The sequence below is a fragment of the Pagrus pagrus genome, assembly GCF_965226575.1.
Source record: "Pagrus pagrus genome assembly, chromosome: 1".
In the NCBI taxonomy this organism is placed as follows: Eukaryota; Metazoa; Chordata; class Actinopteri; order Spariformes; family Sparidae; genus Pagrus; species Pagrus pagrus.
In genome coordinates this window covers 26,173,794-26,295,689 of record NC_140185.1, presented here as the reverse complement: position 1 = coordinate 26,295,689, position 121,896 = coordinate 26,173,794, and the positions used below count along the sequence as shown (strand labels likewise).

At 40.9% G+C, this 121,896-nt stretch overlaps 2 protein-coding genes across 3 annotated transcripts in view; both read left to right on the top strand.

Annotated features, from left to right (window-relative positions):
* The first annotated feature begins 10,418 nt into the window (after positions 1 to 10,418).
* spon1a (spondin 1a) lies at positions 10,419 to 81,900 on the top strand. 2 transcript variants are annotated; one of them, XM_084349499.1, is made up of 16 exons: positions 10,419 to 10,885; positions 11,821 to 11,927; positions 16,305 to 16,438; positions 26,142 to 26,215; positions 26,703 to 26,825; positions 31,819 to 31,967; positions 60,979 to 61,043; positions 68,901 to 69,102; positions 72,321 to 72,461; positions 73,488 to 73,563; positions 73,683 to 73,865; positions 78,537 to 78,707; positions 78,801 to 78,968; positions 79,302 to 79,466; positions 80,637 to 80,903; positions 80,996 to 81,900. In XM_084349499.1, the coding sequence occupies exons 1-16, from the start codon at positions 10,654 to 10,656 to the stop codon at positions 81,157 to 81,159; spliced, it is 2,421 nt and encodes an 806-aa protein (XP_084205625.1). In that variant the 5' UTR covers positions 10,419 to 10,653; the 3' UTR covers positions 81,160 to 81,900. The 2 variants fall into 2 exon arrangements, with proteins under 2 accessions (XP_084205625.1, XP_084205624.1); XM_084349498.1 differs by having other exon boundaries at positions 68,883 to 69,102.
* Positions 81,901 to 105,347: 23,447 nt separating this feature from the next.
* syt9a (synaptotagmin IXa) overlaps positions 105,348 to 121,896 on the top strand; it is a 24,405-nt gene continuing 7,856 nt past the window's right edge. The window contains exons 1-3 of the mRNA XM_084353598.1: positions 105,348 to 106,056; positions 114,657 to 115,152; positions 116,219 to 116,774. Of these exons, the coding sequence (XP_084209724.1) occupies positions 105,909 to 106,056; positions 114,657 to 115,152; positions 116,219 to 116,774 (1,200 nt within the window). The 5' untranslated portion in view covers positions 105,348 to 105,908. The remainder of the gene's footprint in view (positions 106,057 to 114,656; positions 115,153 to 116,218; positions 116,775 to 121,896) is intronic.

Below are 121,896 nucleotides of genomic sequence, written 5' to 3'. Positions count from 1 at the left end.
ACATGTGGGTGTGTGCACTATCCACAGCAGTATGATAATATACAAAGAGATTTACAATTCCAGTGGTATAAATACTTCTCAGGTGAACAAATCAATACAGTTGTTATTTCCATCTACACAATCACAACATGCTTTGACTAAGTAATGAGAGAACACTTCATGAGGCTGTTTCTGCAGTAATGAAAGAGGATGCGTATACAACATGCCACACATACAGTAGTTTCTGTGTTTTATAAGCTCTCTTGCTTCAGCTGAGCTGCTCAAACTGTATTCAGTTGTTGAAAAAAGAAGCCATCCCCAGTGACTGATAAGAGACGAACTCTGTCTCAGAGACAGATATTTTTGGATTCCATTTAAGATGTGTGGAGGAGGCAGGTTTGTAATTGCAGTAATTATCAAAGCATTATCGAGATATGACAATATCTACATCATATTCACAACCACATTATAATTTGAACTCATTTTGTTGGCATTTTTTTGTATAACACTAGAAGAAAGCACCATGTGACAAGTTTTTCATGAAGAAATGATATGGAGTTGAATCATTTGACAGACGAACCATTAAATTAAACAAACCATTTTATTTCTGGAACTTGTTGGGCATGATGAATGTGCTGGTAGTAAAGTGCACTGGAGGCGCCTCCTTTTATGCTCAATGTTATTCAGGGCAAATACTCCTATGACTTCTGGGTAACTGAAGTATCTCCATAGACTTCTGATGTATGTCTCAGAGCTCAGAACCTATGTGGGGAGAAAAATCGCACAGAATGCCAATCTCTACCTAATGTTGCTTTAAGGCAAGTCAAGTCCCCCACCCCAACCCAAGATACTGCTATCTTACCTGCAGTATCAGGTCTGTATAAGATGAAAACACAACGTATTAATACCTGTAAGACACTGATATTATTGGCCAATTTATTAAAAAAACTACTGATTTTCAGTTAAATAAATGTAATCAAACGAAAGACAAATACCTCAACTAAAGCTTCATTATTTCAAAATGTATTCTCGATTTAAAACACATGTAATGTCAACACTGACAACATTGAACGTGTTATAACTGAAAATGAACACAGACAAGTTCTTCGAGTCATCATGTCTCAAGTCATGATTCTTTAAGTCTAAGTCGAGTCTAAAGTCATTTTTTCTGTTCGGTCACGTAGCATGTCCACCTCTCTGCAGCTGACTACTACAGATGTTCCATCTGATGCTCCTTTAACTCCAGAAATCAAACAATCTGCAACTTTTTAGGATGATATTGTCTCAAAAACAGTTTTTAAGTTTTAAAAACTGTTTGCATTTGCAACTTTTAAGTTGCAAATGCAACAAAAACATTTATTTATTTATTTATTTATTTTACAAAAGCTGCTGCAAATTTAGTCTTTTGTCGACTAACCCGACAAAAGTATGCATTCCCAACATACTTTAATGCAGACATCCACATATTAATGTGGATATTTCTTCTATTGAATTTGAGCTGTGAAATGTCCGTGAGGAGTTTTAGATTCTCGGCTGAAGCACCTTGTCGTTAGCACTAGATGTACCACTTTCTCAACAGTGTGTTTGAAGGCCGTATAAAGAACGCCTGGACGAATAATACAATCCAATACAACAGCACTGCAGTAAACACTGCTTTTTATAGCTTATAAATGTCAGACAGGATTCCGTTCTAGATTAATATTTGTCCAGTTCAGTTGTGTTGTTGGGCTGCATTATTCTGTTTCTTTAATGTTTTCCATCCTGTCAGCATACGTAAGTGTGCTTTCAAAAAGTTGAATCATTATCTAATTATAAGCTTCACAAATATAATATTCATGCAGGGTCATTGTGTTGGATTGTACAACATGTGCATTGTATTATGTCCACTCCTTCTGTGGAGCGTAATCTATTACCTTAGATTGCAAGTGGAGAAGAATTGCTTTTGAGTCACTGATCTTCTGTAATGGGGAAGTCGTGTATGGGGTGAAAGGCTTGTTACCCTCAGTTATTCTGTAACTGCATGCATAATTTTCAGTAGGGTTAGGGTTAAATCATATCAATTTTGTGGACGGACAAAAAACAACACTGGAGACATCTCAAGATCCATCGCCTTGTATAAAGGCTACTATTAACCTCGGGTCATGTAATTTTCCAGAAGCATCATAAAGGATGTGTGATTACTATGTCGGCAATGATGCCGCACATTCAGGAGATAAAACATGTATTTCTGCTTGATTGAGTGTAGTTACACTTGGTGTTGAACAACACTGAATATACACTAGACATTAATGTCACTAGATAGAGGTACCGCGCACAGATTGATATGTAGTTTACATTACCAAGTCATATGTGTTCTTTCTTTTATAAGCTCATTCTTCCAGGCCTTTTTGTGGACTTTTAAATTAGTTGTTTTTGTGATATGGTTTTGAGTGGGAATACAGTGGGATGTGTTTAGATGAGAGATACAGGACCTGAAGTGCTTCCGGGCATGACATTCGAGAGGAGAAAACACAAGAGCATCTTCAGCTAACGCATCCTAGCTAAAGGTCAGCGGCAAGTAAAGGGCTGCGATCGAGAAAAGGTCAAAGCCTCTTTGAAAATTCTGGTAACAATATAGTAAGCATCTTAAACAAGTGGAACATTTCAGGTCCCTGAGCTCATGATAGTAAAAACAGTACCTTTAGTTAAAGAGAAAACTTTCGATGTGATCCACTGACAGAGTTAATGTGCAACAGGATCAAGATTTTGAGTGATGTCCTGATGAGAGCCAGTTACCGAGACCAGCGTTGGAGAATGTCACAGCACTTATGGCCCGGGCAGCATAGATGTTAATGTGACATTTAAACCAGACCACACAGTTGGGTGTCTTGGCCTTCAACCTTATACAGACACTGTGTCCCATAGTCCTCCAACCGATATAAACTAAATGTCCTCTGTCACAAGCATGACCTCACATGGTTTGTATTTGCATGTCATCAAAGATTTATATCCAGTTTTACATCTAGTATTAACAATATGTTAAGGAAGGGTGCCTTTGAGCTATCTCAACTAAATTCACAGTTAGTATTAAAAGTGACAGATGCAATAATTCAGTGTATAAAAATAAAAACATTTTGCAAAGCAGTTTTGCCAGGGTTTTTGTTTCAAGGATATTCAAATAGCTACATCTACTATAAAATATTACATTTTTTGATGAAAGGAGACATATTGTACACATTCCCAGGTGTATAACTTTATTTTGGGTTACTACTAGAATAACTTTGCATGCTTAAGTGCTTAAAAACACATCAGTCTTCGTATTCTGTCCATTACTCCAGCACTGTATTCCCACTCTGTCTGAAATGCTTTGTTTTTGTTCCTGTCTCCTTTAGTAGACCCCACTCCTGAATACCAAGTCTCCTCTGATTGGTCAGCTCATGCATGCCTGACCCAGCACCGCTAACAACAACGGAGCAGCTGTGCTAAATCAATCTTTATGTGCCAAACTAGCCGCTAGAAAATAATTATCCAAGTGTGATATGGTGACGTAGTGTGATGTCATGAGGTCACGGAATTAAAGGCGGGACTACTGCTTCTGTTGGTGCAGACTTTGACTTTTTTTAAAAATGTCAGTCTTTTACATGCACAAGATCCTATATAAAACACTGAAGGAAAGGAAAAGATAATAATTTATAAAAGGTCTCCTTTAAATTAAAGTGATCCCTTCTAATGTTGTTTTATTTGACCTGGTGATGTGCAGTGACAGGGCTTATAATAGTGGCTTACGTCAGGTCTGAGTGCCATGTCTGGTTTCTCTAACATGCCCCTAATGTTATTGTGAGAGTATTTCCTCGCCTGTCTTGTAAATTGAAGCCTAGTCTTCAAACTAAGAACTTATGGATGGATGCTTGTCATAACCCGAAGTCAATAGACTGTTTTTTATTTGTAATGTACATATTTTATGTACTATTGTGCAAACACATTCATGCAGATCTCTCACTGAGCCTTCAGCAGCTAAACTGTAAACTGTGTTATGCCTCCCGTAGACTAGTGGCAAACTTCGGCTGAGACAGTCTTTTTCTGAGACAGAAACATAATGGTTCCTGACAGGGTGTGTGATTTCCTGAAAGCCATTTAGATATGGCCCAGGTCTCCTTAGAGCTAAAGACAGGATTCAATAAGTAATGTCTCGGCAGGCCCCAGCACCTGGCGATCCCCGTCACCCTCTGGCTGACTGTAATTATTTGTGATAGCCCCCGTACGATTGCTGGCCTCCCAGCAGCACATGTTTCACTCAGGCTTTTAGACGGGCATCAAAATGCATTACCTCCAAAGCAGTAGATGTGGGCCTGGATGCGTGAAGTCAGGGTGGAAATAAAGACATTAACTCTGTCTGCAGACCAAGATTGCTGAGCTGTGCTGTGTGACATCAGAGCATGTTATGCATATACATCAAGGATCATTAATGCACTTAAGTTCATTGTCATACATACATTTCTGCTGATTGCAGGTCTGAAATGCCGTGAATAAACTATACATTGTTTTGAGTAATACTTAAGGACTTTGTGACTGCAGAAGAGAGAGGAATAAGTTTCCTTCCTTCTTTCCATCTGTATCCTCTAACCACTTCTCTTTCTCCTTCAAATTAAGTGGAAACAACTTGGTAGATCTTCTCAGGTTCATATAGTGCTATTGCATGGTAAATATGGCCTTAATGACTCGTCGGCGGGGGGCTCGGCTGTTTAATGAGCAGGCTCTCCTGCTCCACCACGATCAAATGAGAGCCTAATTTGATTTTCCCTCTTGACCTCTATTCCTTCTAGAAAACAACAAAGCACCGGGGATTTTTTTCAAAGGCTTGTGCAGTCGAGTGGAGAAATTCAGGGGTGTGTGGAGAGAGTGGATAATGATTAGATTTTGCTCACAAGGATATGAAGTATATTATATGCTTCTGCTCTCGCACACATGCAGTATATAATGTACACTTATTGATGCAGTTACACATGTATTCACAAACAGGTTTCATGGGCAAAATTTAACATCAACCTAAAATGCTCACGGTATAGTTCAACATTTTGGGAAACACACTTATGCACGTTGGCAGCTAAGTCGTTCGTGCATGAAATATAATTAATCTGCAGTTGTTTGAGTTGTATAATCAAAAACGACAGTTTAAGGGGTATTTCCTAATTTCATTGTCCTACTTGTGCTAATGCAAATTGCATGCTGACTCATGTGAGCTTGTTCATCAGTAGCCGATGCTGTCTAAACGGATTAACGATTTGCCTTTGTCATTGTTGAGACTTGCGGCTGTTGCTAACGTTGGCTAGCAGCGTTGGGTAACATTACTTACACTGGCTAGCCAACGTTAAAGCTGCTAATGCTAGCTAACGATAACATTCCTAACGCTAACCAACCTTAACGTTGCTTAAGCTAGCTAGCTAACATTAAGGCAGTAAAGTTTGATGGCTAACTGTCAGTTTTACAGTTTTTTGGCATGAATTAAACAAATGAGATGGTGCTGGACAGTTGATTTTGTTACCTGTGCACAGAGGAAGGCTAGCTTTTTGCCCTTGACTTATTGGTAAAGTAAGCTAATCAGCTGCTTGCTGTAGTCTTATAATTGTTGGACAGACATCAGAGCGATATCAATCTTTAAACCAACTCTCGACAAGAAAGAAAATAAGCCTATTTTGCAGAATGTTGAGCTTGAAGCATAGTGTGTGTTAAAAATTAAATTAGATCATTAAAAACTCTTATTTCAAACGACAGCCGAAAGAAGGCACCAGCTTTTAAAAAGAGGTTGCTGGTGAGGATTAAAATCAGCATTGGTGTCTGTTTTTGCAGGACCCCTGTTGGAAAGCGTCCCCATGATTTGATCCCTTAGATGTGGCAATGGATGAGACCACTTCAGAAGCGAGCATCAGACCGTGGCATCGCTACAGAGGAAAACACACAGTGGGTGTCTAGACCAACAGCAACAGCCCCATGTGCTGATACCAACACATCCACAGACCACATGTGTTCAGTCAAACTGGTGTCAGCAATGAGAAAGACTGTTTTTTAAAGGCACAAGACATGAATCCCTCCTCATGTAAAGTGGAAAGTCTCCACAAGTAGCAAGTAACATCTTTTACCAGTCTTTACAGAATTCTCTCTTTTCAGCACGTCAAACAGCTCCAGACTTTTTACATATTGTAGTTACTTTCCTCTCACCCAATGGAATGTAAATCAGTTCTGATATAGAAATGTTAAGGTAACTTTTGTTACAGCAAAGAAAAGGTCAGCTCAAAGTGGAGGCTATTTCCAGCATTTCTGTTTCACACATCCCTCGTTGCACACATGCATACCTGGGTATTGATGCAGTAGATTCGGTCTCCTACTGTTGCCTGAGAGTAGCTCCTCTGGAGCTGTTGGGGGCTAAGTGTCCAACTCAAGGGCAGCTCAAGAGTAGTTGTTGAGGGCATGACAGCTCATAACTCATTCAAGCTCACCACTCATTTTATTGACTGGTTTGGGAATTCAAAACAGGTTCCTCTGCTCGGAAGCAACTTTTCCAGCATTATGAAGCAATAAAACATGGAGACACTCTCGTCTCTGCAGAGAGTAAGGAAAAACTGGAGGGTAATACGAAAACAAGCAACTGAAGGCTGCCCAATTTATTTTTATAGGCTATAAGAATTGATGAGAATGGAAAAAATTGCAACAACCATCAAAACCCACCTGAGACATGGTGCTTGCTGCATTTGTAAAGTAGCGATACGTCACATATGACCATGTATTATATTAAAGGAGACATACTGCATTATGCTCATTTTCAGGTTCATCATTTTATTTTGGTTACTACTAGAATAGGTTTACGTGTCTTCTCATAATGTCCAGTACTGTATGTCCCCCTCTGTGTGAAACACGCTGTTTTAGCTCCTGTCTCTTTAAGGCCTCTCCTCCCGAATACCCTAGTCTCCTCTGATTGGTCAGCTCAAACACGCCTGAGCCAGCACCGCTACCAACAACAGAGCAGCTGTGCTTAATCAATTTTCATGTGTCAACCTAGCCGCTGGGCATAAAATTATACGAATGTGTGACATGTCGATGTAGTGTGATGTCACAAAGTCACAGAGTTAAAGGCCGGACTACCCTAGAGGCGTTTCAGCAGCGTTTTCTTTGGAAGAGAGGAGCTTCTGTTGGTGTCAACTTTGACCTTTTTAACTTTCAAGATCTTTCACATGCACAAGAACATAATAAAACACTGAAGGAAAGGAACGAAAACGCATAATAGGTTTCCTCTAAGCTGTACTGTGGAGAGTGACCATCCCTCGTACAAGAGAAAACGCTCTCTGAGTGGGGCTACACAAGCCAGCGTTTTTCAGCAGCTTCTTTACTTCGATTGGTAAAAAAGTAAAGCGAGGCTCTTGTGGCGATTGTTCAATGTGCAGTATATTTAGTAAAAAGGCAAGGAAAAAAGTGAAAGTGGTGAAGAGATTTTGCTCAGCAGGACTGTGAGACAAAATGCTTTCATGGCACCTGCTGGTGCTGCCTTCTGCGATTCAGACTCTTTTCCTTTCCTTCCCCATCATCCATCCATCAACCCAGCGGTAGATGCACAGAGCATAGCCACTCTCCATTTGTCAGTGCCCATCAGAAGTTGTTACATTCTCATTACATGCCTGCTGACCCCTTTGAAGCCCGGGAATAAACTCTGGGGGTGTTGCATAAGAATGTCACAAAGGATAAAATGTTGCCTATCGCCTGAGCAAGATTGAGAGGCAAAGAAACAAGAGGGATTACGTCAATACTTTTCAGTTCATCGCCTAACACCCAATGTTGTGTAGTCGTTGTGCAACGTGTCATGTTTTTTATTTCAGCGATTGGAGAACTCCTGTTGAACGGACCATTGTCCAAACCAATATGCTTTTGAAGAAAAAAGGAGCTAAAGAGGCAGAAAAGAGGGTGGGGAAGATAACAAGAGAGGGAGGCAATGAGCGATCAGGAGAAAACATGTTATTTCTGAGCCTGTTAATGAGACACAGAAGATAAAAAATAAAGCAAAGCGAAGCAGAGATTAAAAAGTTATTAGTAAGTAATGAGTTATTATAGTCTCCTGTAAGGTAGTTTTGCTGCCGAGGTTTGATACAAACACTGTTGTTGTCTAATATGTTGTCGAGAGAGCTAATTTCAACCATCAAGGCTTAAACGTGCAGGCAGTGGTTGAGCTTGGGTGAAGTGCAGCTTTTGAAACCATCTGTCATTATCAAATTACATCACACTTGGATATAAAAGACACTTTCCTTTACCGAGAGCACTTGGTCATGATCGTGAGAAGCAGCTGAATTCATATGACATTGGGTTTAAAAGCAACGAGAGAAAAAGCGAGGTGGGAGAAACAGAAAAGCAGAGAAGAAATACAAAGCAGACAACTTGAGCTCGCATTTTATCAGAGTATTAGGAATCATCACTCAGAATCATCACTCATTTTAATTTATTGGCTTCACAAAGAGTGAAGGTGAAGGACATTAGATAGATGCGGTGTCCATCCAATGGCCAGACTTCAGCATTCAAATAAATTGCCCTTTTTTTGCATTTCACTAATAAATCAAATAAAACAACACTTCATGTACTTGTGTTTATACCCCGCATCAAGCGCCATTCACCACTGCTCCCTTGTAGCCTTACCCTGTCAGTGATTTTACACAAGAAGTAGACAGCATTAGGGCATACAGTATGGTCTATAGGTTTTATTTGTAAGAAAATGTGAACTAAATGTTGAGATACAAAATGTATATAATGTAGTATACATTTATGTACTGTTATCTGACTTGGTGGTAAAAACTGCCTGATGCTTGATGGAGCATTGCAATATGCAATCAGTGCAATCAATCATTCATAAATTCCCAGTGAAGTTTACTGTTTCAGTGCTCTGATGTAATTTTAGACAAAAAACTGTAAAACGTCTTGTCGGCATCGTCATCTGCACCAAAAATCATCGGTATTGGTTGGGTTCTAATGCTAATTTGCACAAACCACACCGTGCAGCTGAGGGTGATGGGAATGTCAGACATTTTGCAAGTATTTTTTCATAGAACAAAGTATTGGACAAATTTAAATGTTGACCTGAGGGAGGTGCTAGCTGAGAAATCAGAAGATCACCAAAGTCATAACATTTTACCCTCAAATGGACATGAATGTGTGTACCAAATTTCCTGACAATCCATCCAACATTTCTCCAAAAACACAATGTGACCATCATGATCTCACCAGAGGATTAGTCAGGGGGACCCCCAAATTAAGTAGGATACATTTGTTTGGGCACTATGGACGTCAGTACCAAATTTCATGGCAACGCAACCAATAGTTATCAAGATATTCCGCTTAAAAATGCAATGTCAAAGGTTAACCTGCTGGTGGTGCTGGAGAAACAGTCAGGGGATCGCCAGATTCAGCAGGCTCTGTCCTCTGGGGACCATGAACGCTGGTACAACATGTCATGAATCCATTCAGTAGTTGTTCTGCTAACATGCCTAAAACTGCTGTTTCACACACAAAAGTGCGATCATCTACAAAACTATGCGCGTGTGCAGTAAATCTGCAAGGCTATACCTCACTGCCTGCATGAAAACTTAATCGTGATCTGCAAGTGTGGCTGCAGAGTGTGAGAACAATGTGGACCAACGTGTCTCCTGGATAGTTTTCGCCGTTACCGACGCTGATCAATATTCAGTGAGAGGCCCCTGGTGCCCCGAGAATGATGTGAAATCTCGCTCCTGCTCGTGTTGGTAATGACAGCACAGCAGCTCCTCCTGGTCCCTACATGGCAGGGTCTTGATACACCTCATTATTCTGCCTCATCTGACATGTTGAATCAGGTGGAAGCTCACATGCCACGCTGCGATTTCATCAGTTGACTTTTGGTACACCAGGAAAATAGAGAGCGAGGGAGTCGAGGAGCAGCCAATTAATTCAACTCTTATTGTTTAATTAGTCACCTTGACAACCATTAGGCACGCTTTTTTTGAATCCCTTTGTGTGTCGCTGTGTGTGTTCCTGTCTTCCTTTAGGGCTCTTGAGTGATGACAACACACGCACGCACGCACGCACGCACACACACGCAGCGCGCCGACACAGAGAGTTCAGTCCAAGTATGTCAAACGTGTTGCCTCCTCCCAGCAGTCGATTGTGGAAATGTTTGTCTTTGTTCGCAGTCTGTTGGTTCAGATTATTCCTCACCTAGTCTGTGCGTAAACACTGTGGCCTTGGAGACGGCCACACATCGCTCACCCCTCACTCGGCCGTTCCCTCGGACCCCCTGCCTGCCACCCGGCCGCTCAGCTCGCGCAGCGGCACGCAGTGTGCAGATCTCCTACAGAGAGAGCGCACAGCACATCCCAGTCAGTCCTCCTCCTCCTCCTCCTCTTCTCTCTCTCTCTCTCTCTCTCTCTCTCTCTCTCTCCCTCCCTCCCTCTCTGTGTCATTCGCACCAGGATGGATCTACCCTCCGAGCAGAGCAGAAGTCTAGTTCAGCACTTGGCAAGTTGGACTCTCATTTAGAAGTGAAGCGGGAGCTGAACGTTTCTCATCCCCCCTCCCCTCCCCGTCCCCTTGACAAGATCCCCATCTTCTTCTTCTTCTTCTTCTTTTTCTTCTTCTTCTTCTTTTTTCCCCCTCCGCGCATCAACTTGTCTGTCGGAATCCTCCACGATGACAGCAGCCGGGCGACATGCTCGCGTCCTGCTCCTGCTTTGCTTCGTCTCCACCGCGGCGTGCAATATGTTTGCGTTCACCGAGGAGCCCTCTGAGAGAGCCGGGAAGTCAGACGGGTATTGTAGTCGGATACTACGGGCTCAGAGCAATCGAAAGGAGGTCAACAACGAGTTTCGCCTCCGCGTTGAAGGAGACCCGGAGAGCTATCAGCCAGGGAGCACATACAGAGGTTGGTGTTGATCCGCGGGATTTACGCACACTGCGCCTGTTGGCACCGTGCGCGCTTTGTCAAATAAACACTCATGTACGGTCAGTAGGCTACGCAAACTTAAAGTAAGTTTCTGCAGAGTGTACCTTTCACGGCACGCTTGTGTATACGCACCGAAAGTAAACGATACCCTCCATTCCAGCAGGGAAATGTGCCAGAGGTGACCGGACAGTTTGACTTTTTAACGCCTCAGAACTCCTTTTCTGATCAAAAAGGTTTAGAGCTTAATCCCTTTGCGATCTCTGTCGGGCGGTTTGCGATTCTCTTTCATAGTTAAAACAGATTTTTCAAAAGCCAGCAGTCCCCCGATCACCCCATTGCTTTTGTCTAAAGTGGAAGTTATTGGGTGCTGTTAATGGGCATGCACCATCTGCTCTGTGGATCTCAAAGGCTCATGCTGTTCTGGTCTTCACATCTTGGTTCATTCTTTTCTGATTGAATCATAAATATTTCCACAGCGTTCAAACCGAATAACTGCATTAACCCAAAAAGTCACAATTTTTGCAATTATTTTGCCATCACCTGAAGGCCTGAAGTCTAAATATCTTCTCCCAAGATGCAGATAAAGTCAAAGGTACAGGAAGTTAAATTTCCCCTTAAGTAAATGAATTATTCCTTTTTGCTCTGCTGGATTACAATCTTCAACTCTTCCAGGCTGAGCCTTTTATAATTACTGTTATCTGAGCTCGAGAGCAGGTGCAACGTCTGATTGTACATAAAAAAGAAATAATTACTATTATATTAGAATATATTACCCTTTATCCACCAGACTCCGGCACATCTTGATGTAACAGTACTCAGGCAGGCATCTAATTAAGCCCGCTTTAATTCTTGTGTTTGGGAGCTCAGCTGTTTTCTCCATCAGTTGATGTCACTCCTGTTTGCTTTCCATCCAGTGCTTCTGACTGCATCCAGCCCCTCCTACTTCAGAGGGTTCACCCTTATTGCCCAGAGGGAGGGAGCAGAAGGAGACAGGGACGAGGACTACATTGGAAATTTCCAGGTGAGGCAGCAGCTATTGAAAAGACTGCTCGTGCAGTCTCTATTTTTACAGTGCAGTTACCTGGGAATTAATCAGCCTGTTCTCCATATAATGACCATCTGTCAAATCTGTGATTCGTAGGACTGCAACTTACAATGATTAGGTCTTCAAATTGCTTATTTTGTCCAACCAACAGTCCAAAAACCCAAAGACTCCTCACTTTCTATCATAAATGACAAAGAAAAGCAGCAAATCCTCACATTTAAGAAGCAAATATTGGAGATCTTTGCTTGAAAATGTGATACAATACATTTAAATGTCACGCTCGGCACTAATAAAAGACAGCGAACCAGCACACTTACTCCCCACACCTGGGTTAACCGTTATATCAATACCATACATGACGTGTGTGCAGAGAGAGAGAAAAAATAGATCACCCTGTAGCTGGATGGGGGGATGGGCGGGGGTCTTGACAGATTCTTTTTGCACAGCCTTCCCATCTTCACATGTCAAAGTGTGATTATTCTCACCTCACCTCCTCTAATAGGCTCGATATAGCATATGAAAAGAGCATACTTCCAGCTCAGCTCTATGCAGCTCCGCTTTGCCAGGCTGTGAAAGTACTCGTGTGTGGAATACGGACAGTTGCGTGTGTGCGCGAGCACGCGACGAGACAGCTCAAACATGTAGGAAGTGTGCGCTCGGTGTAGTTGAGAGGCTAATAAGCGTTTTGCAAAGGCAGGTCCAGCTGGAGTTTTTAGTAGGAAGCAGGAAGACGATGGAGTGCGAGAGGGAGAGGGAGAAGGACAGGAAGCCGGTGGTGTTGTTACGCAGCCGCGACAATGGACAAATATGTGAGGCCTTTGTGATTATGATGCAGCGTGAGGAGTCAAGTTGCGGATAGAAGAAGAAGAAGACCTGTTGATTGGCTGTGTGAGGATTATAATTATGTAATATACTGATGAACTTTTGACATGAAGCACAATAAAATGCCTCCAGTCGCGTTTACAAGACATTTACAGTGTATAACTACATTGTGAGTTGAACTACAAGACGTAAATGTAATATTACATTCATAACCTTTAAATTCCTTCCCCCTCACTGGTCCTTTTCTGCTCTCATGCCTTTTAGCTCGCTGTGTCCTGCCAATGTTTTGTTCATCGAAAGTCACGGCTGCAGTTTCTTGAGAGATTCACAGAGCTCACACTGCACAAGATGACAAAGGATTTGGAAAGAAATTAGCAACCGAGGAACTGGTTTTCAGCTTTATTAAGTGCTCAAATATGAGAGACATGCCAGAGTGTTTACAACAGCAAAGCCAGTGTACCCCGACACAGTGTACTCCTCATAAGAAAAGGCAAGGTAGGATAGGTAACCAGGCAGAATTCAAATTCATGAAATCAAGTGTTTTGTTAGAGAAGACCTTGTTAGAAAGCACTTGTTAAATGGATTTCACAGCATGTGCGAAGCTCTCCTTTTCAGACTTTTGTGAACCTGTCGGTTTCAGTCTCTTCCCACATAAGAAACCCATTATTTTATTGAACCTGTAGTACGATGCATGGGGAGGTTTGCACAGCAGCCCTCGGGCTGTTCTGATCACAGTTAACTGCCACGCTGTGGCACCCGCAGTGAACCTGAGCCTTGAATACAGGACGACAAAAAACCCCAGAAACATTTAATTTTTGTCCTGTGTGCACCTCACGACTCATTACGCTAGGGTTAATACTGGCGAGGTTTATTCTGTTTTATTTGTCCTTGCGATTGATTTCGTGCTGTTGTTATTTAGTGCCAGCCTTGAGCCATGTGGCAGAGCGTGGCGTGGTGTGACAGGGCGCTAAACGCCAGGAGTACAGAGGGGGAAGCGCTCCGTCATTTAGTCACGTTCAGTCACTTTGCTCCACACACGGGCGAGGCTTGATTGCGGAGCGCACAGAGAATGATAGATGTGATGAATGGATGTGTGACCGCCGGCTTTAGATGTTGGCATCAAATGTAAAAAGAATGGACGCGCCGTTTCTAGAGACCTGCCTTTGATTAGAACGGATTTGAAGAAGTTGAAGGTCTCGTTCACAGCTGCAGATGGTCACCTGTCTTGTTTTAAGCACCATGTGACAGTGAAGTAAAAATAAACTGCTGTCCAAAGAGATATCCCTCCATCATCACCCTACTCTGTTAGTCTTTCATGTTTTACGTCTTTTATGTCAGAAAAAGCACACACACATACACGCGAGCGCTCACACAGACACACACAGTATTCCTCCATTGTGAAAGAGCTCTGGGTGGGCCGGCCTCCAGGCACGGAGTGAAAAGAAAGAGAAAAGAAGCTGCAACGGAAGACGTCAGGCTTTATTTAACATACAGCTCATTTGAAATCTGCTGGTGTGCCCCATCACAGCCGTCTCAGGACAGCTCCCGACTTGATGAAAAGCACTTTTATTGAGCTCTCTGGGAAGGTCAGCTGCCACCGTGCGTGTATGTGTGTGTGTTTGCGGGCAAGAGTGCGAACCAGCGGGGCAACCCTGGCGTTGTCTGATGAGACATTGCTTCTCAGCGGGGTGCGATGATCGAGCAAGAGAGGGCAAATTGTCGGGCGGAAGTGTGAGGGGCGAAATCGGTGCCACTTGGAGATCGACATTTGACGTAAGCGTGAACATAACAGACACCGTGGGTGCATCATCATCACAACATAATTCCACAAGGAAGATCTAATATGAGCGCAGCAAAGATGTGTGTTGCAGTTGTAGTTTTTGGGAGAAGATTTGAAAACTTTGATTTAGACACACACAGACACACACACACACACACACACACACACACACACACAAAAGGGTCATGAAGTCATTTTGCAGCAAATTAGTCGCCTCTTTCAGCAGATGTTGTTTAATGCATTCACATGAGACCTCGCTGGTTTTAACATGTGTCGAAGTCCAGTCAGGCCAGCCCAGGATGCCTCTTAGAAACCATGGGAACACGGAGGAAGGGGGGTTGGTGTAATCCGTCAGACCGAGATAGGCTGCACACACACACACACACACAGACGCACACACACACACACACACACACAGCTCCCAGGCTCCCCTTCTCACTCTGACTCTCCTCCTCTCACGAACTCACACACACACATACGCACACACACAGAGGCATGCGTACCCACACTCAATCCACTTTCAGAGGCAACTCATTCATAACATGGCATGACAAAGGAAATTCTCTGCTGACAGCTTTATGGAGTGAGAAAGTTCCCCGTCTTTACTGCCCTGATGTCACTTCCTATCAAACAGATCCTCGGTCTCTAGGTGGTGAATATTAGCTCGCTGGCTGCGCTCCTTCATGCCACCCGACCCTACTAATTTCCTGTCCAGTTAAAATCAATGAGATGCTCCGAGTAGAAAGGGCAGCAGGTTTTTGGACTCACTTCAGTCTGACCCCAAGAGTCTGGGGACTTTTTTCTGTAAACTGCCTACGGTGATGGTGTCAAGATTGGGGTGATAACTTTTGACTGATTTGAGTGTGGATTGAATTCAATCCAATTTACTTTATTTCACCAGGACTAACCACTTAGTTTTAGTGCTGTTTATGCTACCTTTCAGCTCCTGGTAGCCGCCAACTTGAGTCCACTAGGCTGACAAAGTGGAAAAATAAGAGTGCAATGTTTCCCCCTTCCCCCTTTTAATTGCTTTTGCTGTTTGGTGTAAAATGCCTTCATCATCTTTTTATTCCTTCACACACTGACAATGATAGTTATTCACAAGGACTGGGATGAGAAAATCTCAGCCACAGCTATCCAACCATCAACTGTTCAATTTCACTCCCAACCTTTTTGGCCCGTGAACCCTTGAAAAGAAGCAGTGGTTCCTTTTTACGGGTTACATGTTTCTGTGAGTGATTTTCCCTCTGAACTTCTGAGACTATTTCATTTTAATGAGAGCAGAAAAGTATCCAGTATCTCACAAGGAAAATCATTAAAGATTAAAGAACAACAAAATGAGTCTGAACATCCTGCATGTTGTGTATATGTGACAGAAACCTGTACAGTTCAGAGTTTAGGTAAGTTTTAATTAGCAGAAAAACATACATGGTTGAAGACTAATGATTCATATCTGTCTTAACTACAATTTATATTAGGTTGTTTTATTTGTTTTATTATTCCGTAAAGTAAATCTCCTCATGTGTCCTGGAAATGTGAAATTATTGATGTCAGTTTCAGCTGCTAATTATGTTTATAGGTGCTTGAGCTGAAAACAGAAGAGGAAATGAATGTGAAATACTTCACCACCTAATGAATCAGATCTCATGTGGATATTTTAATTGCCTCTTGTCTGAGGACGTTTTTATTCATCACTAACCTCTTTATGTGTGTGTGTGTGTGTGTGTGTGTGTGTGTGAATGCTTTTATAGATAATTGATGAGGAGGAAACACAGTTTATGACCAACTGCCCTCCCGCAGTGACAGAGAGCACACCTCGCAGACGCACCAGCATCTCGGTGTTTTGGACTGCGCCCCCTAGTGGCTCTGGCTGCGTCCTCCTCAAGTATGTATACAGCAACTGAAGTCCTCGGCTCAAATTGATACACTTCACACTATCAGTGGAGGATTAACTCAGATGAAGAGGTCCGTGTGCTTGATGAACTGTTTATTATGTTATAAGTGGGCTGGCTTGCTCCCTTCTATCTAATTCTTATATGGCATTTTTTCACCTTGCATCACTACATGCAGAGCAATGGAGGAAACCAGAGACAAGCTTAGCCTGTCAGTCTTATATATCTTTTGCCTAAAAAACAGAGTAGATTTGATTTGGGATTATCTCCTGGTGGCCATTCTCAAAGCATTTTACTGTATATGTTTTGAGATGGATAAATGTATTTTTTCTACCTTCAAGGTAGCAGCAACAGCATGTCTTGTATTTTTGCCGATTGGATCCTTTTCTTAGCGCATTTGATAGCAGATTGATAGCATTTAGGTCAATGAGGGTAGACTAAATAACCTCCCTAAAACAGTTTCAACAAAAACTTTACATTTTAACAACCATGAAGGTGGAAACTGTTGTATATGACTGCATTAATTTTAGCTACATGTACCTAATAATCAGTAGAACAGTATCTAGGTGCTAACTGCAAACTCATTACATCATAACGATATATCTCGAAGTAAACATGTATGTAACGCTGTGATCCTACCCTCTCACTGAAGTTTTATATACACCATTCACCCTATTAAAAGACACTGTACCATCAAAATGTGATGTTATTTCAAGCCAAAAAAGTTACGTAATGTTGCTTTAAATCTGATATACTGGCTTTAAAGGTGCTTTATGTAAGAGTTCACACTCCACACCACAATCATATTGGCTGCAGCATATCTCCAGAAGGTTGGGGTGTCCAACACCATCGTAAGAAAGTGTAAGAAAATGCACTTTTGCTTCCATAGATCTATAGATATAATCTTTAAATAAAAAACGCTAGCATTGAAAGCTGTGGATTCACCAGTCTAGATGAACCATTGTGTGTTCATCATCAAACCTTTTCTTGTTTTGCTTCTATTTCTATCACCTCTCTTTTGCTGCTGATGTTGTCTTACCGGGAGTGGGTGGTGGTGGTGGTGGTGATAACAGTCGCTTGTCAAGAGCTTCAGCCATTGTTGCGCGTATCATTCCATTCATTGACTACTAGTTGTTAGATGGTCTAAGCGTGGGCCGGTCCTTCAACATGACTGACAAGAGGTTAGAATACATCCTCGAGACAGAGCTACTTCTTTATCCTCTCATGTTGGAATGAGAGCAGACTGGACGCTTCAGTGACTCGCTGTAGTCTCCTGAGGTAAAAAGTAGTACTACGAGACAGGCCTGACTGATGCTAGCTGATAAGTATGCTAACTTTATGCGTTGGATGTCTCTCAATACATGAACGCCTTTTACATAATGTCAAAACTGTGATTGTTGTAGACTCAAATTTTTATATAAAGCTGCTTTAATCATTTGGTTTTCAACTTTTTTAATCTTAATCTTAATTTTAATCTTTAAAATGTTTTCCAAGATTGGTTATATGGCTTATACTTCATTCTGTCTTAAAGCATTACATCTAAGTTTTAATCATTTAATGTTTTATGAGTGTATAATGAGATTGCGAGTTATGCTGCCAGCACACAGTATATCAAGTCCACATGTAGAGTAACTTTCATTACCTCCCTTCCCCTCAAGCTAGGCAGAGTTGAATACAGAAGGTCTTATCAAATCGCCATTCCCAGTTGGCTTCATAAACTATTCATTGCCTTTATTAGTTCTACGCTTGATTGACACCAATCAATTCTGTTGTTGTGTGTCCTCTGGGCTTTCTTGCATACAGAAGTGCAGTCATGTTCAGCTGAAGACAGATCATGGCAGAAATCCATTTATTAATCCAGTACTGTGGGGAAATGCAGGACGTGGAAAGATACTGAGGGACCGTGACTCACAAGGCCGTCTGATCGATGCATTATTTAACTGTTTACGTCCACAGACGGTTTCTCTGCTGCCTGGTCCACATTTCTGCCTCACAAAGGGGTGATAAAAAGGTTGCATTTCTTAGTAAACATGTTATTATGTGAGAGTGTGATGAGTTTCCCTTTGAGTTATCCTGGAGTATCTTCATAACCTGCCTGAACTTTCCTACTTTCCTTTCTGCTCCTCTCTCCCTCCTCCTCGCTTTTTATCCGTCTCTCTCTTTGTTTTCCACTCCGCTGTGTTGTTGTCATCGTCTTCTCAAGCAGGTCATGTCGTACGGCGCTTCTGCTCTCCTCATGGAGACCAGTGGGATGATGGTATTCAGTTAAGCGCACGGATAGAGGCAAAAGTTGAAAGTGTGACAGAGCACACAGCCTTAGAAAGAGATACTTGAAAGTGTAGAGATGTGGATGTAATACCAGGGTGCAGACAATAGGAGAGTGAGAGGTGTGAGAAGCCTATGGTTCAAAAGAGATGCCTCTGAAAGACATGATTACAGGCTAGGAGTGGGTTTCTTGCCACTGTTCTTTCTTCTACCTTGCAGTCATAGAGATCAGAGGGTTTTTGTGCCTCTGCGCTGTAACACAACTAAAAGTCTAACTTCTTGAGGAGGTACAACTCCTGTAACTAACTGACAAGTGAAATTTGTTTATTCAAAGGAGACGTATTATGCTCAGTTTCAGGTTCATAATTTTATTTTTGGTTTGTCTGTCTCTTTAAGTCCCCCCCCGAAACCCAGTCTCCTCTGATTGGTCAGCTCATACACACCTGACCCAACAACAGAGCAGCCGTGCAAAATGAATTCTTATGTGCCAAACTAGCAACTAGGCATAAATTATGCAAATGTGTGACTCTGATGTAGTGTGATGTCACAAAGTCACAGAATTAAAGGCGGGACTGCTAACGAGGCGTTTCAGGAGCAGTGTTTTCTGTGGGAGAGAGGAGACTCCGTTGGTGCAGACTTTGACCTTTTTTAACTTTGAAGATCTTTTACATGCACAAAAACATATAAAACACACTGAAGTCAAGGAAAAAAATGAAAATGCATAATAGGTCTCCTTTAAAGGATCTTTAGGTGATGCCATGGCAACCACCCGGTATTTCTGGGGTTCACACTTGACATACAACACATATCCCATACATGGTGAACAATAGTTGCATAATATATTTAAAATGACATTAATATACAAAAAGCAGGAAATATGTTCATGTACAGTTCAAAGCCACATGCAGTACATTTAGGTAGAATATAAATGATGTATTAAAAGAATGAGAGACACTCTTGTATACAATAACTCTGTTATCATATAGCCCTTACCAGCACAGACTCAAGGGTACACAAACACACAGTGCAGTCTACAAATACGCACAGAAAGAAACATCATGATAATGTGAAATGATATTATAGATCAGGACAGAGAGGACAATTTCATTACCACCACAGGCAGGGTAAATGTTTGTTTTTAATTTCATTTTGTGTCCCCAGAGAGCTCCGTCACTGCCCGTCGTCGGTGTGCCTGCCTGTAAAAAGGAAAAAAAAAAATCATGTTATTTAAAAAAACGACATCTGGCCATGAAATTAGAAGTGTGCATGTGTGTGTGGCATGTGTGTCCCTATGACTCAAGTGTTGTCCCAGGAACCCTGCTCCTCCCGAGTGGTTTGCTGCAGTATAATTGACGGGCAGTTGCTGTCTTATAGATGGAAAGACTGAGCTCGGTGGTTGGGCTCCGTCTAAGGTCGGTCTGTGATGATAGGGTCAGGCAGAGATGCTCATTGAAACTCCTGAACTCAGAGCATCGTCTTTGAAAGCCTACCATCCAATCCAGTTATTTTCGGCTTACTCATATGCTAGAATCAGATCGCGCCAAGGTTTCCTTCACGATGTCTCTGTTCCTTGTATCCCACTCATGGTGTGTGAAAATGTATTCTACAAAATCTTGTTTCTGCTGACTTTTAGCAGTTGAATTTTGCACCTTTCTGCAGTGATACAGATAGGTATAACAGCCAACTTTGACATCACTGTTGGTTATGGATACAGATACAACATTGCACGCTCCTGACATCACCCAGTTGTGATACTAGATGTGTTCAGAGATAGGGAAGAATTGAATCGAATCTTCTTTTTGAATCTGATTGCTTTCGAATCCCTTTTTTCGATCTGAATAAGTTTAGCTTATTTTTACTTCAGTATCGTCTATCATTTAAACTCTACAGCTTTTAGTGGGAGCAGAATTAATGTTCACAGCCTGTTGCTACAACCTGTAAATGTGATGAGCAGCTCAAGTATGAACTGCTGATTAAATACTGTTTGGATCATTAATAGCAAGTGTCTCCAGCTGGGTTTTACACTGTATTTTTGACAGGCTTTTCGCTTCACGTTACAGAACTAATGGAGATTAACACACAGATATGTATAGAGTTCTCACTTAGCGGGTCTTGTCAAACTACAAAAACAAACCGTCAGCTCACGGTTGTACTGTAGTGTTACAGAGTGATGCCAGTTCTTTTGCCAGTTCAGCAACCGGCTTACATTTCACTTTTTGTAAGTTAGTTAATGACAAAACCAATGACGCTCTGGGAACACGGGGAGCCAAACAGAATCTGAGACCAGAGACCCAGAAGATGCAGGACTGACATGGGCAAACGGAGTGGAAACAGACAAACTGACCAAGAGTGAGGGGAAAACACAAGCTTAAATAAACAGGAGTGATTAACAAATTAAACACAGGTGTAAGGAAAAGAGACAAAGACAGGAAGTGGAAAGTCACAATAATACACATAAGGATATAACATCAAAATATAACAGGAAATAACTAACCCAAAAACCCAAACCACGACAGACGTTGGTCGTTTTACCAGGTGAAAGTGACATCAGTACTGACTAACAGCAAAAACCTGCGATTCAAATATGCTCTTTGCAAATAAAAGAGAGCGTGGAAAGATAAATCTGCTTGACTAAAAATGTTAGATGAGTGACTGCTAAATGTAAAACTTGTCATTGTCAATCACCTTCTCTGTTCCCCTGATTTTTATCCACTGTTCTTTACACAATTTCAGATTTAATTGTCAAAATTCTCTCACAACAACTTTTAGCAAAGAAGGGTTTTTATCTTTATTTCCTCCCAACTTTGTTCTGAACCAAATGTTCAGCTTTATGTCTCACTGTGGAACGTAATGATTGTCACAGCTGAAAACTTGTCGTGGGCTACGTCGTGGTTGTTCCACAGAGCCACATCAAAATACAATCCATATATTGCAGTCGCCATTGAAGTTGCCACTATCTTTTATCTTTCCATTTGTAGGTAGGAAGCAATTTATTTGTCATCTCCCTGTGGCGTGCGATATGGTGGGGTTGTGCGATGTGTTCTGATGGGCTGTCTGAGTGAGACAGTGTATCTGTGATCAGATGAATGTCACAACCACGTGCAGCTGTCAGAACGCGTTTATCTCCTTCAGCACAATGATAGGACAGATCAAGGAGGACTTCGACAGGACACTTTAGTCAAGCAGAGCCAGGGAAGTGAAATGTAAATACATTTGCTTTGGTTTATGTGTCGTCTCTTAGTTGTTTCTTTTCTGTAAGTTCCGTTTGTAGCAGCTGCAGCAGACGGAACAAAATGAACTGATTTAATCTCTGAATGTAGCAGGAGCTACAGGGACAAAATGAGAATTTATATTCTTCTTTTAGACATCTATTGGGAGTGCAAATAGAAACGTAGTTAGAAAAGGCAAAATCCCACTCTCTTTTATTCTCGCCCTTTATTCTCTTTCTCCCTGTCTTTCTCTCTTTTTTGTTGAGCTCTCGCATACATACTCCTTCTCACACCCCCACACACAGTCAAATCAGTGGACTTTTGGGGTGATTGGGATCGGTGGTGGTGTGGATCCGGCCAAGTGAGATAGAATTTAAATTGGATGTTAAATAAGCATTACTCTGCTTGATTGTCTGGCCAGCCCAGGGAAGTGGGCAAGCAGTGAGGCGGAGTGTGCGCCTCTCTCTCAGGGAGATATGTGAAATTGGGGTGAGATTGAATTAAAGCGTGAACAATTAGAGATGTGCTGGTGGTGTCGCTTACCTTGAATCATTTCATCCACGTTATGGAAGGCCGTTATGGCCATAAATCATACTGGCTCTCTCACGCATCGTCACAATCTCACATGGGCACCAATATACTCACTATACAGTAATATGCATGTGAATCAGTAAAGATATTTTAATGAGAGTGAATTATGGTGTGTTTAAGAGAGACTGAGAGACCAGACACAGTACACACTACTCACTGTAAGGGAGAATACTAGTGTGTGAATTCAGAAAATGTGCGTGAGATGGAATGAGTGAACTGATGGTGTTCTGTATGTGAAAGTGAGTATAATTATGTGTATGTGAGTATGATGTCAAGTCAGAGAGAGGGATTTTCTTCTAGAAGGGATGGCATTGCCTGTGGTGAGTGGTATATATCAAGAGTCTTCAACTTAAAAAGGTATCTTGACTTAACTTAAAGCCTCTTCAAATCAAATTCTTTTATTTTTTTCCCATTTTCAATCAAACTCTCTTACACACAGCTTTTCTTAATAACATACTGGCCGCTTGACGTCAGAGTGATCACGGCTGGTATTTAGGCATATAAATCGCAAGGTTCATCAGGATATGGTATTATATCGATTCTTTGGACAATGATACGATATTTGCCAATATCACAAAGTCTGCCACGATTCGATTCGATTTGATACAGAGGCCTGTGATCGATATGAGGTCAACTCATAAAGAGCAACTAAAATAAGATTTGACAATTTTGTAACCGAACTCTTCAGTGAAAATTATTTTATCAGTCGTTCCAGACATGTAAATGAAAAACAATCTATTCTTTTTAATAAAAAGCACTATTTAGAAGGGAGTTGCGCATGTACGGAAACGATGAAACAGACATGACATTTAAATAGCTTCTTTAAACTTTACACACACTGCACTATAACGTCACTGCTAACTTCATGCTTAGTGTCACAAACACTCTCTCTCTTTCTCTCTCAATGGCAAACTCGCTAATGTTATGCACCTGCTCACTGAGTTATTCCCAAAAGAAACTTGCTACTTGTATAACGCATTTTGTTTTAAAAAAACATCTTAAAATACAGTAGAAAAACATTCCACGGTGCTGAGGTTCAGCAGGATTCAACTTAGGTCCAGTGGGTTGCCAGTATTGTAATGCACTGGCTAAAACCCTGCACATACAGAAAGTATAGCTATAGTAAGTAAAGCTGTGAGTAGTAGTGAATGTGATGAGTTTGATGATGAGAACAAGAGAGTGTTATTAGTAAGTAATTTGCATGAGACCTATTATGATTTATGGCCTTAATGGCCTCTCATATGTCGAAGCAGAACTGCCTCTCCATGCTTTGTTTAGGTCCATCATGTTCTTCCACCCAGTGTTCTGGATATGACCCGCCTTTACCATCACTGATAAAAATGACGATGACCTGTCGTTTATTCTCTTGCTCTCTGATCTTTTGTTGTTTTTCTTTCTGACTGTCTCTCACATACACACTGCTTACATTAAAAAGGTAAATGAAGCTTAGAAATACGAAGACAACATAGTATGTAATGTTATCTCTCAGATGTGGACTGCAAATAGCTATCTCAAAACCAGTTGATCGTCATTCTTAATCTTGTTACAGATATTAACATAAAATAAATAAATTAAAATGAATATTTTTGCACTGTATTTAATTTTTTATTTATTATTGGCGTATCTTGACATCTTATACATTTCAGTGGTTTCTCAAAAAATCCTCTCGCTCTGACTGCCTTAGGGTCTTAATGCAGGTCTCTTTTCCAGGATCAGCCGTTGCAGCCGTTCCCACAGTGCAACATCACGTACTAATAGACACATTTTCACATCTAGTAGACTACCTTCGTGACTGCCTCCCATATGAGAATGACAGCTTTGCCTTCGCAAGATATTTATTAGATGTTTATTGGCATCCAACTTCATGTCAATCATTCTCTTCTATTTAGTAGGCCTGCAGCGTTGCTCTGATGACATGTTTGGCAGCTTGTTAATTAATTAAAGAATTTATTTTTATGTAACCAGGAAGTCCCTTGAGATTTAAATCTGTTTTTTGAAGGGAGACCTGCCCAAGATAGCACACCATTACACAATAGAGTAAGCCAAAACAGGAGCAGTATTTTCCCAGAAATAGGACTATTGAAACTGATAGATATGTTTTGTTTGCTAATGTATAACAACAGGATATGAAGTTGTACTTGGTGAAATTCTTCTTTCTACTCTTTATTAACATTTTTGTGGATAAAACTTGCCCACAAACGGAGTAGCACAGGTAGGTTGAACAGGTTGAATTCATCAGGCTGAACTGATCCACTGTCTACACATTTGTGCAGTTAAGGAGTTTGTTTAAGTCTGACATGGAACAAAGAAACCGGGAGAGGTTTGCTCACATAGAAAAAGGTAGAGAGCTTCTGGATAACAACAAAAAAAGTGTTCTTCTGTGTCATTCATTCACTGATATGGACTGTACAAAAACAAATCCACAAAACAAATAACTCATCATTTATAATGTGTTTTAAAAGTCAATTTGGAGAGATGTCTGGCATCTGGTACACAACTGGTTCATATCAGTATAATATTTCCCTGTAGAGTTGGTGATTAAGTTACGTGAGGTACATGATGTGTGTGAGTATCTCATTTCTATCATCTTCTAGATTCCCCACGTCACTGTACATCTTTTCTGGCTTTGAGGAACCAGTTCTGGGAATACAACTCAGCTTAGTGTGATACCCCAGAATAAATAGTGTCCAAAGAGTCCAGCTGGACGGGGCCCACCTGGACCAGACCTTAGCCCGGCACCTCCATCCAGCACCTCATTGTTGGGTTTTATCCCCATGGAAACCTTCCTGTAGCCAGGGTTGGTGTAGAAAGCTGGTGTTTGTGAGGAAGTTAGGTGCCTGGAGGCTTGTTTTCTGTTGTTGTTTTCTTAAGTCTGCTGGCCTCTGAAAAGGCTTGTTTGTGGCTGATTTACATGTCAAGGCCCCTCTCAGACCCGTGTTCTCCACCACCCAGTGGAACAAGCCTCGAAGACAGCTCAATCTAAAGAAGCTCCCCTGTGCCAGGCCTCACATTTTGGGGAGCATTTCTGTTCGCCTGTCAATCAGTTTTTATCGACACGGTGCATATCCCACCATATAGTGTGTCTGTTCATTTCTGCCTCTTTTCCTTACAAATTGCTGCAGGGACTTTCTTTAATGCAAGAAATTCTCCTTTAGTTGCTGTCTCTCTTTCAGCTTTTCAGCCTCTCAATTCCATGTACGTGTATGTCTTAATGCTGATGCATTCTTTTTGTGGTCTTTGTGTGAGACGTTGAATGCCTCCGTCTGAAAGACAGCCTGATTTAGCAATTTCCCTGTGGGCTCTGATACCTGCTTTTAGGAGTTCTCTTAAAGAAGAAAAAAATACAGAAGAGATGCTAATGAATAGCGCTGCACCTGTTCCATCTGCTATCATATCTTTAAAATGCAAGATTTTCCCCATTTCTTGCTGCCTGTTGTCTCCTCTTCCCTTTTAAAACCTCACATTCTCTCCAAAAGTTTCCCATCTTCTCTGGTCTTTTTTCCATTATGACCTTCCTTCTTACTTTTGCCCCTTATGTTTATATGTCTGTACATTTTCACTTGGTCCTGCCTGGTCCCCCAACAAACTTCACCCCTCAATGCCTCCATCTCTTCTCTTTTTTTCTGTGCAGGGCTAGCATTGTGCAGAAGAGGATAATATATTTCCAGGATGAAGGCTCACTCACCAAGCGAATGTGTGAGAAAGGTAGGCTTCTTTTATTGACATGGAATAAATAATTTACCATGAATTTCTTATCCCTTCAATCTCCCTGCTGGTACTCTATTTCGCTCCCTACTGATAGTCTCTTTTTTTCTTCCTCATCTTCTTTTACTCTATTTTCTTTCATTCTTGATTTTGATGCAGGGACTTTCCTCTCTGCTGTTAATCTCTGGCATGTGAATGATTGTAAATGAGTGTAACCCCTGGCTGTGCATGACATTGGATGCCACACTGAGCAACAGATCAAAAGCCCTGTGCTGCACATCCTCCTCTTTTTTTCTCATGCTCCCCCTTTCTTCTTCCGTTGGCTCCCCACTTTCTTAAACCAACCATCTCCTATATGATGGGAGCCACTCTCATCTACTCCTTATACTAATGAGCCATCTCTCTATGAATGTCTCATGATCGTCTATGTTTCTCACTTTGGCTCTTTTCTTTTCCCCTCTTCTCCCTTCCCCTCATTTCATCGCAGAGTCCCTGTATGGAGACACTACAGAAAAACCTCTGCTCGACTGCTGTGCCTGTGGAACAGCAAAGTACAGAGTCACCTTCTATGGGAACTGGTCAGAGAAGATTCATCCCAAAGACTACCCACGTAAGCACAGACTCCTCTTTGTCATATAACCTCAGCTCCATCACACATTTAAATAAGGAGCCTGGTGGTGTTCAATTTTTATTTTTCACCATCAGATGTCCCATTAAAAAGACCAAAACCACCAGTGAATTAGTCGGTATTGCCTGCATAGCCCAAGCCTGTAGATTATTCAATGGACTGCCATCACAAGGTTGTGATATCACAACAAAACAATGATTGCTAATGTGGAGACACAGCGGTCGGTGCCTGCTCAGGCCTGTGAGAACTGACGAATCAGAGCAGACCAGATTTTTGGGAGAGGGCCCTTAAAGAGACGAGCACCTTTAAGATAATTTGAAAGACCAAGGTATTTCATTTTTTAACATTGACTCAAAATGACAAAAAAAACAAAAAATGTTGCCCCTAAATGTGACACTTTATGTTGAAATTGTGTAATAAAAATGCTTAAAGTCAACATTTTAGACGTAATTATTTTTGGAGCGAGTAATGGACCATATGAGAAAAATAATGTGTTTTTTGAACATTGAAGCATGGAAACTGAAAATTAGCATAATATGGGACCTTTTAAGAATTTATGAATGAATTTGAACAATTGGTCAAGGTGCTGAGAGCCACAGACAGGGTGGGGAAGTTGCAACAAACTAAGAAAAGGAGTAACACTTATGGGGCTTTTCATTGGTTTTGTTGACATAAACAAAAATATCTACCATCAGCAGCCTTATTCTTTACTCTTAATTGTAGCTTCGTAGCCCCAAAAACTCTTGATAAGTTCCCAACTCATGGACAGTATTGACCTGGTACCTGGCTCTCAAAAGTGATGTGCATGGTGAGCTACAGTATGGTTGGATTTGATGTGTGTATAACCTTGAGCCATGCTGTCAGGATGTGAATGGACTTAAGGATTACACCGGCTCTCTTGTCTAAAGCAGGCTCTCGCCGGTCAGATCAATACACTGATTAGAGTGGAATAAGATAAACCCTGAGATCGAAGGGAGCCCTAATTTACTGTCTCATGGAGGGAGTAGTTGGTATGTGACTCACTCTCTCACACAGACACGCAAACACACACCTCGCAGATAGATCAACTTGAAAGAGGATGGTGCAAGCTGTGTGTGTGTTTCTGTTTCACCCGACTCTTAGGATGCTACAGTTGGATTTGTCCTTGCCCAAAGTCATATTCAAGGTAACCAATTATTAAAACGCTGCACAGATTGCACTGGACAATAATACTGACCGACTACAGTACAGTAAGCACATGATGATCTGTCCTTATTTGAGTTCTGATGATACTTTCCAATCAAAAAACAACGAAAATACCTTTTTGGTGCAAACAGTAGTCTTGAGGCATTTCTTGCTACTTGAGATATGTCACACGTCACCCTTTGTATTCCTAACACAACCTTCAAGCGCGTGAGGATTGGACCATTGTGGTGACACACATTCTGAGACCAAAAATGAATTGTAAAACAGGCCAACAGGCCTTTTTTTCCTGCCGACATGATAACCTTGACAGTTCTATTTTCTTTCTCCCATTGTCCCCATTGTAAGTCATGCAGGGCTGCATGCCTATTCAACCCAAGCAATGCCAGCTCGCTCGGACACAGCGAGCATATAGAGACAGTGTACAGCCTGGTTGTCGGCAATGGTTTTTCTACGGGATGAGTAGGAGGGAAAGCGAGAGAAAACGAAAGAGGGAGAGAGTTTAACATTCCTTCATTGACCGAATAAAGAAGTCAGAGTCAGTTTCTTTTTACTCAAGGGAAGCAATATATTGAGGTCCGGACTGAAAACATGCACACCAGAAATCAGCTGCCTTCCATCTCCTGTATACTTAACTCAGCCAACACCTTCTTACCCTTGACAAAATCAGAAATACTTTCATATCGTTTCATAGGAGGCGTGTGATGGTCTCACAAACACAAGGAGTTATAAATAAACCATCAAGGGTCATACTGATAACATTTTTATGTAGACAAATCATTTAATTCATTTTGTCGATCTACAGTAGGTGGTCAGCACACTGTATTGCCCTGCCGTAAGCTAGCTAATGCTAGCGATGTTAGGGTTAGCTAGCTAGCGTTAGCAATGTTAGCTACAACAAACTGCCGACCACTTGGGGGGGCAGATGACAACAACAACAGCAGTGTTGTAACATGAATGCAAAGGAAAGCGGGAGATGGAACGTCACAGTTAGTGTCTGAATGTAATCAATAACACCAAAAACACATTATTAGTGCAGGACGTCATGTCAAAATTCTCTGTTTATTTACTGACCTCTGGCATTACATAGAACAATATTAGTTGAGTGACCACAGGGATGTGAACTGTAATCCCCGATTTGGGAAAAACATTATGAAGTCAAATGTATGATCCTGAAAGCATAAATCCCTCGCTCTGCCTTGATGACCTTTTTCCAGGTGTATTGCAACTATTGCTACTCCCGTGTGTCTCTTTAAGTTAAGTCTACATGTATTGCTCTGAGGTCTGCCATGCACCGTTGACCAGAGAGTCCTATTAACCTGAAGAGAGAGGTCACAGCGGGCATTTATATCCTTATGAAGCTCCATATTCTTAAGACAGCCCTGCAAAACTGCGGTGGGTCATTAATAGACACTGTGCAGCTATCAGCACATATCACGTCACTGCTAAACATTTCCACAGATTGAAGATAGAAACTGGCCACAATACTGACCACATGGTCTCATCCCTGCCAAAATTGCATTAAGAAGGAGTCTTGCTACAAACCTTTGAAGTAAGCTAATACTGCCTCAACCCCAAAGTTAAAGAACCCTGTGATGGAAACGCACCTGCTCACCGGTGCCATAATGCTTGGGTCAAAAAATTGCCTTAAAATTTTGTGAAGGACCATCAGCAAAAAGATTAAACAACTAATATGTTTGAAATGATATTGACAGATAAAAAAAAATAAAAAAAAGATTGTAAATTGGGAGAAAGGTATCATCTGCTTCTGTTATCCTGACTTTTTCATAAGTTTGCTTTTTTTCTTACAATGACTGACAATACTTGAAAGATGAAGGACAAGGAAATTCTCAAACATTTTTATCATTGTCCTTGCTCCATACAAAGCACTTTTTCAGACTGAAAACATCCAAAACATTTTAAAGAACCTTCATCTTTGTAGGCCTCGTCTCCTGTAAAAACCCAGGTATTTAAAAATTAAGACCTCCTGTATTTGTATTCATTACTCAAAAATATATTCCCAGGTAAGATCACGGCTTTTAGCGAATCTAAACTTTAACGTTTATAACAAGATGTGACCTCATTATGGATGGATGGATGAAACTCCGCTGTGATTTTGTGAAGCCTACACAAGCCATAACACTCAGCCTGCTATTTTATCATGTCTAGGGCGAAAGAAAAAAGGAAAAAGAGGCATCTACTATCAATCACGCAGCTCATGTACTGAAGCCTGATACCCTAATAACTGATATTCTCCAACAGCCTGAGCACAAACAACCACCACTAACCTTCAGTCAGTTGACAATTTTTCAGGTTGGAGCTCTCAAGGTGCTTCCCCAAAAACTGCAAGGCAGATAAATGTGATGCACCTGGAGCACAAAAGCATTTAACACACCCATTAAAGGGGCACCTTTCACTGCTAAAAACACATTAAGATCAAGCCCTAGGAGATGATACTGACTTTGCTAGTCCGAGTTCCTCGGGCAGGTCATTCCCAATCCTGCTCATCATTAGTCTTTAACCAGGACACTGGAAGAGTTAGAAAGCTCTGTGCAGCTTGCAGAGTAAGAAAAGTTTTGAAAGTTTATTAGAGGCCAGGTCAAATAAACGAATCAGTTCAGTTGGCAGGAAAAAAATGTTGGTTATGGGCTTAGCTTAGCTGACGGTCGTGAGGTGGAAGTGATGCTGCTGGAGTTACAAGGGAGACGGCAGCCAAGCCAGTGACCACAGTTCGAGGCTAGGTATTGTTCAGGGGACCTTAGAACAATTTCTGGCTGTGTTTGTGGTGACATCAGGAAAACAGACAAACTGACAAAAAAAGAGGGAAAAAGACAGGCTTAACCACACAAGGCCCAATGAACAAATGAAACACAGGTGTACACAGAAAAATGGCAGGAGCCTGACGACATAAACTGCAGCTGGGCTACAGCCTTCAACACTACTCTTGTGAATAGCTCTTACAAACATCAATCAGGGAATACAGTCATTGTTCTAGCGGTGTTTGCAAGCATTCATCCAGATATAAAGTAAAAACAAGTTTGTAGAAGTAAAAAGTCAGAAAGTGAATGTCTTATTTGAAAGTTAGCCATGTTAGCAGTGTCCTCTGTAGAACTGTTTAAGTTGCCATTTACTATTACAGAAATACTGCACACTCAGAGAATAGATTATCAGAGTGATTAATCTTTGTCCAGAGTCACGCTGGGAACCAGCAGAAGGCACAAAGGGTGACTTACAGAACTGCAGAGTCAGGGCTGTATTCAGGGCATCAAGATCAGAGGCAGACCTATGAACTATTTGAATGAACCGCACTTTGACTAAATACTGTAGGTGGTATAATGTGTTCAGACAGATGGTGAAGTTGTTCAAGACACATGACACAATAATAATCTTTGATCTGGAATGAGTAGCTGTAGCCTTTCGTCACAAATCTCAAAGGACTTAAGCAGACATTTTATGTTGATCGGTACTGTGAAATGCAGGGCAATGATATGACAGTAGGCGGATAGTAAAGGAATATGGACAAAGACAGGAAGTGGAAAGTAAAACATGACACATGAGGATTGACTTTCAACATAAATCAACTGAACTGAAACTCAGGACCATGAGCATTGGTTGCACACATTAAAAATTATAATTAATTCTTAATAATTATTATTTTTAATTCATAATTGTTAAATCAACAAAAACAAATCATGTCAACTTAAAGATCTTTTATGATGGTCAATAGATTGAATTACTAAACAGGTCGGGATGTCCCACTAAAGAGATGTTTTACTTGTCTTTTTTCCGGCAGGTCGTGCCAATCATTGGTCAGCCATTATTGGTGCCTCCCATTCTAAGAGCTACGTGCTGTGGGAATACGGTGGCTTGGCTAGTGATGGAGTTAAACAGGTAGCAGAGCTGGGCTCCCCGGTCAAAATGGAGGAGGAGATCAGACAGAAGGTAAGATTCTCCAGCAGCACCAGAAGATGACTAACAAGCTGGCCATGTTGAATATAACAAATGAATCCATCAAACAAATATTCAGCTTTCGTTCTGAAAGAATTTTGATTCACCCACAACTTGTAGAGATGAGTTGCATAACACTGCTGGGGTCTCAGCGGGTGTTCGAGGATGTGCACACCTGAGTTCAGCACGAGATGACAGAATTCAGCGTTGCTTTGACATTGTTGTCCAGATTGATTAGTGCTTTCATGCATCTGCACTATTCTTAGCCTGCCTCCACATCTACTGTGACCAATACTCTGGTTTTGAGGGGGGGAGTACCTGGGCTTGATGTCAAAAGTAAAGATTAGAACGAGATTTCAGCATTACATTCTCACATGTCAGTTCATCTTTGATCACAACCCTCATGATGTCCAGGAGGTGCTTTTGAGCTGGGATCTACATGCTGTTATCTTTGTTTATTAGTAGTTGATTCCAACTATAGTGAGTTATGTCTCTCCTGCGGCTCATTCCTTTTGGGAAATTTTCTCCAGTTTCACTTTCAAACTGCCTGTCACTGCTTTCACCTTACTTCTACATATTAATGCGTAATCTTTATATATTTCTTCTGTTCCATTCCTCATGTTCTCTCTCCCTCCTTGGCCTCTCTTCTCTTTATTATGTCCACAAATAGCATGGTATATCTTTCCTCTTCCTTTCCTCTCCACGGCTGTCTCTCTCACTCTGAGAATAACCCGTGCTGGCAGAGCAGATGGTCCTGCAGAGTGCTTATTGTTGGCTAATATTGAAGACCTGGAGTCACAGCAGATAATGAGACCATAGTGTGAGCAATGGGGTCTCTGTGTCATTGCCGCCTTCCCACTGCTATTACAGCTCACTTTTCTTTTTTTAATATTATTCTCATCTCTTGGCCGGGATCATTAGATGAGTTTTTCCTGAGCTTGGAAATGAGAGTGAAATGGCACCAGGTTTGATTGATTAGAGCAGTTAGTGAGCTGAAAAACATACATTTTATTAGATAGTTTGTTGTAAGCTTGCAGCTATTTCTTGAGCACATTATATGAGAATTCATTAACCCCACTATTGATCATATACCCAGAGGTCAGTTGTATAAACCAAGTCGGACAACTCTATTTTCTAGAGGAAAGCTGAGAATTATGTACAGCACCTACAACAGTTGGATTGCCATTTTCTCATCAGCAATTCGGCGAATTGATTTAACAGGAGGAAATCGGGCATTTTCCTCACCACCGGTGACCGTAACATCACCAGGTGTGGCTAGGCTCAAGCTGTGGTTGTAGAGGATAATTGCTCAATTGTGAAGTGGGACGATTACACAGGCAATCAATATAAACCCTGATTAGTCTGATACTAGCACGCTGCATACTATCATTCACTGCCTGAAAAAGCCAATGAGTAGTCAGCCTTCGTCAATACTCTGCACGTGGCTTAAGTTGCACCATTTATGTTTGTGTGTTTGTAAGTGAGTGGACATGCAGCGTGATCATACTTAGCTGATTGCACTTAGCTTTTGTCTCGTAACTGTCATTCACATGACATAGATGCTTTGCGGTTGACTTTGGTAGCTGCTGATATACCTAGAAACTAACAATCTTTTTGTTGCCTCAGACACAAAGCACAAGTTCCTTTTTCCACATCTCAGACAACACACAGAGTCTGTTGATGCCCTTGAGGTAAGGAGGCTGGGTGAAGGAGCCGTGCAGAGCTCCTTGCTAAACGCTGACACAAACAGAAAGCTGATTCGCTTTTGTGTCAGGTGGGGCATCAGGGGGAGCAACTAGCGATGAATACAAAATTGATATTCATAGCCAGGCTCCACTCCAGCCAAGGGGCGCACTGATCAGAGTGTTCATACAAAGTGTAATTTGCAAAGCCAAGCAGGCACGCAGAGCGTGCAAACATGTGTGCACACGCACGCACACAGAGCCCTCTTTATCCTGCTCATGTCAATTCAGAATGTGATCGCTTTATTTTACTTTGAGTTTAGCAGCCTCTCAGAGCTTGGACAAGGGTGTGCTACACTGTACGTTGCGTTGTTGCTGCTCAACATCTGTGCTTATCCTCTAGGAATAAGACTTTGTATTCTGTTGATCTTTTTTGATAATTCAATTTGATGCTTAAACAAAAACTCCTGCATATTGCACCCAATTTAAGCTTCATTAGACTGCTAAACTGCAGATGACATGTCATATTATTTTCATTATTTTGTGTGTTCTTAAAAGAACTAATGAAAAGGAGGAGTTAGGATGACGGGCACAGTTTGCTACATTTTATTTAATTTGTCCCTTTCATACCATTATTCTTCATGGCCAGCTCCGACCGGCCGCTAATAAAAACATGATTGCATGTCAGAGCCTCCTCAAACGCAGCCTTCACCCACACAGTCTTAACACCTCTGCACTGCACACACAAGCAATCATGACACCATGCCACTTGTCATACTGAAAGGGTCTGAGATTGTAAGTGTGACCATTACTGCCCTTTCAAGAATTCATATTGAACAGTATAACATTTCAACACAGGCATTTTTGTTTGATTTATGATAGCTTGTCACCTGAGATGCAAATCAAACTTGTATCTGTTAGTGAGTGTATTATAGTATGTTAGATAGGTGATATAGATATGTCTCGAGATTTGGTACATACAGAAGTTTAGCAACAGAATTTATTGGGGGACAATAACAGAGGCATTATGCTTTTGGGGCAGTCAGTCCACCTGTTCTCCTGAACGCCATATCTCAGGAATGCATTACGGGAATTTTGTCAAGCTTGGAACAAAAAATCTACCAGGTCAACTGATCAGAACTTGCTAGTTGACGGTTGAGTCCACAAAACACATTTTTGGCTACAATTAACAAATCACTTGCAAATTATGACCAAAATTTCACACAAATGTGAAAATGATGAGGTGATGACATTTTATATCCAAATCGTTAAAGGTTGACTTCACAGTGACATCATCATGTTCTGCAAAAACACTTTTCTGGCCATTATTCAAAGCCATTACTCAGGAACAGAAGGGGAGAATGTGAATTTCACATCTAGTCGAATGCTGAATTGGTCAGACTCATCTTGGGTGCCCACCTTGAAACTGTGGTGGTTGTATTGATCATCTGTGCTGTTGGGTTGAACACGTGTGAAGCATCCAGGTTCAAGAATTTGCAGTAATTCTTACATATTGCACCTTTTAAGTGTTGTCTTTCGAGCTATATATATCAGGTAGGTTTCTCACTGAACATTATTCACTGGAAGCATACACGTCAATATAGTGAAATCTTCCATTCCACCAAAAAATACACTCAATACCTCTAATTAGATAAATTCAAAGTCTTTACTACACATATAATATGAGTCTAGACAGACATGTCGCTAGTTGACATGGATGTCAACTGAACATGACTGTTTGGCGGAGGCATGCAACTCCCAGGCAGTAATTCTACTTCCAGACTGTAAGCAGATGTGCAGTACTGGTCCATTTGCCAAGTACAAATGCTTTTACCAGAGGACTTGGCAGCACAAGGATGCAGCCTGGGTCCGTTGTTGTCACTCCTTTCATTTCTGAGGTGATTTATATATGCATTCAGTTATTACAGAAGCTCAGTGTGTCATTAATGAGAAGTTTAATGAGACTCTCTACATGGACCAGGGCCAAAGTCTCAGACAGATTATGAAATCTCCTATTTCCTCTCGCAGCATGGGGTGTTTTCATTATTGCACAGTATGCTTACGGAATCCTCTATTATCCTGAGCGCCACAGCTGGGCCACGGAGCACAGACAACATAGCTCAGGCTAGAGCCAAAAAGAGACGTTATGAAATACAGATCCATGTCACTTGTTACAGTGGCAGTCCTTTTGGTGTCTGGCACCTTTTTAAGTTTTTAAAGATACATGTGCAGATGATAATGGATAATCTGACTGACTCCTGGGAAAACCCTAATTTCCTTTTGAATATAAAAACTAAATGCAGGATATTTCTGAGCAAGATTCATATAAAAGCTTTTAAACCGCAATGCCAATCGCTACTTGTACTTTATTGCAGTCAAATTGCCAGGTTGATGAAAGTGCTTTCAGAGTCTGCAGGGAGCATTAGAGCTGACTCGCATATTTAGTTTGCATGATGAGTAAAAGAACAACAGGTATTATGGACTAAAATGCCTTGTTGTTAATCTTTCTCCCTCTGCTCCTCTCTCGGCGCACCTTTTCAAGGATTCAAATGATAATTTTGCAGTTTAGTTGTCGTGAGAACAGTAAGGTCTGCCATCTGTAAGTGGGAGGAGTGCAGTCAGGAGCGTGGGCAGAGAATAATAGATATGCAGGTTCCTTTGGGTCCTTGACTTTCCCTGAATGAGCAGGTGTTTATGTGTGTTTCTTTGTATCCGGAGAATGACTTCAGAAACACTTTTCACTGCACAGAAATCTGAATTCCCCCTGTGTCTTTTGGTACACTTTTAATTACCTCTTGTGGTTGCGTTGCCAGGTCGTAAATCTTAACAGAGTTTGTTATGTCTGGAGAAATAATGTGGCTATTTAGATGCTCAGGTAGAAGAGCTACTGTCTGTTGTATTGATCTTCTGATCTTCTGCGATTGAGGGTGTTTGTGGGAAGGAAAAAGTAAACTCATTTTATTTTATTGAATAATACCAGTGAACTGTCACTGTCTGCTATCTTTTTACGCTGTTTCTCTCTGGAGAGTGCATCCCATAATGTTTTCCGACCACTGACCGTTGAACCAACGGCACACTTAACACAATGTCTTGGAAAGGAGCCGATATGTTTTTTGCTGGAAAGTGTCTTCATGTGGAGCACAGACAAATTTCACTCCATTCAAATGAGCAAATTTCAAACGTGCTAGAAAAGCACACTCTCCCCTAAGTAAACACACAATGGTTGACATTTTGATAATGAGGGATTGTGAACTATCTTTTCCCCCCGCGCACATCTCCGATAAGACATGTATGAGGCTGGCAGATTAGAGAAGACTGAATGACCTGAGTTATTTTCTTGCGTCATTAAGATTTGTAATGTTCTTCTGAGATCCAATCTCTCATCAAACAATGAGAGGTGAAGCTGGTCTCCACCTTGATGCTATTCAGACTCAGTCTTTCAACCCCCACATTTGATTCATTCCTCGGCCGTCTAATTATCTCGTGCCGGGGTCCGTGCAGCATACAAACATGTATGATACATCAATGAAATTCGCTCCCTTTTATCTTTGATGCAAGGGTCGAGTCGTGATTGCTCACTCACTTACAAATTCCTATGACACCTCCATGTTTTAATGACTGAATGAATTGTAGAAATGTGTTTATGAGTGACTACAGTGGCCATTGAGCTGCATTGTGTGAAGTTCTTTAGTGGCTTGCTGAAAGGGGTCAAGCTGTGAAGGGGCTTGGGGGTTTAAATGCTGTTAGGATTCAAAGTGGTTCAGATTTTTCCTCTCGAGTATTTATGAGCTAAATCCTTTCTCAGCCATGTTTTAATGTAACGATACACAGCGAGGAGAAAATGACCCATCAAACGCTTTTAAAGGAGGCCATGCATGCCGGAGAAATACAAATCTTTCAATCTTTTAGAGGTGTAATTTGAAAGAATTAGCGTCCTTTCAATTTTATACTCAAACTAGATAGGTGGCAGCATATCGCTGCTGCTAACTGTAGCAATCACTAGCTCAGTAAGCTGTGCAGCTAGCAATCCGGACAGGGAGCTCGGGGACCATGGGAGTGTTGGTATTACACATCTAGAACAGGACCTTGGACCGAGATATACTTGGGCTAGCATTTTCAGAAGATATCTCTGCAACACAATACAGACATGTTAATGTCGAAACTGTTAAAACTTCATATTTTGTTGATAATTTTAGTTGATCTTTGAATGTTTTTGACTAAAACTCTTACACATTGCTCCTTTAATGTAGATAAACTGACACAAAACATGTTGGAAAGGTATAATGTATTATCTTTAGGTACTTATTATCACTAGCTATATTATGTAAAATGGATGCAGTGAATACACTGAATCATATTTCACAAAGTGATGTTAGTCAACTCTAATCTCTTCCAGGCCTTCCAGGAAGTCCAGCAGGACTTGCGTTTGGTTTATCTGAAGTGCTAAATGATACATTACAGGCAGCTCTCCTCCAGCCCGGTGGAGTAGGGCAGTAGAGTGGGATGTAGAAGTTGTTAACATGAAAATTCACACACAAACAGGCGCTTTTTCAATCTCCCTCTGTCTCTGTTTTTTGTCTTCACTCTCTTCTTTCAAAACGTACCATTTGTCATGGCCTCGTATTCCTCATGTATCTTTCTGCGTGAGTGCTGCTGCATGAGGTCAGGTTTGCCACAGTGGGATAGCAATTAGCTATAAAGGGGCCTCCCAGAGGGTGAAGTCTTGACCCCACCTCTGTATCCAACCTTGCCAAGCCAAGGTGCACCATGCCAAACCCCAGTGGGTGTAAAGAGCATGCAAAAATGTCTCCCGTTATTCACCGCCAACCCCCCCTGGCCACTTCTCCCTTGCTACAACCCTCCTTTGTTATGTTTTCCGGGTATCTTCTAGGCTGAATAAAAGCGAACACCCGAGTTTAGGAGGGAATAATTCTTTAATTTCTCTCAGCCTGTCAAGTCAGCTTTATGTGCCCAGAAGAGATATTCCTGTTTGGGAAAACAAAGCTCTCAAAAACCTTAATGCCTGCCTTGGTTCCCAGGACTGTAATTATGATTGCAGAAATCGAGCCGTACAGCCAGAGGCTAGTACATTTTGAAATGCAGTGAATTAGACAGTATGTTCTTCTCTGCGTATGTGCATGTGTGTGTGCACATGCACGTAGTTTGGGCACATGACTGGGTTGTTTATTTTTCTCATAATGAAAGAGTCAGAGTGATGCGTTATTTTATTATTTAGAAGCACGCAGGTCATTATAGCTCCCCGTGCAGTCGATGGCTTTTAACGTAGATGGCATGTGTTTGCGATTAATATGTATGATTTGTTGGCATATTCATGCGGATCTGTTTGCATGTGTCCTCCATTTGTGTGTATGTGGGCCTTAATGTTGACTTAGCCGTCCCTCCGTGCAGCTGGCTGGCTCGGGACACAGGGTTACATACACAGTCACAGGGATAAAAGCTGGATTATTCTGGAATCTCAGACATCTTGGCCGGAGGCAGCTTTGATAGAGCCATCCCGGTGTCCAGAGAACTGCTTGGAATAAGAAAGTAGTAGCGGACCCCGCTTCTGCCTGTCCTGTTTGTGCATCGTAGCATTCAAAGATTAGACATTTGTCTTGTTTGCGTTATTTGGATATGCCAGAATTTTTCTCTGAATATTTGTCAGTTCCTGTGAGTGTGAGATGACACAGTTGAGGGATATTAAGATTCAAATTTAAGCTAAAGATTGCAATGTTTTGAGTTTGCATTATATCTGTAGAAATCTCCCCCTCTTATCAGTTAGTAATCAATGCTATTAATATATCTTTTACTGGGTTTTATGTGTTTTTCTGCATATACCACTGAGTTTTCAAAATTTAACAGGAGATGTCATACTTGCTGTGTCACTGTCTGTTTGTGAGGATATGTTGGTGGCGCCGAAAGTGCTAAAGCTTGCACACCCAGTAAAACAAGTGAACAAGTTAAAGTAAAGTTGACAATTTTTATCCTTTTTTTTGTTCTTGCTCACCTGCCCAGGGACTACGGATGGAAAGTAGCTAGTAAGCTAAATCCTGTACAAAGCATCTTCTCTCATTTCGAGACTAATGTTATATACAAATAAACGTATTAAATTAAAATTAAAAAAGGACAGGGGTTGGGAAAAACTGCATCAGAGAAAAGTGTTTTGAAAATACCTGAGTAGTACACATGATGCATACATGGATAAAGAGACACACTGTATGTCTGAGACCATATGCCTCTCATACAGTATGTGTACTCAACTGTGAATAGGTTTTGAGAGATGAAAATAAGTACTACTCAATACATTTCATTTCCATACCATCTGTTAGGAAGTGAAGCCACTGTGATTCCCCCTACATTAATGTTCGTGTGTGCATCGTGGATTACAACCCGTGTGGAGCTGAAGTGCTGATTCTCCTGAATGAGGTTGGATATCTAATAGAAACGTCTCTTCTGTTTTTCTAACATCTTCAAAAGATCAAGGCCAGCTAAATACAATAAACCCTCATTATAAATCGTTGTGATCTTTTATTCATGAGGTGGCCTCGACAAATCTGTTTTCAGAAATGGCTCTACATGTGATGTTGTCCCTATGTAAATGAGACCATGGCTCTGAGGCCCTGAATTCAGCGCAATCTCCATATCATTTGGTAGGGTGGGGACCTGGACTCTGTCATCCCAGGGATGGGTCAAAGAGATGGCGGAGACACAATGTGATTGACAGTTAAGGACATGGTAGCGCATTCAGATACGACCACACATATTTCAACACATTCTCACTCCCAATTTGAGACAGTGGCCTTAAGTCTCAAAGTCGACGCTCTGCCCACTAGCTTCAGTTTCGCACAAGTTAGCAATAAAACATTTATGCAATGTCTTGCTACCCTTTCAAAATAAAGCTTGCTGACAAACAGTTTACATATTATGACACAGTATGGCTGCTGGACCATTATTAACATTGCCAAACAGTCGCTATTTGGTTTAGGCACAAAAACTACTTGGTTAGGTTTAGGGTCCACAACTAATCAGTTAGGTTTAAGTTTCAAAACTACTTGGTTAGGTTTAGGTACAAAAACTACTTGGTTAGGTTTAGGCACAAAAACTACTTGGTTCGGTTTAGGGACAAAAACTACTTGGTTAGGTTTAAGTTTCAAAACTACTTGGTTAGGTTTAGGTACAAAAACTACATTTTTTGTATGTTAACTTATGTAACATTACTCAGAAACAATTCACTCTTGATTATTGGTCACAAATAGGACCCAACCCTGGTTTTCAGTCCAGTTTATGACCCATCCAGTCACCCCAACCACCTCCTGACTCTGACTGTTCCTGCTCTTTATAGAGTACTGCTGCACTAGAGGGTAGTGGCATATGGCCACTGACCAGGTGGCATATTTCTGACACACAAATCAAGTAGAATACAGTTTCATACCTCATAAGATCTTTCTCGAGTCTGATATATGATAGAGTACTTCAGCAAAATCGAACCAACATTTCGACTGTCTATTGTGAACGCGATTATCATCTGCTATCCCTATTATTAGTCCACAATTGCTTTTCATAAGAGTTGGGAAGACAGCAGAGATGTATTATCCAGAAACCCTGTTTTTGTAGAGCTACAGCTTTTGCTAATTCCAGGTTATTGCTTATTCCATTACTTTTAGTGCGGCGTCTTTCATTTCTAACGCTGCATTATTTTGCCTCAAATGCATTAAAAAGCTCATTACTCTGTGTTTGTGTGTGTGTACTTGTGTGTGAGCACACTGCACACAAACAGTAATAATTGTTACTCTGTGGATATGATTCTCCTCTGCCTGTAAAGACAACTAACAAAAACATGACATTTATGTTATCAGCTTAGGCTGGCTCCTTCCTGGATGATGGACTTTAAGGGCAGTGAAACTGGCCGCTCCTTGTAGCAGTGTACTGAGAGTTTGATTTGTCAGTTGTAAATACTTTTCTGTGGTTTCTGTTTGAATTATCTGGGCTGACTACAGCGTCACAACCATATTAGCCCTGAGTAGCTACTGTGTGTTTTGAGATTACCTGCAGCTATGTGCAGCAACTAACCTGCATGTTATGGTTAATGGGAACAGTGTTGTGGGCACTTGCAACACACATACAATCTCTCTCTCTGCAGGCCTTTTCGCCTACCTTGTGTTAATTGTTGAAAAAGGGAGAATATGTTCTATTTATTTAAGTCCATCATATTTCTTCCATGCTGGATGATATTGCTTTGATGTACCTCTGCTTCAAACATCCGTAGGTTCCTGTTTGTATTGACTGTTTGGTAAAATGGACACACACACACATACATCATATATTCTGCAAAGAGATAGCCTCTGACATTCTCTGTAGTGGCACTGCTGTTGCATACTATGTTTAATGTTTTTCCTTTAGCATGGGTTTGTTTTTGTTTTGTATTTCCCCTCGGAGGTGATGCCGGGTTAACGTCTCTTGTGAGTATTGGACTGAATTATGTATTCTGACGCACAGCAGTATGTGTGCTTCAAAGGGACTGATAAGATGTCTCTGGTGGTGTAAATATATAATAAACACATGGATGGATTATATCTGGCTATAATAAATCTTAAAACTTCAGGTTTCGGCCTCAGCAGTGGGCAGTTTCGGGATCATCACACACTCTGCAGTGCAGTACATCTAGCCCCAATGGCCAATGACCTCCTTACAGAGAAAGGATTCTGGAAGTAAGAATGAAAGTTAGTAAAACGGAAGAAAAGCTTAGAGAGCGACAGACAGCCTGAACTGGGTCATCAAAGGCAGTTACCTCAATTCATCTCTAATAATATCCCCTAGCCCTGGGCTCAGGTCTGCTGGAGTTGCCTGTATGATGGCTCAGGCTGCTTGATGAATGAGTGTGCCAGGCAGCACTATAGGCTTCCAGACTGTACTGCAAGGCTCAGAGATTTGCCACCGAGGACAACCGCAGTCAGCAAATCAATTCACAGCTCTCTAGAGAAGTAGTCAGCGCTTACAAACTCATCTGCCTTAAGCAGGGACGATTCTCTTGTCACCACGTTTTCCTCCCTGGCCGGCGGGATTTTTTCTCCTGTCCTGTTTAGAGCATGATTGGTGTGACTGAAGTGACTTCACCTATGCAGATCTGGACTGCAGTTTTTTTCTGCAGGGCAGGATTTGGGGAAGTCAGTGGAGATTTAATTACCACCTGAAGGCTGTGTAAGGCTTTACGCTATGTGCTGATAACAGCCAGCATGCATCCCATCGGAATTTCGAAGCGATTTTTTTTTTTTTTAATGTCTATTAATAGTTTGGAGTACGTGCTGGGATAGACAGATCAGAGAATCCTGAGCAGAACTTTGATTACAACATCAGAGGAGCTCCTATCTCACACGGGGAAAAAAGCTCTTTTAGAGCAAGCGGGGGGTTTGGCTCGGGGCTCTTAATTTCACATAATTGTGGTGTCCTAGGGAGTAGTTTGACCAGTTTAAACACAGAATGTAGTATACTGCCACTTAGAGTGGGCCAAATATTTCAGTGCAACAATAGAATGAGCAGCCACTGAGCCCTCACATGTAACCACAGGGGTTTAAATGACTGTTTGAATGATAAAAAACCAATACTATTACTAAGACTCTCCTGCTGACTTGCTCATATTAGTGAAATTTGTGATTTAAAAAATATTAGAAATTTTTCTCATGTAGCAAACCTTATTTGATATTGAATGTGTAATTAGAATATAAAATAAAAATATTTGATTTTACATAAATATTTGAATACGAAATGTCTGGGGTTATTTCAAAAGCCTTCTTGTCATGTGACCTAGTTAATTGATTTATAAGCGATACCTTTGTTTGTTGGATTTTAGTTCTTCTTCCATTCAATATTAATATTAAATCAAATAACAGCATTTTCTTCATGTGACAAAGCTGTTTTCAGTCTTTCCACCATGCCGTGCCCTTTTGTTGATATAACGAGGTATAAAAAATAGAGCCAGGAATGTGATATGTGCACAGAAAGATTGCATAATGTTGATGTTGTTTTACGTTGATACACCGTCATTTGTCACAATCTTTGTTTTTCATATTTTTGTTCCAGTTTGTTATCATTTTTAAACCCCCATGGGCACTTTCGTCTGGCAAATCATGGTCCTTTAACTGATAAGAGCAGTTCCCCCCAGAGATGAAAATTCAGTCATCATGCACTCATCCCTGTGCCAATGCTCCATTTTTGAAGCTTTAAAGCAAAACAGTGTTGCAGCATTCTCCTTAATAAATGAAGACGCTGGGGACTTTTTTTTAGGATGTAAAAAAAACCAACAGAAAAACCAACATAAAATGCCTCCATACAGTTTATCAGGCTGATTTGAAAATACATTGTTTATACCTTTTTTTAAGCTTTACTATAGCTGCTTAACTAAAAGCTTTGGTGCGTCAACCTATCTGATGTGGATGCAAGAGCATGGATGCACTTACATGCGAGATGCTAGAACTTGCTATCACTACATACCTCAGTGTTTACCTTCTACCCAAGTTTGCCTCACACTCAGAGAGACATTACATTTTAAAGGAGCAATCCGTAAAATATGGCCAGATTTTGTCTTTAAAACAACTAACTAACAACCACAATTAACTAACATGTAAAAACACCAGTGTTGACGTTATGTCGAAGTCTATGTACTGTATTTCAGAGATGTCTACTGGTGTTAGCATTCAGAACCAGATAGCCCTGGCCCGTCCTGTCTCATAATACCACTGTGTACCGACAAGAGACAATAGTTTGATAATATGTAGTTTTACCTGGCGGATATATGCCAACTGTAAGCGTAATAAATGAACAAAATAAACTCACAAAATGTCAAGAAATGAAATATTCTTACTTCTATTGTCCTAACTAAACAGAAAAAATACAACCGTACACCTTCCGAACTCAAGTTTCTCTCTTATACCGAACTAAGACGAGCTTATCAGAGCCATGAGCCAGTTAGCTAGCTAAAGCCATGGATAGCTAACAAAGAGCAACAGTTGCCTGTTACTGTGTTGATATGCTGCCCCAAATGTTTTTGGAGCTACCTTCGAATTTAGGCCAAATTTAATATGTTACACCTTTAAAACAAGTCCCCAACTTCTTCAGTTGTTTCACCAGCCTTTGCCACCTTTGACTCAAACATTTTTGGGGGAAAACCCTCTTATTTTATTTGTCCAGAAAACGCAAATGCAGAAAATGCCCTTTCCCATTGATTGACCAAGAAATTAAGAAATTTCATGCAGTTGGATGTTTCCCTGTTACAGTCAGGTTGCATTCTACTAAAGCAGTGAAAAAGCATATAAATGACTTATCTGCATAGTTGTGCACTCAGAGGAAATAAGCTTTTCTGATAATATTAATGAGGTGAAAAAATAACAGAGGTATTTGCATGGTAATTAGAACTAATGATCTTTTTAGCATGATGATTATACAAGTATGTGCTGCGACTGATACTCCGATGGGAATCTGAAAAGGCTGAAGCTCCAGCTGTTACCGCTTCACATGTTCTTTCCCGCTATTGCAGTGAGTAAATGGGTGTTACTTCCCTCATGTTGTTAGCCATCACAGCCACCAGGAGCTGGGGATTGCTATTAGTATCATTTTTCTCCAGAAACTGTGTGAGTGATACGGGCAATTTCCACAGCGGTCTCCTCTCGGCTTGTGCTTCAGTGTCAGACTGGCTTTGTTGGCATGAAAGATGCTAATAGGATTTTATTTGCATTGGGAACCTGGTCATCTGCGCTACCTCATCTGTTTTCCAGAGCAAGACTCGGGGAACATTATCATCATCACTGTTTAATGAAAACTCAACCCTACAGAGTCTTGGTTCAAAATCTGAACGCACAATTTCAAACATGTTCCTCCTACTCATACAAACACACATGTGCCCACAGAGTCCTGGAAAGTATCACAGACTCAAAGGCTTTTTTGTCCAAGGGAACAATTTTTGAAATAATGGACTGTTTATTTACATCAGTCATGACAGCCTTGCACACACGTTGGCATTCAGCAGTAAGTAATTAAAGTGCAGTTGAAATACATACAGTTTAAAGCAGTCAATAAAATAAAATCACACAAAAGAGGAGTCAGAACAATCCCTTTCATTTGTTCAACAGTCTTGATTATTCACTGTTTAGCAGGTGGATGCTTGTTGGAATAAATGATCTGACAGCTCTGATTGTTTCAGCAGTGAAAGCTGGTAGTGGCAGCCTGAGGGCAGGACGGAGTATTCACTGTGGAAGGGTTGAAATGGATCAGCAATGATTTCCATCATAAGAGATGCAGTGTGGTGTTCTGAAAGCTGTGTGAGCTTGGGAACAAATGTTTGAGCATTTGCTGGCAATAGTAAGTTTTCTGTTAAGTTTGTTCTTTTTTGGTGAGGTCTCATGAGCTTTCTTGTAATCTTGTAATCTGCTTTAAAAGTTTTTGTTGGGCTTTGGCGTGATCATCTGTACTGCATTCTAGATCAATTTAAAAGCCTACGCTTCCGAATTACTGGTATTTATTTCTTTTTTCCATTTATAAGATCTGATCTATCACCAGTAATTTGGTCAATTCAGTAAATTGCTTTCACTCAAGAGCAACAAGTGGATTGCAGATCTTTCACTGGCTTTATTCTTGATTTATATCATTTCAACGAGTGCTGCATCATCTGCAAATTTGATGATCTGCCATCTATCGTGAATGCTGCTGTAACCATTTATGTAGAGCACAATGAATAATGGCAGTAGATCAGACCGCACATCTTTAAGGGGCCGTCAAACGAGGAGGATTGGCCCGGTTATATTGGATTTAATGGCCCCGGCAGGTATCCATCCAACAGTAACACGAATTCCAACTGTATTTCCAATAATTCAGTAAGATTAAATGGTTTCAGTAAGATTCATGCATGTTGTCTGGTGGTATGGGAATATTAGGAGTTGGTATTTAGAGTTACATAAGCAAATTTTCCACCTCAGCCAAATAGGAAAACTTTTTTTGCATTATTTAAGTTTTCCTGTGTCTTCATTCAGATGATTTTTACGTGTAATTTTAAGAACAAGTGGATCGAAACGTACTTACAGTCTGACAACAAATTCCTAATCCTTAAAGTCAGCTGGTTGGTTGATGATATTAATATCTTATTATAGCAGATTATTGAGTGGTAAAAGCTGATGAGAATACAGCAACAGAAGGTGCATTATGAGTTTCCATGTGTTTATAGACCAGGTCCAGTAAGGTTACTGACACCGGCCTTTCTTTACAATTTTGCTCAGTCCATCCAACACCCAGCAGACATTTCTAAATTACTGCCTCTCCCCATAACACATCTCTCTACTGTATGTCGGCTGAGTCCTGTGGAACCACAGAAAAGGGACAGTTAGGCTATGGCGAGGTAGGTAAAATGGATGTACCAGTCTATTTTTAGGCTCCTGCTCCCAAGTCAGATCCTGTAATATAAAGTGTATGCCAACACAATGTTTCTCTTGGATATTTACAGCTTTCCCCTAGATAAACTTGCTTCCTTTCATGGTTACTACTTTAAAAAAATTATTTGACATGCTCTTGAAAACCATTCTTCATCTCCACAAACTGCTGAACGTAAACTTGAAGCTATCGTTAATATTTTTCTAAATCAATAAAGGGCTGGGCAATACCCAGATAGCAAACCTGTACCAGACACCCTCATCTGGCCCACATACATTTTAATTGAGATGTATGTGCATTGAATTTTTCATGTATACTATATTATGTGTAAAGTGGAAACTCATTAATAACACTATTACAGGAGGAAAAGATGTAAGGTAGCTGATTGATCTAGCAGGCTTTTGAATGTTCAGTCTGCAGTTAGAAAGCACACAGACGACTGTATGGCTGCCTTCCTGCCCATATTCATATTAAACCATTACAGTTGTCAGTGGAGCAAACAGGCAATATAATACATATTAACACTGTGACTCCTGCCTAACCGTTTCCTATTTGCCATGATGCCAGTTTAAATGCCGTTTCTTGCCTAACAGGGGATTACAAATGCTAAATCAAGCATTGCAAATGAAGGTTCACTGCGCTTGTCAGGACTAGATGGAAATTATTCATGCAATATGAATCTTTTCCCTCCAAGATGAAGAAGCAGTATGTCATCTGCTCTGCATGATGTGTCTTCTCTAATGGAAACAAGCAGTTCTCTGTTCTGGAAATGACTGCGGTGAGCTTTTTTTTCACAACATAAGCCAGTTTTGATTGAGTGAGCAAATATAGTATAAAATAGAAACATGTTCAAGGTAAGACAGGAGCTTCCTACAAATGAAGTCTTTGCATGTACACTATATTGATGCTTTGTAACCTTTATAACCTAATCTTCCAGGAACCACATGTGGGAGAGAAACGTATCCATAATCTGATGGTCTCCTACTGGGAGCCTTGAGGTTGAGCTGGTTCTGCCTCTAATTAGGTTTTTGGTTGAGATTTTCCTGGGCTTTCTCTGAACTTCCTGCAAACTGGAGTGTTACATATATTCAGCCTTTGTCTGTGGAATAAAAAGTAAGAGATGAATTGCCTTTGAACTCTTTTGGATCTTGATGTTTGCCTTTGGTATAAGTTAACATATGAACGGGCAAACTGGACCTACGTTGTGTAGTCACAGTTTGGTTAGGTTTAGGCAAGAAAACTAGTTGGTTAGGTTTAGGAAAACACAGTGGTTTGGGTTAAAGTACCTGACTTCTGTAACTTCAGCAAAAATGTACCTACATAATGTCAGCAAATCACATTACGTTATGTACGGGTAAGTTAAAATTACTTACCGTTGACTTCTAGTTTCACGCTGGACACATCAGCGGCCTCCTGAATGAAAGTCATGTGCTTGTTTTACCGTTTTTCACTCTTTATTCTACTTCTCCCCACTTCCTCCTTATGAGCTGTGGCAATTGCTACAGCCACTGGAGGTCACTGCCAAAAAAGAAATGTAAGCCTGGGTCGTAATAAGATGATTTCACTGCCGATCTATGTACGTGGTTGTTTTTCTGATGAGGACAGGCTGATATTCTTGGTCAAGGTCCACATATCGAAAAGCAGAGAAATGTGCCAAAAAGAGAGCTTCCCACAATTAAACTGATGTTACACTGTATATTTTGCAGACAATCTAAATGGAAAGCAGCTGACAAATGTTTTTTCCATGACCCATAGATCATAACATTTACCATTCACAAATGACAGCCTTGTTAATGTGAAGCTGTAGGAAAAAGTGACACGGGCATCAATTATACATCCGTTGAGGGTCTATGAAGTGATTCATAAGCAGATAATTATTTAGTCCTGACACGCACAGTTATTCACACTTTCACTCTATGCTGATATTAGTCAGGAAAGGTCTGTCCCTTCTCCAGCTTGAGTCTCATTATGAAGCCCTCTCTACAGATGATATACTGTAGATGCATTGCTCAAAAAGGTTTTCAGCTGTCCAAGGTTAAGACGAATACATGTTGAGCTTTTTCTGTGGCTGCACCTTTTTTTAAAGACAGCCTTTTTATTGGTGTAATGTTCATTGTGTCTGAAATGTGTAATCTTTAATGAGCTCTTGCTATTATGTCGAGCTTTTATTGCTCTTTTTGGCTTCATGCCTTAATTTTAGCTTTAATGTCTCCTTTTCTAATCTATTAGCCATATAAAACCACGCACAGTTCTGCCTAGGGACCAGCATACATTATCACTGTTGAGATGAATTTAAAAAGATTGTGTCACCAGTTGAGCTTTTTTGCAACACGCAGAACATCCGTGGTTTATTTAATGCAAGGGCCTGCTGTTTTTCTTTAAAGTACTAAGTAAAATACTTATGATCTATATGCCCACCTTCCTCCGCTCATGTCTGTTTGATTTTTTGCCTTGAGGCTTTAAGTTGGATCAGTCCCTCTGCACGCCCCTTTTTCTCTCACCAGTGACTGCAAGTGCTAAATAAAACTTACTGCCATCTTTACCATCATGAATATCTACTCTACTATATACTCTTCATCAGGGAGGTTTGTTCTATCTTCATCTCACCCATGCATTTACATAGGAATTGAAATATTAGGCTTAATAACGTCAATCATCAGAGGGAAAAAGAGTTCAATGATTCCAGTGATCATCTTTTGATGCTAATAACTCTCTAAGACGACAAAAGCATCAAGAAAACTGTCATCTCTTTGTAATAGTCCACTCTTTGCCTGTCTCTGTTACATTCAAAGCAAGTAAATTTGCTATAGAGCTGACAGTCAGTCTCAGACAGATGATTGAGGGATCAGAGGTTTGAAGGGAAATGTTCTTTTTTAAATTGTGACATTATTTGTCACTTTTTAAGGAAGGTGAGATATTCATTTTAATGCACAAAACCATACCTAGACGAGCTACTGTACTTCCTGTATGGAGACTAGAATTAGTACAAAAGCACTACATTAGTACATGTTGTTGCTTATCACACCAATCTTGAATTGAATATGGTTGAAACGTTTTGTATCATATCATAATTGAAAATCGTTGACCAGGTGTCCATGTATCAATACATCTGAAGAGAAATGTGCTCCAGGCAAGCTTCTAAAAATAAATCCTACAGTTGTCATCACAAATGTTTCTCACATGTGCTTGTACGTGCCATCCAGCTGACGCAGTGGATATCGGTAAAACGCATACACCTATCAAGAGGTGACAAATTACAGGATGTGCATTTATATAAGTTGTTACGAGAATATGGAGTGATAATTGTTTTGGGGCATAGCCATGATCCTACCTGCCGAAATCTCAAACCAGAGGCAGAGACAGTCACATTTCTTTTGAGGACCTCTTTATACCTCCGTGGATCAGGGTGAGGCAACAAACAAGCAATGCAAATGTATGGAAATGCAAAACTGTGACAGCCTTCCTCCCATTGAGAGGCTTCTCCACAGAGAGAATTGTACTTGTTTCAACACTTTTAGCTGTGATATGATGGCAGCGTGTACTCCCTTTCATTTTTGCCACCACATTCTCTCCATCAGTAGTCCCTGTGCATTTACACATATATTCCACTGATGATTCTGCTGAAGCCATTGTGGTTGTTAGGAGTTCTGCTCGATGGAAAGAGGAAAAAAAAGTTATTTTTTACTGCGTGTTTGGTTTTAATTGCGGATACTGAGAAATGGTACTTTATCCGCAGTATGAGTCAGTCTATATTTTACATTCAGTATATAAAGGTCTCATTTTGTTGTTCAAATAGCTTATTGTTAGCTAAAACAGTTGGTGGCAATTTACATGTATTAGCCACTTTTTTATAGTCCATATGTGAACGGATTACCAATGAATAATTGTATTTTCACATTGTTAAAAAGGTAAAGATCTGCAGACGCCAATACAAACTCTGCTTATTGAATCACCTTGGAAACACAGTTGAGATGAGCCCATATGTCTGACAGCAGCTATGATCCAAGCAATAATTGAGGCTGTGCTCAGAGTGCTTTGCATTAGTGACAGTGCTGGTCACACAAACACAGACACATATGCAAACACTGACATGCACAGATGTTCAGAATCACTTACAGTGTATGACCGTGTCAGCATTTGAAAGCCAATTAATGCATGAGCAGGCACGTAATCACACCACCTTGTCAATAAAAGGGCTCAGGTGCAGCACAGATCGACATGACACCAATAACACACATGGAAATCATGTCATTGTTTTACATGCAAACAGACAAGAATGTGTTCCCCCAGCGACACAGCCTTTCTTTCCTAGACAGCAGCACCTGCACCAGAGACAAAAACATCACGTGTACCAATGTTTCCTCAAAGGTTGAGTTTATTTTTGGTGTTCTAGGCTCTGAAATCTGCCACCTGAGGGCTGACTGCCAAACAGCATCACTTTAATTAGTGATGTGATATTGCACCATTTGGGAAGATGTGTCAAATATTTCACACTATGGTGTTAAAAGTGTGTGTGACATTTAAAGAACAGAAAAAAAAAAGTTTATTTGTTGACCACCTACATGAATTCAATATAGCAAAACTGAAAACTTAAAAATATGTAACTGTGAAAGACCATAAATGTTAGATTATTTTAAAGAATTTCTTTTCCACATTAAAATACTTTCAAAACTTACACTCGTTTCTTTTTTTTTGTATTGAAAATGTTAAAATCAGGTTAATGTTATGTTAGTAAGTTCTTGTCCAATTGACACACTTGTTACTTGCAATTTATAGAGCCAGATACAGACCCAATACGTAACTTTATTACATTTTACATTGATGATTAAATTATATGGTTATTCACGTGAAATTATATATTAAAATCCAATGAAAAACAGCACTGTTCTGCAATTTTAAACCTGTTCATGTGTTTTAACAGTGTTTGACCATATTCAAAGGTAATTTCATTGTTTTTATACATTTAAATAACCTTGATTCAACATTGAAAAGCCAAAAAATAAACAAGATCTTGTGTAAAATGAATCGAAAAAAGGACTGCATTTACAAGTTATTTTCTGTAGAAAACATAGAAAAAAAAGTAAATGTTGTTGCATAAAAAATGTGTCCTGTAATAGATTCTTCACTGTGAAGAAAAGAACTGTTTGACAATTACGATGGTTCCTGTAGACATGATAAAGAATCACCCTGAACAGTTGTACTGCTGATTGAAGAAAGGGAAAAGACTGTGTCAATGGGAGAACCGCACACTGCTCGGGACTACTGGGGCAGTATTTAAAGACTACACCCACAGCTTGCCTTGAGCCAATTTCATGCCTGATATCCTCAGTGTGAGGGACTGCGACAGGGCTATTCCACCCCAGTAGGACAGGCTTGGCCTCTGGGGTTCAGAAGCCTCTGACAATGGGCTCTCTTCCAGCACATAGTGTCACTATTTAACGGGTCAGGAGGAAAATTAAATCAGTGTACTTGTTGTCTGCATACTTGAGAGCCACATATCGATTACTGCAGTCTTGAAGATTAAATGACAAGAAAATGCATTATTCAACAGAAAATTAAGAAGTGCAAGAACCTGAAGTTGGGCTGAAAACAAAAAATGCTTGAGAGGCACCAGAGGGGTGTCATCACTTACAATACTATCATGATGTCTTGCATGATCCAGCTAGACAATTGCATCACAATCTATTGGAGAAATGACACTCGATGACTATATAAGCGATGTCGTCAGCAGGTGAACATAATAAACCACCATCAGCTGCCGCACATATTTGGCAAATCTTTCTCAGCTGTTGCAGTAAAAGCATGCGGTTTAGCCATTTCTGAGCTGCGTATTAGCAAGTATCAAAATCACACCATTAAAAAACTGTTTGCACGGTGCTCATGATTGTTATAAAGATTAAAATCATTAAATGCAGTCTGGAAGAAACTGACCCATACGTCAGGTTTCCATTTCTTTAACTACATCCACATCTCCTTCACATGCATCTTCTCCTTGCAGCTCAGCCCCTCCCACAACATATTTTTTTTGAAAAATGAGACGCCTTGAGCTGTATCTCCTGTCAGTTCGCTTTAACAGCTCTCTTTAGTGAACCTGCATTCTGAATATTGCACATGAACTGCTGCTTCTGGCAGCAGTAGTTTTTTTTTTTAGTGTTATTTGCATCTGCATTGGTTAATATTCTGTTTGTTCATTCATTATTAAACCATCCAGGTTGTGATTAGAATGTGTTAGCATTTGTAGAAATAATTTAGAAGCATTAATATTTTAGGAGAAGAGGGAATTATTATTATTATTATGAATATATCTCACATCAGATTTCAGCCTCACATGTGACTCAACAGGGATGACGTTAAACAATTAAGATGTGTTTATTATTGTTATTATTGTTCATTAGCAAGACACTTTCCTCCTCTCTCCAACTATAATATTATCCACTATACAGATTAAAGGAGGAAATGATGGTTTGATTGCGTCTCTTTGGTTTATCAGACCTACTCTGAAGTATAATTTTTTTATGATGTGCAAAAATGTAAGTCTCAATTCAGAACTGCACCAACATCAACTATTTTATAAAACACTGTTTAGTCCTAGACTAAGAAAGACTTCTGATATGGCCACTGAACAGTGTGTAGCCCATCTAACTCAGCAGCATCCATCAGCTTTCTGAAATATTTCATAGCAACTAGGTAATAATTCATAGTGGCGTAGTTCTCATGGATATATTGTGAAATTTGGATCATCAATTCTTAAATGTTCATAAATTAGCTAATTTGCACCAAACACAGTTAATGAGTTCTTTTGGATGAAAAATAAACACATAAGGAGTGAGTTACTAGCCTGGCACTGACGAATGTGCCTTTGTTTCACAGGACTATGGTGAGATAATTAACTTGGAGCAGATGTTTTGTGTTATTGTAGAGAATAATTTGATAAGTCACACTTTGTACTGTGATGCGAGCCACAGTGTTTGTCCTGTTGGGCAGATGTTTCCGGCTGCTGTGGTCTGTAAGTCGTGAAGGACACAGAGATTGTGATGCACAACACAAAAACCAGATTTGCATTTCTTTTGGATGTGTTTAGAGAAAGTTTAAGAGCAATGGTTATAGTAAGTGATAAAAAAACAAAAACCTTTCGAAAAGAATAGGCTGTTGTAGCTTCTTGTGAAAGTCGAAATTTTGTAGGCTATGGAAACGGGGCAAAAATGATCTTTCATTAAAGGTAACATCAGAGGGTTCAGAGTAAAAGCCAAAAAGTCAGAAAGAGATCAGCTGTAATTCATCAGTGCTTATAGATTCAGTGCACTTTGTGGAGCGGGAACAGTGATGAAAACACCGTAGTTCCTAAACACATCTATTCAATAGATTTCAATAAATCAGCTTTATTTTTTGACCCACAAGAGGCTTGAAGGGATTCAGGGTCATGAAATTTAATGTAAAGGATAATAATTCACAAAATACAATGAGAAAATCCTGAAAGTAGAGCCTTGGAATGTGAAAGCAGCAAGATACAATATGTGGGTTTATTAGTACTGTAGGTAATGGCTTGCCGCACTTAAGCAATATAAATTGAAAAGACACTTCCCTTAGAGCTTGTCTCTCAGCTGCCATCGTACAGAGTAGAACAGAATTATAGATTTGCTTTTGCTCAATATTAAGTTAGTGGAAGGAAATGACAGGCTCTCTGAAAAGCTAACCACTGTGCGAGTTGGGCAGGAGCAGCAAGGGACGAGTTACTAATAGGTTCAGCTTTAGAGATCCCTGTCATTAGTCAAAATGCGCTCCATTTGAGCAGCAGAAGGCCTGCCTTTGGCATGAGGAACAGCTTGGAGTGGATTCAGGAATAAATCTGCCAGTGGGAAGACTTTAATTAGTGGTGTAAGTTGTCCAATTAACAGGTAACCAGAAGATTCTTCACTTCGCCAAGTACGGTGGCCCCAATGTGCTAAATCATGTGGGCAACAAAGATAAGAATATAATCAGAAAAAAAGGAAATGGAAGTTTACAAAGATGAGATTGAGATTAATATAAAATCAGTTATTTTTAGGTGGTCATGTTGTGTTTCTCAGACAGGAAAATGGTTCAAGGAACTTATGATAATGTTCTGCATCTCCCTTTGTGGTTAGAGAACATGCGACATGCAGGTGATGGCATCCTCTTTTATCTCTTTCAGTCTTGTTCTCTCAGCAGCATTAGAAAACATAATGCTATCGGTGGAAAGGATAATGAGATTTCTTCTACTGTAAGAAAAGAAAACAAACTGTCTCAGTAGTTTTACTGTTGCAACCAAGTTCTGAAGCAGATGGTCTGAAACTATAATGAACTGTGTGGGAAGGCTCTACCTTTGTTGCATGTGTAAAATGATCATACATAATACATTTTGTATCAAGAATACCATACCTGTGTCTATTGTTATTAAGATCAGGTGGCTGTAAACTTCATCTCACTCGGAAACATGCTCCTGCTTTCCGTAATATGTCTTTATGTCATCATGGAGTGCTCTTTGTCACAATGTAAAAAGCAGGCACCAAGTTTCTTCTTCATTTTGCTCTGTCTGTCACCGCAGTCAGTCAACATAAGTTGACATTTTCAGTCGGGCGTACTGGCGTTTTAGCTGAATGAACGGATGTATGCACAGTTAATGCTTGTTAATTGAGAAATGCATTCAGAGTCGGGGGATTCTGTGCCAAGGTAATGATCTGTTGCACATTTTGCCATTAGCCCAATAAATCTCTGTGCCACCAGTCATTAAACTCAACAGCAAAGTTGTGTGAAGCGGCGAAAGTGAGTTTATTTATGGCAGCATGCTTTAATATTCGTCTCTAATGTATGGACACAGAAAAAAACGGTTGCTTTCTCTCTTCAGTTTTACATTTAAGAGACATACAAATTGAAATGAAATTTTAATTTCTACTAAGTCTTGGAAAAAATACAGATTTAAATCCTTGTGCAAGTCAAATTGCAACATACTGTACTGTAGGCAAGCAAAGCCCCCCATTCCAGCAAAGGTTTGTGCCAGAAATGACAAATCATGATGCCATTTATGAGTAGAAAAACTTCTCAGGACACGTCAGAAAGTTGGCTTCTTGTGCCCGATTTTTTTAATTTTCACTTTTATGCTTTCATACTGTATTTGCAGCTTAGATGATTTTTCATATTCCAGATAAATTTAAAGAATTCTGTTTCCCTTTATAGTCTGAAGAGAAAAATTCCTGTTGTAGTTTATAAAGTTGTTAAAATGAAAACGCATTGTTGGCGAGCTAAAATCATGGCTGTCAAACATAATATTTCCGTTAAAACCTCTTTAAATGAATATAATTATTTTCAAATGGATGAAAACAGCACGATAAACGGCTTAGCTAATGCTCAAAAAGATGGAAGCATGTCTGAGGATTTGTATTCCATACAGAGCAATTCATATTAGTGTCAGAAGCAGTCCATTATGGTGTAAGGGTCTGTGACTCTGGCACTGAGCTGTGCTTTTGGTGATGAAGGAGGCTATTTGCTTGTAATGTGTCTCGATTTGCATGAATTCTTCAGTGACTGAGATGAAAACTCAGAGCGCTCAGCTCAGGCGACATACTGTAGGTGCAAAGAAACAGAAGTGAATACCAAACGCAAATGGCCCTTGAAACACAAACTTTGTGAAACTCAACTGGTGTGTCAGAAGTCTTCTTTTGCTTACGTGTACGCAACTGTGCAACTGCAATGTAACTGTTAACTATTAAACTAGTACATTTTAGCATTTAATACATATTGCATATTTGATGCTGCAGACCCATCTGCACGACTGACTGTCAATTATAAGGAAATAAAACATTTATAGAAATGTACTGAGGGGCAGATGAGGGCCTAGCTGGCCGACACTGTTCTGACAAATCTTCAAATTAATTATAAAACTCACCCATTCCATCAAAATGTCTAGGGAGCTACTAAGTGATGGGTTTCTGGTAATTAGTGAGTAATGATGTGAAGTATTGGATCACATCCTCTACAGTATATTGATCCGACAGAGACTTTCTACATTAGGCTGAAGACTCACTTATGGCTCAGAGCAAAGACAGCCGAGAGTGAGATTCTACTCTGTACCCTGTTGTATGCACATGTAGGGAACATGTAGCTCAGTGGTGTGATATGTGTTGTGTGTATGTGGATGCATATACAGTATGTGTGTGCATTTGTTTTTGTGTCCTTTAGACACTAAGGAATGGTAATTATCTCCAGTGTATGTCTCCTCTGCCTGTCATAAGCTAAACTCATTAACACTCAAAATATTGGTCTTTGTGTGTGTGTGTGTGTGTGTGTGTGTGTGTGTGTGTGTGTGTGTGTGTGTGTGTGTGTGTGTGTGTGTGTGTGTTGGGGGGAGGGGGAATTAAAGTGTAAGACACAAGGTGTTTCTCATAAGCTATCCTCATTCTCTCCCTCTCTCTCAGACAGCTCCAAAGTATATGGAAGCCCCCTCTTTGATAGGTAGACGTCGCTGAAGGAAGTCCCCTCTTGGCAATTTCTTTAGAAAAACAAAAAGAATACATTTAAAGTAATATTATGGTAAAATACCTTAAAAGAAGCTTTTCTATTCTATTTTTGTTTTTTTTAAAATGACCAGAAACAGAGGTCCCCTCTTAGTTTGTGGAGAAATGTAGTGCCCTTTTGGCTATATTTACGTGTATGTGTGTGTGTGTGTGTGTGTGTGTGCATGTGCGACCATGACCAACATTACTGTGTTGGAAACCGATGAACAGAGTAATAAAAGTGTCTTTTTTTCCCACAGAGTCCTAAAAGGCAGTTAAATGTAAAATATAGTTTACAGTTTATATATTGAAAATATGGTACATTGGGTTGATCCTTCAATCAGTGACCGAGGCACTGGCGTCATTCTGGAGTTGGTAATCGGGCGCTGTACGTTGGCTGCCCACTGCTCCCATGGGATGGGTTAAATGCAGAGCACCAGTTTCACCGTGTTGTACATTGTATAATATGTGATAAGAATAAAGATCCTTCTATTCTTCTTTAGATATGGGCTAAATTTTCCAGTGGTGTTTTCATGACCAGAGGCACTCAGTGTGCCTGCTGATAACGTGTGAAGTTGCCATCAATTACATCCAATCACATCAGCTCCCCTGATCTCTGTTAAAAGCGTCTCCCCAACCATTATGACCGACTAACACCTTGGGGAAGGAGATCAGGCTGTTTTCTCCCAAGAAGAAACAAATATTCATATCAGCGTGGTGTTTTTTAATCCATACGGGGGGGAACATATTTTCCTCAACTCTCTTCACCTTCAAAGCAGAATCATGCTATTTTACAAAATTTTAGGAGGTTAGGCTTCATTAAGCCCATATGGCCATTCAGGTCTAGTTATTTTGGGATGTTCAAGGGCAAAACCTGGAGAGACAAAGGGAAAGAAACCTGTCTGTTGTTTCTAGGGTTGCAGGTGCAGAACATGAAATGTGTCCTTTTCAGCAGTTATGAGTCTCATCTTGACAGTTCAATTTGTTCTGCAAACGGCTGCCAAAAGACTAAATTGTGGGCTCAGGTCTTTTTTTGGCTCGCTCACTAGTGATCCTTGTCACTGTCTTGGGCGCTGCCCATTGTGAGCTCTCTGTTTCTCTAAAGGTCTCACGGCAATGTTCGCTAGCTCTATTCCTCATCAGACCCATATTTCCAAGCTCCTTCCTTTTCACCTTCAGCCAGGGAAATTGGATGTTGAAAACCTCTGTCCTAGATCACATTTAAGAGACAGATGGTGTGGTGAAAACAAAAAAGGCATGCTGTTCCTCTCTGTTTAACCTGCAGTAACTTGAGAGGCTGTCACAGCTCTCATAATACACACTTTATTTGTATCTTTAAAAAAGATAAACATATTTCCCTTTTCCCCTTTTTAAATTAACCTGAGAACCTGAAATAAACGTAGCGCATTGACTTCTTTTTGCCATTTTCGCACTTGTCAACTGCTATTTATTGTAAGTTTGCGAGTGTCTCAGTAAATATGATTTAATACTGACTGAAATGTTTACCCAAAAGTGTAAGGCCTCCCCAAGAATGCAATACTGCACTGAATGCAATGTGTCATGAGCACATAATATCTGAATCCTTACCACAGGCACAGCCCATCAGTAACATCCTTGAATCTAAAACAGGATTAGTCCGCTGCGCTTATTATCAGTCTGTCAGACTTGCTGCAATGAAATTCAATAACACAGAGCAAGAGACGGGGCAGGGGAAGCATGAGGACCACAGGAAGTACATCATTGCAACAATTAAGCACATTATGAGTATATTTACACACCTTTTCAAAGAGAGTGATTGAATGAAATGTAGTTTTTTTTGTACTTTTTTTTCCTGCATTTTCTGAGGAGAACATATGACAATGATGGTTTCAGAAAGAAACAGTGGAAGAAGCTATTGACTCTACGCTTGAGATTGATCAATCACACGGGCAGAATGTGATGTTCACGTTCAGTTTGCCTTGAGGCGTTTTATTAGATTTGTTATGATGTTATTGCACTCCTGCGTATACCTTATTTTTTCTTTTTGGTGAACAAAGTGTCTGAGTTTTCTGGGGCACTCACTGTGGAAACGATTATGGGTGCTTTCAGTGCTTGGCTGAACTAGCGTAAGAATTAAAGTGACATAATAACTGGAGCAGCGGCAGCACTTTACAGGCTTGAGAAGTGTTATTAGTGTTAGTAGTATCTATCTTCATGAATGAATGATACCTGCCACTCTAAGAAAGAGGATTGGCGTCCTTTTACCATAGAAGACACTGTTTCCGGCCACATTGGCTGCGCGTGGCGTACAGTTCGCTTTTCACTGCGGCGTCCATGTTAACAGGTTAGAGCAGCCACGCTGGCGGTGTGAGTGGCTCTTCCTGTGTGTGTCAAGCGAGGCTGCAGCGTCATCTAGAGATTCGGAGTCTTGTTTTTGCTGTGACACGTGCGGTTCTTAACAAAAATAGACCCGAAAGCGACCTGTAGACACATATCAACATCATAACAGCGTTTCACTCCAGTTTTAATGTCTGTACACACAACAGGAGAAGGGCAGTTTTTTTTCCTGCATACTCTCACAGAACAATATGTGCATTAACTTGAGAGAACCTGCTGGAAATGTCAGCAGTGTGACACTATTATTATGTGTTGTTATTAACATATGATCATTCGTGGACTTTAAGATGGAGAGAATTATCTGTTGTATCTTTATGGCACACTTGCTGCAGAAGTTGAGCGTCATTGTTCTGTCAACTTTAGAGGGTTTTGTGTTATTTTCCCTTCTAGTTGTATGGCTTCAGTGGCCTCCGATGCAAAATCAACACTGTTTTCAAGTTATGCTCAACTGTCTAAAAGACTTATGCAGCCTTCAAACTGAGGCCAACCCTCTTTGTGTTCTGGAAAACATCTGTTCAAGAGTTCGTGGTACGCTCTCTTGTTATTTGAGCTTTAATAATATTCTTTTATCAGCCATAATTTTCTTCGCATAGTTTGTCAGAACAAGTATTTTGAATTTAGTTTTGAGTATTTGAGCAGAAACTACTATTTTATACCACTCCAGACTTGTTTCCTTTGCCTTCACATCATTTTGAAACTTGAAACTTGAAAATGTTGTTGGCCTTCTCTTAAACCTCCTGTTTCCATTTCATTTTTTTCCTCTCAAATTTAAATTAACCTTTGATCTGTCGCACAATGCTTTTTTTTTTCTATGTTGAAGTTGCATTTTTGGCTCTTCTGACCAGACATACCGTCTTCCTCTGCTGACCGTAATTATTTTATAGATTATAGGAGTGTTGAAATGGAAAAAGTCTTTCATTGATCCCTTTTTAATTATTCCCCTGCGAAGCGTGATTGCTCAAGTGTTGGTTATTTCGGGAGACTGAGATTGAAATTTTTTGTGTCCTTTTATCTGTCTCTCTGCAGGGTGATGACGTCCTGACGGTCATCAAAATGAAAGCACAGTGGCCGGCCTGGCAACCACTTAATGTGTAAGTAATATTTCCTGATTATCATAATAGTCACCACACATCTGAGTTTTATCACAAATTATGAATCATTTTCATCATCTTCCCCTTTATTAAAACATATACAGGCACCTTCTAGACAGTGTAAAGTCAATCTGTGGAGACTTGAAACCTACTAAGGTCTAACTCTGTTCTTGTTAAACCCTTATGATTGATTGATAGGGGTATTCTGTGTGGGGATAAACTGTTCATGATACTCAAGACCAAAGGCCTAATAATTAAACATCTGGTGTGGAGTTACCTTGACGGAAGAACAGTCAAGAATTGTATTATGTATGAAATTAATACAATTTTCATCATTGTGTTATGCGAGCAGCTATGTCCAACCTACAATCCCATGTAATATCACACAATTTCACCAGACAGTGCTATAGATATCAGAATAAAATTCAATTTAATCAATTGTTTTTCAATTCAGAGTAGCTTTATTTGCAGGACAATATAAATTTGTGTTGTCTAAGCATTATAAATCACGTAACAAGTAATAAAATAAACCAACAGATCAGCAAATCGTAAAAATACATATTGATAATCATTTAAAAACATCATTATAGTTGTATTCACTCAGATATGTGTGAAATAAGCACAATATCAGTCATCAGGGTTCAGTACCAATTAAATCGGCAAATCAAAAGTTTTTATACCTCAGTCTGTTCCTTTTCTCAGAGGCTGTGGCATGCTGTTACATATTTTGCTGATAATAATAGGCACTTCTTCTCTCCAAATATTATTGGCACTTTTGTGCTTCTGACAGGATGCATGAATATTTTCGAACATTTGGGGTAATATGTTTCCCTTATCGGAGTATATTTTGGACATGAGAGAAGAAAGTCAGTCTTCATTTCTAAGAGGACACAGTTATGGCACAGACTCCGGTCTCTGGGTAGCCAGCATTTTAAAAATGTCTTCCTTTTTCACTCTCAAAGCGCTGAGGCACCCGAGTCTGTTTATTTGTTAGAATTTTCCTATTCTCCTATTCTTCGATTTTTAGGAATTATTTGTTATTTGGCTATGAAATCTCTCTGTTTAGAATTTGAGAGATTTTAAGTTTCTTTCGTTGGACTGGATTGAATAACCAGTCCAGTCTGTGATCATTTTTACAAATAAGTCCTGGAAGTTAAATTATTCTTTAGTACTTTTGAGGTAAAAAAAACATGATGTAACAGTTACATTTCATACATTTCTGCGTGATTATAGACAGAATAGCCTTTAAGTAGTGTGGAGAAAAAGGAGTTGTATAAATGATTCACAGCAGACCAGCAACAGGGGGAGTCTGGGATTACAACAGTCGCAGATTTACTACTAATGTTGAAGTCCCTCTAGCACTTGTCTCACCCCTGCAGTGAATTTCTAATAGGCTGGACTTCAATCATTATTGAGCAACTGTGTCGGGTCTGCAATGGTTCTGTGATATATCTGTGCCTATTTTAATATAACATTTGTGTTTGACATGCTTTGAATTTAAGGTCTTAATAAGTAAGTCACTTATCTGCAGAGGAATGCACTCATTAAAACGTGGGGCGCAGAAAATGTTCAACACATTAAAATACAACTACAGTTTGTAGTGAATGAGCTGTGACACTCTCTACAACTAATAAACCACTTTAGATGATTCTGCAAGTCCGAAGATTTTAAGGCGTCCGAACAAACGGTAAGAAGTTAGCCTCCAAAGTTGCACCCAGAGATTGCTGATCAGTGAAAAACCCAGCTCAAAGGTGTCCTGAAACTGCCGTCTACACCCTGCTCACAGTGTGTGTGTGCTCATTTACTCCCAAATTTATAAAAGCCATTTAATCTCTTATTCATGAGAAAAACAAGGAGCTTGTTGACTATGCTTGCTCAGAAGAACTTCAGTGGTAGAGGCCTCAGTGGTGCGGTGTTGTTTCCTCAACCACAGGGCCTCGGTGAGGGCCAAGTGTTTGGTCTCCAAAGGCACGAACACAGCCAGGAACAGAGGCAGTGATATCCACCAGGGCTAATTAGCTTACTCTGTGCTGTATGGGCAGCCAATTAATTGTTTCACACGGTGATCGTGTGCAGCGCATGCAGGAGGGTGTCAGATCAATTTCAGGGGCTTGTAGCAAGAAAAGGGAAGGACATTTTGTTTCGATGACTACATGGAAGTGTCCTGACCACGTTTTACTGAACCAACTGGAAGATGTACTTAAGTCTTGAAAGAGTCTATAGAGAGCTGATTAGCTTTACATACTGTAGCTGCATAAAAAATGCATAAATGCATATTTATGTCAGCATGTTTCGCGGTTGAGTGTGTGTGTTTGTGTGTTACTGCTCCGGAAATACAGCGTAAATAGGCATGTTTGGGCTTCTCATCTGGTTTTTTTGTATTTATTTCACCTTTTTTAACCAGGAAGTCAACAGTGCATAGCATGAAAATGCACATATGTTTGTGCCTTTTCTTGTACACATGTGTATGTATAAAAGAGGTTAACACAAAAAAGGGCAGTCTTCAGTTAAAGCACCCAACATGCCTTGCTTTTTGACATATGTGAAGGATGAGAGACAGGAAGAGAAATAAAATAGCAGTTATTAAGAATAAAATGCAAAAAACTGGGATTTAAATACACTAGTAATGCTTTTTTTTGGGTCAACCTTGTAGTTAGGAAACGGTTTGTGTACTGCAGCTGCATTATGTAGAGTGAAGTGGCTTTCAATTTCATTTGCCTATAAAGAGAAAAAATGATTGCTGGAACAAAGGGCAAAGCAGCAGAGATGTAGAGTAAGAGCAGAGGTGGGAGATGAGAAAAGAATGAGGCTGAAGAAGTGGCAGCCATTATCACACACATTACAGCAGAGTGTCCACGAGAGTGACTCTCCTGAGACCCAGTACATAATAGTGGAAAAAATAAACTTGAGTACAGTGGGAATTTATACACTAGACAGCTCCTGAAGAGATGTGTCCATATGTTTCTGGGTCACTGGACTTTAATGACTACAGCCCAATAGAACAGAAAAGGACACAGAATTCGATGTCAGCAGTTCAACAATGAAAGTGACAAATTCATAAAACAGCTGAGGTTTTATTTTTTAGTATTTACTTTATTACTTAAATCATCAAGGGAATGTGAAAAAATAACAGGTTTGACGTTATGATGTAAAATTAGCATGCTAACCAGCTAGCTCCAGCCCGTCACGCTCTAAAGCACCTGTGCTAGCAGTGTCAACACAACACATATCTGGTCCCCGAGCTCCCAGTCTGGGCCGCTAGCTGCTAACGGCAGTGAGCAGTTACTCAGATGATATGCTGCTTCATATTTCCTTCGAGTATGAATTCGACATGTGGCCAATTCTAACATATTCCGCCTTTAATACATGTTAATTGCTACAATTCGTTACGTGGAGCACCCTCACCATGACATCACTTCCAGGTAGAAAACTGGCTGTTGATTTCCTTTGCTGATACTATGCTCTTGTAGTTTTTAGTCAGTAATGTTGTCCATCTCATCTTTGTAGGTTCATGCAAATGATCTAAACTTGGTGAGTTCACTGAATAAATGTCACAACTCCTCATGGCTTCCTCACCACATAGGTGACTGACACAGTTACTGTTCTTGTCTATTGTCAAACAAAATCAAAACTTCTGTTTCAGACTGTGGTGGGAACAAGTGATGCTTAGATTATGCTTCTTCAAAGATCCATCCCAACGGATCTACAGTACAGTATGTAAAGAAAGGTTCTAGGCACTGTATCATAGGCAACTGGATGTGTTTCAGTTTGTTGAAGACGTTTCACCTCTCATCTAAGAGGCTCCTTCACTTCTAACTAACTGGAGAGGAGTTGCAGGCTTTTAAACTCTGTGTGGGAGTGTCCCTACAGAGTCATTAAGCACACGTGTGAGCTCTGACTTTCAGAGTCGTTAGGGCCACTTGTGGCCCTAACCGGCTTTCATGTGGGTTGCTAGGGCTATGTGAGCCCAGGTGTGAATGGTTGTTAAGCTGTCTGCGGAGGGAACTCAGTGCTGCATTGTAGGTGGGTGATAAGTAATGTCATAGGCCACCTCCTCTGTTCAAAGACGGTCGTTCCAGTTTGACTGAAGGAAAGAAAGAAGAACGGTGTTTTGGGTAACCACAGGCCAGAGAGGAGCTCATGTGCGCACCTCCAAAACTCTCAACAGCCTGTTTTGCGGATTTGCACTTCAAGGAAGTTGATTAGCTGATTTAGTCCCTGTCAAGAGGTGTGGTCGAAAAGGGAGACACAAACAAACGCGATGTACTGGCGGACTAACTAAAGGAGTTAACAGAGCATTTCATGGTGGCTACTTTGCTGGCCAAGTGGATGTGTTGTCTTTTAATAAGACATTAGGTGAACATGTCACTGTACAATACAGCCAGGCTTATTTTTCAGAAGAATAAAATGACCTTGAACAGACCATGTGAAAAACACCATATATATATATATATATATATATATATAATATATATGAGTGAGAAAATGTAATATGTTGGAGGAGCATCCTTCAAATGCAGGGCAATTTGCTCTCCCAGCCTCAGCTCCCTTCAAGCTGTAATCATTTGGACAGAAAGCATGGTGTGTAATGATGGCTGTCTAAATTGCTCCGTACCTCTGGAGAGGCGGACGATGAAGTATTCTATTTATTTCTTTGTCCACGAAGATGAAGAGGAAGTCAAGATACCGTTTAAGTTATATCGTTTTGGTCCTTACAAAAAACTACCTCCGACTTTCTTTGTTGCACCGTATCCTCCCACTCTCTATAGTCACATTATACATGACACTGTCTTCCTCCTTTAATTTCCCCGCTAAATTTCTCTTCATTATTCCGACCGTATGCCACTTTTCCCACTTTAAACTGGATTAAAATGGTTTCATCCGTGACAGCTGCAGCACCTCCATGACGTTCAGCTGGCTCCTTATTGTCTCCTCACTCCCACTCTCTCTTGTCAGGCATCTTCTTAATAACCACAGGGCTACTTTGGTGTTTCACGGGTTACATCTGATTAGCAGCTAAAATTATTTTTAAAAATAAGCTCGTTGTCAGCGATGTGAAATAAGGAGCTTTTGAAGACGAGACTACAGCTGTTAATGAGCTGCCTTTATTTCTGTCACTCTCAGAACTACTTTTTGGGGTTGTTGGAATGGTTTCTCTCTCTCTCTCTCTCTCTCTCTGTGTGTGTGTGTGTGTGTGTGTGTGTGTGTATAATAGTCAAGCAAGCCTTGTCCCACTTCTGTGCAACCAAGTATTTTTGCATACTTGAAACATACAGTATGAATCGTGATATTGTGGTGCTGATAATTTATTGATGATCAGACTGAGCTTTGAAGCACTGCTTTATGAAACCTGTCTGCAGAACAATAAATGCTTTCGACAAAATATTTCAAATGAGAAATCCTTGTCGGGCCGTTTTATGGATGTTACAGTTTTGTGGCATTTATTTCTGAAGGCAGTGTTTCCCTTCCCTTAACCTTCAATACTTCATGTTGACTAAACTCTCAGAAAACACTGAATTGTATCAAAGCCAGTTTTTCACCAGTGACAGAAAAAAAACAAGATGAAAACCAAACTTGATGAAAAAAATATTCCCATGGTAAATCATCAAAAAATCTATATTATGGGATTAAGAAATTATGGGGGAAAAGTAACAGTTATAAAATACAAATATTTATCTCATGATTGTCACTTTTAGCTTATAATTGCAACTTTTATGTTATGTTTGACTTTTCATCTCATAATTGTAACTTCTGTCTCATAATTTTGACCTTTTAACTCATAATTATGACTTTTTGTCTCATAATATCCACTTTTTAAGTCATAGTTATGACTTTTATCTCATCATTTAGACTTTGTATCTCATAATTTTGACTTTTAATCCAAATCATTTGAACTTTCTATCTCATAATTGTGGCTCATTATCTCATATCTCTTTTTGTCATGGCTAAGTTATCATCATTTCTTTTCTGTAGCTGTCAGAAATGGGCTACGATAGATTTGCCACCTCCACAAGTAAATGTAAGGGAATGAATGCGTAGGGGAATCATTAGGGCCTGATATCCATGTAGCAACACCATAACGCCTACTAACATGCATGCACACATTTGCAAACCAGAAACAGTGTTTTGAGTGATAAAAGCATTTCACTGGGGTTATCTAGGGTGCTTAATCCGTTCCTCATTTGCTCCCGGACTCGCTCCGTCTCTCCTCTCCGTCAGTTACACTTTGCCTTTTTGTAGAGCCCAGGTAGCTGTCTGAGATAAACCTCGGATGTGCAGTACTCACTGAGCAGAGGCCCGGGAGTGTCGAGTCAAGTTGTGTGTTCCCAGGGGATTCGGGCTATTTCACATCCTCAGAGGCCATCATTAGCAGAGTGCGCGAGGGCAAGACTGAGTTGGCTGAAGTCAAATGGATTTATACGGGCATGGTGACAGGTGAAAAGGAATCCCTGGCTAATTGTCAATGCCGTAGCAAGAATCTCCCCACTCCTAATTAATCTTGTATTGGCTGAGAAAATTCTTGTAATTAGTTTAACTGTCAATCACTGGTCAAGACAGATGGCCAGAGGTGTGTGTGTGCGTCTCCGGTGCTGGAACAGAGCAAGTGCGGTGTGGAGATAAATGTGGTCTGGCAATGCAAGTCTGGAATATGTCAAATAAATAGATGCCAGTCTCTATGATTTGTAGGCACTACGAGTGCAGAGTGTGGAGTTTAACACTTCCAGACGAGCTTCACATCCATTTCACAATGTTCCTTTGTTTCTTTCTGTTTTCATTTTCAAAAGCTGCAACAACTAGAGCTTCCTTGCATTTCTGACATAGGTTCACTGTCTGAGCCTCATGTAGCTGTTGAATGCTAACAAAACTATTAGTCTTTGTTTCAACGATAAGATGTGCGAAGCCTGAAGATCGGTATCAGGGCCAATGCAAGAATATCTGATTGATTGATCAGTGTTGGCTACAAACATGATTAAATGCTCATCCTTTTACTCTGTATGCAACTGTATTTTGTGCACCTCAGCCTGCAATTGTTGCAGCGCTGCCCTACTTTATAACATCAAAAATCAGAATATCAAATACTCTGAAAATCAAAGTGTGTTTGTGAATAATTATTGAGGTGCACCAGCAACTCTGAGTTCTGACAAATACTGTATGTGTTCTCTGAGCTTTGACTTTAACAAACGTGTTTCAGGAATTTCACAAGTTGTTTCATATCATGTCAATGATTTGTGTTAATGAACTTAATCATGTTGAACCATGACCTAAAGGATGGCCTGACGGGCGATTGAGGAACATTTTTGCTGATCCGTTTTCTAAGTCTGATCTAAATTCTTTTGTCTCCTGTGTTTATGACTTGAAAACTGGTGGGAAAAAGGGTTTACAAGGGTAATCTTTTCAACTTCCTTTTTTTTTTTTCCATCTGTGAGAACAGGTGAAAAAAAAAATCAGGAGAAAAAAGAAATCCACGTGTGAAACCAAGTGGAAAAAAAGGTTGTCAGGAGAAAAAAAAGAACCTTTTTTTATTATTCTGCCAAAACTGTCACACATTTAGTTTTCTTTTCACTAAGTTTCACACATGAAAACATTTTTTTTTCTAAAGAACTTAGAAAGATTATCCTGGTGAAAAAAATTGGAAAGAAACACATTGGAAAGAAAACAACTTAGCTTAGACTCACAAGAGAAAAAAAAAAATCCTCATTTGTCCCTCGGGGCTTCCGTACTTATCATCTACTGCTGTGTATGCATTTATTGTAACTATGTAGAAATGTGTTTAAGGATTCGACCTTACCACATCCCTTACTCACATTTCCAAACTGCTTTGATCCACTCACTCCTCAGTCTCACCCTCCTCCGCAGGCGGGCTGCCCCCTCAGCTGAGTTCTCAGTGGACCGGACCCGCCACATCATGTCCTTCCTGACCATGCTGGGGCCCAGTCCGGACTGGAATGTGGGTCTGTCTGCTGAGGACTTGTGTACAAAGGAGTGTGGTTGGGCCCAGAAAGTAGTCCAGGACCTGATCCCATGGGATGCAGGCACGGACAGTGGGGTTACGTACGAGGTCAGTAAACTCCTGTCGTTGAAAAAGTAATCCTGATTCATAATAATCACAATTATTGAAATGTAGCTTTTACACCTGATAAATATTTAGTGGAACAGCCTTTAAAAATGTTATTAAAAACTTGGAGGGAGACTGAATCATCTCTTACTATAATCATGCAACAAAAGCAGCGGTGTCCCTCTGAATGTGTGTGACTCATCTCAGGTTACAATCTGCAGCCCCACAGCGATCACAGCCTTTTACAAACTGTTATTCTCTCCGCCTTTTACCCGCTGATAACCTTCCTCCTCACTTTCATCCCCAGCTGAGTCCGTCCTTCCCACTCACATTTTGACCTTGTCATTATACCAGCCTCTTCTTCTTCGTCTGCCCCTCTGCTCGCAGTCGCAATCACTCCCTCTTTCACCTCTTCACATACTGCCAGTGTGCAACAATTCAAGTGTCATCGCTCGCCAATTCTCCTTTAACGTCTCCCCCCCCGCCCGCCCTCACCCTGAGGTGCTGTCCGCTGCGTGTTGCGTGTCTCCAGTCGGCTCTAACAGATTAGGCTGTCGATGATGACATGTGTGAAACCTTTGGCTGATCCCTCGTAGCGCGCAGATGAACCCGCTGAACCGCGCTCTCTTGCTTGTTTTGGCCGGCCTCTGCAATAATTTCGCTCTTCATAGTCCTCTTTCTTTTTTTCGATCTTGTGCTTCAGCTTGCCTCCTGTGCATTATCCTTTGGACAGCTCCATAAGACTTGACAACACAAAATCTGCAAAAACTGTGAAATGAAGTGGCAGAATTCAAATCGTGTACAGCAGGGGTTTTTAAACTATGAGATGTGGCAGAAGGCACAGATTCTTTATGGGATGTAAGGGCTTTCTTAAAACAACAGGAAGTTAGTAATCATTGGTTGACCCGTCGATTCGACCCACTTATCAACGCGGCCAGCTGATGGAGCTGCAGCAGTGGCCATGACACACAGCTTATGAAGGCAATAAGCTACTTTAACAGCCTGGGCATCTAAGGCCCTGTTCACATTTGGTATCGCCACACGTCCTAATTGATCCAATCACAAGTGGACAGGTCTAAATACAGGTGCAAACACCCCTAAGATGCATCAAGGACACATTTGAGATCCAACCTCTGAGACTACATTCAGCGGGGGTCTGGGCCACATGTGACCACATTGTTTTAGCAGTTTGTATGCACATGTGTCCTGGGCCGCTACTCAACTGACAACACGAAGAAGCCACAACAACAGGCAGAGTGGTATAAATGCTGTCAGATTTCAATGTGGTTCACTGTAATGCAAAATACATGTTTTAGCTCCCCCTGTGCAGAAGATTTCACGAGTTGTTGCATGAGGAGAAACTGAAACTTTGTGAAACAACTAAGCCAAATTCTAAACCATCGGTCCCTTTGTGTAGATTCAGCATTAAATACAATACATTAAGATGTTTCCATACTTGTAAAAAGGTACATTTTGTGACTTGTGTGAGCAGAAACTCTGTCTACAACTCATCCTTAACTATTTGGGCCTACTTGTTAATTCGGTACATGTAAAAAACATTGTATTCCTTTGTTCCAGTGATGTAGGTGTATATTTCCATTTCAATCAGGAGAGACTAGTGAATGTAGTAAAGACAATATTTATTACAGCAGATGAGGTGAGATAATGAGTCAGAAGTCTTTGGCGCTTAGACTCTGCAGGGAGATTTCATGATCGTAGGGCGTCTGCTCTGAGCAGCAGCAGCAAGAAGGATCCCCCCCGTGGTGCCCAGACACTGGTGGTGGTGGCTGATGACTCTTCTGAGACATATGGGCTGATTGAAATGATGAAGCTGATGAAGCTGCGAAGGCTGGGCAGTGATGGGGAGGCGGAAGGCGCACGCAAGACAGCAGCATGAATGAACAAGAGGCAGGAGACAACTGTATTTAAAACGACAGCAGCAAGATGATCGGCTAACAGCGAAGGTGTGTCGCTGTGCTATTGGATGGATGTGCACGGCAGATGTGAGCAGCTGATATCAATTGACAGCCCCAGATGATGACAGGCAATTTGAGTGAGCATGAGTGAGAAGAGTGAATGAAAGGATGGTATGAGGATTAAACTAACGACTGAGCGTGCAGAAGGGTAGCCTTCCTGTCTGAACTTTCGCAGGAGCTTCATGTAGAGTGGGGAAGCGAGATCCGATCGCATGAGCCACTCAAGACGCCTAATGCCAGGTGTGAGTTGATGTCATGTTTTTAGGTTTCCTTATCCAGTGATAGTTGTGTGTAACACCTGGTATACAGTATACACTTTTCTTTATCTCTTATTGTTCTAAATTCATCATACTTAATGAAGTTTTCGGTAGTTGCTCGAGTCAAGCAATCATTGGGTTGTGTCCACGTGGTTGGATGCACCTACTGTAAGTCACTTTAGATAACAGCATCTGCTAAACAAGCATCATGTAAACTGAAGAGACTCCCACAAGTTGTGTGCTTGTTCCTGCATCGACATCTAAAACATGTGGGTGTGAAATATCCACAAAATAAAAGTTTTGCATATTTCTGTTTAAATGACAACCTTCACAAACGGTGCCGTCCGTACAGATCACACAAGTATCATGTTCGAGCTTCTCAGAGAGATCAATGAAAGAAACCCTCTATCCAAAAATACACGGCGCAGCGGAGGAACAGAGGCTATTCTGGTGGGACTTTGGCTCTCGGTTTGTTAAAGGCGCAGGACTGTAACAGAATAATGAGATCCGTCCTTTGTGCTATTACTTTTACTGTGTCTTCTAATTAGTGGCCACTCATTACCCTTCTCCCTATCTCACAGTCTCTCTCTCACACTAACAAAAAAACACTTGCGCTATTTCCCTGTGTTTTTTATGGGTGGCCTCAGCGGGGGGGTGAAGGATGAGCTGGTCTTCAGCCTCCAGACAGCCTCTGGCGGGGATGCTTCTATCGACCCCACGCTGGCAGACCTTTTACTGTTGACTAATAAGAGCATCTCCCATATAAACTACAGCACTCCTCCACAGCTGCACTCCAGCTCTGTGATCTGTCCTCTGCGTGACTTGTGCTGCGTGTGACTTTGACTGACTTTGCGCTCATTGTACTTGCACAACAGTATTTTTCAAGCAAATCCTGACAGTGTGTTATTTTTGAAATCCCAAAGATCCACAGCTTTGCTTTTTTTTCTCTCTCTCTCTCTCTTTTTGTCTTTCTGTGTCCTTCTTTTAGTCTCCCAACAAGCCCTCTACGCCCCCGGAAAAGATCCGTCCCCTGACCAGTCTGGATCATCCACAGAGCCCTTTCTATGACCCTGAGGGGGGCGCCATCACTCCCGTGGCGAGGGTGATGGTGGAGCGCATTGCCAGGAAGGTCTGTTTTTACAGCTCTTGCTACATTCTTGGTAGCTTTTCAAGGATAATGATCATAATGCAGGCATTTGCATAAAGCATCACAGCAAGCAAAAAAAAAAGGTCCTTGTTTGGGTTGTTTTGATCTGTTGGTGTGATTACACAGCCTCTGAAAAGATCCTTATGTTCTTCCAGCTCAGCTCCGCACCTTCTCTTCACACCTACACTTAGTTCTCTCAAAGTATATACGTGCACTACTTGACGTAAAAATTGATACTGGCATCTCTTAATATCTGTAATCATTGTGAGGTATAAAAGCTTCAAAAGTAGAGATGTAGAAGAAGGGAGAGAGACATTTCCTTTTTGGTGCTCAGCAGGTATAATGATAAGTTCAGTCCTGTACTTCCTGTATGTGCGGTGTGCTGGGTGGGAGTAGTGTTTCACAAAGTGAGAAAAAATCCCTGGGACACCTTTCAACAAGTCCGCTGCTTTCCAAATTGAACAAAAACGAAATGGAAGCTCTCCGAAATCTGATTTATGTCGGTTGTTAGTAGTGGTACAGTAGTAAGTGATGAGCAAGTAAACACGCTTTATATCCAGAATAATAAATTACATAATAACTCAATTGTGTTGTGATGCAACTCCAAAAAGAACTTGAAAAAGCATTGAAAAAGTCAAAGCTTTTATGCCGGCAGGTACTAAAATTCACTCTCTATAAAATACAGCTTTCCTCTTATTATACTTTGATGGGTGGTGAAACACTCTCTGGGAACTCTGGCTGCCAACCAGAAAGGGATAAAAGGTTAGCAGTCCTTCAGTGGCATCTAGAGGCAGCTGTGGGGATTTTGTTATTGCTTTATTCATTTGCCAGAACCCATTTTTCATCATTTACTTATACAAACAACACACACATGCACTCGGTTTACACTTGCTGAATGAATGTACATTCATTCTGGATACTACAGTGAGGAGAATGTGTTAAGAGAGCTGAGCAACAGAGCCCTTACAGAGTGCGTCTCAACACCGCTGTGTGTCTGTGCGTCCACAGGGGGAACAGTGCAACATCGTGCCAGACAATGTGGATGACATTGTAGCGGATATCGCCCAGGAGGAGAAAGAGGAAGGTCTGGACCCTGCTCTCATTTCTCTCTCTCTCTCTCTCACACACACAAGATTAAAAGCATAGTAAACAGTTGTAGGCTGTATATCGTATCTACAGTATACTCCACTCTCCATCTTGCAGATGATACTCCTGAGACCTGCATCTACTCCAACTGGTCTCCATGGTCAGCCTGCAGCTCGGCCACTTGTGAGAAGGGCAAGCGGATGAGGCAGAGGATGCTGAAGGCCCAGTTGGACCTCAGTGTGCCCTGCCCGCACACCCAGGACTTTGAGCCCTGCATGGGGCCTGGATGCAGCGATGAGGGTGAGTGTCTTTTCGAAAGACTGGAGGTTACTGTGAATGCAAGGAAAACAAACAAGTCCGTGATGACATAAAAAAAAAAACACTTCTGAAATAATTCTTCAACGCGGTTTAACGTCTTTTTTAGAAATTTTAGGGTTATTGCTTCCATTAATGTTTTGACACTCTTAAGAAGCGAGTGCATGTTTATAAAACGGTCTTTATTGCTGTAGGCCATCGCTAATGCCCAAAGTACAGCAGCAATTAAGAGCGAGCAGAGGCAACAAGAGCACTTTGTTTATAAGGCAGGCTTTTAAATTTTACAGTAAGTCAAGGTAAATTGCATGAGGTCATCAAATTTATTTTGTAAGAGTAATTCACCCAAGAAACAAGGTCTGCTGTTCTGTTTTTCTGCTGGTTCATGGTGAAGGAAATTGGTAAAGGGTCAAACAGCCATTTTAAGCAGGTTTACCAGTGTTTAAAAAACCCGCATATACACACACATTTTGGTGTAAAAGTGGTGTATATGTCTTTTTATCTCCCTACAATCATTTCTACCCTGGATGCAGCAGGTTGGGTGAAGATCAGACAGTCTGTCACTCCTTGTTTTCAACTGTTTGGTTTAATTGAATGACTTGTGAAACATAAAGACTTTGATGACCCTATTTTCTTCTAAAGAAAGGAAGCGTGCATGTACTTATGGACAAGAGGCTTGTGACAGCACAGGATGTAAACATTAATTGCATCCCACTTTAATAGCTGTAACGTTAGCTAGGTTAGCCTCTTGGACATGAGAGACTAGCTCTTACATGAAACTGCTCACAATAAGGTCTCTGGATTATCTCGTAAAGATTTTTTTGTAGTAAACTCTCGGTCCCTTTAAGATGAATCCACTGGTTGGAGTTGCCTGTTAGTGAAGCGAGCCGTTCATTGCTTTTTAAATGGCAGAGAGATTGCTCTTTTAGAAGGTCATTATTTGTGCTTTGTTTCACACTTATTGCAGAAATATTAAGGCCCCACTTACACTAATATGGCAACGTTTATTTATATAGCAGCTTTTATAACTAAGTCACAAAGTGCTTTATCGGGCAAAAAAGATCAAAACACTTCAGCGCTGCAGTTGAATAAAATCTGGCAAATTAAAGTGCAGAAAATACTACAAGAGGCAAAATAGGCAGCGAAATAAACAATATAAAACCGTTTGAGTCAGCCAGAAATCACATTGGCCATAGATCCAGCCTCACAGATTATTCCAATTAAATGTGCTGAGATATTAACTCCTGCTTCCTCCTGTTTGTGCCCATAACACACGCACACTGGCATCTTTCTTCAGTGTAGCCTGGCTGGCTGCCTACACATATTAAATGGGACCAGAATAACATCTTGGAGAGACTACGTATAGGAAGGGCAATAATTTCTACATGGTTCATTAAGTGTGGAAAACGAAGCTGAAAGTTGGCATTTTAACCTCACAGTCACTGTTTCACTTCAAATCCAGCGAACTGGAGCACAGGGCCAATACAGCAAAACAAATGTCACAGTGTTAATATTTACCTTCTGCCACTTTATCTCCAGACCCAAGCTCATCTGCTACTGGATCCCAGAATTATGAGATTCAAATCAGTCATTGCTGGCTTTTATTAGTCATTTTGTCCCATGTCCCATTTATCCATTTAGTTATTTTTGACATTTTTAAATTCCTATTCTTATATAACTTTTCATAGCAGAGACGGTCCGCTGGAGAATGTGGTGACGGTTAGAGCACATTATAACTATTATATGATATCCATCAAAAGTGTTTATCTTGTCAATGTGTACTTTCTGCACAGATGCAGACATGAGGTGTGTGTAATGTGCACAACATGGTTTACTGTGAGATTTGAAAGATGTCTCTCTGCTGTCTTTTTCTGATTTATTAATAATAGATTCAAAAGCATAGTTTGCCTCAAGAAACTTAATCATTATCTATTTTATGGCTCACTGTGCTTGAACCTAAAAATTTTCCCTTTGGACCCCCGGGTCTTCATAAAGTGATGAACTACTGAGCCACGGCTATTGTTTAGATAAGCTGGTTCATGCATTACTAGTTCATCTTTCATCCCTGCATATGTTGAGTCTGATGCCACCATGTCATTAAAAACTTTTGTGAAAAGAGAAATAGTTTTCACCTGTATCCTCGGCTAAACTGGAATATAAACTTCGGATTATTCTTGCCAGTGGAACTACAAACAAAGAAATGAAGCAACATGATCCCCCACATCTAGGACTTCCTCTCCTTCCTGATGGTTTGACAAGGAATGGCTACAAATTTATGTTGACATGAGAGAAAATCTTTTGTTCTGTGCGGCCTAAATAGACAGCAATAGTGCCTTCTTGTGGCCGTCACTGTGTGTTGTTTTAATGACTTTATATTATTCTAAATTTTATAATATAAGCATTATACTCAGGGGAGAACTTTTTATAGAAGAGATGCAGCTCGGAGCGATTCACACCGAGAGAAAATAACAATTAGAGAGAGATCGTAGATGACTATAACAGCCCGTATGCCACAAAGGAACGGTTGATTAACTTTTAATTTAGCAGAAATAATTTATAATGAAGGCAGGAGAGTGTCAGTGTTGTTGCATGGTGAGGGTTTTTTTTTTTGGCAGTCAAGTCTGACTTTCTGTCCTTGGATCCTGAGGGAGACTGTTCCCAGAGGCAGCATCACTGTAGGGCTTTTATGCCTCTCACTGTTTGGGTGCAGTGAGCAGTAGAGAGAAAGATCTGATGGCTCTATCTGGGACTTATAGCATATGTATAAGCCTTATACTCGGGGGCACGTCGGTGAATAGATTTATAGACAAGTAAGACGATCTATCCTCAGACTAACTGGAAGACAGTGCAGGGACTCCTGTCTTTGGTCCAGTTACACTGCCAGCAGCATTTTATACGAACTGTGATGGACTTTTAGACATTTTGCAGACACCTGACATTTATGCACTGCAGTAATCTAACCTACAAGCTTCCTCCGTATCTCGGGTAGAAGTGGCCGTTTTTTAATGTTCAGAAACGACTGTATGCTGATTTAGTTACATTCTTTATGTGCAACTAGAAAGTTCAGACCCACATTACACACATTTAGCTAACAGCCTGTTCTTTCCTGCAATGTAATTTAACTGACATATTGAAGTTAGGCAGTGGTGGGAGAAGTATCCAGTTCCTTCACTTGACCACGCTCTGGAAAAACTGCACTACAAGTAATAGTCCTGCATTTACTTAAGTAAAAGTATGTAAATATGATTTGCATAATGCACTTTAAGCATACAATTAAAAGTACAAAAAAAATGCCTCTGTCATCATTTTACTGTTATATATGATGTTAGGATAGCTGCATTCATTTGCTTATGTTGCATTTTACTGCTGTAGATTTGGAGATACATGGTTTTTACTGGACATGAAGGGTCCAAAGTAACTAAACCTAGTAAAAAGCACAATAATGGTTCGTTTTCACGGCAGACATCAAAGCAGGAAAAGCCCATCTGTTACCAATAACATTAACAATGGCTTTATTCCACTAAGTGTCTCAGTAAGCTATGTCGCCGAGCATGCACAATATCAGAGCCCTGGAAGTAGCTCACCTGAATAGAATACAGCCATCACTGATGTTATGAGTTTCACCTGTGCGTTTCCTGCTCTGACAAATCAAAATGTCTGCCGTGAAAAGGGTATATTGCCTCTGAAATGCTGTACAATACAAGAACTTAAATTTGTACTTCATTACAGTACTTGAGTAAATTTAAATTCCAGCACTGGTTGATCACAAGGGCAAAAACTAGAACCCATGTGCCTCACTTCAGCTACCAGTGACTTGTTGAGCAGAACTTCATGAGTGTAATTGTTATAGTTACACAAAAAAGGGACTCAAAGGCGACACACACACACACACAGAAGCAGGAAGGTAAAGAAGAAAGAGTGAGCTTTAATGGTAAGCTTAAATGAAAGCTCCAAACTCAAAAAAATCCAAAAATGTGAGTCACAAAAGGGCTGGCAACGAATAGAATCCAGTAAACCAAACACTAATGCAACAACAGAGGAAAAACCATAAAGCCATGGGGAAGAAATCCGAGACACAGGGAGCAGAGGAACTCACAAAGAGTAAGAGAACAACAGAGGCTTAAATAGACGGGGACTAATCAGCAAATGAAACACAGGTGAACAGGAAACCAAAGGCCAAACCAAAAACTCAAACCATGACATTAATGCTATGAAACTTCGACAACACTACAGAGCAGCTTCACCAAGTTCAACCCCGCAAGAAACCATGAAAGTTTTTGTTTTTGCTTTACACTGATGATTATCAAAAACAGGAATATTAACACACAGATCCACTTAACAACCCCCAAAATGACGAAACAAGCTGTGTGTTGTGTGTGTACCAAAGGAGCAGATAGACAGAGAGACAACTAAAAGATGCAACAAGCTTTTGAACATTACGTGTAATAATTAAACTCATGACTGTCAATCACACATGAAACGAGACGTTCAGGTGCAGCAGTTTTCTCTCTAGTTGTGTTGTTCTTCTTCCAGACAACTGATGTCTGCTTAGCTATAAATTCACATCATTTTGAGTTTAACATATTCTGTCAGTGAGCAAAATCCCGGACCTCTCTTCAGGCTTTCTGACTTCACCTTCTTCGTCCTCTGACTCTTCAGATGCCTCCACCTGTATGCTGTCAGAGTGGATCACCTGGTCTCCGTGTAGTGTGTCCTGCGGGATGGGCTCACGGTCCCGGGAGCGTTACGTGAAGCAGTTCCCTGATGACGGCTCGGTCTGCACCCTGCCCACAGAGGAGACTGAAAACTGTGTGGTCAACGAGGAATGCTGTGAGCTTTCCCTCCTCCTTTTAAGTCATGTTATGGATTTAATGTAAGCGGCATCGTGGTTTATCGTGTCTTGTCTTTCCCTCTTGCCCTTAGCTCCCAGCAGTTGCCTGGTTACAGAGTGGGGGGAATGGGATGTCTGCAGTGCCACTTGTGGTCTTGGCATGAAGCGGAGAGAGCGTTTGGTGAAGATGCCTCCTACAGATGGCTCCATTTGTGGGGCAGAGGTGCTAGAAGTGGAGAAGTGCATGATGCCAGAATGCCGTGAGTTGCTGCGTTTTCAGGACCACAACTTTCCCGACACCTCCCACACTTCAAATCTGGAGAAAAAATGTCTCATTAAACTGCAGGGCACAAGGGGCTGGTTACCCAACTGTAGATCCATGGAAGTAGCACTGATGGGACAATACATTAGTATTTTGTTTTTAAAAAGCACTAATTAAAACAGAAACTGAATACGCTGATATGAAACAAACTGCCAGCTGCAACTCTTCCTATTTCTTTTCTTTTAAAAAAGTGATTTGATCAGCTGCAGTGAAAATATGTCCTGCATGTTAACTCTGGATGCGTGTGTTACTGTGTGACTGTTCTGTGTAGATACAATCCCCTGCATGCTGACTCCGTGGTCTGACTGGAGTGACTGCAGCGTGACCTGCGGGAAGGGTCTGAGGACACGACAGCGCAAGCTCACGTCCCCCGTGGAGCTGGGAGACTGCACAGAGGAGTTAGAACAGGTGGAGAAGTGCATGCTGCCAGAGTGTCGTAAGTAATAAACATCTCTGTTTACACACCCACATGCTGTATATATATGTGTATATGTATATGTGTAATTTATGTAAATGCAATGATAATCCTTTGTTATGCAACCTGGTGCTTTAATGCAGCTACATACATTACAGATGTAAGTTACTTCACAGCACAGAGAATAGGAGTATTTCTGTGTACCTGTTTTCAGATTTACAGTAATTAAGGGCTTGCTGGTCTATATGAGTGGTAACGGATTCCTGTCAAATGCATGAAATAGCCTGACAGACAGGAAATGCTCCAAATGAAATGTCCTATCCTAATATTTGAAGGGATTATAAATAAATACCTTTGAAATAAGTGACATTAGTTAGTCAGTAAGTCAGAGCTGTAAGACCGCAGTGAAATAGACCACATTCACACAGCAGCCATTTTCCTCTGACATCACACTCCGGGTGGGAGAGATTATTGCAATATTTCAAGGTAACACAACAAATTTGATAACCAGATTTGTTTTACCTTGAAATATGGCCCGATATCCCTCCAGATTTGTACTATCCATCATCTTTTTAGTTGCTAATCAACCAGTGAAATGACAACAGTTTGTCAGATTCACCACGTGTATACGACGTGCAACCTAGAAAACATCAGCGTAACATTATCCTAACATTTGAGCTTCCCACCCTACGATGAGCCGCGTAGTTATAAAAAGAAGAATTACACTCTTTAGACAGAAATCTGTCGCATCCTTAACCCACTATCTTGATATAAATGATAACTTGACTTCACCAAGAAGCGAGAAAAGCTGTTGCCAGAGTGAGAAACTTTCAGGAGAAACACAATTTCTCATGATTTGTGTCCCCCATAAGGATTGTAATTTATGTATAAATCCATGTTGTTGTTTTTAGGACTTTGAGTTGTTAATACTATGTTTTATTCATGTCAGGGCTTATTAGTTTACGGCAGTTGTGAGGATGCTACATCATACGCATGTGGTTATGAGAAAACAAATCACACCCTCTGGCAAACCAGAAAACTATTCTCCGCGGTGCCGCTGTATAATTTAAGATAAGACACAGTACATTCCCTGGACGTGGATTCGTATATAATCCATGACCCACAGTTGCCCCTCTCTCTGTCACAACTGCCTCTAAACCCCTTTCTCTCTGTTCAATTGTGTCTCTTCAGCCATAGACTGTGTCATGTCTGAGTGGACTGAATGGTCAGAGTGCAATAAGTCCTGTGGGAAGGGTCACACGATCCGGACGCGCATGGTGAAGCTGGAGCCTCAGTTTGGAGGCGACCCCTGCACTGAAACCATCCAGAGGAAGAAGTGTAAGATCAGGAAGTGCAACCGAGGACAGGCCAACAGCGACGAGAAGAAACGACGCAAGGAGCAGCGCGAAAAGAGGAGGAGCAAAACGAGCAGAGCCGACGTCACCTCCGAGCATCCAGGTCGGCCCTCGCCCTCGTCGCATTCAGAATTACATCACCGACATTGTAATGACCGTCTCTCTCATCCCTCTTTCTTGATTTCTGTCTTTTAGGGTGTAAAATGAGACCGTGGTCGAGTTGGACGGACTGTACCAAGCTGTGCGGCGGAGGTATTCAAGAGCGGCTCATGACAGTGAAGCAGAGGTTTAAGACTGCCCAGCTGTCCAGCTGCAAGGACAGGAAGGAGATCAGGGCATGTAACGTGCAACCCTGCTAGGAAGGAGTCGGGGGACTGGGGGTTGGTGCGTAAGGGAGGGAGGGGATGACAGCGGGGCTGGGGACAGGACAGGGCATGGCACACTGTTGCACAATGATCCAATGCACTCCGTTTATGGCTGAAGCAGCACACACTTGAATCTGCGTCGGTTAAATCCAGAGCTCAGGTCAGTTACGCTGAAGATCTCACTGGAAAACTCTGGATTTAAACCCGGCCGATTCTTCTGTGCTCTCCAACTAGCTCTGATACACGTACGGCTCTTTTGCAAGGTTACTGTAAACTTGTTGTGGTATAATATATCTTGAAAAATATAATTATGAACTATAAATTGATTTAATAATAAAATAAAGAACTGTTATATCTTGTGGTATCCTTCAGTAGTACAGTATATTCCAGACTTTTAAAGCACAGGTGCCCAGCCATTCCAGTGTTTTATATGCCTTCAATCGTTCAGTTGTTTCTAGGACACAAAATGCCCAGTTGACTTTTTACCCAGCTATATTGTTGTACATGTAGATGCACCACGATTGAGATCTCTATGATTTTGAGCATTACTAGAAGATTTTGTTATTTTTTTGCTGTGGAATTTTTTGATAAGAATGTGTCCCAAGATTCTTACCAAAGTCTTGTGTAGATGTTTTCTAGAGCTCCTCCCCTCCTTTTCTTTATCTCTGTTCCTCTAACATATTAATATTTTGGAATAATATCACCTTTACAATAAAAGTAAACGTGACAACTTGTCACCGGGGTCTGTCTTTTTATTTGGTGTACACTTCTGCTGCCACTAGATGGCGATAACTTGCTGAAAAACCTTTGCCTTGACTGGTCATTACTGAGGCCGCTTGTTCCAATGACATGCTGTACCCACCTTAACCCCTTTTCTGTACATCCATGGCCACAAGGGGGCAGTGTGCTGGAAATCCAAATCAAAAATGACAGATACAGGCATTTCAATCATTTAAGTATTGTAATTTGGTATACAAGTAATATTTGAAACCTGCCTGAAACTGAAAATATGCAGCACTTTATAATTCATAAAGTAGCAAACTGACTAACTTCTAGTGAAAGGAAATGGCCCAGGAAAATAATTTGACAGTAATGGCCTTCTTGACAGAAACTGATGAGGATTCAAAGGTCCTTCGCTGCTCAGGGCAGATGCACTCTCACTTTAAAGTATCATGGAGGTTGGACTGAAGCTGAAATCTTGAAAGAATCGCCCCCCCCTCCCACCCCTTTACTCTCTAGTGTAATTGGCGGGGGGAGGGGATGGCGTCAGGCTTTCCTCACCGTGAGGAACTCTGGGAACAGGGGTGAAAAATTCAATACGCACACATCACAATGCCACTGCTGTTTCCATGCCAACCCAGTCACACATGGGGGAAGCCTACACACTTCACAGGCTCTGGAAAACATGGAAGGGGAATTATCACCGCCGTTATTGAGCTGTAGAAACAGAAACTGCTGCAGAGACTGTGTGATAAGAGGTTGCATGGGTTAAAAAATAAAAAATAAAGAAGTGTGTGTTTGTTTATCTTCATGGAGGATCTGGTTGGAAGCCCCTGAAGACCTCAGCCAGGCGAGTGCAGTGCACGCTGGTGGTTGTGCAGTTGTGCAGTTCTGAGATCAGACTCAGACTGGAAATCAACTCAAAGATGCGCTCATGCCAGTAGACCTTCCACGTCTCTGTGATATTCTAATGAGTCTCCTCTGTCTGTGGACACATTGATGAATATTTATATTCTGGGGGCAGGCCATGATGCTGACATAAAAACTGAGCTCTTCAACCTTTTTTTCTCATTTATCTTGTTTCTCACTGAGCTTCTGAGGATTCAGCAACTGTGAGGAGAAATCAGGCCCGTGATGTGGAGAATAGAGATGTCTCCAGCACTTTAGTTACAGTAGGAAGCATCTTTTAGCATCACTAAGTTCAGCCGTAACCTCTTCTGCTAGCCTGTTTTTAAGTCTTTGTAAGATGTACGTGCTGTAGGTTACTGCTGCAATGGCCTGTCCTTATTTATGCCTCAGGCACAACACTGTGGTGGAGGGAGTGTACAGCCAGTTTATGTGTGTGAGATTTATAAGACTCTTGGAACATGGATCATCAGTCTCAGACTGATATATTAGGTTTTAAGTCATTTCCGGTTTTCATCTTGGTCGAACTCTTGCCTTTGAGTCACAAAAACTGAAACGATCATTGAAGACAACAGTGTGTACCAAACCCGTCGATTATCACTTTTTAATGTGAACATCTGTGTGCACATTGAATAATGTACGGAAGCTGTGTAAATCGCCTACCAAGATAAAATACTAGGCTTAAGATGTCTAAATTACATTTTCACATTAGCTTTAACAACAATAAGAGTCTACAGCTCTGTGAGCAACACTGAGACACTTAGCTGTATGTTAGCATGCTCACACTGACCATGGATACATGTTGAATTTTTCATGAGCAGCCTATAATGCTTGGTTACAGTCTTTCCATGTAAGCATGTTAACACTTGCTCATTAGTACTAAACACAAAGTGCAGAGAGGCTGATGGGAATTTCATAACTCGTTAAATGTTGCCAACGTACGTTTCTGCAAACCACAGACACGTATGTCAAAACTTTAATTTCTTTATATTTCACCTTACGTTTCTTTAGCCTTCATGTTTAGTTTTATGTTGTTGTCGGTATCCAGCGGTGCTTACGGCTCCGCCACCATCCCCCTCGATGCCATGCTATGAAAGTCAGGTCGTAAACATGTAATGTGAGCGTAATATGACGTGTACAGTTCGAATCTCAGTGTAGTACGTCTGACACGTGCAAATTTGAATGTAATCGTGGGTTGTAGAAACATAAAACATTTGATTATTGCAACTGGGCTGGGATTTCATTGGTTTTGTGGTATTTTGTCGTGAAACAAAGTATTGAACGAGGTGGAATACCGACCTGATGGCACTAGATGGAAATTTCAAAAATTCATGAGGAAACAAAATGTCATGACAGTAACTCAATAAGTCTTCAAAGCCACATACATACACACACACACATACATACACACACACACACACACACACACACACACACACACTCTCAATAGTGGCATTAGTAAAAAAGTCCACCAAAGTTACGTTTCATCGATCGACTGGCTGACAGACTGACAGTGCCATCCCTCGAGCTATGCCGCTAGCATGGCGGCTCGCACATGAATTTATCCTGAGCACATTTCTACCAAATTTGATCATGATCACATTATCATAAATCTTGTGGCTTCAGAATATTCAGATTTACTAAAACTGATTCTATCAGATTAGCATTGAGAAACCCGAGGCCCACAAAGCCCCTCTGAAGAGTAAAGGACACTGAGTCCAACACACTGACTTGTAGACTGCTGAAGAAAAATCTGACGTGCCTTCAGTGTTTACTGTGTACCTTGTTTGCAAATACTTTATGCTTATTTGACAGTTTATTGGGTGCACCTTGCTAAAACTAACGCAGCAGCACGACTGCCAAGTGTTGAAACCTAACTGACTTCAGGGTTATAACATCTTTTGTAGCTTCATGTTTATTTTAGAGGCAGTAGTTTATGGCGCTGTCGAGATTCACTGCCTCACACTTATTTAGTTCCCTGCCTTCTACTCAACAAAATGCTCTCATCTGACATTTTACCTACAGCACACACACAGCTGCTCCAGGAGGAAAGACATGTCTCTGAACTATCTGTTCTTAGATTTCTTTAAAAAGTCTTTGGAGAATATTTCCTGTGTTCTTTTCAGGGAACCATTGCTTTTGGGGGCCTCTAAAGCACACTGAGACATTGTCTCTCTACGCATTGCCCTGACTACTAGACAATGCCAGTGGATTGTAGCATTTTCTAAGCAGAACTTGTGTTCGATGTTGGGTAAAGGGAGATATTTTGCGAGGAGATGTTGACTTCTGTGGCAGTGTTGTGATGTGATCATTAGTGACACCACAGCCGACTGCTTAAAAAACATCTTGCGTATCACTGCTGAAGTTTACTGTAGTTTCTGCACGTTTTAACCCATTAATTACAAATTTGCATGACTAAGATCGCCATTTTTGAAACAGTTGGCTACTCTAGGGTTTTAGTTACTTTCACCGTCTTCCAGGCAGCCTTTGTTATGTAATAACAGTAATAAAAAGCGAACTTAGTTGACATTGTTGTGTCTGCTTTGATTTTCTGGCACGGTTTGCTGCCTTTTTATCAGAGCAATATAAGCAGATTAGATGAAATATTTGACTGAGGCAGATCCTAGTAAACAAGGAGTGAGAAAGAAAATCCATTAACTTTGAGGCCTTGGCGGTCTTGCCTCTAAATTAAAATGAAAACATTTTTTTTTTAATTCCATAACAGCATCTGTGCCTTGTAGAAATATTTGTATGATTAAAAACAAATGGTATTGTGTATTATATATCACTTTATGTTGTGTATTTTATAATGAATTTAATTGTCCATTATGACTAAATCTGATGAAACCAAATATGCACCAAGTTAAGGAATGTGGCTGTCCACTTATCAGCATGATTACACAACTGTTACTGTCAGTTATTATAAAGCAATTTAAGAATTAAAGCTCTTAATGACACATAATTGCCCCCTTCCCCTTTAGTAATCTATCTTATAATATATATGTTAATGAAGCTTAACTCATATCAGAAATAATATCAAGTTTGATTCTTTCTTTATGAATCACTTTATAAACAAAGTGTCGTCTTCGTGTCGTTGCCTGACACACATTGCAGACGTGCCCCGTGCTGCTTTGGCATCTGTCTGCTGACGTGACGAGCTCTAATTTCTGCCGAGCAGTTCAAACAATCATTTGTCTCCTTTAAAATGATCCTGTGATGACAGTGGGAAAGCTCAGCTGAATGGGGTTTGGTTGTATAAAGTGGATTATTATTGTTTTCTTTCACTCTGACAGCAGACATTTTGTTTAGCTTTGTCAGAGGCAGTGAGCCATGAGAGGAGCTGGGATGTTGGGGTGATTGAGTTGGCAAATTCTGCTCGCTTGGCTTTGATTTGCCTCTGAGCCTTTTTTGAATGTGACGGGGTCAATCCATTATCGACAAAACTTACAAAAGGAGGGGAGGAATAAATACAGCAGCCCTTCAGCTTTTTAAATGAAAAGTACAGGAATAGTATAGCTCCCCCCGTTTCATTGGCCTCGCAGGCAGTTCCACCGTCTGGACAGAGAGACAGAAGAAATATAGGATTTCATAAACTAATAAACCTCAGAGGGGAAATCAATATGGTGGCTGGCCCTGCAAAGGCTTTTTTCCACAAATTTATAGACCACAGCAGCAATCAATGTCCGCAGTTTATAACCTGTTTAGACTCGGAAACAGGAGGGATCTGTGAAATGTCAGTTAGCATTAGAGCACACTCAGAATATTTAGTTAGATAAACAATTATAATGTGTGAGGCAGAGATGGGGCATCTCCGTGTGAAGTTTTGCAGCCCCAGGCCACAGATAGCCTCCCCGAGGGCACAGCTCATTATCCGGCTCCAGTGTCATGCATGTTTAATTTGGAAACCTGGAACGGCTATTCTGCTCATTGTCCTGTTCATTTTTTTTTTCTCTTTCATTTACTGTCACCCCTTTCTAGTGCTGGCAAAGAGCAGGAAAACCCTTTTACAGTGATAGCACTAGATGATTTTCCTGTCATGTTATCTTCCTGTTGCTGGGGAAACACATTTTGCAGGGATTCACAGAGCGCTAATCTGAAATTGACTGGCATTCCACAGCAAGACTGTAGAGACTCACTCTGAGGCTGCAACGTCTGATTGTCGTTGTAAATTGCGGGTCTCAACACAAATGAAAAACAGAACATTGAACGATATGGGATTATTGTCCGACACGATAAATATTTTAGGTATTACAAATTATATCCCAAAAATGAATCCCTGCTTCTCAATTTACTCTAATAATTGTCTCACGTTGTTCTTACAAGCCAATACTTCACATTTTCATTTTGATTTTAGCAATTATCAGAAATGTTAGCGGGTATCTGCCACCACTTCGTAGCACAGTGGTGAAGTACACGGGAGCACGTCCCCACCACTTTTTCTCCCTTTAAACGGCCAATCTTTTTCTCTGTCACTTTTTTTTGCATAACTTGTTCAAAATGTTCTCAAAAGTAGCTTTCACCGAGAAATGTAAAAGCTCCTCTCTGTAAGATAGTTGATTTTTGAGTCTAGTTCCCAACTTTGGGTTTAACAACTCGTCAAATACTGACACTGGGTTGGCAGGTGTTCCCGTGTACCTCACCATGCAAGTGGACATTCAAACAGACAAAAACACTGTGCTGCAACGTGGTGGCACATACCTGCTAACACTTCCGATTACTAAAATCAAAATCAAAATTGAAAATGTAAATTTTCAACAACGTAGAGAGAGAAAAATAGGATCACTTACCCTATTTTGACACTCTAATACTTAGGTCTTGGTCTCTATCGTGTGGGACAGTAGCTGTCTTATGTCTCTCTGTAAGACACAGATCAAATAGCAGTGACGGTGGACTGACTCACAGTGTGTTTGTAAAGGTGTAATGCCCTGTGTACTCCCCTGCCACACTCCAGATATCAATGGTGAACTGAACGTTTTGCAGTGTTAAAAATTCTCCTTGAGGGTCTCATTGTTACCATGACAACACAGCCCTCCCAACAGTTTGAACTCTTAAATAACCATATGGCTTTAAAGGGATAGCTCGCGCACATGAGTCTCCTGCCGTTAAAAATTGCATTTCACCAGCAGTGTCACAGACAACCTCGCGCCACAGGGCAAGATTTTCTCCGCTGCCAGTGGATGGGCTTCCGCAAAAAATAAGCTCGACAGAGTCGGTCGAGGTTAAAGTCAGGTTTTGTGTTGCTTAACATTTTAACGATTAATAATTCACCTCGAGCAAGTGATGACAAACTCTACGGTTTCAACAAATGATTCAAATTTGACTTCTAAGCAGTTGGGCCTTGCCTTTAGCCACAAGTCTTCTAACAGACAACACAGTTTGTATTCCGACGAGCCACAGCTCACGTATAATGTTCATTAAAGTGAAATGCCAGTATGTTTTACAACAGTAATTAAGTATTAGCTGTTTTCTTCGGAGCGGATTCTATAATCCACTATAATGTCTAATTAAACAGACCTGGTTTGTTTTGATCTCTCCCTCACGGCACCTTCCAAATAGAGACTAAGCTGTTTGTTGGCGCGTCCATACGTGGGTGTGTTTACAGCACGTCTCTGTGGCAACATCAAGGGAGAACTTTAACCTCTCTCACTAGGTCCGCTGACTCCTTCCCTTCAACCAGATTGGTATGAGTCGCAGGTAGAGACAGAGACAACCAGCATCACACTTCCATCTGTCGTCATGTCTTTTCTTACTGCTGTCAGCCAAAGCACTCGAACATAAAATCAGGTAATTAAGAGACACCCAGGGAGTAAAAAAAGCTCTGCCAACGCTGGATGATTCTCTGACTCGAGGCTGCATCAACAGCGATAATTTCTGTTTTTGAGATATTGGGTTTAGTTTTCTCACTCAGGATTTGGATTCATGTCTCTATCTCTGTAAGCTTGATAGCTGAAAACACCAGTTTTGATAGACATAGGGTAATTGTCTCAGGATAAAAATCCCAGATCCAGATCGGCACCAAACCAGAATCAATTATTGCGCGGCCGGAGGACTATCTGACGACTGAGTTTCATGGAGATTTGAGTTACACTGCAGACTCTCAGACACGAGACACAACCTCCTCAACAGAGTTAATTATTTTTATGGCTGCTTGTGTCTGTATTGTGGGTATTTATTTTGTGAAGTTATAAGGTTGACTGTAGGCTAATTTATTTTACCGGTAATCCTCTGGCAGTTCTCTCTCCATTTAGTGTTGCCAAGACTCAACAAAAGCTTTGAGACCTCGAGGCAAAGCTCTGTTTCCTCACTTAAATATATTGGCACATGGCAGACCGACACATGGCAGACCGTGTCGCTCTTTTTCGCAGTCTGATCCAAAGCATAGTCTTTTTCAATTAAAGCCTATATTTTTCCACGCACATTTGTTGATACATTATTTATTGAACATCCCCTGGACGGAAAAGGACAGAAAGTCACAGACAAAGAGGACAAACTGTTCCACGAAGGGAAGTGCTGCTTTTGTAAACTTGTCACCTTCAGACTACTTTATAACCCCTCACAGCACTCTCTGACTGGGACAGGCTAATTGCCCTACAGTCCTGCTAACACTTACTGCAATTTACAGTGTAATTTCACACGATTTATAGTGTAGTTCGTCATTTGAATCATAACTCAGGGAGAAATATTCATGGAGGAGGTAATGTTCAGGTTGTATTTATATTGTGTTTTGCCATGCTTGTCAACTTTCTTTCTCATTCTCTGACTCGCTCCCCGGATGTTATGGCGACAGGCGATTTAATGAAATGCACCACTACCTTATGTAAAAGTATGGATTTTGTCTTGGTTTGAACATTGTTGGAAGCATTTGGGATAATGTAAGTACACAACTCAACAAAATATCAAACAAAAATCATCCTTTTTAGACATTTTATTAAATCTCTAAACGAACCAGCAGGAAGGTAAAATGAAAGTAAAACCAATAGCTGGGGAGGTAAATGGAGGTGAACGGTTGACAACCACATTGTGCGGCACCTATTAAGAAATATGGTGTAATGTATTTCACAGTCGCGATATGCTACCAAATTGGAATATGCAACCGGATTAAGCACAATAAAAACAAATGCGTGAGCCTTCGGCAGTAAAGATATGCAGCTCTCAGGGGTTTGTTGTGCCTGTTTCAAATTTTATTGTATGATTTGAAATGAGAACGAGTCGAGAAATGGGACTTTCCTTTTGTAAATCATCTTGCAGCAGCTCATAATGGGAGCAGAAAACAAACTTACCTTTCTCAAGTGCGCAGCTATGGAAGGCTCGTATTGTCACCAGAGCACTAAAATCTATAATACAGTAAAGTACTGTAGAACCTATTTTCATTCAACAAGAATTTGTTTTACTCTTTAATTTAGCCGGAACAACAAAGTAAATGCTGTTATCCATTTTTTTCGCTGTTTTATTCCACAGTAAAGTTTGGACACTTAAAGCAACATTGGCAATTTGTGAACTAAGTTCCTTAGTGTCTCATTAAACGCGCATGATTAGCTATTTTTGATCAACCCTCATATGTGTTATTCTATTACCGTGCCGTTTTATTTTAGTTTTTCGGATGACAATACAGGCCTTCCATCGCTGTGCACTTTAGAAAGATAAATGTGTTTTTCCACTCCATATGAGCTGCTGCACTGCTGGACAATCATGCCCGCTGGAAGCACATTTTCAAAACTGTAGACCCATTTCTGAACTTGTTCTTATTCCAATACAATAAAGAACAAGACATAGGCAGAATAAATCCCTGAAGTGTGGGTGTAGCTCGCCTGCCGAAGGCGCACGTTTACAAAATTACTGTCACAGCTGCCACGAGAAAAGGGCAAAAGCATTTGTTTTCATTGTACTGCATCTTTTTGTATATCGTGTATTGGTAGCACATCCCCGACCATGAGATTATTCCATAATTACTTGGGTACCACACAATGTCATCGCTGTCAATTGTTCAGCTCTATTATACAGAGGTGCACAATACTCCATCCCTCTTAGATTTCTAATTGTTTCTCCTCGTCTGGTTTTCATTGGCTGGGCTTACATTTGATTAGCAGTAGGAATCACTGAGCGTTTGATATGTATTGATCATATGACAAAGTTACACTGTAAACTACAGGCTGTTTTATAACGTGTTGTTATAGGCCGTTAGAGGCTGCTGATTAAAATGGAACCCATCCTACTTCATGGCTATAGAAATGCTGTGTTTTCTAATTATACATTTCCAGTTAAGTTGGTGTTTCTTTGTACACAGTCTGTACAACATACACTGCTTGTGATATGCTTACATCCTGCTTGAGTGTGACATCTGCTCTTGCCCTTGGGTTTGGCTCTTGGGTTTCCAATATATTGGGGACGCGTTCAAGTCACATTTGATAGTATTGTCACCCAGGGGAGAGATAATGGGACCTGACTTTTCTCGGGCACAGGAACTATATCTTCCGATCCGACAGTCTCATCGGTATCAACATTTCAGCAATCTGTGCTCGTCCTGACTATTGCAGAGAGTCTTCTGCTGCTATTTCAAATTCTATAAGCTACCGCGACAATATAGGGGCCATGTGAAGTATACTGTAGTTTTGCTGTCTCACTTGTCTTTAGCACTATTTGCAAACGTCTAAATTCCACCCAGGTGGTAAATTGGAAAAAACCTGCATGTGTGTAGAAAGGGAGATCACGACCAAACCAGAACATGCATGTTTTTGAATGAGCAGGTGTACATTCACAAACCCTGCATCCTGTTTTCTCACAACATCAACATATCTCCCTGTCAGCTTTCCCTCCCTGAAGGTATTAACTACATTCAGCACATGGCCGCAGATAAAGACTCAACATAAAACCTCTCACGATCCTGTATCAACTGTTCTTTTGGCCTCCCCTGATTTGACACAGACAGATAACCACATGGCTTCTGGCAGATTATATCACAGAGTATGTAGTTGAGAATACAAAGGCATCAAATGCACAATGTGTGCTACCCCACATTATACCAGAGTGTACACCAGGGGTGTGATGGCACTGTGGGTGCAGCAGCGAGGGAGCTTTTCCCTTACATCGCCATCAACGGGGGACGCTTATTGTCCACACTGATACACCAATAGACAGACATTACAGGGCTGCCACAACCTTTTTGGCAACACTAACGTGTACTGTAGTGCCGAGCAGACGCCGCTCAGTTAGTGTGAGCAGGAAGAGCAAAGACAGATTATCTGCGAATCAATGAGTAGAGCTCAGTGGAGGAATGACCTGTTTATACAAGCTAATGGCTCCCAGAGCAGCGCCAGAGCATGTAATGGTTCCTACTAATGTTTTCTCACATCGTTTAAACTCTCTCTCTCTCTTGCTCTCTCTCTCTTTCTCTGTGACTCTCTGTCACTCTCCCCAAGGATTTTTCCTTTATCACAGGCAATATAACCCTTGCTTTTTCAAATCCTGTTTAGTCCTCCTGAATCCGATCTTGTGTGATTCCTTTTAACCAAAATGCTTCAGGGTATTTTTATTTTGTGACTTGGTTTTCTCTAGACATTGTAGGCTCGCTTATTCAGTGGGAAGCGTGTGGCTCTTATACAGAAACGTTTTGCTCCATCTTCCTCCAGTATTCAATAAAGTGGTACAGTTCATCAAATGACAAAAAAAACAGGTGTGCAACGTGGACATGAAGTATACTCATGCGTACAGACTAGCAATTAGCTAGTTAGTTACAGTAGCTAGCAATTTGCTAACATTGGCTAAACTAAGATGTGACTTTACACAATGTGATGTGTCCGTGGAGATCTTGGCATCAATGTAATGTGACTGTTCATTATAATGTCATCTTTGGACATACAAGGGGTATCTGGCGACGTTGTTATCAACTATCAGTTATCAACTGATGGTGGTTGCTCTTCCACATTCGACTATGCTACCAAGAAGAAAATTCAGTGTAACTTGATGTCAGACACACAGGTCAACATCAGTGTAAAAATATTGAATACATACTTTACAAGGACAACAATACAATCAAAGCACTTTATAAGTTCATAGCGATTAAAACAGATACAGACATCTGTTCCTTGTGTCACTTGCACCTGTACATTCTTTGAATCAATTGTGCAACATATTTTTACATGCAATTCCTCAGCGCTGCATGAAAGGTGGGAGCTTACTACAGTAGTCACAAACATAGGACTTGCACTAGAGCTTGAGCAAGATTCCTCTTTACTTTTGTTTCATTAATAACTGCAGCTCATGGGCTGTGTAGAGTTCAGTGCATTAGGCTCCATAAAGGGCTGTTTTAACATCATCTGTACACATACAAACATTTTGAGTGCCAGCATGTTGGCTTGTGCATACAGTTCGCAACACTTGGGCACATTGTCCTCGTCACATTTTTAGTCTGGGTCCAGGTGGCACTGCATGTTTTAGATGTTTCCCTGACCCAGCACACCTGATTCAAATGTTGCACTCGTCAACAAGCTCTGCTGGAGCCTGATAACGACCCAGATAACACTGACATAGATCATTCCTGATGATGCAACCCAAATTTAGAGAAGAAACGATTCTTTTGCATTTGGGTTTTTTTCCCAGCTGCACCAGACTCACATGGAAGCGTGACTCCTAAACCGGAGCATCGACTAAACTGTGACTTCTGTGTACCATTACACCCCCAATTTTTTCTTTATTTCTTTGAACTTTTTCGCGTTGTGGAAGATTTCATGACGATAATGACAGTGCGCAGATGTACAATGAAGCATGAGGAGAACTTAATGGAAATCACAGACCATGGTGTCAGATCCAGAAGGTTTTTAGTAGAATGAATTATTCAGACACGGAGCATCTTCTGAGCACACTGAGAGCATACGTCTCAACTCAGACGACAGATTGTTTTTATGAGAAATCTTTTGTTGCTGCTGAAGAGATGCCTTCTCAAGTGCAAACAACACAAACAGCAAGCGGTCTCTGAATATCATCACAACCCTACAAAAGAAATGTTTCCATAAAATTCTCACTGAAGGAAAAAGCCCTTTGAATTGACTTAATTATAAGGTGTGCATCGGTCTCAAATGATCAGAATAAGGCCATACTCTCCTCTTTTTCTCCATTAATTATTGCTTTTCAAACCGAAACATTTAATTCACATTAGACACATTATTTCTCTGTCACCATAAGACCAATTATTGTGTAACTTTAAAGCATTTTTGTATTATATCCCCGGTACCTGAGTTACATCTGTAAATGTAATTTGATTTGTTGAAGTTAACTCTGTCCATGTTGTGTTTAAATGTACCTGGTCATGATAAGTATAACATTTTAACACTGCACTGTATATTTGTATGAAAAATATGGCAATAAGCAAAAAAACACATTTGTATTTGGTTGAAGATTACATTACAATTTACACACTGGATTCAAAATCTGCCCAGTGTGAATGCAAAACATTCCAGTAGCGTATGTAATGTATGTAAATATATACATACAAATATTTATCAATCATAATATTTAATGAATCGGTAATGTGGTGCAAATACAAGTAATATCTTAGGCTACTTATATAATCTTTTTTAAATGCCTCTGGTCTTTTAAACATTCTCTTTGCATGAGCCTTGATTAAAAACACTACAATTTCGTCAAAGAGAAGCAGGACAACATCAGGAGAGCAAAATTAATATCTGCCGCAGGTAGAGGCTAAGAGGAACATTACGTGTCTAAAATAAACAACAACGACAAGGAAAACATAACTTTAATTGTACTTTAGCATACACTGAATGCCTCTTAACAACCCACCATTTCCCTTTTTTTCAGTTTGCAGTGCATTTAGTGTATTAAGTGTAATGAAATGACACATAATTATTATGTCAATAATGCTCATATGATGCTACATGTCAAAATGATGTATTGTGGCAGCTTTCTTTCTTTTTTCGAGATATAGTCGTCACTGTTACTTGCACCTTAACAGATTCGACCACCCTTGTGACTTACACTGTTATCATATGATAACATTGTGCCTCACAGCCATGACCCAAACACAGGGTTTCTTGATTAGCTTACTTCTGTGTTGCTAAGCAATCTCAGCTGTGCCGGAAGATACAGATGCCAGAAAATGATCGTTTTTTAATTGAAAAGTCCGCCTCAGTTGTAGAAGTGAAGCATGCAGCTTTAAAAAAGCACTTTCTCTACTTTGAAATGTATTTCTAAAAGCATACTGCAAAAAGTGAGACTAAAAATAGAACGAGAATGTGTAACTTTGTAGTGATAAGACTGGTTAGCCGTTTCCCCCGAGTGGCCCATTTCCGTGCCGATGGAACAGATTGCCACCCTGAAGGAATCAGTGGTTTCATCGGGTTTTCTTCTCAGGTGGTTTGACGAGTGAGGAACAGGTAGTCACACTCAGTACAGGTCATTCCAAGCTGTTCTGCTCCAGTGCCACCCTGATTCGACACTAGGTGAGCAGAATAGTGATCAATCCATCCAACCTCAGAATGGAAACAGACAGCCATAACCGGAGACATAAGAGCTATAGAGGTACTTGCCGCACTGTTACCACGGCAACAGGCCGTGTGGGGGGTGGGGGTGGTGGTTGGGGTGGGGGCATCATCATTGGCTCTCTGAGATTGGCTGTTGGTGGTTTGGTGCAATGGTTCAGCCTAGTTGGGTTGTTCTGCCCTCGGAGAGAAACAGAAAGTGGTTAGCTGGTTTGCAGTTCACCTTGATCTGGAGGAAGCTGAGGGAAAGGTGGCGAGGACTGCTGAAAGCCTTGGATAATCACATGGAGCTCGAAAATAGACATTTAAAACTCAATTACACAACAGCCATATTAGAATTTACCATTCAAGAAGCATAAAATTCATTTTGTGTATCACAAATCTGTGCTTGTGGTATATTCTCACTACATTAGGTGGAAGGTGAGGGTCAATGTATCAATAAAAAAAATAATAAATTAAAAAAATTCTGCTACTACTCCATAGTGACTAACTCATTAAATATCTATAACTCAGTCATACCTGGCATATAGTTTTATGTTCCCTAATTGCACTAAGGATGTGTCTGGATCACCCAGTCAGCAAGGCTTGTTGTGTATCGCTCACCATCCAGAACCCGGGGGACACGTGTGCAATATAAACATCCAGGCTAACAGATTCCATCCGATAATGTATGATGACACAGTCTCAAACATGAGATAGCTCACTGTCCCTCGGTGCATGCTGCATGTTCGATATGTACTGTAATACGAGCCCAGAAAACATGCATTATGCAGCATATGTAAGTACACACATTAACACAAACGGGTGAACGCGTGCACATTGAAGTACGCACACAACTGTGAGCTTTACCCCTGCCATGCATCCCCTGAGTCTACTTAGCAGAGTTCTCTCAATAAGATGCAGACTTACAGAGAGAGATAGTTCCTCCATCGTTCACACTGGTAACCGCCCTCAGGATGAGGCTATCGCTCAAAGAGAATCAATCACAGGGCTGCTACACACAAAGCATTTCAACATGATGTTGTTAAGTGCAAACATTCTCCCACTGAATGTCCATTTAATTACAGTATTTTAGGCGTTTAATACTTTTGCACAGGACAAATGTAATTTCTCATCAGATATCGATGAGTGGAAATTACTTAATTATTATATAAATAATTATAATTATAATTATTATTATTAGGGAAATAATGTCCGTTTAATGTTTCAAATCAAACTATGACACATGGAACCTGGTAATGTCAGCTCCATTGTTTCCTTGTGTTTATGCAAATGGCTTATTTTCTAATTGCCATAATGTGCTGTGACCAATATGGAACATCTGGGAGCCTGCTACAGACTATGTGACTACTGGCATTTGGTGATTTGCGATTGATTCAAATTGCAATAATGATCAGCCCAGCAGCAACACTCCCCAGTGCCTCGTGGGTGAATGAAACAAAAGAAGCAAATAAGCATTGCAAAGCGGTCCCGTGCTTTCAAATGTTAATTGAATTTATTTTCTACAAATGAAGGTATTTCTTCTCCACAGCTCTGGGGCTGTGAAGCACCAGTAACATAGACCATTTATTGTGTCACATACAGCGCATCAACAGGTGAAACGTCAAGGTATGTGGCATGTATAGTGCTGGTGATTGCAGAGATATATTGTAGACTTGGGCCAAGAGATCTATTAAAAGAGCAAGCTGCCTGGCATCGATTCAGGGTTTAATGTGCAGGAGGTCAACGCTTCCTCTAACTTTGCTCTGATTTCATACGGATGCCAATTAAATGTATCTTTGCCAGTACAGTAGACGTGTCAGCCGGAGCTGGAAGCTATGTGTGTGTGCATGTGCGTTCCTCTGTTTATCTTCTTCTCGCCCTGCTAAGTCCTTTTTATAGCAGAATCCTCCCACGAGCCTCAGCAGGTTGAGCAGGTGTTAACCTCTCTCTGGGAGGCTCCCTCCTGAGGCAACGCACAAGTCTAGCGGAGCAACGCGTCCCGTTCCCTGCGCAGCTCGCAGCCTGCCAGTCACACAGGTGGAGATGATGGACAGGCAGATGAGTCTCCCTCAGTCCCTAAGTAATATCACTCTCTGCCCCCTGTTTGGGAAAACTTTTGAATAATAAGGAGTGTGCACAGCAGTTGTTACTTCCACACTTGGGGCCTCTTGTTATGCTAGCTGTAGCTTTTTAGCTCAATACAGGGCTGGATTTGACACCATGGTAATTGTTGGGACAGCGCTTTGTGGTGCTATTGAATTGTTCTTTTGTACGCCTCTTCAGATTTAATATATTTACAAGGGCTGTTGTGTAATATTGCATCATATTATAAAGCATTCTTGTTATTTCATCCGTTGCCTGTACAGATACACTACATCTGTCAAAAATCCTGAGTCTCATGAATACAGCACTACTGTCCGTCGGTGGTTTGCCCATAAATAACCTCATTACGTGACACGAAATCTGAAAACAAAATTACTTCATTTTTTCCCGCCTCATTTTCAGCTACCTATACCCTTACCCTGTCTGTGTGCCAATGCTCAGTTATCAAAAGTGTATTTTGGACTTAACATTGAGTCAGCGCCCTGTCTTGTTACTGCCTGACAGCTGCAGTGACAGTGGTTAATAATTGTGGAGGGATGTGCTTATCTCCAGCCACCTTCTTGTCCTGATTTTCACAAAGTACCTGCTGCACAGAAAGTAAGACAAATCAGCTCTATAGTCAAGAAAACTCAAACCTTTTCTAATAGATTATGACATAGTCTCACGTCATCTTTATGGAAAAACTATTGCCCGACATGTTCAGAAAACAGTGTCCATAAACAGAGACACGATATTTGCTTTGGGAGCTTGAGAGCGCAAGATGGAGCCCAGAGCATACCGACTGCAAATGCAATAAAGAAGCACCACGTATCAGCTGTAGGGATTTGGTGAGGTCTGTATTCAATGACTGTATTAGATGTGAAACATGCTAGAAAAAAAGTTTAGACTCGAGCCGACATAAGTCACGCAGTCCCTGGGATAAACTTTTTAATTTCCTTGTGTCTTCTATCTTGATACAGTGAGATATTTATAAGACCTTGAGGCTTCATGTCCACGCAGATGAGAGACCAGACGCTAGATGCTACACACGACGTACATGCTGTAAGTCTGAAATGACTCCAAGATAAAAATCTAGGCGAACAAGGATCTTGTGCGACACACCGCCTGTTAATGGAATTTAAAAAAGCAAGATGGAGAGAGAGAGTAATATCTAATATCTAATTCTATCTAATCCAATTCTCTCTGGTTACAGAGAATAGCCCCGCGCCTCTGTGGTTATTTTTAGCATCACTCGCACATGATTTTGCATTCAGGCATGCACAGAGGTTTGAGGCAGTTAACACTGAACCTTTCAAAGTTGATGCTTTCATGGCTGAAAAATAATTGCCTGACTTTTAATCAGCATATGTTTATCTTCCGATCAGATGATTGGATTTGAATGAAGAAAAAAAAAAGTTAATAGGAAATTTGTTGCACACTCGGGAATACGCAGGTCGGATTGTTGTATACATAATGACACTGAGCGGTGAAACTGCATTTTTCATCTACCATTAGCACACAACACAGAGGGTCTGTACAGAGGGTGTCACAGTGTGCTGGCTGAATCATTAATGCACGTCCATAACTCTTGTGGAGTAAAAAGTTGTAAATATGCCAAAAAGACAAATCCAACTGCCAGCTAGCTGTTTATCCTATTTTTCTTCTTTATTTTTCATTAGAAACCAAAGGATGACCCAAAGGAAAGAAAAAAAAAACCCACATTAGTTATTTCAGCAACGACCCATCTCACTACTGTGAAATGTCTAGTGACACAGTGGTTGCAGTAAATGTTTCATATATGAGAGTACCGTATCGTATAATACTTCTATTTGACGTTAACCATAACCTCAAGTGCTCATATCCGACACGAGTCACTTATCTGATGCTCCCATGGTCATAATGTTGCACAGCACACTAGGCCTGTGCTCTTCTTGCAAGTGCCTTTCCCACTTGACTTGTCTTTGTGTTTTTAGCCTGGACAAGTAAGTTTGACAATTAGCAAAAGACAGTAGGCTTACCAGCTGGAAGAAGCTGAGCTCAGCGTTATATTTCTGTCTTCTTCTTCTCTCTGCAGGCCTCACAAGCCACAAAACCGAGGGGGGAACTTTTTGTCTTAGCTCAGCAACAAAAGCCAAGGGATAGTAAGTCGATATCTCGGGGCTAAGTGAACGGGTGTTCATCACAAAACGGCGATAGTCTAAGGCTCTTTTGTTAAGCACAAGTGGGTTGTATTGTATCTTTGTGGAACAGCCAGCCACTCGTCCACGATCTAAGAGATTTTTATACCACTCAAGGAAATCTCTCAGCCAAACCTGAGTGTTACATGCTGACACATCTGATGTAAGGATGTAACACTTCCTGCTTCACCTTTTTCAGGTAGTATTTTTATCCTTCTTGCACTGAGTCAAAAGGAATGAAACAATTTCAGCATGTCCATCATAGAACCAAAATCTTTGAGTTATAAATACAGCTGCTTAAAACTGACTGTTGTCCCACATGACACGTTTATATCCTTTAATTTCCCTTATTCTCTCTGTGATGTCTTAAAGTTATATACGTACTAGTTGAAGGAAGAGAAAATGAGTGATTTCATCAGTGAAACGGAGCGCGTTTTTAACCAGCAAAGAAAAATGGCTTGAGGCATTTATACCAGCTCATGCTGAGGAATGATTTAATGAATGTTTTAGCTTCTGCAGAACAAGTTGTCTGAACTACATGAAAGGGCAGCAGTAATATGGAAAATTACACTGTGAGAGCAATGGTGTTTTGTCAGAACTGTCCAGTTCAAAATATCAAACGGTCATGATGACTCTTTTGCTTCTGTGCCACGTGTTGTTTTGTGGTTTCTCGGCTTTACCTCACCTGCCCACCAGGCCCCTTCGGTGCATTTCCTGCTCACCTGCTTTCCATCGACTGATTACCCCTGTGACCCGCCGCCTGCCTGCACAGCTGTCCCTCACTGGCTCATTATCTTACCTGTAACCATACAGGCGTCTCTTTCCAGAGGGACCTGCAATCCCATTGCATGTTATCCGCTTATGTCCTACTTTCCACTGTTGAGTTAAGTGTTTTTTTACACATTATCTGCATTGGCTCACAAGTCCCTTCCTTGACTCCGTGTTGTTATGAAAGGCGAGCAAACTCCCTCTGTGAGCCTACCTCAGATGAATATGTACAACACAATTGTGCAGCTATGCAAGAGTTGGCTTCTGATCAGATTCAACCACTATTACAGGAGAGGATCGGATGTACAGTATGATGTAGTGCTACCACAGTCCTGAGGTTTTTAAAAGGGTCACGGCGTTCCTCTTTTCTCAATTTGATTCCAACATATCGAGAGAGAAATGCGATAAGCTCACAGTTAAAGGTCTTACCAGCGTACATGAAACAGCTTGAGATATGCTCTTAAGCTAAAATCTTAAAGGGCAACTCTGCCAATTTTACACATGAAAGTGTGTTAACAGGTCTTGGGGAGTTACTGTATACTGTATACGTGGAAAAAGTAGTAAAACGCGTTTTTGTGGCTCAAGAGGAACCTGCACGCAATCTGATAAATTGCCTCCAGTGATGTCACTCAGTCGTTAAGTTGCATTGTGGGTAATGTAGATGCCAGGTTTTAAAAAGTAGTCCACTAATCTAGCATTGCACTCCTTTTACACTGCTGGGCTCGTTATGGACAGTTTAAGAAAAAAATATTAAAAATCGCGACGGCAGAACCACAGACATTACGCTTTATTCGTCCTTTTCAAAATCTGGTGCCTACATTACCCACAATGCAGCTGATTGAAATCACTGAAGGCAATTTATCCGAACCATGCTATTTCTTCTTGAGCAAATGGCTTTATACTACTTTTTTCCACATATGCAGTAGTACTGACATGTAAACAGGTGAAATAATGGTGGCTACCAATGGTGGTTATTGATTTCTGTTTACATTAGAGTGAAACATTTCATGTCGTTAAGCAGTTTCCATCAGATTTGCAAACTGTAAATATACCAAAAAATGAATACACCCAGTATGTCCAGATATCAAGTCCTCAGAGCATGACTGTCTTCCATGGATGATACATGTATGCCACACAAATCCCTGTCTGAGAAACCTCTGCTGGCTTTATGGTGAATATGTCTCTGCGTGTTGCCTGAGTGTATTTTTTTTTCTCTCTTACTTACAATTCTTCCTTCTTATCCCCTCCCCCCACACACTAACACCCTCTTCTCCTCTTCATACAAACAGTGTGATCTCACTCGCTCTCTCTCACACACTGTCTCTCACACACACACATGCCGAAATATCCTGAATTGGCTCTGCCTCTGTGCCTTTTGTTTTCTGAGACCCGTTCCTCGAGCCCTCAAGGCCTCTCTTTCAGCCATAGAGAAAAATAGAGGCAGAGAAAGAGCAATTGAGATGAGAGAGAATTCCATCTCACCCTCCTCTTCTTCCTCCTCCTCCTCCTCCTCCTCCTCCACCTCCTCCTCCTCTTCCTCTCTGCACAGCTCCTCTACGAACCACACTTTGTTTGATTCAAAGAATGCTGAGAGGCTTGGGCAGCAGATGTGAGATTTTCGCGGATAACAACTAGTAATTAATCTCCTCAGCACTCATCCAGTCACATGTACGCTGTCTCCCCTGTCTGTGGCTGATGGATCAATTTATAAAAGCAATGCACTTAGAGAGAGTATTCACAAGTCTCCATCTATGCATTTTGCTGTTGTTCTTCACATTTGGATTGCATTTGTATGCCCAAATTAACTCTATTCACACATTCTCTGACAAGCTACCGTAATTACAATTAAACTAGGAGGTCCTTTTGCCTTTTGTAGGATGATCATCCTCTGTGTGTTGCAGCACATATGGAAACCAGAGGAAACATTTCTAATAGCTCACTCTCAACAATTCACTTCATTTTCAGAAGATCATTACCAGCAAACCACAGTTTTATTGAGATAATCTGCTCAAAATTGAAAAAGCCAGAGGGAGAATCTCATCATTTCTATCATCGCAGGAAACATGGAGTGAAAGAAGGATCCATAAAACAATGAATACGTCTCTCTGCAGAATGTCCTCATTTCTTCAAAATACATTAGAATTTATGAAGGGATAAGCCAAGGGTACTGGAGAATTTGCATTTAAACGAAAATGGAAGACAGGGCACCAAACCCTATTTAAACACAGCGCTAATTTAAACCTGTTTAATCCATACTTATCTGTTACATCAGACCTTATTATTCACAAATATGTCGTTTTGAAACGTATATCGGTTATAAAAAAATATAGTTTTTTGTATTTATATTTTTTTTATATTTCTGTTTCTGTATATTTAAAGGTGCATTATGTAAGATTGTTTTGTTAAAGCATTCAGAAATTAGCAAAGATTATAAACACAGTTTGAAGTTTTGATGTAATGTCAAAGAGAAGTATTTTGTTGCACAAATATGAATTGAAGTTGCATGCTAACCAGCTAGCCCCTAGCTACTGTGTACATTACAATGTGATGGTCAACAGCATCAACACTCCCCTGATGCTCTGAATCAATATTCATAACATAAATTAAGTCTTTACAAATAACCATTTTGAGAGATATTACATAAAAAAAAAAAAACTGCATGCGTTTGTCTTGTGCATCATCTCGGTTTGGAAATTCAAATCCACATCCTCAAGGGTCCAAACCAATCACATTTCAAGACAGTGCACTCACACACAAAAAAAGCGAGCCACAGGGGTACTTCACTCTCTGAGAACAGCTGGCTCGTCTTCAGTCCTGATATCGACTCATTTCGCTGCCGCCCAGGCACACTGAACAATCAGATTTTTCTATCTGTGCCAGAAAAAAATAGTATCAGCATGGCAATGGTTTCAAGCCTCCATCATCAGTTGATTTTGATATGTGATGTAGAGAGAAACACCCAGAGCAGCTTCACACATGAGCATGGTGTCGCACAAGGTTCAGTGGTTGGGCCCCTCCGTTTCTCTTGATGATGTAAAGGTTTTCCATACAAACCCTGTCATAATGTAACAGCAGGCCAAGACTGAGTTGCTTCTCTTTTAAAGAAAAGAGATGGTTTTGATTGACTGACTGATTGCTTGGGTGATTGAATTAACTCTTTCAATCCTGTGTGCACCGCAAATTAATGATTTAGTGTGTCGTGGAAATTTGGAAAGAATTTCGCCTGTATGCTTCATATTGGCCTTTCATCACTGACTCAGTGTTTTCAATCTCTTGAGCTACGGGCTTGTAAATCGACAAAATACCACGAGAAAATCATTGAGAGATAACGAGAGACAGAGAGAGTTATGATAGGAAACAGGAAGTAGTTTACAATGAAAGAGGAGTGAAAGGAAAGAGAAGAAAAAGATTTTAAGATAAAAAAAATGGGGAGTGGTAGAAAAAGTGGTGGCCCATTAAAGGAGGGTGTGGAGGAGGGTGGCTGACAAAATGAGAGTTGAAGAGAGTAAATGGGTGAAGAGTGCCTTCTGTCTTTCACAGTTGCCATGGACACCAGGAAAGCCGACTTCCTGCTGTGTGAAGACTTTTTTGAATGGACAACACACACTCAGACACCGCACATTACTGTCACGATAACCACCCTCTCCAATCATAAAACACCCACCTCCTTAGCAGTTCAAAGAAGACAAATGTGTTTTGCATAAATAGCATGCTAACCGCATTCCCATGTTGTCGATTGTGGTGTGATAAAGTCTTTTAGGATGCCTGCTAGGCTCTCATTATTACAAGGTGGGAAAGCTCGCAAGGCGGCGGAGCAACAAGATAAACGCACACATGAGGCGCAGCTCATTAGAAGTTGTGTTTATCTTTGATGGGAGATGACTGCTGGGCTCTTTGTTCTTGGTGGAACAAGCGTGAAAATCAGCAACACTGCACACCCGTTTGTCTATCATCATCTCTTTTTGCTTAGTATCTCCTTTTGTGTGTGTTCCTTTTGAAATTACCAGTGAATGTGGGAGATCCTGAAGCTTTGATATACTAATAAAAAAACTGAAAAGTTAGACACACTCTTCCCTCTCTTCATCCTGTTTGAACTTTTCTCTTGTATACAGTAACCTCATTAAGGGTTTCTATACGTCCCTGCAGCATCAAAGCACCATTATAGATAATATAAGGGATTCTTTCTCATTAAATTTGCCCGAGGCGTATCTTTGTATTATGCATGTCACAAACCACCTAGTTACACACAGTCAGGCTATACACTTTTTGAACCCAAGTGTACCTATATGCACCCAGAAACCCTAGAGTCTTTGCATTATAATTGGGCTTGTCAGTGAAGGTGATATTGACTGTGTGCCACTTACTGATTAAGGAATGACAGGACAAAGCACACTCATTGAGATATTGACATTTACTGTCCCATGAGAAATACATGGAGCTGCTTATTATAATTATGCCCTGAGCGCCTTGAAAAAAAATAAATCTGGGACAATACACCTCTTATGTGATGTCCTCTTTTATTTGTTTATTGTTAATATATTCATTATGTTTTGTCCTTTTTACTCATCTTTGTATATTCATGTTTTTAATCCCTCTGATTTGATGTCATCCTACTTTCATCCCTTTATTGGTTTTATTCTTTTATTTATCTGCACAGATTTTTTTTTCAACTTCTCCCTTCAGACTAGGCTCCATTCGTTGGATTGACTGCTGTCACCCTGAGGTCCCTGCTTCTGCTTGCCTGCCAAAACACTTTGTAAACTATTCTTCTTCGTGCACGCGCATTCCTAATTCCTAATTAGTCCTGCAAGACACATCATGGGTGTCACTGCAGATGAATCCATAGCTGCTGCTGTGTTGGCAGGACCACGACGTGAGGAGCTCACTGAAAGAAGGAGGAGGGATCTATACGGTGCAGCTCCTCTGACATAATTTACAGTAAACGTAGGCCTACATATGCAACGTCCTAAGAGCGACGTCTCGCTTGCGTCTCAATTAAAAGGGTTCACATAACAAAAAAAAAAAAAAAAAGCATGTCATCCTCTGATTGGCCACGTGCAGCCACGTAAAACCACACCAGGTTCGTCGTGTAGGAGAAGTGATCTCTGCCACAGGTAGCACCGCTCCTCTCTCATCTCCCTGTAGTAAAATTGCTGCCAAACTTTTCCAGAGCTCGTTCCCGCTCGAGGGCGTGAAGACATCAGGTGAGACCACCTGCTGTCCGCGTCCGGTCCGTCTCCGAGCGCGCGCTCACGTCTCAGCACCTTGGACAGCGCGCGGCGCCGCAGTGGCGGTGCGCGGATTCAACCGGTGGCTTTCGACCAGAGCGGCGGTGCGAGTGTGAGGGGGACCGGCTGAGTGAATGTTACATAAAAACTCTTCGTGCTCCACATGTGGGAGAGGCTCAATATCTGGATCACTTGGACTCGTGTTTCGTCGTTGCTTCTCGCCTCCGTCCATTTCATCGTGCGGGTAGGCGTGCCGCTGGATGCGTGGTCGACTCCGGGAGCCGTGCTGAGCAGCGTGGAATAGGCGGCGGAGTGGTGCGGCGGTGGTGGTGGTGGTGGTGGTGCTGCTGCCTAAGAGACACCTTCATTTATAAGGATGCTGGTGGGAAATGCCTGGAGACAGAGATGACGAGATTTGTCAAAAGGCGCTTGAACTCCTGTCAGATCTTTGCTCGAAGGGGGAAGTGCAGAACGAACACTGTCTGGATTTTATCTACTATTTCCGAGACCTCGCCAGGCCACGGTACACGGATTCAGGTGAGGCATCGTTTTGCACGCTTCATTCAGAGGCTGCGTTTAATTGAAGCGGAGTGAGCGCGCTTGTGACTTCTCATCCCGCGCGCCTAAAACTCCATAGGCGGTCCGAGCATGTTGGGGGAGAGTGCTTCCACGAGCTGCATCCGTTTGAAATCATACTTGCATCATGTTTAATTAGCTCACTCGTTATCCAGTTTAATTATGTTTATTTTATTTTATTTTTTTGCAAGGAAGATGCACCCTTTTTTCTCTTTCTCACCGGGGGGAGATTTTAAATTCTTATTCCTCTTGCACCAATTGGCCGAGTTCATTCTGACACACGTGCACAGATGCCGGCAGCCACAGTGTCATATATACAGTGTAATGGCTGTAATGCTGCTCTCTGGATGAGTTGCGCTTGTGCCTGCGCACGCCGGTGTCACTGTGCCACACTTGTTTTAAAGTTCATCTCACATTTAATCCCATGTCCAACCTGAAGCATTCAATAAACGGGCGTGCTAAACTTTAGATAGGCTATATGTTGCAGGAGAGGGCGTTTTTTTTTTTTTTTTGATACCCAAAGCAGACATTTAGTCACGTGTGAAGAATTAATGTGACCAGAGTCACGTTTTATAATTACCAACACCTAGGCTTACCATCTTTATCGGAATGGCATGTGTGTGAGTGTGAGAGGAAGATAATGTGAAGGAGGGAGAGAGCACAGTGACTCCACATACCTACTCCATCCATTCTGCCTCCATTAGTTTGCATTATTATCAGTCATTAGTCACCACATGAAAGCCTTTCTGTGAATTCCCACTCCTCTCCTCTCTGCTGTCCCTCTCTGCACCCCTCTCCTCCAACCTTTCCCTCCTTATTTCCTCTATCTCCCAGCTGCTCCCTCCTCTCTCCCTCTCATTCATCATATAGGCCAAACCTCTCATGTCTTCTCCATTTGACACTTTCAAAAGTGGAACTGCTATTAGTAGGTGCTGCAGTGGAGTAAGCTATTGGGGATGGCTCACCTATATGAGGTTTAATTTCAGTTCCACCTGGCATGTGTCACCCCACATGATGGAAACATCCATAATAGAATGACAAGGGAAGTGAATGAAAGGAGATTAAAGATCAAAGGTCCAGCAGCATTTTTACTCAGAGTTCAGGATGTTGCTGGTTGGGATTCAGTGTATTTCTTAAGGTGTGCTGCTCAGGAGCATTTATGTGTGTTTCACATAATAAGTAAAAGTCATTTATATTGGAAATGTCAGCTTGTCGTATATGTCTGCTTGCAGAAAGGTAATCTGAGTGATAAATGAACATGCAAGTAACAGGAAAAAAATACAAAAATGAATCAATATATCCCTCTCTTCAATATTCACGTAACTGTATAAACTTTAGATGTTTTGAGAAATATGTTTGTCAGCTCTAATGAGTGATCTGAGAAGATCAATAAAACGGTCACATCTGCCCATTAAATATGAAGCTGTAGCAAGCAGCAAGTTAGCTTAGCTTAGCACAAGGGATTGAAAAAGGCGGTAACGGCTGGCCTGGCTCTGTCTAAGATGTGAAAACAACAAATTGGGGTTGTAAGTAATTTTCACTCTTGAGTTTGAAGGTGTAATACATGAGAGCTGGAGTCCTGACATATTGAAACAAACAGGGGCAGCATATTGATTGAAAAACATCTAAATAGCTAGTTAGCTCAGTTAGCTGTGCAGCTAGCAATCCAGACTGGGAGCTCAGGGCACTGGGGAAGTGTTTGTCTTTACACTGCTAGCACAGGAGCTTTGGACCAGGGCGGACTGGAGCTAGCTAATTTAGCAATATTTTTTTATGTTTTCAACCGAAATTCTTACATATTGCACCTTTAAACAAATGAGATTTAAAGGGGCTCTGTGGAGCTTCTATGTTGTGCTGAAAACCGGTCATTACTTTACATCAGCGGACTTCACTTAGCATAGCAGAGAGAGGCACTAAGAAGAGAGTCTCGAGAGTGTGCACAAAGTCACATCCTTTGGACTGTCGTGGAAAATCCTTCATAAAAGAAATCCACAGTACAGCTGCTTTAAACAACTTAAACAAATCGTCCACAGGCTCGTATAGGCAACTGAGAGAGACAGGAGTGTTCTCATTTTTCATGTCGCGTTACAATCCACTTACACGTGGACAATAGAAACGTGATTAATACGCGTAAATTGTTCCACATTATTACATAAAGCCCCTTTAATGTGTTAATTAATAAGCTTTAGAGGTGCTGGTAGACTGATTTTGGTACTTTTAAACAGACACAGGCCAACTGTTTCCCTGTGTTTCCAATTTTTAGGCAGAGCTTAGCTGGCAGGCTGCAGGCTTTAGCTTCATAATTGCCTTACAGACACAAGGCAGTTAGCTATCATTTCATCTAAGACTTGGAAAGAAAGCAAATAAGTGTATTCCCCGAAATGTGGAACTGTTCCTTTGAGGCTCAGCGTGTGCACATTTAATAGTATTTGGATCCACAGCAGTGAGGTTAATTATCGCCATCTCATTAGTTAGACACGGACCAGTGGGTCAATGCAACTTGCAACTAACATCCTGTGAGGATAGAAAGCAGAAGACGTTAGGGCCCTGAGGACAACCAATCAGAACCACCCACATGGGTAATATAACATGTTGTGTATGTGATGAGAAAATTAATTTCGAATGATTGTAAAAATACAGCTGTTGCTCACAGAGAGATATAATTAAGGCCAATAGCAACATCTCAGGAGGTGGAAGTTCCAGGTATTGCTTTTTCAGCACTTGCTTGCCTCCTACGCCACTGCACCTTTGAAGGTCCTGGGCTCTAAAATTGGTCCACCCTCTTTGTTGTGGTGGAGTCTCTGAATTCTTCCAGATGTCTGTAGATTCCTCTCCGACAGGCAGTTCTTGTGCGGCCTGCCAAGCTGACTGTGGGCTCAGTGTCCTCAGATGGCAAGTCCCTCAATTTCTCCACATTATTATCCCAAATCGCACATACTCTGGTATACTTCACAGAATCGCAGAGAGCAGAAAGGACAGTTTGTCTGAGTTCCTGTGCGAGGTCTTATGGCAGCGCCCACACACACACACACACACACAAATACACACACAGAGCCAGTCCTGTTTTGGGCAGTGCTTTCGGATTTGGAAGATTTTAGAAGTAACACAAAAAGCAGAACTATTATTGTTAGTAAGTCTTTTGAAATTTGCTGTGATTGAAACAAAAATTAAGCTTTACAGCATTCCTTCGTTAAGTCAGGGCATAGCAACAGCTTCGCAACACATACTGGTAATATTATCGCATTAAAGGAGACATATGCTTATTTTCAGGTTCATAATTTTATTTTGGGTTACTACTAGAGCAGGCTTATATGCTTCAATGCTCAAAAAACTCAGTCTGCTCTGATTGGTCAGCTCACACACGCCTGAGCCAGCACCGCTTAAAACAGCAGAGCAGCAGTTCTTATGTGTCAAACTAGCCGCTAAGCATAAATTATGCAAATGTGTGACATGGTGACATCGTGCGATGTCACAGAATCAAAGGCGAGGCTACTGACGAGGCGTTTCAGGAGCAGTGATTTCTGTGGGAGATGGGAGCTTCTGCTGGTGCGGACTTTGACCTCTTTAACTTTCAAGACCTTGATGCACAGGAACCTATAAAACGTGAAGGAAAGGAAAAAAATGAAAAAACATAATGTCTCCTTTAAGCTATATTCCTGTCAGCTGTGACACAGGAGGGGATTAGTGTGCAGCTTTCTAAATCTAAATAAAAGTTATCATGGGCACTGCCAAGTAACTGTCATTCATTTGGTTTAGCCGTCGAGCTGTTTTCATAGACGACTTGTTTGAAAATCAGTCACCGTACAGTGTCCCATCTGGTGGCTTCACTTTATTGTCCAAGCTCTTCATAAAGTCAGCTAAAAAAAGGTGGCATGCAAATTCTTTATATACTTAATACGATACTCGTTATGTTTACTATGATTATCATCTTTCTTGAAACTATATCAGAGGCCATTTCTTAGGATATTCTGCAGTTTTGGCAAACAAAGGGTGACGCTGTGCTAAATAATGTGAGGGTGGAGTTACCCAGAAAAAGCAATCATTAGTGTCTCTACTGAAATGGGGTAATTTTACTCATTAGTACAATCAAAGCAATTACACTGATTATACACTCATTTAGTTATTATTTTCCTTGCAAATCCTCATCAATGTTGACTGTACACGCAGGGATGGACACAAAATCCCTTGGATTATTACTGTAGGCAACTAATGGCACGTTGCACAGTCAGCACAGAAACTGGGCACGTGTCTGTATCGCTGCCCTCGCAGAGAACGAGGCCCAGCCAATAATAGACACGGTTAGCAGACTGATGCTATTTAAATAAAAAACACACTGTGCAGAAGCCTGGACTGTGCAGATTTCAGATTTACCTCAAAGATGGAAGATATTTCAATACTGTACATAAAAGTAAACTGCAGTAATGCATGTAATGAGTCAATAACTAAAATGTACAGTAATGACAGAGGGGGTTTGGCAGATCAATATTGCATAAGCCATCACTGGACAGGCTGTTGTAAGATAGGATGCATCTTTCTTCTTCACGTACAATGTCTGTCCTCCCCGCTTCAAACCGTCTTCTCCCACAACAGTTGTTGCTGGGCAACAGTTCATTCCTGCACATGAATATTAACATGATAATAAAACAATGTTCAATTATCTAAGAACTGAGTCATTCTTCATTTTGGTTTGTCAGCATTCTTTAGCGTCATAGGAATATATAAAAGAAAATTGTGGTAACGCACTTCAAAGTGTGACAGCAGTGGTACAATACTTAGAAATGTCACCCCTAACACTGGCTATAAATGATCATGTGAACATTTTGATATATGAACATCCAACGCAAGCAGCAGAAGCATTTGTATCAACTCTGACTCTCTCACTTTGCTTGGGAGCTGATAAGAGGCAATTCATTCCCATCTGACATAAAAAATAATAACTGAAGGGAATGAAAGGATGAGATCAGAGTTGTCTTAACACAGTAGGCCTACTCACACATGGACATTGAAAGAGTTATTGGTCGCTGCGTTTGTTCTTCCTTTCCATATAAGATATGATGTGATTGCAACTCTGTCGTCCTCCTCCGTACCAAACTACATAACATAGTTCAGACAAAGCTAATATGATGCGTCAACAGTCTGAGTTAGCCAAATCAAGTGGCTACTGTCCAAAGTTCCCAGTCTTAATTTAGAACAAAATTCCTTCTTTGTGTTAGCATCCCTCTTCCACAGCAGAGCAAAGAAACACTGTCAAAGGAAGCATTTGGATCATTTTTCCTCAGCGGACCATAGCTTTGGAGGACGTCCATTTAAAATTGTCAAACTCAGTGTGCTGAAGCCTCATTTTTAGTTTTGGCTGAACTTGAAAATGAATTTCTGCACAGCGTGGACCGTAGAAGGTCCGTAGTGTTTTCCCCTGTCGCACAGTGGAAGGATCACTCGGTGGCTAGTTTGGAAAGGAGGAATGATAACATTTCCTTTTCAGTGACCATGTGAATATTGTGTTATGGTAGACTTGAAAAATTAGAGGGCAAAACTTGGTGAGAAAAAATTAAAGGGGACATTTATGTCATGAACGGAAATTGCAGTGCCTGGCAACAAATTTACTCTTTGCTCCTGATGTCTAAATGGGCTTAGCTGGTATTAAAACGCTTTAAGGTTCAGAACAATATACGTAATGCTAGTTATTTTTTAACAGCGCTATCATTATCTGTTCATTTCAAAGCAACTGGCTGTTATATTTTGCCCTCCAGTGGATGCATATGTGAAAGGTACTGCTTAAGATTAGATTTAATTAAGATGCAGTGGACACCGTATCGCTCATGTGCAGACTGTGTTGGAGATAGATGACAGCTACTCATGTGGTGAACTGCATTCTGCTCTGCTGTTATCGTGTTGTCGAGTGATTACACAGATCATCGCCTAATCTTTTCTTTGCCTCAAAAACTCACAAATGCATAGGAGCACGGAGAGTGAGGAGGCGCAGCGTATAGAATGTGTATGTCTTTGGTTTTTACATTACTATATTACATATACATGTAGTGAGATAGTCTTTAAAAGACTCATCTCAGAAAAGTACTCCGTCCTTATTGTCATGTGACGTAAATGCTACAGATGAAGTCTTCTGGCTGATTATGCAGATTAAGAAAACAATGTTCTGGACTGCATCTGAATCTTTATCTTTAAATGACTCAAATGATATCAAACATGCTGTGAAACGACATCTTTATGCAGTTTTTTTTGCAGCAAAACACACTGCATATGACATTATTTTTGTGGAACTTATCAAAAAGCCATTTCTTTTTTATTTCGCATCATAAATCCTGTTCGGGCTCTGTGTTTTTCAGCTGCGCACCACTGATACCAGATCACTATGAATAAAGAAGGTTCATGGCTTTAAAAGTATAGATCATAGAACATTTGATTACTATCATGTTGAATGTTCTATTCCTGATGTAAAATGGGCAATTTTTCACTTCAAGACCTGTTTACAATCATTTACATAATGTGTTAAGATGTTAAACTATATATATTATATCATATTATATATTATATGCTCTGCACCTTAATGAAAAAGTAAGGTACACCAGTGCAAACAGTGTAAAAGGTTAAGTCTGCCTCTAACCACTCAAAAATATACATTGACTGAAGCAAATTTCATGAGAACTGAACTTTGTGAGAATTTATGAGAAAACATGATTTTAAACTAATGACATGTTCCACGAGTCGGCTACAGAGAGGTCTAAGAGAAAACAAAGTAGATTTGCATGTGTTTAGTATCTGTGATTGATGTTGATAGTACTTTTTATGCAGCACAACCCCTCCCAAATTCTAAATAAGTCTGTTATTTGAGGTTTTTTTCTTCAGTTCATTCACAGGATTCATAAAAAGGTAGTCTAACTGATCTCAAACACAATAACATCACTTTCATCACATGTGCAAGACTGATTGTGGCAAAAGGTCAGGGTCATCACTTCATTACCTTTCTACATAATGGGTTTAATAATCAATAAAGTCAAGTCAATGAAAAAGAAAAAATAGGAGAGGTCTATGGGATCTGAGGAATGAGGACGTAAAGCCAATTTCAACAAAACACAAGGGTTACATGTCGATAATAAAGTCCTCCCTCTATTTGCTGTCATAAATTCTTTTGACAAGTAAAATTCATCACAAGGAGTCACAGATTTCACCTCGCACCGTTGTGTCGCAGCAGTTTCTATGATTTATCTTTCAGGGAAAGTCACCCACTTCTTGTGTGCAGAGATGATTCAGAAAGCCCTCGATGACTCTGTCGGTTCACACCTCACCTCTCTCCATGGCGACTCTCACACCCTGTGCTGGTGTAAACAAATGCACTGCAGGAATATTCAGTGTCATGCTTTGAATCCATAAACTCTTGAAAGACTGGAGCCTGGTGTGATGCTCCTGTAAAACTTTTATACTCCCACATCCACTGCTTCTGCTCTTGCCCACAGGAACATTAACATAAGTGTATGTCGTGCCTGAAAGTTACTTTTCCCTGGAACGTGTCCGGGTAAACTACTTCTGCAGCAGACTTGGTGGGTCTGGTTGGGTTTTATAACATGGCTAAACAACAGCGGTGGATGTTTCAGTGGCAGGGGCGAAGAAAATAAAAACATGTATCACATGTATGCAGGAGAGGCATCAGCGTGCAGAAAGTCATGATGTATTTCTAGTGAGGAGAGGCCATGTTTTGTCTGCTGGAAGGGCACCCTAGAGGTAACTAATCATGTTGTATCTACCAAAGGGGCACCCAAGAGTCCACCAGTGCTAAACAACGTAAATAACAAAGAAAAAAAAAAGTTTGGAAGGCAATTTTAATTAAATGCATCTTCTAATTCTGCTTTAAAGGTTAAATCAACATGACTTTCTCTGTTTTGCGTTATGTGTCAACGGCATCCTCTACATGTCGACAATTTTTCAATCCATATCCATTTGCCTACACAGTCTAATTCACAGTTGTAGTCACAGACTCAGTATAAAAAGGTTGTAACCTCAATTTACTTTAACACTTTAAATCCCCTTTCGAATACTGTCGTGAACATTTTATATTGTTGTGACTAAAAAACTGCTCGAGCCCTTGACAGTATTCCAGTATGTCAGTGAGAAAGCATAAAAAGGCTAATGCTGCTTTTGTTTCAACACACTTTTCCCCTGTTATCAGTAAAGCACTGAAAATTACAGCATGGGCCAAAATCCACTTGGGAAGCAGATACAGAATGAGGCTCCACGGGATAATTAAATAAATGTAGCTAATCCTAATTAATCTTGTCAAGATTCTTTGTAACAGTAAAGAAAAGAAGAAGAGGAAATCTCACATGGAACTAACTCCGCCGTTATAATAAATCAAGTTTTAGTTAGGTAGTGTGAAGAAGCTTCATTTGTCACACAGGTTAATGAAAAATCAGCCTAATATATACCTGTTTTTGTATTGACACTGATAAAATAGGGGTTTTACAACTTACAACTTGATATTTTAAAGTTGCGAATGTTGTTGAATTCATTGTGAGATCCTTATTCCTTGTCTCTCTCGTCACCCTCAGATATATCGGTGAGTCTGTTGTCACTCGTCGTCACTGCCTGTGGCTTGGCCCTGTTTGGCGTCTCCCTCTTTGTCTCCTGGAAGCTCTGCTGGATACCATGGAGGGAGCGTGGGCTTTCCCCCATCACCAAGGAGCCCCATGGGCACCTCAACCCCACCATGAGCCCTCTGCCCTCGCTGGTGGCGCCCAGGCAGCCAGTTTACACAGCCGTGGACCCTCCGGCGCACAACCGCCGTGAGTCGTCGCAATGCTCCATCGCCAGAGAGCCCACTCCCGTGGCGTCGGTGGTATCGGTGGAGGCTCCGGTGACTCCTGTGTCGCCACCACCTGTGGTCTTGGCCACGCCAGAGGCAGCTATGAAGATCAGTCATACATCTCCAGACATCCCATTGGATGCCCAGAGTAAAAGCCGGGAGAACGGGGTTCACACAAACCCTCGTATGCAGAGGCAGACCACTGAACCTCCGCCCTCTGGTCACTCAATATCTGAAATGGGGTCAGTAAAAGATTTTTCTTTCCTTCGGTGTCTTAGTCAGAGCTAATAGATTTGTCCTTAAAGGTTCCATATTGTACTCGTTTTAAAGCAGCATTATGTATCTTTTTAACCTAATAATAACAGCTCTTATTTGTATTGTACAAAATGCCAATTTCTACATATTGTTGCTTTAAGGTTCATAATCTTATTAAGGGTGTCTACTGGAACATTATCACATCCTTTACTTTGCAACAAAGACATTGTTTTTCTCCAGTGTCTGTCTCTTTAAGGCCCCCCTCTCAAAAAGCCCAGACTGCTCTGATTGGTCAGCGCTCACAGGCCTGAGCAGGCACTCACACCTTGTTTCCACATCAGCTCTGCTGGTGTTTTTGCAGTGTGCTGGGGGCATCTCTGAGGGCGGTGCAAGTCCAAATGACTTGTTGAAGGCACAGTTTGCGAATATGCACCATGTACATTTCCCTGTAGGTCGACTGTTTTGATACTCTTACAGTACAGTACAGTTACATAGCATCTAGATCTGCACTATAATCAAAAATGACAGGGAAATCTAGCTTTTTTAAAATGTGTGACCTTTAAGAAACTTGTAACACTTCTGCTTCTATTATACTGCACTCTATTGCACTGACAGGTGCTCTTTTGCATGTCTCTCAAAACCACTGCCAGATAAAATAACATCAATATTTGACAATTCTGCAAAACCTTGTTCAATGGCAACATATTTCAAATTGTTACTCTCCAAACTACAGTTTGTTCTAGCTAGGAGGAGATTGTGGTTATGGTAATGAAATTATGGATAACATTTTGTTAGTGTAACGCCACTAAAGCACTTGGTTTCAGTTACTAAAGAGCAAACATCAATTACAAGTGTGTGACAGCACTTGAACTTTGGTCTCCTGCATGAGGGCTGGCCACACTACACACCTTTCCACCAGGCTATAGGCTATACTACCTTCTGCACTGGCACACGGGTATATGGGTGTAAAGACTTACATGCCCTTTATGATTCAGCCTGTTGATGTCATATGATGATGTTGTCCTGTCTGTTCTTGATTCCTTCTGCCCACAGACAAGGGTCCATACGTAGACATATGAACCTCTCTAACCCAGACTTCAATGTGGCTCAGTTCCAAAGGCAGGACTCCCTCACCGGGATGGGACTGGGCCTCGGTCGCCTCAAACCTGAGCTCTACAAACAGCGCTCCCTCGAGGGAGATGAAGGCAGTCGCAGGGGCGGGGGCTGTGGGCGCCTCAACTTTATCCTCAAATTTGACTGCGACCTGGAACAGTTAATAGTTAAGATCCACAAAGCAGAGGACCTCCCAGCCAAGGACTTCTCTGGTACCTCTGACCCTTATGTTAAGATCTACCTGCTCCCCGATCGTATGACCAAGCACCAGACCAAGGTGCACCGCAAGACGCTGAACCCTGTGTTTGATGAGGTCTTCCTGTTTCCAGTGGCGTACTCAGAGCTTCCCACACGCAAGCTGCACTTCAGTGTCTATGACTTCGACCGTTTCTCACGCCACGACATTATTGGCCAAGTGGTTGTGGACAACTTCCTGGATCTGGCCGATTTCCCCCGGGAGACAAAACTCTGCCGGGAAATCCAGTACGTGTCTACGGTGAGTCAGCGCTTTCGTTCAAACTGATGTCATGTTCAGATACGTCGTGTTATATTTAACTTATTATTAACACAAAAGGCAAAAGGTGTTTTATTAAGTTTGACAGATTTGTTGCAGCTTTATTGAGAGCCACATATGTGTGCTTCATTTCAGCACAGTCTGCCTCTAAATGACAGTGTCATGAACAAAGTAAAGTTGACTGCTTTTTGAAACACACTAAGCTGTCAGTTTGGAATAAACAAGCAAAGAATAAGTTGGTAGGTAAGGTGAATAGGTCTCATCGTCAATGTTTTCCAACGAAACGTCTCAGACATCTGCACTGACATGAAACAACTTTAATACATTGGGTTTTATTCCCCTTGAGGAGCCATGTTTTGTAAATGTGCTCTGTTGAGGAGGAGCAGTGATTTCAAACTCCTCCTAGATGCAGATATTACTTTTATTTGCGATAGCTGTCTACTATTATTACAGTAGACTTTAAAGCCAAAGGACTTCACAAAGCCAAGTGAAGGACGGAGAGGCACTTTCATTTGGTAACACAGTTAACGCATTTACTTCACTACTTATCTAAATTCAGTGCCTTGTGCTGGAACCACCTACTTTTTTAAATGTATGTAAATTTAATCCAGGGTTAGACCGCCTAAGGTCAACAGGATTTTAAGCCTCTTGCCATGTTAAACTGTGTGTGTGTGCTTAGCTGTGTTCTTATACATCTATCTTTCTGAGGACCAATTTGAATTTTAGACCCAGTGAGAGGGGATATTTTCGGGCTAGGGGAGAGAGGAAACGAGCATCTGTCTAAAAACTGACTTGAGCACTGAAGCTGGTACTTGAAGTCACCAGTGTCATTGTTACTTACTTTACCAGCCATCTTTCTTGCTGCCTCTACCCACATAAGTCAGATCTCTTTATTATATTTCTGACTGCTCCCTCTCAGTGATGCTTTCTGCAGCCGATATCTGACAAATCTATTGTGTAACAGACAATATGCGCAGATATGTATGGGTGTATGCATCTCGGTGTGTGAGCTTAACCAGCTCTAATGTGCGATTGATCCCCCGTTTGTTATGGCATGCCTAAGCAGCATTAATAAGACCCCCTGCTATTGATTGCTGCAGACGTTTCATTCCATCCCAGGTAGGTCAGGAAAGCCAGATCAATGAGGTGAACTGTTTAAAGAAAAACTATGTTAATTTTTCTTTTTACAACATGGGTTAAATATTCATAGCTCCAGCCCCTTGGTTGTATCTGTTCGGATTAGATTGTACTTGCCAGAGTAATTGCCAAAGATCTTGGTTGGAATCACGGCAATACTAAAAATAACATAACAAACACAGACAGTCGGTCAGACGGTCTGTAAACTGTGAACTCATTTTCTCTTGCAAATAAGCTTAACCTGCCTGACTGCTCAGGTTTGCTGCCTGGTTGGATTTTATTTTTAGCAATGTTGAGGTGTTCAGAAGTATCCCTTGCGAGCACAATGTTATCATAACCAATAGAACCGATGTCACAAGTTGTAATTTACTGTATAGATTTTTCTCTGAGACATCACTTTGACTTCTGCTGAACTGAAATGGGAACCACCTGACACAATTTAGCAACGACTAAGTCAGAACGTTAATAACAGTACATAAAGATGCATTGGGCCATATGACTGAGCAGCTGTAAGTGTCTGTGTATCTAATATGCGAGGCATCCTCTACCTCCACCGGTGTCCAGGTTTGCCTCCTGCAGCTCTCATCCTCGCTGCATATGCAAATGACTTGACTGCACTGCAGCCATTTCAGTTTAATGAGCTTTGTCCCTCAGTAACCTGAATTTGTGTGCCTAACTGATCCAACTGTCAATCCAGGCTAAATATAGCCGCCACTGCAATGTGATGTATGGAATTTAGTCGGGAAAACAAATCTGTTCAAAAATGAATTGTTTTCTGCTTTGAGAGAGAGAAGAGAGAGCCGCAGCGTTTAATTTTCCTATTAATCTTCGGAGTCATTCATGCTTTCAGTCAGAGTAACTGCTCTGTTGTGTATCATTTCTGTGTATGAATCTTATTATAGCAGCCAGATGGTAGTCTTGCTGTACAAGAGCTGAAATACATCAGAAAGGCATCTGTTGAACATGTTTTGATAGTGATGATTTGTGTAACAGCCATGTAATGATCGAGAACTGTCTGTCTGAGCATATCTTGCACATTTTGTTCCCAAATATGTTATTTATATGAAATCAATGACATGCTTAAATATTTTGCCCAGAAAGGCAGCTTAGTTATAAATATAGTTGAATACGACAAAACACCAGCCTCAACCAGAATGTGATCATCAGTCACGTTCAGGAGTGTGTATGGGAGGTTAAGTTATATATATGAGATATATTTCATTTGTTCATTTTTACAGGGACTATGCACAGCTTCTTAGATGTACCAGAGCTAGCTTTAAGCTAAGTTACATATGTAATCCTGGGGCAGGAGACAGAGACTATATCTGTGTTAAGAAAATTAAAAGTTTGAGTTTGAGTTTCACAATCAGTGTCACGTAAAGTAAAACTTGCTTACCTCTACCAAACCCTGAAACAATCTGAGGTCAACTTTAGCACTTTAAAATTTGAAAGGTAAAGGAAATGACCAAGGAAATTTTGTTCCCTTATTGTGGTCTGTCAGGTTGCCTACATGGCTGCAAATCACCAGCACAGCTTTTTTCTACAATGAGCCACCAGCAAGTTAAGTTAAAACTTCACTGTACAGGTCAGTTTTATAGGTTAGCCAGCTAATATTTTGTATAACTTTGGGAAAAGTCCCAAGTCTAGAGTTATACTTACAGACCTTTCATTTGCTCATTTCCAGAAAGGAAACATAATTTATAAAAAGTCTGTGTGACAGCATTCTTTTGCTTCAAAAGCACTCAAGAGAGTGCTGTGTAATATAATAAGCCCTACATTATAATAAAAGCGAATGCTCTGCCTTAGACCAAACTCTGCCCCATTGTAAGAGGAGCACTTCTCACAGACCTTGAAAAGTAATATCCAGGGAAGTCAAGCTAAATAGGCATCTGAAAGGGAGCCACAGATAGCCATCTCTCACGGCAGCTAGTAGTGAACAACCAGGCCACCAAGCTAAAATTGTTTATCTTTTCGTTTCTGAAGATCATTCGTTAACAGTTCATACATTTTACTTGATAAGTTCTGTGTCTCTACAAAAGTAAGCAGGGTGAGTGGTTCTTCTGGTTTAAAAGCTTAGGCATAGTTGACATAATGCCAATTTGGTTATCATCATTTATACCCATGTGGTGTTCTGTGAAGTTGACATGGGGTTGTAATTTTTTTTAGTGTGCCAGATTAATGTCGCTTTTAATTAGTTTTATTAAAATTTGGACATCTGATGATTTGCTCTTGTTTTTCAAATGTGTGACTTCAGTAATGAGCTCGTGGCGTGGTGTTTATCTTTCTATTCTGTGGGCTTCTGGTTGCAGCAAATATCAGTTTGCCAGCCAATGGTGTGACACACAAAAAGTCTAACAAACACTGTTCTGCAGACCATTAGCAGCTTCCTACTCATCGCCTCAAAATATTTTATTTCTGCCTTTTTTTCTCTCTCTGTCTGTCTCTCTCTCTCTTTCTTTCTTTCTCTCTCTCTCTTTCTCACACACACACACGCACATAACATAATGTATCCTCCTGCTTCACCTAGCTGCTATATTTGTGCAACCTGTGAGCTCTGAGAAGGAAAGGAAGGTTGCGTGGATCCCTCCAACAGTCTTCTTTGTTTGACCACACTTGCTGCATTGAAATGTGCGTGTGACTGCTCAGCCCCACACAGTATGAGCCATATGCACAGACATCATAACCCCACTTGGCATCGAGAAAGGCAGCAGCTGTGTCCCACTTTCTTGATCCATTCGAAATCTATCTGGGTTCTGCAAAAGTTACAAAAATAAGAAGTATAGAAATAGAAAGATGTCAATATGAAGAGTACATTCATTTGAATTTTGACTGTGGTGTTAATGGATACTATGGCCTCACAGTATAGGGCACATAGGAAACAGAAGACGTACTCGCAACATGAAAAATTCAAGACTTTAGAAACAGCTGCCTGAAGATCCTCGGAAACAAAACAAAGACTTAAATCTTTGGGGGGGAAAAAGTTTAAATTGGTTCTTCTCGCTAAATTTAATTAGGTGCAGCTGAGTAGTTGATTGATGTTTGCTGACACTTGTCGTCTTGTATCATTTCCCCAACTCAATTAAACTTTGCTAAGCTCAACTTTATTTATAGGGGTCTTTAAACACAACATAATTGACAAAGAACTAGGAAGGAAAAGTATCGTCAAAAAACACTGGAATAGTTTTTTGTAAGCTCATTGCAAAAAAAAGCGAACCATACCACTTGTGTTTGTATGTCACGTTGTTTGTAGTGTGCAGTACTGTGTGTTTCAGGGGCATCAGCGGCTTGAGGAGCAGCAGGGTGACAAGTTTAGAGTGCTCTCCCCGTGTTTGTAGTTCCAGGGTCACCATGTGTTTCTCACAGGCCTCAGCCTCTAATGAGTTGAAGTACTCCAACTTGACAGGTAAAGGGGTCATACAGAAGTGAGTGAATGCACCCTCAGCACTGTTTGGAAAGGTAGAGAGCCATGCTCAAATGCGATCTATTTGACCCCTATCACAAAGCAAAATCATGCAAAAACACTCTCCCCATGGCCGAACTTGCACTGATTAGCTGAGCAAGGACATGCATATTTCAGTGTTCTTCTCTGGAGGTAGAGCTGCCATGCCAATAGAGTTTGTTAAAGGGCAAAAGAGCCTGTCCTCCTCTGAAAAACGACCATATAAATCGAGCAGCTGCCTTTATGTCATGTTTGGTGTTAGGCGGTGACCTCTAACAACTTACAACTGTGGAGGAGGAAGTGAGGAGAGGTACTAGAAAGAACGAAAACTGCGCACAGGTAGGGAGATGGGGATGGTCAACGGTTTAAACAAGGACAAGACTTTGATTCAGGTTCGTGTCCATTGTGAAACCAGAAGTCAACAGTGAGTTCTTTTAACTTGCTTTGCGTGGCGTAATGTAAGTTATCTAACAGAAAAACGTAATGATTCTAACCCAAACCAAAATGTTTTCCTTAACCTTACAATAT

Bases quoted from the DNA above. Each gene is read 5' to 3' on its own strand.
- spon1a (XM_084349498.1), top strand. From the start codon at position 10,654: ATGACAGCAGCCGGGCGACATGCTCGCGTCCTGCTCCTGCTTTGCTTC. The intron at 10,886-11,820 runs GTTGGTGTTGAT...CTTTCCATCCAG, and splicing joins GCCAGGGAGCACATACAGAG to TGCTTCTGACTGCATCCAGC. The intron at 72,462-73,487 runs GTCTGTTTTTAC...GTGCGTCCACAG, and splicing joins TGGAGCGCATTGCCAGGAAG to GGGGAACAGTGCAACATCGT.